Source organism: Chlamydotis macqueenii, chromosome Z (genome assembly GCF_036417535.1).
Source record: "Chlamydotis macqueenii isolate bChlMac1 chromosome Z, bChlMac1.mat, whole genome shotgun sequence".
In the NCBI taxonomy this organism is placed as follows: Eukaryota; Metazoa; Chordata; class Aves; order Otidiformes; family Otididae; genus Chlamydotis; species Chlamydotis macqueenii.
Window position 1 is genome coordinate 65,023,447 of NC_141593.1, and position 144,179 is coordinate 65,167,625.

A 144,179-nucleotide genomic window follows, 5' to 3' on the forward strand; every position below is an offset into this window, starting at 1 on the left:
GACCATTCTCTCTTTTAATGGACTGTACTATAAAAACCAAATACACACCTTAAATTCACAGCCAGGGTGTTCCTTAAGCAGGGGGCTACCTTATAATAACGACATATCTTCCTGCCTCCTGTGTCCTTATGCTATTTTTAATGATTTTGCTGGCCTGGCATCTACAGTGCTAGCCTTTTCCTCTTTCTCTGTCTTCTGCATCCTTCATGACTAAAATCCTCTACATTACATGCCTGAAGGAACACATTTGGTCCCCGCTTAGAGGCAGCTCTGTTTAGGTGTGTAAGCACACCCCATCACTCCATTTAACTGCTGCACAGCTTCCTGTCCTTGCAGAGACAACGTCAGGGAGAAATAGTCCCAGCATCCTTTTAAAAAAATCGCTGTTGTGTCTTGCTGCAAGGCCAGCGGGGCTTTGCAGACTGCCAGAAGTCAGGTTGAGGTTGCAGATTAAAGATAACATAGGTGCCATGTCCTTGTCTGGGGACTGCCCTAGGAAGTATATTGCAGGGCCATTATGTCTACCTTACATCAAGGTTTCTACTGACATAATTATTTTAGGCATTGATCTTGCCTACTCCATTATCTACCAAGCAGATGGTAGAGCTAGTAGAGTAAGACCAAAATATCTGCAATACCACAACTATTTACTGAGCAAAGCCACTCCATGGAACTATGTATTTAGGTTATTTAGCTTTGTTTGAAGTCTTCCCTAGAAGTTACAGCTTCTTGGGAAAAGACATTCAATCCAATCTAAGGAAAAGAACTTGGCTGGGGTCTGGCAAAGCATGCAAATTAGGTGATTAAAAAGGAAATTGACTGCTCAGCAAAATAGAAAGATTTATAAAATAAATAAGGTAGAGGTAACAAAAGGGGACATTATTATATCATGCATCACTGCTAAAATTTTGTCTAAAAATGGTCTTAGTTGTTCATATGCATCCATTTATCAATTCAGGCTTAACCACAAGAATAAATATGGACTAAAGATCAGCTGTGGTAGATACAGTGTGTCTCAACATGGAAGACAGGGACAAGAAGGGACCTAACAGCAGCAGATTTGGGACATCTACCCTGTTAGAGACAGAGTAAGAGGACTGATTTGCCCTGTGGCACTGAGCAGGAAGCATCCAAGAAAGGTCCTGTCCAGGACCAGGTGGCACTTGGAATCATTTCTCTTAATGCACTTGCCAGGACTTGCTAGTACAGAGGAGAAAATGATCTGCTGTGCTGCATGCTTTGCTGACTAAGGCACAGTTTTCTGCTGGAAATACACGTCTCATAGGTACACCTTTCTTTCCATGCCACATACTATCTTCTCCTCTCTTACTACATGGGATGAACTTCTGGTTCCATATTTGCCCCTCTCACACTTTACTGTCACGTGTATTCAAGCTACAGTCTAGTCTTAGAGTAGACTGGCAGATATCCAAATATACTATTTAATACCAGCCTAATAGTTTAGGCTTTAGTCTATAAATCCAGGACAATTGTCCTGCATGAATACTACGTCAGAAGAAGAGAGCTCTTCTGGCTTGCTGTACACTTCCACATCTGTCAATAATTTTCTTAAGCAGTCTAGAGATGAAACTGTGAGATGCTCACATTTTACAGACTGATAGTGTTATTTTCATGTTCTTTACAATAAATTTCAGCTGAATTTCCTGTGCTATTGCTGTAACTTGAGACATTTACTCCATTTGATGTAGACTTGTCTATGAGACTGTGTTTACAGAACCAGAAAAACAGATCCCATGGAATGTATTGTGCATCTGTTCTGTGAAACTGCCCACGCTAAGCAATGGCAAGATGTTGCTAAGCATGTGGGCATGAGTAAAGTTGCCCTGACACTCCCCCTCTGTATTGTCATGTTTTCCAAATGACCAAAACCTCTTGGGTTTAAAGAGAGAGGTACTTCTTCTTTTTGGAAGTGCATTCTTGTAGCCAAGAATAAATCACACTGGTCATCTCTGTTGGTTGCATATACAATTCTGATAGAAGGAACAGTGAACAACCTAAATGTTACATTGCAAGACAGGTACAGTTTGGACTTCTTTCATCCGTAAAGCTTTCTGCTTGTTTGTTTGTTAAGACCAAAAGTAATGCAGCCTCACTTATTGTGGGAGGTGAGTTAAAGAAGAGGGAGAATTTTCCACCTGTGTGGAACCTGCCTCCTTTGACCACCTAGGGTAGGGCATACCATTACTGACACTGGAGCAGGAAACACTGAAGAAATACTGTAATTATGATGTTTGACCTGATTCTCAACACAGGTTTGTGGAACAGACTCGGGTGAATTTTTTATGACTTTGAAATGACTTGCTGAATGCAAAGCTTCTGTATTGAATGGAAAAAGGGCCTCTGACATCCCAGAGTGCCCTGTAAAAGTATAGCTGAACAGAACATTGACTTCCAGAGGCCTTTAATAAAAGCTCACAGTTAAAGATTTCAGTCAGTATTCCTTAACCAGTGTACTCACAAACTTTTCTCTCCCTGTCATGTGCCACTTCTGCATCAGCAGTACAAGCTGATACAAGTGAATTCTCTGTGCATGCTTGTCAGCTTCCCAGAGACACATAATGTAGAGGAGTCTTCACTGCGTAGTCCTGAAAACAGAAACTCTAGTGCAGCTCTAAAGCTACAAAGCTGTGGAGGACACATTGACTCTTATCTACAGGATTTTAGCAGATAGCACTTCAAAGGCTATCTGTCTGCTGCTTGTTTTAATTTCTCCATCACTGACTTTCATGCATTTTGTTTTACACCTGCTTTTTGTATTTTCACCTGCATTTTACAGATGACATAAACAGCATACCAAGATTATATGACCAACTATACTTGTATCTATACAGTGCACATATTTTGATTTTTGAATCTTATTTTAGGCAAGGATTTTCAAATCAGCATGCAGTTTGCAGTTACATATTACTACAATGTCCTCCAGAGCATCAGAATTGGATCACAGGCTGCAATTACAGGTTTAGTGATTGCAATTACCTCTGTTACTAGCCCAGTATCATAACTGAGGCCATGATGCAATCAGAAGCCGTGTTACCAAACTTTCAGATCAGCACTGAAAAGTCTGTGTTTGAAAATGTGTTTACATTTTACAAATGTTCGCTTCTTTCTTTTATAAAAGAAGTGAATGAAAGTGAATGATCTGTCACTGAGGTATTTAATTTGTCTCAGATGTTCAGTCTAAGCTGTTTCAAAAAGGGAGATGACACTTGTGTGTGACCTCACAAAATACCTTTATGAAGTTCCGTGTAAGTTTCTTATGCAAAATGTCAGATCTACTTGCAATAGATAAAACCAGAAGCAACTGAGAAGGCACTGAGTTTTTACAAAGATAAAAACAACCAGACTCATGAGCAGACTTTGGCAACCAAAATAAGACTTTAATGTATTTTTCCAGATTATGATCTCTTCCACATCTTTTGCAACTATCCACTAACAGCAAAATCAAGTACACAGAGATTTGCTAAATCATGGAAATACAGCGCCATGTGGTGTGGCACACTGGCAGGGAGCGCAGCCCGAGCAGCAGGCTGGCGTGTTGCTTCCCAGCACTCTGTAGCGCGGACAAGACAAATGCCACGGCAGCAAAGCAACAGGAAAGGAAAAGTGGTGGCTCGCAAAAGGAAGGGTGTTAGAAAAAATCCCAAGTGAAGCTGCCACAAAGAGTTATTTTTAGCTGGCAATAGTTGGCTATATTACCATTTGCCCTTCCAGCAGATTATGACTGTACCCTGCGTGGGGCTGACCCACACCAAGATAGTGACCGGAGGCCAGCCCTCGCAGGCAGCAGTGCACACCCAGGAAAGCAGTATTTTTTTTCCCCAGCATTTACATTTTTACTGGTCTAGTCACTAGAGATCTGAAAGGAAAGATAGACTTCTATCTTCCCCTCATTCCTCCTTCCAGCACACTTATGCCAGCAGTAGTGCCTGGCTTGCTGCAGAGTAAACTGAGCTGGTCTATCTGAGAATAAAAAAGAGAAAGAAGCTTGCAGGGCGGTTGTGTGGGCACATAATGACTCACGTTAGCACCAGGGGAGATGGCAAGGGTGGGAAGAAAGACAAGATCATCACTTTCAGCAGCAGTGACAATTTATGTACACCTTCAAATTATTTGTCATGTTTAGAAATATGCTGTGACTTCTAAAGTTTGCTAAATATATGTAGGCTTGAACAACATGCTTATTTGAGCTTGATGGAAATTGGCTGGAGGCAGCCTGCAGCCGCATCGTCTAACACCTGCTACACTGCCAGCTCTCACCAGTTTTTGAGCCAGAACAAGTTAACATTATTTTGTTAGAACTCTGTATGCGCATGTTTGTTGACAGTTCTCGTTAGGAGAAGGGATCTCTAATCCACCATTAAAAGTGACTATCCTATCAGACACAAATGCCTGCAAAGCCATTAGCATCTGCCCACCAAACACAGAATGCTGAATTCCAAGCACAGGTAGACTGCAAACAGCCACGCAAGCACAACAGTATTTATTAAATTCATTTGGAGTAGCAGTCCTTCTGTCTAATTAGTAACATTTTGTAGTAACAAATGCAACCAAAATGCTCAAAAGCGGCCTCTCAATAATACCTGCTGGCATAATTGTATCTATGCCAATGGCTTTGGGCTCTGCTAGTTTACCTGTGTTAGGTAAAACATATTTGCAAGTGATGAATGATGCCTGCAGAAGTAAGTAGTTGCAGACCAATGTCCAGCCTCCTATGGGATTCTTTCTTCAAAATGGGACTAAACTATCTAAGCCACTTAGACTAACCTGAGTGATACTTCAAAAGCAAAGCTGCAGTTCATATTGATATTTGTCCTGCCCCAGTACTTCCCATCTTCTTGGAAGAAAAACACTACAGTGTAGTGTCTTATACATATACACTACAGTGTAGTGTATATATCTTTATATAACTTAGTTGAAATTAGTTCCAATGCAGATTCCCAAAAAGGTTTCAGTGTTGTAAGACAATACGGTTCTGCTCATAATATGTATCATTGTCTACACTGCAACTTTTTCAAAATGGCAGGTAATTATCCCTAAGTGAAAGGGAGAAAGAGGAAGAACACATCCTGCATATTAACAGCGTGTGAAAACATGCAGACCGAGATATTTGTGATGTAGTAGTTGCCTTGCAAAGTCACACCCTCATTGTTTCACAGTAACTCATTTGTGTAGTTATAACCAAGAATAAAACAGTGTATATACAGGAGTTAGCATGAGACAGCTGGGATGGAATAGTTATTTTGAGCTATTTCCTTGCATGGAAATAATTCTTAACAGTGCTTCCTTGCAGAGTATCTCCAGGCTGTGGAGAAAAAAAAAGAGTTTTAATGGGTGAACATTATTATCCCCCAAATTCTGTGATTCTGAGAAAGAAACAATGTTATAGACAGTATCTCTCTGTCAGCAAAAACTGTAGAAGAGAAGCGCTAAAGAACAAGTCAGCTCTGTAAAGAATTTACATCAGGCAGCATAAAGGCAGAATCACTGCTGCAAAGTATTTTGGATATGATTGCACAAATTTTAGTTCTTATGTCAACCGAAAAAAATGCAGATGAAGATTAAGCAACAAACAGGATGTTTCTGTCGCTGCTGCTGTTTCTCCAGTTTATGTAAAGGACATTCCCAACCACCTAGTAATGACTAAAATATCTGAAATTAATTCTGTGTTTTTCAAGTCACTTGCTACCATTTTTTTCACAAAGCAGTGAATTATCATGAATGACAGACAAATCCAAAGACTTTTGGATGGAATAGGTAATGTCTAAAGCCCACAGGTTCAACAGATTAGCAGACAACATCATGCACGTACATCCTTGTTACACTGTTCTTACTATGTAATAAGTTTTTCAGTACTGGATGGCTAAATACTCTTAATTGTTTTTTGACTGTTTTTTGTTCATTTGTTTGTTCCCTTATCTGCAATCCTTAGCTGCCCAGGCAAACAAGTAAGATAGGATGTTTTACTCCTAGCTTTTGTGTCATAAATCAATTATAGTATGGCACCTTCTAGAACAGAGACAGGCACGGACAGCTTTTGCCCTTGAGCCTCACAGCATTTCTGTGCACGTGGAAAAATACAGCACCCCAGCAAGATTCACCAAGTCCTTGGTGGGAGGTTGGAGTTGTATTATTCTGGCCAGCCACCTTGTCTCACTAAACCATCCTTCTTGCTTCAAAAAGGCCTGCCTCGGCAAATGCGTGGGCTAGCAAACCAGGTCAGTGCATGCTGGTGTCAAACAGAAAGCAGACTCTTCCCCAAAACTCACCAGTTCCTGATTTTGAGTTCAGACGCTCCGACACTTGTCCTGCTCGGAGCTCTATTGCCCCCCATAGTGGCATTTACCAACATTGCTCATGAACCTCCTTGTCTAATACACTGCCTTCCATATGTGCAGGTAGGCTTCTGTTCATACACGTTGCCAGCTAAGAAGGTGCTTTGTTAATACCATTCTTCTGTACAAGTAGCAAGATGTCTGTCTGTCTTCTGTTGTAAGGAATTTAGGCAGAAATATGGGAGAACAAACAAAAACATAATTTCTTATTTTTCATTGCAGCCTTTGAATGAGCATCTCCCAGCTCACCTGTCTCAACCTTGTTTCCCCTTGGCTCACAGTCCTCAGTGCTAGTCAGTTCTCCGAGCTTGCTTGTCGTGCACTGAGGCAGGAGCTTAGCCCATCATGGCTTCCAAACTCCCAGCTCCAACTCCACTTATGCAGCCTACGCCTCATGCTGACACCAGTGACTGTGCAGTAAGCCTGTTCAGGCAGTTCATCCAGCTTAACTGCTGGCTTTTGGCTCAATCCTCTGAACATATGTCCAAGTATGGGAGTGGACAAGAGAGAAGCACCACAACTGCCCCAAATTCAACATTTGTGAGCTGCCATGAAAGCACATTCATAGAATCATAGAATCCTTAGGGTTGGAAAGGACCTTTAAAGGTCATCTAGTCCAAGGAGCAAGGAGCAGGGACATGTTCAACTAGATTCTTCATCTTCAATGTGCCATATGAGGATATAGCTTTTGCAGAAAAGATCATTAATCCAGCAGGATTTCAAATAACTTCTGCTGGTATTTGAAACCATAAGGCAAGCCAGGGAGTAGAAACACAGCACTCTGAATTAAACTGGCCAGAGCTGCTGGGGAACTACATCTGCCATTTGAACATGCTTGTTTGAGAACTGCCATCCTGAAAGTTTCTTCACATCTCTTAAAACAAATACGTATTATATTTGAACTTCTGAGGGTAGAAGGGGATGACTTATCTGGGTATACCACTTGTACAGCAAGAAATGTAACTCGTTGATTACTTAATAAGGGATAATCCTAGAATAAAAGAGAAATGTTTATGTAAGGATGCAGGAGAGATCGGACTTGCAGAGGAATGGTACTTTCCATAGAATCTGTTAGACTTTCCATATCAGAGTGAGTCTACAGCTAGTCATTAAACATGTGATCACGCATGATCCCAAAAGAGGAACAGTGCTGTACATCAAAGAGTATTAAATACAAAGAAGAAGCTCCCAGTCATGCCATCATTTAGGTGTCTAAATTTACAAATTGCAGACACTGGTCCAAAGAAATGCTGTGAGTTCCTCAGGTTTTTAATATAATGGTGGAGGTGTTAATTTCGATTTAAGTATGCTCATCAAATACTCAAGGTAGTCATGCATTAAATAGGTAGTGTGGACATATCTACCTATTAGGCTGCAAAAGACTGATTGTCAAGAACTGCCATAAAAACTATTTTACTTTTTGCCTCAGTCTTCAATAGTCAGACATTTCTCCTCTTAAACTTGTTCTCGTGTTTTAAAATGTCTTAGCCTAGAAATCATGCTTCCTTTTTTTTTTTTTTTTTTTTTTTACATGACTATTTAGTGTAGTGTTTGTGGTTTGCTGGCCTGTAGTGAGAGAAATTACTGGTCTGTTAAGCTCTGGAACAACATGCGCATAGCAAACAGTAGCTCTATTCCAAAAAACACTAGGGTTGAGCTGGCTTTTAATCCCTTCTGCTTTTGTTGATAGTCCACAACTGCAATGTTCTGATAACAGGAACCCTCTATCTTGAAGCCTACATTTTAGTCATGGGCAATTAATCCTACCCTGAACTCATGCCAATGTTGTCCTTCAGTTTAAACTCATCATTTTGCTCTTCAGGTGAATATGTAAAGAGAAAAGCTAAGAGTGCTCTCTGTTTAGCATCGAGCTATTCCCTGCTACATTTTCCTATTCCCTTGACAATAAAATTACTTCATGTCATGCCATTATTACATCTATTTTAGGCATCTATCTGAAAATCAATTTTCTTCTGTGCAGTCAGACTAGAATGGTTTACAATGGTTTACTTTTAAGCTTATGACTGAATCTGATTATTCTTACCAGACCAGATAAAAACGTGACTCTTTGAGGACTGTCATGGGAAGCTGTGAAGGCATATCCAGGTTCGTGTCAGTAGCTCTGCATGGGGACTCTTTTCAGTAAGGTGGAAGCAGGAAGGTGACCGTGGACTAAGTCAACACTGCTTCACCTGTCCACTATAACCATGTTACAACTGTGTGTTTCTAACAATCAGCCTAAATAAGCTCGTTGTAGTTTATACCAACTCATGCTGTGACAAGGCTTTCAGCTTAGAAGTTTCCCCCTCACATTGGTCCTCCAGTCCTAAATTAGGTGACACGTAATACTAGCAATAAATAACTCCATAATTTAAAATTTGGTTAGTGGTATTTTAATTTTCCTTACCTTTTTTTTTTTTTTTTGCATTTACATTGTGTAATTTCACAGCTAGCTTGAGAATCACTGATCTCTGATTCTTTTTATCTTGTGAGTAAAATGTATTCTAGCGGCTACACAAGAAAATGGGTTAATTTGCAGCTTGATCTACAAATAAAAAATTACAGTATAAAAATACAAAACCTAAAAGTAAAACCATCTCAATATTGTGCATGTATCTAGTACCAGCAGGCCTAAATTACATCAAATGGCTTTTAATATTGTAAATACATAAATACAACACATTTTATTTTGGATGAAGAACAGAAAACAGGAAATAACACAACTGGCCAACTCATCTGCAGTTGCTAATTTCAGGAGAGGATGTCTTGCATGGAGATGCAGTAGTTATTGTATTTCAATAGAATTCTAAGGTCAACTGCAACAATCTTGAAGCTGAATTTCATTTTACTGTTTAATAGACTCCAATATATTGTTTATTATCATATCTGTCTTAATGACCAGAGTATAACTTGCATCTGAATCCTGGTATATGTCTACAGCTTTTATTTCTGAAGAGCAGGTACTACTGAGGTTGGAAACGAAGAGCTTGTCTATTACTTCACTGCCCTCCTACTACCACAGCTTATGCTGCAGCCTCTCCTGGAGTTGTGTGAACTTGAGAAAACCCAAACATCTAGTCTGAAGCACTTCAAGTAAAATATCGATTAAAATGGTCAGATATGTATCTAAGGACCAGCAACTAATAAGTTTTTATTTTTTATAATAGTATCAATTTCAAGCTCCAAGGTAAGTGTCACCAGCACCGGAGGGCCGTTTCCCACACGCACACCCAGCAGCTCCATGGCTGGGTGTTCTGGCACCGGGCAGGTTGCAGAGCGGCCGACACTGACAGAGCCAGGCCCTGGCCAGGCCGGTCATCCCGCAGCCTCCTCCCACCCAAAGCCCGGCGCAGCTCGGGCGGGCCGAGAGGCACAGGCCAGGCGGGAATTCGCGCCGAAAGAGACGCCGCGGGTGGCAGCGCCGCTCGCCGTGCCCGGGCGGTGCGGCGGAAAAGGCCGAGGCCTGTCGGGAGGCGTTCGGCCCGGCCCGGCCGGCTCCGGCGCTGCGACAGCCGGGCTGTTAGCGACGCTCTCGCCACCCGCACGCCCCGACTCCCTCCCGGTGAACAGCACGGGCAGCGCCGCGCTCCCGCGGCCGCCAGCCCCAGCTGCGCCGGGCGGAAGGCGGCCGGGAGCCGGCCCCCGGCAGCGCCGCAGACCAACGGCGCCCCCTATCGACCGAGCCGCGCCGCTCCCCAACCCGCCGGGTGAAAGGCTCCCCTCGCCCGATTGGACGAGCCCCGCGAAGGGGCGCGGACATCTCACATGCGCGGGGACAGCGGCCTTTCCTGCCCACCGGCGCCCCCTGGCGGGGGCCGACGCATCCCGCCGCGCCAGCATGGAGCGGGGCAGCACTGCGGCCGGTAGCGGGGCGGCTCTGGCCCCGGGCCTGGGCGAGGAGGGCGAGGGCTGTGCGGGCCTGTGGGAGCTGCCGGTGGAGAGCTGCGAGAGGCGGCCGGAGTGCGGGCGCTGCAGGTGACGCGCAGATCAGGGCTGTGGAAGAGCCGCGCGGCCAGCGGGCCCGGCCGGCCCTCGCCCCGCCCCGGTCTCCGGGAGGCTGCGCTGAGGCCGCGGGGCGGCCCGTGGGGGCGGGCGGGGTTTGGTTACTTGGGACGGGGCCAGAGGCGGGTGGGGGTCGGTTGCTTAGCGGGGAAGAAGTGGCCCTCACGTGCACACACTGTAGCGGCTCGGGGTCTCGCGGGGCTCTGTGTGCGCGTGTGTCCGTACCCGTCGAGGGGCGCGCGTCCGTCCGTACGCAGGCAGCGGAGCTGCCGGCAGAGCCGGGTTTAGGGCCGCGCATCGGCCCTTTTACCGCGGGAGGCCGCCTTCCCCTGCAGGGAAGTACAGGAGGCTGTACACGGCTGCTCGCTCTGTGGTGCTTAGTCGAAGAAGAACAAGAAACCAACCTTATCTGACAGCTTTACAGCTGATTTTGAAATCCGTTCAGGCGCTGGGGAGTGGCGGGGTTAATGTAACTCGATGTGAAATCAGGCGTCTTTTAAAAGCAGGCGGTGACTTGATCTTACAGAAATACCTTGTAACCTGATCATGTGTCTGTGTGTATATGGCCTTTCAGCAGAGCGAGCTGGCAGTGTGTCAGTTGTTCTGGAACTTCAGAAAAGTTTGTGCAAAACCGCCAAAGAAAAAAAAATTTCCAGTTGCTATATTGACTTCACCTCTTTCTCTTGGTTGGTAAAATGAGTAGAAAGGCCTGTAATTTTACTAATGGTGTAACTGTAGTCTCTTTAAAGCATCAGTGTTCAGAAGCTTATTTTTTATGAGGTTCTTGTAAAAAAGTCGTAAAAAAGTAAGTATTGTGTAAATCATAACATTTCTAAATATTAAATATTAATACAAAAAATAGTGATGGGCAATAGTTGATGCTCAAAGATGAAAACTGAGCAGAGGTGTGACACTTCTCTTCTGCTGTTCTCTTTTTCTCCAGTGAGTTTTAGGTCAGGGGACTTCTTGAGCCAGATATGTTTTTGTTTGTTTAATATACCCCAGTAGATTATTTTTTTTTTCCTTCTCTGAATTTTTCCAGCCCCTCTTGAACCCATGTAAAGTTCCTGTATCTGCAACATCTAGCTGGCAAGGAGACACTTCAGGCCTACAAACCCTGGGTGGGAAGAATTACCTTTTTATTTATTTTCATTGTGGCTTCTAACTTCCTTTTTTTTGCACATAGTATTCAAGATGTGAGCAAGCCAGAGAATTATACCTTGGGTAATGTGTTTATTCTTAAAAGGACCCTTCCTCATCCTATGACTGCTTATTTTCCTGGTAACTTTTTGATAAGGAACTTTGTTAAAAGTTTTTGGAAAGCCAAAGCTGATTTCTGACTCGTGCAGCACCCTCACTCCGTGTTCTTTGAATCTTTCGGAGATCTTAAGTAATTTTGAAAAGCAGGATTTCCTTGGGGAACAGCTATGCCAATTCCTCTGATGTAAATCATGTATTTTTGTAAGTGTTCACTAACCATATTTTAAATTATAGTTTCTGCTTAGTTAACAGTTTTATTTGCTGCACATTTTTGTTTGTTGGTTTTTTTTTCCAAAGTTATTTCGCATTTGCTGTTTCTTGTCCTGAGATGCCAAGGAACTGCAGAATGAGAGTTAACCCACTGTCATTCTTTATTCAGCTATTTAACCTTGTGTTCTTTTAAAATGCGTATAGGGTGCTACTGATTATTGATGTTTATTTTGTGAATATGTTTCATAACCTCTGCTCTAGTTTCTTCAATTTTGGACAGATCCTCTGATGAATCGCCTACAAAAATGGTTTCCAAAACCGACATCTCCCTGTTTTCTTTCATAGTAAAACCTAATGGAGAGTGTTTATTGAGCTCCTCATCACCATGTAGCATTAAAACAACACGTTCTTAAAGAGCTCTAGATCAATTATACTTGCTGTGAAGAGCATGGGTGCAATGAGAACAGACACTGAAAGAGATGTAGGGGCAGAGAAACCATGGAGGACAAAAAGACCACAAAGCTGCTTGCTTTTTGAAAAGCGAGGAAAGTGGCAATTTTTTTTAAAACTAAAGTTTTGATGGAGTTTACGATGGAAGACCAAATTGTGCATTCAGTCTATTTTTGCAGTGTATCCTCTCCATCCTCTTCCTCAGGAATATAACTAAATTATGCTTGTCTTGGAGCACAGCATTCTGCAGCATGACTTGGAGTAAAAGTGAATAAGTCAATGACTTAGGGTACATCATGGGAATGACTATTACGACACTTGAGTATTACCCTAAAGATTATCATGATGGTGAGGGTTGGAGGCAGGTATGTTTAACTAGATCCCTCGATTTTCTAAACTATAGAGTTCATTTTTGCTGTAAAGCATCTTAGTGAATGTGATTTAAGAGTATTTAGGATCAATGTTTATAGTGGTGATGGTCTAGATTCAATACAAAAGCACAGAAGAATGGGTTCTGTTTAGCATCATCTGGTGATTCCTCAGGGGAACTGAGAAGGTTTTGGCTTTTTTTTTAATATGACACGACAGCTGATTGACAGCTTTATAACAAGTACTCTATCAGTCAAGATGTGAAACAGAAATGTGGGAGTAAGGTGTATAAGTGTTTGGTTTGGATAATATGAACGACTTTAGTGTCCTGAAGGAACAGAATGTTTCTAAGTATTATGTGTTTGAGACTTTCTGTTGCCTATGGTGGTAGTGGAAAAAATGCTAGCATTCGCAATACCTTATGGTGGAGAATTTGAATGAAATAATTTGATGAAATTTTACATTTTGAAGAGGTGTTTTTTGTGTGTGTGTGTGTAAGCGCTAGTTTGAAAAAAAAGCATTGTAGGGAGTGATCCTACTCATAGTTGTTTTATGAGATGGTAAATTGTTGATGCAAATGAATTATGTGCAGTTGACTTTGCTATTTTATTGTTGAGGCTACAGTTTAATATGTATTGTTTGTCTGCCAAAACCAAAAGTTTGGTGATGATAAAATTTGAATCACTAGTGGTTGTTTGATCACTTCTTAAGGCTTTCTCAGTGGACTTAAATGTTCAACTTGCTTTCAGAAGTTAAAGCCCCACACTCAAATATTTAAATTGGAGAATTAGCTCAATATAGTTTCCAAGTTGCTATTAGCATGGAAAACAAAACAAGCAGGCACCACGACTTGAAGCCATATAGGGCAACAATTTGATTCTGTGGTGTGACGCTCTTGAGAGCAATATAATATTTTGAAATTGTGTCCTTGGGTGGGTCAGAGTTCACTGTTTTCTAGATACTTGATGTGCTGTTAAGGAAACAACCTTTTGGTAGTACAAAAGCAATAAATCCACAATGACTTGTTACCAGAAATCTTGACTGTGCCTGTGCAGAATTTTACTGTAGTAGGAGAACTTCTGAGGAATGTTTTCAGGAAAAACTAAGTTTTTAAACCGTGAGTATTGTTTATGGTCTGTGGCATTGCTAGGTCTCTTGTGGGCCATCACAAATCCCCACTGGAAACAGTGTTTGCAGGACTAATTTATGTGGTAAAGTTAGGATTACAACCAGACCTAGTGTTTTCTCAGGTTCTGCTATAATATATGCTGTTATTCAGTATTTGTAACTCAAGAGGGAAAAAAAAAGAGAAGGAATAACTTTAATCTTTTCATAAAAATGCTCCCTTTGCCTATATCTAAAATATTAGTTACTATACTTAATCTAGGTACTGTGTGAGTGCTTTTTATAGCATGGTTAGATTGATAATGCTGATTGATAGTGCTACTTCATATTTTGAGGAAAAATATCATGTTCTTCCCTAAGTGTCCCATATTTGTTAATAATCCTGTTAAGTCATACAAAAGCTGAGTCTCAAAAAGCATGGTCTTTCTTCAACAGGACAAATACATGCTGTTGGTTTATAGCACATTGATATAATATTTAAGTGTAAACTTGAATTTTAAAGTTTAATTAACTATCAGAGACACTGACATAAGCATGCATTAATTTTGTTAGCAATGCCTGCTGCAAGAAAATATTTTTATAGCCTTTGATTTCTTTGATGTTCTTAAAAAGGAACTCTAGGCATTTATTTTCACTACTCTATTGCAATTTTTCACTCCGTGAAAGTATTGATTTATTATCACTGCTTAAATAAACTTCTTATGTAACTGAAACTGTGTATTTCCCCATGGTTCATGACTTGTAAGAGGTGATTTACTGTTCTTTAGGGTATTTTTTATTTTTAAATACCTTTCCTATTTCATACATTTCCTGTTATGTTTACATTTTAAAAAAGGAAAAAAAAAAAAAGAAGGGGAAAAAACCAAACAAACTCCACATGATTAGCTGACAGGCTTCAGTTGAGTGAATTTTTAAAAATGCTGTTAAGCAGTTTTAAAGACTCCTAAATCAGAGCAATATCTTTGCTAATTTTACTAATTTTCAGTATAATTAAAGGCATAGAGTTTACAAGTGTATCTGAGAACCTGCATGTCAAAATTACATGGATAAGTAAGATGATTCTGCAGAGTGTAAAAGGAGCTAAATTTATGCATCATCAGGAGACAGAAAGGGGAAGGCTGAGCAAATGAAACAAAAATGAGATCCATTCACATGCATGATAAATTTGGCAGCAACTAAAAGCCAGATTGTGCCAGAAATTATTTTCCTTCATCAGGAGAGGTGGGTTCACCGTGTGACTGAAAGACTCTTGTCTTTGGGAGGGAGTTGCTGTATTTCATCAGTTGGTATTAGTGTGTGTATGTGTAGTCCTACTATGAAGAAGTATCATCTAGTCTAGGGGGATCTCTGTTATTTGTGGTCGGTGTAGTGGTAATAACAAGATACTAGTAATATAGCTCCTTCTTCAAATGGTGGTGAAAAGGAGCAGTACTACCATCTCATACTTTGGGGTAATTTTTTTTCCACTTTAGGTGTTTTCTCTTTTGCTGTGTGAAAAGGAACACTAGCTTCCTATGAGGACATAATTGTCAATGACCACTCTCATAGTCTGTCCAGTTTAGGATTCTCAGCTGTGGCTATAGTAAGATTACTCTGTCATGTCACTGTTGCTTAAACCACAGAATGGGTGAGGTTGGCAGGGACCTCGTAAGATCATCTAGTTCAGACCCCTGCTTAAGCAGGGTCAGCTAGACCAGGCTGCCTGGGACCATGTACAGTTGGGTTTTGAATATTTCCAAGGATGGAGATTCCACAACCACTCTGGGAACCTCTTCCAGTGTCTTACCCATAAAAAAAAAAAGTGTTTTCCTGTGTTCAGATGATGTTTGGTGTGTTTTACTTCTGCCCAGTGTCATGGTTTAACCACAGTTGGTAACCGTATAGCAGACAGTCACTCGCTCATCCTCCTTCTCACTGGGGGAGTGAGGGAGAGGATCAGAAAGAAAAGGAAAACTCAGGGGTTGAGATAAAGGCAGTTTACTAGGACAGAAAAGAGAAAGATAATGATAGTAAAAAACCAAAAATAATAATAATAAAATAAAATATAGGAATGATAAAATACACAAAATGAGTGATGCATAATTTCTTACCACTTGACGACCCCACGACTGATACATTCCAAGAAGCAACTGTGGAATGGAACAGAGAGCAATACTGGAACCAAAATTTCCTGAGAGAGAACAAGAGAGCGAGCTGCCCACTGGCCAACCTGCACTTAAATACTGAGCATGATGTCTATTGCATGGAATACTGCCTTTGGCCAGTTTAGGTCAACTGTACTGGCTATACCTCTCCCAGATTCTTGCAACTGCACATCAGCAAAACCTAGGAAGCTGAAAAAAGTCCTTGATCACTTAGCAACAGCTACTGACATCAGTGTACTATCACATACCAAATCCCATACTAAATCCAAAACACAACAGCTACTGGGAAGAAAATCAGCTGTATTGCAGCTGAAACCAGGACACCCTGATAGTGGGTGCTGCAGAGAAGAGTCTGACTCCTTTGTCTTCATTCCCTTCTGTCAGGCGTTTATATACATGGATAAGATCCTCCTGAGCCTCCTCTTTTCCAGGCTGAAGAGTCCCAGCTCTAAGCCCCTCTTCATGTGCAAAATGCTCCAGTCCCTTAGTCATCCTTGTTTGTGTGCTGGACATGCTCCAGTAAGTTTGTCTGTCTTGTACTGGGAAGGACAGTACTCCAGTATCGATGCCTGGAGTCCTCCACTAGTGACTTGCCTCCAGCTGGACTTTGTCCTGCTGATCACAAGCCTCTGCAGCTGACTGTTCAGCCAGTTCTCACTCCTCCTCACTGTCAGCTTATCTAAGTGGTACTATTTATCAGCCTATCTAGAAGGGTGGTATGGGAGGCTGAGACACTATCAGAAGTAAACAACATCCACTGCTCTCCACTCATCCACCAAACCAGTCACCTCACTGTAAAAGGCTGTCAGGTTGGTTAAGTATGATTTTCCCTTTGTAGACCCATCTGACACTACTCCAAATCTCCTTCTTGTCCTTCATGTGTTCGGAAATGGTTTCCACAAGGATTTTCTCCTCTACCTTCCCAGGGATTGATGTGAAATTGACTAACCTGTAGTTTCCTAGATCTTCTTGTCCTTGCAGGCAGAAGTGATATTTACTTGCTTCCAGTCTTCAGCAACCTCTCCCACTACCCAGAGATAATAAAAATTGGCTTCAGAGTAGCATCAGCCAGTTCCCTTACCATGCATGGATGCATGCCATCAGCCCCATGGACTTTTGAACATCATGTTTGTTTAAATGCTCCCTAACCTTGTTCTCAACAGAAGTTAAGCCTTCCTTGCTCCATATGTTCCTCTCTGGTTTCAAGGGCCTGGGCTTCCCGAAGTCTGGTTTTACTGATAACGACAGAGGAAAAGAAGGCATTGAACACCTCAGCCTTTTCGCTGTCCTATGTCACCAATTCCCGTGCCCCATTCAGCAGCGGGCTCGTGTTCCTTAGCTGTCTTTTTTTTTTTTCTGTTTATGTACTTGTAGAAGCCTTGCTTGTTGCCCTTCACATCCCTGACCAGATTAAACTCCAGGTCAGCCTTGACCATCACTACATGCTTGGACAGCAGCTCTGTATTCCTCCTAGATCACCTGCTTTGATCTCTTGTACACGTCTTTGTTTTTTAAAGTCTGAGATTAGTCAGGAGCTCCTGGCTCATCCATGCATGCTTCCTGCTTGTTGGGATGGACTTTGCCTGAGTTTGGAGGAGCTGATCCTTGAATGTCAGCCAACTCCCCTGGACTGCTTTTTTCTTCATGGCCTCATCACATGGATTCTTCCAAGCAGATCCCTGAAGAGGCTGAAGTCTGCTCTCCAGAAAGGCAAGGCAATGAACTTGCATTGAACTTGCAATGAAAAATTTACTCTGCTCTCTCTTCTTAGGATCCTGAACTCCACCCTCTCAGTCATGCCAAGGCTGCCTCTCCTGTTCACATTCAGCAGGGCAACTTTTCCTGTGTTCCTTAATCATCTGTGACATCTTCACAGGAATTTGTCATCAGTGTACTAAGATCTCCTGGGTTGCTTAAGCCCTGCTGTATTGTCCTTCCAGCAGATATCAGGATGGTTAAAGCTGCCTGTGAGGACCAAAGGCTGTGAACTTAAGGCTTCTCACAGTTGTTTGAGGAAAGCTTCATCTACTTCTACCTGAGCAGGAGGTCTAGAGCGCACATTCACCACAAAACACCTTTCTTGGTCTGCCTGCTAATCTTAACTAACTCCTGACATGTCCCAAGGCTGAGCTCCAGGCTTTTCAACTGGTGTCTCACATAAAGGGCAACTTTGCCTTCTTACCTTCCCAGGCTGTCCTTCCTAAGAAGCCCATATTCCTTTGTCACAGCCTGCCACAGCATGCCAGTCCTGTAAGAAATCCCACCATGTCTCCATGATTCCAATGAGGCTGCAGCCCTGTAACTGCACACTGACTTCTCTCTCCTGCTGGCACTGACAGCAGGTTGAGGGGGATGAGCCTTTCTCTCTGCTTAGCACTGGTGATGTTTGTTCCCATCCTACGTCTAGAAGTGTTTGAGAGGCACTTGAGTGTGCCGATTCCCCAGTACAGGTTTAACAGCCTTCCTCGTTAGGCTGTTCTGAAGACATCTCTTTCTTCACATGCCTGTCCTCACTCCACCTCTGTTTTTTTGGTTGCTTTGTCTCTTCTGTTCCCATCATGGTGATGCTTGCCTACACAACTTCCTTGTTTGTTGAGGAATCACTCCCTTGCCCAAAATTTCTAGTTTAAAGCTCTCCTTAACAGTAATTTGGCCAGTCTGTTGGCAAAGTTAGTTTTGGTAAATGCATCCCATTTCTTTCAGGTAGCTGTTGACCCTCAAAGAGAATCTCATGGTTGTAGAAAACAAAACCTTGCTGCTGACACCAGCTGCACAACCAGTTATTAACTTGTGGAGTCCATTGAGTCCTTCTGAGATTCTCCCCCCTCACCTGTTCCCTAGTCTGCCATCCCCAGAGCTCTGTAGTCACACTTGATAATTCTAAGGTCACCTCAACAGTGTCATTAGTGCCTACATGGAAGAGCAGCAGAGGGCAAGATGAGCCTTGGTCGCTTTTCCACAATATCCCAAATGTGAGCCGGCAGCAAGCAGAAAACTTCCCTACAAGACAGATGGTGGAGGGGCTTCCATCCCCTGCATTAGGGACTCTTATTTTCTGCTTCCTTTTAGTGGTCTTGAGTGGGTCATGCCAAGCCATCAGAGATGCTCCATTGGACAGCACTTCCAGCTTCTCATCAGTTATGAAGACAGTGACACAGACTGTTGTGTAACTGCATGTCATTGGATGCAAGGCAGGCGCCTTCCTTCTGGTGTGAGAGGTCACTACCTTCCAGCTTCTTTAGAATTCTGTCTTACCTGCTTCATGTGCACAGGTTCCTCTGCTGCAGCTGAAGGTTCAAGGTCTCAGAAGAGATCCAGCTGATCCCTTTCTTATGTTCTCTGATGCTTTACAAGATGACGCCGTCCCATAGCTCTTCCACTTTGTAGCGCAGCTCGTGGTCAAATGCACAGCTGCAGGCTAGAAGACCACATGCCCCAGTGGCAGGCCCCAAGCACTCCCTGCAGCCTGAGACTTGTGGAAGTGTATCCTCCTTCTGAAGCTCCATCTGGGTCTTAGAGTCTAATAGCAAAGGGGTGGTCATTCCAGTGGTGCCTGAGAACTGTGCCCTGTGACCACTATTGCTGAAAGCAGTGTTCTAATCCAATTAGATAATTGGATTAGATAATTATCGTAGATAATTATCGTAGAATATCTCAAGTTGGAAGGAATCATAGAGTCCAACTCCATGCTGCTTGCAGGACTACTTGAAACCAGACTGTATGACTAAGAGTGTCATCCAGATGCTCTTTGAACTCTGGCAGGCTTGAGGCCATGGCCCCTTCCCTGGGGAGCCTGTTCCAGTGACCGACCACCCTCTCAGTAAAGAACCTTTTCCTGATGTCCAATCTGAACTTCCCCTGATGCAGTTTCATTCAATTTCCTTGTGTCCTGTTGCTGGTCACAGAGAGAGGAGACCAGCACCTCTCCCTTGTGCTGCCCACCTTGAGGAAGTTGTAGACTGTGATGAGGTCACTGCTCAGCCTTCTCCTGAACGAACCAATTAGCTGTTCTGCTGAGTGAGTTTTCTGGTGGACTGACTTTTACCAGCTTTCTGCCTGCTGTGGCTGGGGTTATCAGACTGGAGGTAGAATGTGGAATTGTGGGAGCTTGACTGGGATGAGTTTAAACTGCTGTGAAAGAGCACTGAGGTAACTTAATGCTACTAAATAAAAAATATCACAATTATTTAAGTGGAAAAATTACGAAGTGTTAGTTTTTAAGTTCAGTGCCTCTTATAATTTTATCACACTTTTATTAATGTTGCTTTAAATGATTATAGTTTACACACTAAAGTCTGCGGGTTCTTTTGATTAGAATTATAAATATCAAGCTAAACATTGGTCAGTGGGTTTCGGTTTATTTTTGTCTTGCCTTTAGTAGTTACTGTATCTGGAATAGTTTCTCATGCTGTTGTTTCTTTTGCCTGTATTAGCAGTAATGAGTGGTGCCAGAACTGTTGACGAATTAAAAATTTTAATGACTTGAATGTTACTTCTTTCAGCTGTGCTAAATTTAAAAGGCATTTATTCATTTCCTATTATATTGTGATCAGATTAATGAGTAGAGACCTTTTCAGGTCACTTATTTTGTGCTTGGCTGACTCGGTTAGCATCCATTTTGATCTGCTGGCATTAAAATAAAAAAAAAAAAAAGAAGTCAGGCTGGCCACATCCTTTTAACTGTGGACAGCTATAGGCTAGTAGGAGCACCACCAGAGATGAGATCTGCAGCAGAGAATAATCTTGTTAATTAAAGCAACTCTAGTACCTTTGATATGCTTCTTTTCTGTAATTACAACAACTGCAACTTTGCCTTGGGGATGGTAGTGTCTTGTAAGAGAAACCAAAGATGTTTCAGCATTGATCAAGGCTTCCGAATTTAATCATAAGGAATACTAAAAGTACCCATGGTTCCTTTACAAGAATTGCTATTCGTTTTTATAAACTTAACGCAAAGCAAAAACCTAAAAAACCCCACTATTTTACTGTTCATACCGTGATGGTTACGAAAGTAGATGAGAGCTGAAGATTGTTACCCATATACCCAAATAAGAGTTGGTTTAAGTGCAGCCAAGTCTGTGATTTTTCTTATAATTTCTGAGGCTTGCATCTGAGATTGACATAGGTGAGTTTCATCTGGAATGTGATGCTGTGAAACAGAACAATATTTCTGTTTAAGGAAAGCCAGCCCTGACATATCCCGGAGTTGTTTATGACACAGAAGTACTGTAGAGCTTGTCTGAACATCCTGTGGCTGAGGTGGTCTTACTTCAGTTACCCTGTCCTTTTATTTTTTTTTCTTCTTTTGTTTCCACGTCAGCCAAACTGAGTTTCATTTTTACAAAACCAAGCTTTTCTGTCCAACTTCAAACTCCTGGGTGCACCCCTCAAACCTACCTCCCTCCTTGAATCTCTATGCCTAGAATTTCTTAGGGGTTTGGTTGTTTTTTGTTTTTTTTTTTTTTTTTAACCTGATTTGCCTGAGAATGAATTATCAGGGTGATCTGACTTCTTCCACCTCTAGTTTTTGACTGCCTTTCATTTATGAATATTTTTGTTTTGTCTTCCATTTCAGTTGTGGAAGGTGGTTATTGAAGACTTCTTTCCTCATTTTGGTGACTATATTTTACTCCACCGTTTGATTTCCCATCCAGATTTATCCCTTACAATACACCTGTGTGTCACTTTCTCATTTTTTAATGTCAAATATTGTCTTCTGAGTACTAGATTCAGTTTTCTCTTGGCTGTTTTGTAGCTTTGCCAGAATTGTACTTTTTACTCCACAAGCTCTGCTGAAATGTTTTTTGTCAAGGTCTGTAATGCTTTCTGCTTGGAACAGATAATCCAACTTCAGACTCCTGGATGTGTAAGCCTAGTAGTTGCCTGTGTTGTTGCTGGAAGCGTAGCTCTCCTTTGGCTTCTAAGACGTAGTCCTCAGCTATTTTTTTTTCTTCCATCTTTCTAGATAGTATTTCTGAGCTGTACTAATGATGCCTATCATTTCTGGTAAGAGTTTCTTTCCAAATTCTTGTCCTTAGTTCCTAAAGCTATTAAACAGCTATGTCAATATTGAAGATGTGCAAACTATCTGTAACAGGTTTTCATTTAGTCTCAAGGTTGTCCTCCATTAATGTCCAGCTGTATCAGCTTAATCATGTAAGGGAGAATGTGTCTTTGCTGTGTTTAGTTTTTATCTTGCTGGGCATTGTGTAAAGAAAACAGACAAAATGAGTCCTGGAGGCCTTGTCCTAGGTCTCTTATTGCAAAACAGCAGGAGATAGTAGATTATTTGTTTTGTAGAGTTAACTGGAATTTTTCTTGCCTAATGAGTAACCAGATAGTTACTGTGGCTGATCTTTATTTCTTTCTTCATGTTTTTCTTAATTGTTTCTGTATTAATGATCAATAATTATATTTTCTGAGGTTTTGTTTTTTTTTTTTTAAGCAGTCAATCAACTGTTATTCAAAAGGCTAGAGATTTTAAATAAAATTGAATGTGCATGCTCCTTAGGTTTTGGAAGGAGCACCTGAAAAGGGATGCTTTTTGTATGAATTGATAATATCTGCTTATACAGCCTTACAATGTTTGTTATAAAATATTTTAATTTTCTTATGGGGTCATGGAATAGGCATTCTTCCCTATACTTCTATTTAGTACCAGCACTTCAACATTTCTATTTATTTCAAAAATCTAGTTTAATGAAATTGAAAACAGGTGAATTGTGCACTAGAAAGAGAATAAATGGAGCAAATTGGAATGAATGTGAAGTGTTCAAGCATTATGTATTTTGATGCTTACATCAGATAGTGGAAAGAAAAAGCTCCTTACCTTAAAGCACCTATAGTTTTTGAGTTTATTAAGGAAGCCAAACAGTCTTGAGAAATCCATTGCTAGAAAAGTTGATCAGAGATAAGGTCAGACTGCTATGAGATGACGGTGACTAACTATGGCTAGTTTTGTTAACACTGGATTATATTCTTAACTGCTAGAACATGATAAATCAAGCAAGTGATGTTTTATAAAGAAGGGTGCTCAAAACAGATGTTTTGGGGGTTCTTATGGTTTGTTACTTGTATGGGAAAACAGTAGTGGTCCACTTCAGTTTTATAATGTATGGAATTTATTTTTCCTGGTAGTTCTGAATTCAATATTCCACTTGGGCAGTTTGGGAATAATCTTTTTATTTTTTTCCTCAGTGTCTGTTAGGATTTCATTTAGAGACTTGATAATTTCTCTTTCTTTGTTGAGTTTTCATCAAATGGAGTTCTAAGCCTGTAAAATCATTAGGGCTTAAATATGTTTTGCTATTTTTAATAAAGGGTTTGTTAATTGTACCCCCTAATAGGGAATTTCTTCGTTAAAATACCAGAGAGATGAGCAATTAAATCCAGATATGGTGTTTCTCTTGGAGATCTATATCTAATTGTCCATCAACATCTAAGTTATTTAAAAAACCCTAATGGATGAGAAAGCAGGCAGCTCATGCAGTGCATTAAGTTGCTTTTGAGTGCCTTTTAGAATGTAATCTCCAAGTAGATTTAAAAAAAACCTCACTGAGTACAACAGACTTTCTTATAGGTATAGCCCCTTCATGCCTTACGAAACTGAAGCAGAGATTCTGATGGCTATGTATATGTTTTAAACTCAAGTAGTTTCAAAGGGATCTAGACACCTAAGTATCGTAGAGCTTCAGTCTCTCAAACTTCTTTGGTAATGTCTTTGACACTTATCACAGTACAGTGGTTATCATCCATCAAACCCTATTAAGTTGGTTTTCTTTAGTATCATTCTGTTATGAGCCACTGCTTTGGTTTTGTATTTTGTTAATGTTCGCAGATATAGATTGTGTAGCAGTTTGGAGAAGGGTCAAGGGAGAAATTTAATAAGGGCACTGTCAGACAGCTAATGAAGTTACATGCCACAAAAACAAGTGGGAGTAGGGGGTGGAAGGAAAAACAGCATGCCCACCTTCTTTGCCAGACTGGTTAATAGATTTAATAGTATCTAACCATGATGACAGGTTTTGAAATAGTAGTGGTTACCTTCGTCTGAGTGGATAACAATACCAGGAAGGTGTTTGAGAATTTTCTGCTATATCCTGGTAGTCAAGCTGAGAAGATACAGACTAGATGAATGGGACTACAAAATGAGCAATGAGCTGGCTGGGCTGTTGAGCTCGAGTGATCAACAGTTCAAAGTCTACAAGACAGCTGCTTAGGAGAGGTTTCTGTGGGGGTTTATGCTGTGTGCAAAGCTGGTGAACGTGTTCCTAGTGACCAGGCTGGTGGGGTGGAAGCCACGCACAGCAAGCTTGCAGGTGACACCAACGGGGAGGGAACAGTGGCTGCACTGCAGGACGGAAGTGCGGTTCAGAGAGACATTGACAAGCTGTCTTGTTGTTAGGAATTAAGCAAATTCAAAGCCCCGTGCCCAGGGCTGAACAAGACCTGGCAGCATTGCAAGCCTGCATACTGACCAGCGAGGGCAAAGAACTAGGGCACTGAGGTGAGCAGGAGGCTGAGGCCCCCACTGTGCCCTGGGGGCAGAAGAGGTCCAGTATATCCCGACTGTTTCAACCAGAGTGTAGGCTGTGTTCCAACTTAAGAAAAAAGTAATTACTTGTGAGAGTGGTTAAATGCTGGAGCTGATTGCCTGTGGAGTCTCCATCCTTGTAAGTGCTCAGATCAGGTTGATCAAAGCCTTTGAAATTATTCTGGCTTTGAGTGGGAAGCTGGCCTAGACGACCTCCCCAGATCTCTTCCAATCTGAATTATTTTATGAGTCTGCTTATAGCTTTGTACTGTTGTGCTCTGTCTGAGTTAATACCTGTGGTCTCTCAGGCCAGGCAATGCTAGTTTTCCAGCAGAAGATCTTACTGCTGTGGTCCATCTCATTTCCCATCTGTCTCTTAATGAGGTACTCAGGTGCAGTCTAACCTTGTTTTTGTTAACTTTTATGAGCATACTTGCCAAATAGACGACAATAGTTATAAAATTAGTGTTTCCAAGCTACACAAGAAAGGTTCATCTATGCAACACACTTCTAGCTTTCTAATTCAAAATAAAGTAGTATTGTAAGGTATTTTGCCTTAGAAATGCTGCTTGCAAAGCATTGTTCCTTAGGTACAAATCAATGTGCTTCTGGGGTTTGATGTGGTGACTGCTGTATTCAGCATTTAAAAGCACTTGTGCTTAATCAGTTGTATACCTTAAAAGCAACAGCTTACAGTATCCCCAAAAAGCTTTAGAATAACTTAATGAACTTGATACCTGGTTAAATAAAGAAAATATTCTGTATTCAGTAAAAATCAACACATTTAATGAAATAGACTAACTGTTTACTGTTTAGTAACAAGTGTAGTGTTTTAAAATACATCATTTCATTGCATTGTACCAGGAAACCAGCTGACTACTTTTTTAATAAGATTGATGCTAGATCGAAAGCAAAATGAGTTTGACAGAAGTGCCTGCTATTCAGAAAAAGGACGCTAGAGTGTAGTGTAGCATTTATAGTGCTTTTACAGCTAAGAGGAATCAGGAAGTCTTCTGAACAGAGTATTGCTTGCACGCTGCCTTTTTTTTTCACGTGATGTGATAATGTTGAGTTATACTAAAGTTTCTGAATGTATAAACAGAGCTCCATTCTTCTGCCATCTATGGCAGATGAAGTGAATAGAGTGCTTTAATTGAAGATTCTATGTAATATTTAACTATTTTCCTAACATTTGTAATTCATCATGTGAACCTCCATTAACTGTATTTTTTGCTTACGTCCAGTTGAAGATAAACTGCAGAGAGTGGTAGATTTTCCTTTTAACAGGAGTATGTACTTTTTAAAGAAATTTTGTCTAATGGAAGGCATCCACTTTTATGTTAATGCTAGATATAGATTGGAGTGGGCTTTCTATTGTTTATTCATCTGTTTTACCAAAATAAAGTATAGTATACCTTCATTTCATTGTGTATTTATTTTATTTTTTTATTAATTGTGAAATGAAGAATGCTTAAATTCATATCTCTAAGTGACAAGATATGATGTTGTTGTGTGGATTGAGGGATACAGAAACTTAGATCTCCTTTTAGCTTCTGAAAGATGTGTGGGTACCAAGGCTACTTTCATTAAAAATCAATGGCAGAATTCACTTCTAACTTCATTTGGTGCACTGAGCTTTTAATTTAACTTGCTCTTTCTCATCTGCTTGTTTCAAACTAGGATTCAGACTTGTGCACTTAGCAAATAAAGTATACATGCCAATATGCTCTGTCTTTAAAATACTATATTAAATAAGGTAAAGTTGCATACGTAGACCTAAATTTCAAATATTAAAAGACCTATTGCTTTTGTGGAGATGGAAAAGTCAGTCTGATTGGTACTTGATCTGTGTTTTTGGAACAAGTGAATGCTGTGGGTGTAACTTAAACTTCAGTTGCTGTTTGAACCACTGGACGCAGCTGAAATATACTCTGACTAGGTCCAGCTAGCAGTGTCTTAATGCCTCAGCTGCTCAGGCTGCCCGTCCCCTGGCTCACTGCAATGTTGACTGTTCCACACGGGGTGCAAAAGAGCCGTGTTCCCTCATGCCAAGGTACCAGACTGGGATGGAGAGGGAGAAAAGGGCTGATCACTCACAATTTCTGAGAGTCCCCCGGGGGGAGGCTCTTTGGGCAGTCATGTAGGGGGCTAGCAGGCCTACCAGACCCGAGGCTGAAGAGAGGACCCTGCCCGCTACTCCTGGCAGCTCGGAAAAGATATCTGCTGTACAGAAGTCCAAGTGCCATGCGCAATATATTTTTGGTCCTCTTCTGGGTTATAATGAAAGCTTGGTGCAGGCAGAGAATCAGCACTGAGTTCTGTGTCTGATGGCTTTTATTGCCTTGGAAGAACCCTATCATTCTCCTGAAAACAGGCTGAGTAGCAAGCAGAAGCAGACTTCCCTTAGGCTGTGCTAATGCTTCTCTAATTTATCAGTTATGTATGTTCTTGTGTGTGAAAGTGCAGATGTTACCAATGCACTGGACTGATTTTTCTTGCAAATCTGTATAAAACTGTAGAAAAATTTGTCAGCATTTGTGTACATATACAGTTAAATAATTATTGTTGCTAACCTCAACAGAAGCTGAAATACTGCTAAAAATATAAATTGCTGGTGAGTGTATTAATGCTCACTAAAATGCAATAACATATTGGATGGATTTTTTATTTTGAAGCTTGCTGAAATCAGAGTGGCTAAGGAGCAGGTGCAGCAGCGGGGAGCCGCAGGCACAGTGTAGCCCAGCAGCAGTGGCGGTGGGCTGGGTGCTGCGTGGGGGGGGCACCCACTGCATGGCAAGAGCAGCCTGGGTTGTGTTTCATCTTAACGGCCCTTGCTAGGGAAGTCACACAGCAGGTGCTTTCTATGTTATGACCATTTTTGCTTCTCTGGACTGTCTTATAGCTTAGAGGACTCTGCCCTGTTCCAGTCTATGCCTTTAAGATAGTTTTCAGCTTTTTATTTTCAGTTCTAGTCAAGAAAATAAGATAATGGAAATATTTTGGACCAGATTAGGACAGACCTTCCTAATACATGATGTTATCTCAGGCAAATAGGCAACAACTCTAATTCTATTCAAGTAACTACTCACACCTTTTCTCCTTTTTCCTATATAAGCCTTTAGAAAGGGGTATAGGTTGGATTGTATAACTGGAGTTCATAAAATCCTGCCTACACAAAGTTCAGATTCTGTGTCTTTTCAATTAAAATTGATGGAGAGACGTAAATTAAGGAAGAGTTAGAAATGAAAACTTCAAGAGAGTCTCTTTGGCAGTGTTTATTTTTATAAGCATTTTGTATTCTTACGTTGGAAATCATTTGCTGCAGCATTTTCAGATATAGGCATTTCTTAAGCATCTTTTAAACAAGCTGCATGTCACCGTAAATAAACCATAGCTGGACTGAGCTTTATCACATACAGCCAATGGCACAGTTTCTCATTTTGTAATTATTATTTCAAAGGCTAAAATAGTAACAAGCATTGAGGAAAAACAACTCTTCAGTTTGAAACAAATATTGAAACCAATGCAACTCTGTAGTGCTGCAAAAAAAAATAATCTTCAGCTATTGGTATCCACAGACTTCATTTAACTTAAGAAACATTAATTTATGAACTTCATGTGCTCTTTAAAAATGTACTTCGGTTTTTACTTTATGCAGTTAACTGGAGTGTTCTCTGCATGTGTACAAATAGATTAAAGAATCAAGATGTTGATTCTGTAATTGTTGGAATTTTTGTTTTCTTTTTCTTTCTTGGATCAGTGGGTTCCTCTGTTCCCCAGGAAATTCTGAGCTTTTCCACAAGACTTTTTTTTTTGTTATAGGATTATTCTGTTTTGTCTTTTCTTTTGACAACCTCTAAACATCTGAGACAGATCGGGAATGATAAAGCTGGCAATATAAAACTTCAGTTTAACTTCTTAATCTTTATGTCTCAACAGCTCACTTTAAATGCCTACTGCTTCACCTTCTTCAGCAAATTCAAAGCTCCGCTAACTGTTTGGCATCAGGCTTGTCAGAGTGCCAGCTATTTTGCCAGACTATAGAGCCAAGATGCATGGAAATGTTAACAATCTCAGGCTCATTAGTTCTTGGCTTTCCTGGCCTTTCTGTAATGACTGGAGTGCTGCATAAGCTAAATGCTATTTTTTATTTACTCCTATTAGTTACAGTGGAAACCACAGTCAACTTTAATGTAAACAGTTGAAATAACTGAAAGACTGTTCTCCTATTGATTTGTTAATTTCAGTTATTTGCAAGGAAAGCTGCCTGCCATGGTCTGCTTCTGTATAATATATTAGGAAAATATACAAAGTGGATATTTTGTTATTTTCTTTTTCCTGTCTTTTCTCTTCTATAGCATTGGAAGGTATTTGTTGTTTATAATATGTTCAGATTAGCCTTGCAAAGCTGCCATGAACGTTACAGTCTAAAAAATCCCCAAACTGACTTGTTTGTCCTTTATTTATGATTTAGTTGGTCAGGTAAAAAGGTTCTTTGCCTTGGGAAATAGTTACATGAGAAAAATGCACAACTTTCAAGCCTAAAAGGTGGCATGGACCTTGTCCACATTTCTGAAGGTATTGATTTTTGTCTGTAGACATTCAGCATGAAAACATGTAAAAGAACACTCCTTGAGGACAGCTTGCACTTAACATATAGCATTCTTACATGAATCTACTAATTTTGTTGGGTAACCCATTACCTTCTATTGTAATATCAAAACCTAACGGAAATGTCCAAATTAATTGAAAATACTTATAATGCCGTTGCCTGTCACTGTAGTGTTATAAGCTTCTCCATAAAAACCACTTCATCCTTAAGTTATAGTTCTCTGAATACAGCTATCTCTTAAAATAATAATAATAATAAAATATAATAATAATAATAATAATAATAACTACTTAATGTTCAAAACTACTGTGAAAAAAAATAATAATGCAAAACAGAAGGGAAATTTGGAATGATACATAAACTACCAAATACTTGAAAGGGAAGGTTTATTCTTTACTAATTTTAGATATTTTTACAAATATGTGTTTTCTGGAGAGAAAAAAAAAAGTGTATTTCCTTACATGCCTAATTTTTCAAGAAACGCACATGCTGATGTAATTTTCCAAAAGGCAGGAATGCTATTGTTAGTGAGAACTCTGAGCTTGTCGTGAAATAGATGACTGCTTCCATCTCTAACCTCCAGAGAGTTGCCTTTTTGTCCAATTTTAGTCTTAAATCTAGGAAGAATGACATCTTGTAATCTTTGTAAGTAAGGCTTTTCAAATGTTTTGCTACAGCTGTTCTAATCCAGACCAGTTGAGCTTTGACTGAAAATCATTACAAACGGATAGCTGTTTGCTGCTGAAAAAGAAATGAGTTGGTGATCTAAATCCCATTTCCAGTGGCTGGATGTCAACAACAGAAAACTCCAAGCTCAAAATCAGCACTCACACAACAGCTTCTTTAAGGCTTGCGTTGAGAATCGTTTTGATGATTTTGCTTTTTGAGATACATTTTGTTGCTTTTTTCAGTAAGAGTTTAGGACGTAATTCCTGAAATGTACTGGGTTACTCTGAGAGTAAATATTAAAATGGGACTACATATAGTCTGTGCTCTCGTTCTGAACACTTATTTTGCTGAAGTTTATTTTGATCTTTTGAGTGTAGGAGCTGGATATGGTCTGTTGCTTTATTTTTTCCCCTCCCATTGCTGTATCCCCTGCCCCTGATTTCTCCGGTGGTGGAATACTAGGTTGATTCAAAGGCAGTTTTTGTCTGAAAAGATTGTCTTGCTTTTTGGGTGCCTCTGTTGTGTATCATGTGTCTTTATACAGTCACCAAGCCTGCTGTGTTGGTAGTGTCTTGAGGCAAGAGGAACAGATGCTATGTAGTGTCAGCTGTACAACTATCAGAAAAGTCCTCTGGAAACTAACTTGTCAGACATAACGGTAGCCTGTATTTAATTGGTCACTTTTATGATCATGTTGGTTTGGAAATTTGTAGTACTGCCTTGAATCTCTTCTGGTACAAAATGCTAAACTTAGTTTGGTATATTTTAGTGAATTGTAAATGTAGTGCTGCCGTGGCTGTTTCTGGAACTAGATGGAAAAGTTTTGAAACTTGTGACAGAATACATTGAGGCTTCGAATTAATGCAGTCTGAAAATGTGCTAAATGCGTGTTTCTGGGAGGGTGCTTCTCTGTTTCTGCTGGCACTCCAGAGCAGTAGAAGGAGAAAGTTGCTATTTGTAGACATTACATGGAGTCCTAACACTCAAACTCAGTGCCTGTAGTACATTAGCACAGTTCACATTCCCTATGCGTTGGAAAATGGTTTTCCATGAAATGTAAAGACATCAAATGACTTCATAGTTCTCTCATGGTATAGTGGTAGAGTTTTTGTATGAATTAGAACAAGTATTCCAGATTTCTGATCAATTAAGTCAATTTATTCCTGTGTCCGATTGCTTGAAGTTGCTGTCTGTAATTGTACTGAAAACGGTACAAAAGCCTTTGTGCAGGATAACTGTAAAATTTCTTTGAATCGTTACCTGTTTACACCTAAAGACAGTTTGTTTGCAAAGTAGTTGATGCATGTTGGTAACTAACATGGAAATAAGTTTTTTCCTGTTGTGTGTGATCTTTTTGTTGGATAGAATGTATGTTCTGTGCGTGTTTTTATGGAGGAGTTTAGCGGAATAATTAATCTTGTGCTCTTTAAATGCTTCTAGAGCTGATGAAGAGGTTGAGGAGCTGGGGATAAGACAAGTATTTGTGTAATTTGTCCAGGAATACAGGTTGACTAATCAGTACATATCATCATCAGTTTTGAAAGCTGTATTTTACTAATTAATATGCATATATAAGTAATCACCCTTTAAGTTACAAATTCAAAATTCAAAAGGTGCAAATAATTTTCACTGTAATTTGAATGCTTCTCTGTTTCAATATATTGTTTTACTCAGGAAACCAGAATACATTCCATTGAATTCACTGACTGCACCATTAAAAAAAATAAACAACAAAAGAAACCAAAACCATACACCTGCTTTATTTACTTTTAACTTCTTGTGGGTAGCAAAACCTCAGCAATGTGCCTCCTTTTAAATTTTTTTTCCTTTTTTCTTCCCAGGGGGCTGGTGCTATACAGGTTACCAAGTGGAAAAGGAAGTGCTTTGTTGAAAGTACGGTAATGTAAGCAGGAGAGTTAGAACCACAAAATATGATGACCATGAATTTCATAATCAAATCTGAAGTATGACAGAGATGGTATTTTGTTATTTCTGTGCCCCAGGGTAACTAAGCATTAGACTGAAGGACTACTAGCACTGCAACTGTGAGAAATATTTACATTATAATGTTACACAGCCATCTTGTAGTGCCTTAAAATTGCCCAATCACGTTATCTACAAACTGGCTGCTGCTGAGAAATAAGGGCAGCTTGTAATAATTGAAGCAGTGGTAATCAATGAATTGCCTCGTCTTGTTTAATTTTATAACAAAGGGAGAGAACTATGAGTAATTCCTTCATTTATTATTTCAATATTAGAATTCACAGTTTCCCTGTTACTCAGTAGTTTAAAAGCATGTGTGAGCTTCAGTTAACAAACCAGATCAGCAGAGCTTCTGTATTTGGGACATCAGCTCTGGAGTTTCTAGTTTAAATATGGCTCATATTTATTAGGATCAGAGGATGTGCAAATTTTCAGAAATCTCAAATCTACAGTGTAGACTTAGCTGGAGTGAACTTTAGGCCTTTCTTTAACGTACAGTTCAGCTGATGACTGTGGCAGTTTGACTCTTCTTGCAGGATCTATGCTTATTATCAGCACAGCTACACCTTGTAGATGCACTGGCCCTGTGTTTGCCAGATGGGCCTCAGCCACATAGAGGATGAGGTAATCCATTATTTCACTTCTGTTCAGCACAAGAGAGAGAGGCTTTCATTTAGTAGGGGTGGCTTCTTATCTTCCCTGAAAGTTGTGGCAATTGCATCAGGTCACATACTGTGTAGCCGTAGGGTGAGGGAAAGCAGAAATGTAATGTACTCAGTAAATTCTTTTTAAGATGGCAGTAAGCCCTATCAATTACAGAAGGCTACCTCGAAGGAGCTGTAAGATTTTGCTCAGAGCAATGCAGAAGTACATACAGACAAATTTTAGAGCTAAAACACAAAAAGAAAAAATTACATTTAGGTAATCTGAAGCCACTGCAATTCACATTGTATACATTCATTTTAAATTGTGTGGAATGACTGAGAATAGAAGAATGGCCATACTAGAGCGTATTAAAAGGTCCGTTTGCACAGGATACTGTCACCAGCCATGAACAGATGTAGCAATGAATGTATGCATACATCTAAAGACCAAAGGGTAAGCATATCATAGAATGGTTTGGGTTTGAAAGGATCTTAAAGATAATCTAGTTCCAGCCTCCCTGCCCTGGGCAGGGACACCTTCCACTAGGCTAGGTCAGTCAAAGCCCCATCCAGCTTGGCCTTGGTCACTTTCAGGGATGGGCCATCCACAACTTCTCTGGGCAGCCTGTTCCACTGCCTCACCAGCCTCACAGTAAAGAATTTCTTACTTATGTCTAATCTAAATCTAGCCTCTTCCAGTTTAAAGCCATTACCCCTTGTTTTATCATGACATACCCTTGTTAAAAGTCACTCTCCAGCTTTCTTCCAGGCCCCATTTAGGTACTGGAAGGCTACTATAAAGCCTCTCTGGAGCCTTCTCTTCTCCAGGCTGAACAACTCCAACCCTCTGTTTTTCTTTGTAGGAGAGGTGCTCCAGCCCTCTGAGCATCTTTGTGGCCCTCTTCTGGACTTGCTCCAGCAGGTCCGTGTCCTTCTTGTGTTGAAGGGCCCAGAGTTGGATGTTGTGCTCTGGGTGGGATCTCACACGAACAGAGCAGAGGGGCAGAATCACCTCCCTTGACCTGCTGACCACGCTTCTTTTGAGGCAGCCCAGGATACAGTTGGCTTTCTGGGCTGCAAGCACACATTGCTGGCTCATGTTGAGCTTCTCGTCAACCAGTACTCCCCAGTCCTTCTCCTCAGGGCTGCTCTCAATCCATTCTCCGTGCAGTCTGTATTTATGCTTGGGATTGCCCTGACCCACGTGCAGGACCTTGCGCTTGACGTGGTTGAACTTCATCAAGTTTGCATTGCCCCACTTCTCCAGCCAGTAAAGGTCCCTCTGGATGGCATCCCTTCCCTCCAGTGTGTCAACCACACCACACAGCTTGGTGTCATCGGCCAACTCGCTGAGGGTGCACTGAATCCCACTGTTTATTTCACCAACAAAGATGTTGAACAGCACTGGTCCCAATACCAACCCCTGAGGAATGCCACTTGTCACCTGTCTCCACTTGGACATGGAGTTGTTGACCACAACTCTTTGAGTGTGACCATCCAGCCAATTCCTTACCTACCGAGTGGTTCGTCTGTCAAATACATGTTTCCCAAGTTCAGAAACAAGGATGTTGTGCTGGACAGTGTCAAATGCTTTGCACAAGTCCAGGCAGATGATGTCAGTTGCTCTTCCCTTATGCACCAATGCTGTAACCCTGTCATAGAAGGCCATCAAATTGGTCAGGCATGGTTTGCCCTTACTGAAGCCATGTTGGCTGTCACCAATCACCTTTTCATTTTCCCTGTGCCTTAGCATAGTTTCCGGGAGGATCTGCTCCCTGATCTTGCCAGGCACACAGGTGAGACTGACTGGCCTGTAATTCTCCAGGTCCTCCTTTTTTCCCTTTTTAAAAATGAGGATAATATTTCACCTTTCCAGTCAGTGGGAACCTCACCGGACTGTCATGACTTCTCACATATGATGGCTGGTGGCTTAGCAAATTCATCTGCCAGTTGCTTCAGGACCTGCAGATGCATCTCATCTGGTCCCATGGACTTGTGCACCTTCAGGTTCCTTAGGTGGTCTAGAACCTGATCTTCTCCCAGTCTCTTCATTCTCCCAGTCTCTGCCTTTGCCTTCTGCAACTCGGGCAGTGTGGCAAGAGCACTTGCCAGTGAAGACTGAGGCAAAAGTCAGCCTTCTTCATGTCCCGGATAACCAGGTCTCTTGTTTCCTTCCGGAGAGGGCCCACATTTTCCCTAGTCTTCCTTTTTATACTTGACGTACCTGAAGAAGCTTTTATTGTTCCCTTAATGTCCCTGGCTGGATTTAATTCTGTCAGGGCTTTAGCTTTCCTAACCTGATCCTTGGCTGCTTGGATAGTCTCTCTGTATTCCTCTCAGGGTACTTGTCCTTGCTTCCATCCTCTGTAGGCTTCTTTTTTTATGTTTGAGTTTGTCCAGGAGCTCCTTGTTCACCCATGCAGGCCTCCTGGTGATTTTGCCTGACTTCCTCTTTGTTGGGATGCATCGCTCCTGAGCTTGGAGGAGGTGAGCTTTGAATATTAACCAGTTTTCTTGGGCTCCTTTTCCCGCCAGGGTTTTGACCCGTGGTCCTGTGCCAGTTATATCAATGAAGAGACCAAAGTCTGCTCTCCTGAAGTCCAGTGCAGTAAACTTGCTGTGTTCCCTCCTCACTGCCCCAAGGATCTCGAACTCCACCATTTCATGGTTACTGCAGCCAAGGCTGCCCTTGAACTGGTATCACTTTATCCTGATACTTCTCTCCTTTCTCCAACTGCCTTTAGCTCAGGGGACTTCCTGAGTTGGCTGTGGCTTTCTACCTTCAGTGATGGTGCTTCCATCTGATGGATTTTTATCTTACAGATTTTTCCAGTTTCCCATGAACTTATGTATAGTTCTTGTATCCACAGCATTGATCAGCAAAGAAATCTGTGGCCCTTGGTGTGAGGAATGACTCCTCATGTTTGTTTTTGACCTGGCTTCTCCAGCCTTTTTTTTTTTTGCACTCAGAGGGCGAAATGAGGCTAAACCAGAAGTTTGTGTAGTGGCATAATAATGTTCCCTGTTTAATTCTATCTTCCTTTCCTGGTAACACTTAACACCTGATCTGCGTTTTTGAAAACTGCCAGGCATTAAACTGCCATTTTCACAGCACTGTTTATCACAAGGCCTTACTCCTGAATGTCATGCCATATTAGTCTCAGGCCCTGCGGTTTTTCTCTATGTTGGCTTAGAATCGTTTCTTCCTAAGTGCATCATTTAATGTTTATCTACGTTTAACTTAAAACCACTCATTCTTTTAATAAAGTCCTTCTGTAGCTGTAGTGGTTGAGGTGGAGGATGCAAAATGTAATCTTAAAACCGTTTTTAATATGTGTTTGTCCTCTAACATAAAGTTAGCAAAAATAACATTTCTTCTCAAATTTTATAAAGTGTTTGGGCTTGTGCCTTTAAACTTCCAACACAGCTTTGTGAAACTCCTGAATGTTGTTTTAATGCATGTCTGTAATGGACTTGTGTTAGTATAAAAAATATATTAAACCATTACTATAAAACAAACATATGGTAACTTTGTGGCTTTTCTCCAGACTTCTCAGATGGGTTTTGACCTTAAAATGCTTGGTGTTTTGACCTAAACAGTAGAGAAATCTAATTTACTTGAAACAGCCATTTCTGTTTGGGCAGGCATGTTTCTTTGAAAGTACAAAGTCTAGGGCCTGACCTTGGCAATATATGTTGTAACATGAAAATGTTAGCACAAGTGATAGTAGTTTAAAATCATCAGCTTCCTCTTTATTTTAATATTGCAAGCATTGTTTCTAGAACATATGTTTGGCCTGCTTTACCTCTTTATATTTTTCCCTAGAAACATTTACAAATGCTGAGCATAAAATGATGACATTGTTTTTCTTTGCTCGCTCTGGGGTTAAATCCTTGCATTACATACCCTTGGTTTTCTGAATATGGGTGTAAGACTACGCTTATTTGCATTCCCAGAGTGGTGCCTTTTTTTCAGATGCCCTTTGGACATATTGTAACAAGGTAAAGGTTTGTCCTGAAGCAAGTGAAGACATTTACACTTGTCAGAAAATCATACAGAGACTTGGAAAGAGTTTTAGAATTATCTCACTATTTTCCAGGCTGCTGCATATTCACTTTTAGAGTATCCCTGCCCAGAAACTAGTGATCACAGTAAACCTGACACCACAGCACAGCACAGTCCACTGTCCAGATTAAATTCTGGGAAAATAGGCTAAATGTTATTCTGAATCTGAACATCATTAGTTCAGAAGTGAGTAATGGAAGGAAAGCTATGAGAAGTCTGGGCATGTGCATGGCTGTCTTTTGCATATGGAACACTTCTGCAAGACACAGAACGATTTTTTATTTGTTTGTTTCTCTTTTAGTCCCACCAATGTGACAAGTTACTTTGTCATGAGTCTTTAAACTAGAAATGCTGTATTGAAAGATAGGTAAGAACCCACTGGATAGCTTTGAGCTGTAGTGAAGTTGCATACAGGTCAATAATACTGTAAAAATTATCCTCTTTCAAATCCTAATCCCCACCCACAAACCTTTTCCTTAGTATTCTGAATATTACTGTTTATGCCTGGAGCAGATTGGTACTTTCATTTCCAGAAGTGGGAGAAAACTGATGGTCATCATTAAATACATTCCCTGGTGCTGCCCCTACTCTTTTTTTAACATCAGCTGCATATGTAAGGCAGAATCTTTAAAAAAAGGAAAAAGACAAAAAGCCTTTTCTGCCTACGTGGCCTTTCTCAGAGCAAAGGCGGCTTCTGTGGTGATGGAACAGAACTTCTCTTGTTCTGCAGTGCTTCCTGTGCCACCTATGTAGGCTGGTAATGTCAGTTTCACATGGGAATAACGTGTGTTTTTTTTTTTTTTTTTTGTCTCGGCACAATAACTGTTAGGTACCAAAGTGAAAGTACAGAAATAAGTCTCATGCCCCCAGGATGGGATTGTAAAAGTCCATATTCAATGTAATTAGGTACCTAATTGAGTGTTTAAAGTTATGGATATACATATGTAAGTAATTAAATTAGATTGGAAAGTATTTTATTTGTCATGGTTTGTGCTCTGCTCCCTACAAATCGAATTACAGGTAGAGTTTATTCTGTAACTACTTGAAAACACTAGCTGCTAGAAGGTAGTTTCCTTTTGTCGTTTGGGGTTTAGGATTTTTCCTTTGTGAGGTTAACAAAGCTTATAAAACTACCTGTGAAAAATCCAAGCCAGTGTGGAAAATACAAGAAGCATATGCAAAAGGGAGCCTTGAAAATAAGTAAGTTATATCTAGCCAACTTTGTTGTAGTTAAACAGCCTGAGGTCAGAAATCACTGGAAACTGTTTCCATCTGCTTGTGAGAGCTAGGGAACAATGAAGCTCTTTGAATTGAAGTCACCAGCTAACTGTTTTGGACCAGCTTTGTGTAGTACATTTTCGTGCCTTAATCTCTTCTCAGTAGAAAATGCCAGGGAGAACATTAACAGCTTCTCATGTTAGTGAAACCAGCCCTTTAATAATGGGGAGAAATTAAGGAATAACACTTCGTACAAAATTGAGTTCCTTCTAAATCTGATGATCCAAAAGAGGATGAGCTTCTACTTAACAATCAATGCACAGGGAACAAACCGCCTCTGGGGGTATTTGCGGCTTCCAGATTTAAAAAAATGTGTTTTTTTGTAAATTTCTGTTTAAATTGGTTACGTGTGAGAGAATTTTGGAAAAAAGTCAGTGGTACAGCACTGGAGAACTTCTGAAATTAGACCCACGAGAATTGGAAGCGAGGTTGGTTTCAGTTTATTCACAGTGAAGGTCCCTGGAATAGCCCACTGAATAGTGAAGTTAATGAGTACTTAATTTTAGGCTCAAAGCCTGTCCATTAATACAACAGAATATGCCAAATGTATGCAGGATTAACAACAGGAAATTGCCAGCACTAGGAGTATGAAGGAAAGACAGACAGCAGGCCACTGGAACAGTATACCAGAAGAGTGTATGAGAACAATTTCCATTTTGTCATTGGGCTGATTTCTTGGTCATAGGCCTTTTAGACTAAATATTTGAAAATACTTTTTCTAGTGCTTACTTTGGTCAGTACCAATTCCTTTCCTTGCATCAGCAATGCCCCCACTGCTTTGAATATAGGTTGTTGTTGGATAACATTTAACTGTATACCCTATGGAGAAGGGAATAATATCTGTGTCTCAATAGTTGGGGCTAGAAGTAGGGGGTTTAAATTAACACAACCTGTGAACTGTTAAAAGAGTAGCTTATCTATTATTGCATTTTTATAGTGCCAGCATTTACTGGTAAGTACTAGTGTTTGACTAGGGAACAGTTATACTGGCTTGGATTACTGCCGCATTACTTCCTACACTTGACTGAGTGTGTGCTCTTGAGGATAAGCAAGTGCAGCGTCAGGCAGGCACACCATAAACTTTATCTGGACCTGTCTGTAGAATTCACTTCTGCAAATCATGTCTACTGCAGTAATTACTTCCTATCTCTCATGTGTGGTGAACATATAAACTGTTACCAATAAAGATTATGAAGAAGATGCAGGTGAAGTTGTACTTCGAGTCCCTAGCATTATGCTGAAGATCCTGACTTTATACTTTTTAAACTCAGAGAGCTTTGTTTGCAGGGATAGCATAATTTTTAGTGGTGAATACTGGTAATAGCTTCACTGCTAAGGAAATATTTCGTTTTTGTGAGTTACTAAATAATGTATAAAAGAAGTTGTAGTGACTTCTGTGTGTGCACATGCGTGTATGTATGTATGTTTTTAATGTAACAACTTCAGTTACTCTATGTATAACTTTGAACTTAATTCTTTGCTTCTGTTTATCCTTGATCATTCAGCATATTAGTTTCATGCCAAGCAATATTTAAGTTCATTTGTTTACATACGGTTCTTCTGCCAGTCATATTAACGTTTTAATTAATATTTTAGTTTTCCTTTTTCAAACTTAAATTAGAAGTTTCTGATTTCATGCTGCAGGTCTACTACATATTTCAGCGTAGATGGAATTAGAAAAAATGAACTCAATCATAAATATAGCACGTTTGGGGTTTCATATGTGTATACATATAAAATTTTCAATTGTAATTTATTATAAACGTATCAATTATAAATATTATATATTCTGACATTTTATAAAATTGTTGAAACACTAAATTCCTGTGACAAGCAGTAACAGACTTCTCTGGAGTATGGATGCTAGTAAGTTGCTGCTCTTGAAGGTGATGAAAGGATTTTCAGAGTGCTTTAATCCTAACCAGACCACAGGAGGGGTCTGAACACTGTTCTCAAAACTCTATTTCCATTAAAACCTTACTTCTTTATTTTTAGAAATAAATGGAGTTTCAAACAGAAAATGACACCAGATTTAATACACTGTGTTGAAAGGGGAAGTTTTTAGTGTGCCCCTTGGGATGTAGTATGTATTTCTGCAATGTATTTATGCCATCTTTCATAAATTGCTAATTATTTTTATTGTTCTCTCTCTCCTATCTGTCATGTAGCCGTCCTCAGAAGGTGTGTTTATGTCCATTCCTGCCAGTACATCCACTAAAGGTCTCCACCTGCTTGTATATAATTCAGCATCCAGCAGAGGTGAGTAAGGCTGTGGTAATTGTTGTAATTCAGCTGGAATCTTAATGCAGCAAATGGTAGACAAGAGGAAACAGATATGCTGTTAGCATCATATAATGATTTTTCCTGTTGAACTTGGTGATTGAAAGGCCAGTTCAGCTGAGTTATTTTACCTTTTATTCAGTTCTGGGTTATTGTGTATTCTGAAATCACACCTTATTTCTGTAACTTCCATGCTTGCAAGGCATCTTTTCTTATCTGCATAGTTCTGCTAGAATCTGAAGTCTACTTGCCTTGGTACAAATTGCAAGAATTAATCTTGACTTGCTGTCTCACTGAGGTGCTCAGAGTTGATCCAGGGAGGAAAGTGTTTTGATTGTAGCAGTGGTCTTTTATTGACATTAGTGGTCTGTTAAAAACATGAATTAAGCAATTCATCTTAGTGATGACCTTAGCTGTTTACCCAATGAAAAACTATAGTTTAGCTTCAGAACCATATGTTTTGGTTTACCTAATAGGAGAATTTGTGTTCATGTTTTCTTGTCTGTTACCAATGGAGTGTGGTGATGGATTGTAAGGGTTTTAGAAGCTGGACTGCAGTTACACAGATCTGGATAGATGGTGGGTCTACAAATTAGACTATGAAGTTCAGAAAACTTTACTCTTCTGGTCCAGCTGTTTACTTAGTGTTGTACAGTAGCTCAGTCATTATGTAGAGAGTCTTTGCCTGAAGGAACTTAGGCAGAATGTAAAAGAGCAAGTTAGAGAAGGGTTCTATCACAGAGAAACTAAATGTGGAAAGAATGATTTTTAATTGGCTACTTATAATACTTACAATAATACTGTTTTGTGTTACTTCTTATTTCAAAAGTACTGAAGTATATGCTTAAGTCACTTGCTGAAAAAAAAGAAGATTAATGTGCCAGAGAACTTTGAACTGGCATTTGAATTGTGCTGGATTTCTTATTAATGATGGAAGGTATTAGAAAATGTTTGCAGATTCTTTTTAGATTTCATACACTGTTCCTGTTTTCTTCTGAAAAGCCATCTACACTTATTAATCAGCAGTCACAACAGCTGTCTGTTACAATGGATGCAGCTTTTCCAGTACTGTGTGTTGTGTAATGATAATTCACATTATAAACTAGTGTTGGAAGACCACTGTTTCAAGACAATCCGGGAGAAAAAAAATTACAATCTGACTATATGAGGGCACTTGGCTTGTCAAAAATAAATCAAGTGATAGGAAGCTAGTAATATATTACAATGATCTTTGAAAGTGTTTGTCTTAGATGATCACAGGTGATGCTTTTGACTCCAGAACAGCAGAGGCATACCTGACCAAAGGTAGATTCCCTTTGCTGTGGCTGCTCGTACTCTAAATACTCAAAATCAGTCTTGAAGGCAGATAAGCCTTCTGAACTGTATCTGATCCTTAACTGCCATTTCATTACAGATAAACTCTAAGAGTCTTTTTCAGAAGTATCTTATTAAACTAACTAGATAGTCTTTCCCCTTCTGCACATGAGTGGTGACTCTCATCCTCCACGTGCTTCATTACTTGTTGTCTTTGGAAGTCCTCAGGAAGTCCTGGTGAAGTAAGCCACCAACTATGGTCAAATGGTGCTATTAAGACTTGTATTCAGGTGAGATAGTAATGTAGGAAGTCAAAAGCAACATTTCCTGTGCTCTGATTGATGTGATTGTGTCTCCACATTCTTACTATCCAGAGGCCATGGTGCCAGATAGACTGTGCAGGTATCACATACTATGAAAGAGAGAGAAATAACTTATTACAGAGCAGTGGATCCCAGGTGAGGAATCCTGTCGTCCAGCTTCCGTTTTGCAAATAGATCATGAATTAATTAGATTTTTATTTGTGAAAGAATTTGAAGAGCTATCAGCATTCCATGTGAAAGGGTAAATACTTGTTTTCTGAATAGTGTTAGTGTACCATTGTTCATAATGAGAATCATTTAAAAATTAAGTATATAGAAACCCAGTATCCCAAACCCAGCATCAGAACTAGTGGAAAAGTGAAGGAGTTATTTCCCTAGCCTAGTTTATTTTTCTTCTTTGCATATGGATATATATACAAGTAAATACAATATTTTTTTCATTTTTTCCTTCTCATGCCTACTGTTATGAACCTTAGGTCATAAGTGGCATAGCTAGGTGTATAAACACCTGTACACATTTTTATTATCTTTGCTTTTTATTATTCTTGGAGTGATTTTTATTATCTTTGCTTTTTATTATCCTTGGAGTGATCTCCAGCAGAATGTAGGCCTTTATGTACTTTCCAAATTATGAGTAACAGGTATAACTTAGGACAGAACCCTTAAAGCATAGCAGAGGATATCTGTTCAGGTTGTTCTTCTTCCGTGCCTTCTTTCTTTCTATAAGTCTAAGAATCTTCAATATTAAGCATCTGAGAAGAAATCTTAGATTGTGTGTATTTAATGAATTTGTATATTGATCTAACACCAGTACTTAGCTTTGACTTGATCATTATAATACTCCTTTTGTATAGTGTTCCTTACTGAACAGCAAGAATCAAATATAAGAGGAAAATTTTTACTAGTTGTCCTAAAAATTTATGAACAAAAATGGAGGAAAGATGTATCTGCTGTCTTCAATAAATATTTTTATTAGTTAGAACTGCCCTGTTCATTGTAGATGAATAATGCTATGCTAACAAAAGGTACCACTAATGCCAAGAAAAAAAAGAAAAACAGTTGAAGTTGTGTTGGACCTGGCTGCGATGGAGTTAACTTTCCCCATAGCAGCCCTCATAGTGCTGTGCTTTGTATTTGTGGCTAGAACAATGTTAATAATGCACCAGTGTTTGGGCTGCTGCTGAGCAGTGCTTGCACAGCATCAGAGCTATCCCTCCAAACCCTGCCTCCAAAGGCCAATACCCTGGGGGCGGGCAAGAGACTGGAAGAGGACAGAGCCGGAACAGCTGACCCAAGCTGACCAAAAGGATATTCTCTACCGTGTTATGTAATAACAGCTTGGGAAAGAGAGGTAGGGTGAGGCATTTGTTACTCATACGTTTGTCTTACGGAGCAGCTGCTACACGAGCAGAGGCTCTACTTCCCAGGAAGTGGCTGGACATCACCTGCTGATGGGATCTAGAGAATAAAATCTTTTTGTTTTCCTTTGCTTCCGCATATGGCCTTTGCTTTTCTTTATTAAACTGCCTTTATCTTGACCCACGAGTACATTTTCATCTTATTTTCTCCCCCTGTGTCCTGCTGAGGAGGCAGAGTGATAGAGGAGCTTGGTGGGCACTTGGAGGCCAGCCAAGGTCAACCCACCACGTAAATCCTCCAATCCTATTTCTATTTATGCACTTCAATGGTCAAATAATGAATAAACAAAGAGTTGCAAATCAGTGTTAGAACACTTACAAGAACAAAGGAGAGAGTAACTGCTCACTTACAAACCAGTAAATGGAAAATAGCCAGTATGATAACAAATAGGTTGTATATAGTCTAGTTAACTACAAATGGTTTTTAATGAAGAAAATGATGAACAAATGAAGCCTTTTTTTACTGTTAGTTTGACTTAGCTGTTCTTAAGCTTCTGTTCTCAACCACTTCCTTTCAGCTTTGAATTTTATGTTTTATCTTCCTATAAACATGGATTGTTTTTTAGATTGGAAAATTCCATTTTCCCTGTTGGTAAGATAAATTTATTTGATACAAAAGGTAATTCTGAAGTAGTGCTGTGACGTTGGAAGGGAACAGTTGAATGACTTTCCCTTGACTGATGATAGCTCTTTTGTTTTTGATTATCAGAGACAAATAATTGATTTTCTTATAGCTCCTTTATTGCCACTTCTTATATTCCTGTGAAGAGGGGAGTCTTCTGACTAGTGAATTGGAGTGTTATTTAATTATGATGAAATAAAGACAAATAATACTGTACCACTGTGGATGGCTTATTCTCCTTTGCTGAGATAGAAAAAAAATCAATGGTAGTTTGAAGGATATTTCTCCCTCCCCTTGCTAGCACTTCATTCTGCAGGTACTTTGATCTTCTTCTGTCCCTAGGAGACATCATGCTGCTGCTGCTGTGCAAAATGGTGGCGGATGTAGTAGGACAACTTATTCCTTCAACTCCATGATGTTTTATTTATAGCAGATCAGTAGATATGGATCAGAAAAAGCAAAATTAGTACATGTCTTAGGCAACAGCGATAGAAGTCTTCACAGAACTAATTTAACAGCAGTTTGGTAGCAAGACAATTTATGAACCGCAGGCAGCTGCACATTGATACTGTGGAAGGTAAGAGCCTCCCAGAGAGAACTGGGAGAGCTAATCCAGGCCTTATGTATTCACAAATACTGAATTGTTGATATATGGCTCATAAATCAAAAGACAGACCAACCACCCCCTGGGTTTTCATTAATTAATCCTGTGGTTTAGGGGCCGATCTTTGGATTTTCATTGTCTGAATTGTGAGCCATTCAGGTTGAGAATATTGTAAGAACTCATTTCTTACTGGGTTTAGGGCTTTCGTAATCCTCATTTGACGTCTAGTGTCTTGCCTCCTGCTAGATTCAGCTAATAAACTTCCTTTGTTCCTCTGGTAATAAATAAAATAAAGGGAGTCTTTCACTCAGTTTGTAGTGTTGAATTGCTGTCTCCATTAAATGCAAGATAAACCTATGCTTCCTCTTCCTTGATGGGAAAACAAAAATTGACTTCCTAAATATTCTAGCTCAGTTTGCAATACTTCTTGTCTAGATCAAAATGAGTGTGTTCCCAGCTGTGTTAAAGGACAGAAGAAGATTGCTGTGTTTGATAAGTAGATGTTTGCTTCAGCTGGCAGTACTTCCCTCTTCCTTCACTTTTGAATCTCTGCTCCCACACAGCACTCTTTAATTCTCTTTGAGATCTGAAGAGCTGCACACCCCGGCATGACAGTCAGCTTCCTCATCTGTGACACAAAGATGTAGCCAAATGCCTGGTCAACACAACCTGTATGGCACGAGATGGAGTACTCATGTCAGTGTTGGCACCATTGTCCTGGTTACTGTGAAGTCACAGCAGAGTGGAGATGTTTATATTTCACGCTGTTTGTTCTGATACATCCAGTGCTTTTATTTTTAGTACCAGTTAGTGGAAATCAAGCCCTCCCCTCATTTTCCAATATTGAGACATTAGCGCACCAACCTATTACATTAATGCTAAGACTAGTTGTTGCCTACTTTTTATTATTCTCTGAAGTTTCATTGTTTTTTTTTGATCCTGACAGCCTAGTTCAAATTTATGCTGATGATCATAGATTAGTTAAGACTAACTTTAATACTGTCAATCAAAACAATTATTTAGATGCATCAAAATTGGGTATTTTTTCTTGAAGATCTTTTTTTTTTTGTGTTATCTGGTAAAATTTCTTCTGTGTCTGTAGTCAAAAGAACTTGAAAGTAAATGGAAACATTAATAATTCATAGAAGCCCTCCTTGATTTTATTAAAAAGTGATTTTTCTTTTTCACAGGAAAGTCGAGTGTTAAGGACGGTACCTTTGCTAGCAGCTTGTCTTCCTCCAGACAAATGTAAAATTCTGGTTGGTCGACGTTTCAGTGAAGACAGGTGAGTGGGATTGCCTATGCATTTTCTGATCCTTTGTAAATTATGGAGATTTTTTTTCAGTGTCTTTATTAATAGCCAACAATGTTCTTATTTTTTATTTTAAGCATGCACATTCACTTTTGGTATATGCTTCTAATTTCCAGCAAAGATAAATTGTGTATAATAGTCAGAAACACTTAATATGTCTTCCTCTACGTTGTAGCTTTTACTGTCTCAGTTTTCAGCTCTTGGAAAGTTCAGGTGGCTACTCTGCAATTCTTAGCTTTTTGTATTTCTGTTCTTACCTAGTACTAAGTTTATCTTGCTGTTCTCTATAGTTCTATTCATATTTACTTTGTCTGACAAACTATTTGGTATTACTTAAAATATAAGTAATAGTTTCTACTCGAATATGGGATGTTGTACTTTAGAAGGGAGTCCAGTGGTAAAAAACTCTTAGAGAATATATTTTTTAAATCCTTTCCTCTTTCTCTTAAAATTAATTACAAAAAAAAAGCATAGCTTTCAGAATTTTTTAATTTATTTTTTTTTGTTTTTTTTCTGAGACCTTGGACGATGCTGGTCTCCCACATACTGTCTTTAATTGTAAGTAGATGAAACTGAGTCTTAGAAACCAGTTCTTGGGACAAATGCCAATTAAATTTTTTTACATACATTTTCAAGAAAAGCAAATAAAAATTATGAATACTGATGAAGGAAATTAATTCTAAAATTGAGTTTAATCTTTGGAGAAAACCTTTTGTAGAGTTCAGTGAACAAAAATGTCAGAGGTCATTCAGAGTGGTGCTCCCACACCTTTGTGCTGCTGTATAGTAACTAGAGCACGTTAGAGATACACTTCTTTTCTGTTAGTCTTCTATGATAATAACTATAATAATAATTTAAGAAGTTCTAAGCTACAGGGAAATTGTATTGTCTTCCATTAAACCTGAAAATGAAGTAACTTTTCATATTGATGTGCACAGAATGGAATACTATCAATACAGTCTGCTTCTAGTAAATATCCTTAGACTTTTCTTTAGTAGTTATGTTGGCAGTATTAAAGCTTCTTCAAGTTTGAATCCAGAGATAGTTCTCTAACCTAAAGGATCCTCTTTAGGTCAAAACCAGTTGTGGAACATCTCAGCCTCAAAATAGTTTAAATAGATTCATAATTACTGAGTCCCTATGACGTTTTTTTGCCATAAAACATACTGGAGATGGTGAAAGAAATGAATGTTTTCCTTAGGTAAAGATGAATTTTGGTGATCTGACTTAAGCAGATGCAGGGTTAAAAGTGATTAGGCAGTAGTCATGGCTCTGCTCTAAATATCTACAGTATGCCTGCTTTGCATTCTGCGCTCCGTCATGGATTTCATGCTCACCTTCCTGGGAGGAGGAAGGATGAGGAGGAGAGAAGAGTTATTTTCCAGCTTTGCAATGTGTTATTTCTACATTTTTTTCTTAGCTGTATATGCATTCTGACCATGTTTTAGTCCTTGTTCCTTATTTGTAACTAGTACTCGGTACTTGAATAGCTGGTTAGTGGTTCATGTCAGTGTTATTTTGGACTTCTGGTACCCTTTCAGGCTGCAAAGTGGGTAGATGTGTTCAGAGAGCTCACATTAATCACGTGGAGCGACTTAAGTTCCTTCTTTGTTGTGTTATGTTGTAGGAACAGACACCTACAGGCAGAGGTAGAAAGATCCCAGTGTTTATGGTGGATGGGGAGGGCTGTACTGGTCCCTGCCCTCTCAGAATGAAAATCTCTGCTAATGGGACTTCTAAAGCCTCATAAATTGCAGTGGTTCAGCTCATGTTTTATGGCATATTAAACTAAACAGGGCTTGGGTTTTTTTTTCTGGTTTTCTTAAACACCATGCTGTCTGTAAGCAATTTGGTAGCTGCTGTATGAGCGACTTAATCAGCCTTGCCCCAGTCAGTCTTGCCCTCTGTCTTTGTTACTTTGAAGAAAAAAAATTATTAAAGAGTGCTTGCTGATACATTTTATAGGTATCATTGTTTTGAAGCACATTAAGGCCATACCTTTGCTTTTTTTTGAAATTTTGTGATATTATTACATCCATTGCAGCTTCCACCAGAAGTGCAAGGATTAGAAGGCAATAGAAACAGTATAACTCTAAATCTGTGCTTGCACTAATCTTAGATATGGGCAATGCCTGCAGATGGAGAGGTAATGCAGTGCACACATTCTTTTTCTGCATCCATACAGGAGCCTTACCATGTGGCAGACCTGGGTAAGTGGTGTCCTTGATGGTTGCCCTTATGTTTGTAAATTATCAGAGCGGAATGGTAGTGGGTGTATTTGTATTATCACAGGATCCAGCTGCTCTTGGCAACAGCTCTGAAAACTTAGAACACTTCAGGGTAGCCTTTGGGAGCACAAATAATTGTCATTATGGATTTGAGTGAAAATTAAGCCGTATTCAGCAGCTGATATTTTTTAAAGTCTCCATCATAAGAGCTCTAGCAGTGGCATACCAACCAGCAAATGGACAGTTGTGAATCTGTAGCTGTCAGAGAGGTCTGCTTTCAGATGAGAAAGAATCGTCTGAGCTGGGTAGCTCTTTTAGTCTTCAACGCCCCTCTCTTGAAGGGGAAGGCAAGTTTGTTACCCAAATGTATGTAGGTTATTTTTCCTCATTTTTCCTAGTGCTACAAAATTACAATTTTTCTATGCTTTGTAATCAGCATCCAAAACTAATGAGGAGCACAGAGGGATTTCATAAGGAAATCTGCACAGAACTGAATACTACAGAGTAGTAGACTACTACTATTGACAGTAGACTGAAAATCAAGGTTTGGGTTTTTTTTTTAACTTGTGTTTGGGTGAAAGAGTAAACATAAAGGATATTTTTAAAATCATTTCCTCTGCTCAGCTCCACCTTCTTGAGTCACCTCTTCATGTGGTTGAAAACTGATACACAGATTGTATAGATTTCATTGGCCTGCTTCTTGATTGACCTATATTGCATAAAAGCTAAATAACCAACTTTTGGAAGTCTTTCCAGAAGTAACCAGCTAATCAAAGCTTTTTGAAGTTTGTATCTTCAATTTATAATTGACACAGTAATGATAAATGTGACAAATGATTAATCCAATTATTTTAAAGTGCAAATATGTGATTTTTGTCAGATACTAGGGTTAATCTTTGATATACTAAAATGATTAATCTAGAAGTGAACAGTTTGGCAAGAGTACTTACTGAATGCTAGTATTGTAAAAATAGCACTTGGCGTGAGTTGTTAGTATTTTCTGTTAAATTCTTTTTATAGGTTTACAGTGAACCCAGTATCATTGTAGTATGGCAGGCAGGGATGTGGGAGGGTGGGGTTAGCCTCAGGCCAGACTGGAGATTGAATTTTGTGTAAAAGTGTAAAGTACTTCTTTGTGTGTCTGACATACCTTATTAGTGTAGTTGCTGAGCCTGTTAAATATAGGCACCTGTTGGCTATAGGCTGGAAGGACAGCTTAAACAAGCAGAGGACTCACATCTTTTGTGCTGAAATTTTCAAAACTGTTACGCGAAGCAAAATTCCTTATTTGCACAACATCAGGCTGATTCCATGGTAACTGGAGTTTTCACTTCCGACTTCATGAAGTGACCATGTATCATGTAGCAGACACTGAAAAATTGATAGTGAGGATTAGCCAGACGTACCAAAACAGTATAGTAGGACTGTTAATTTCTAAATTGGAAGTAGTTTCAGTTATTTCTATTCCTTTCTGTTATAAGGCTTTTGGTTTTATGGCATTGATGCTGCAAAACACAGGAGTATATAGAATGATTATAACCTTGACAAAATGTGTTTTACCAAAAAAATTGACTAGAGACTCTTCTAACAGCCTACACCTTAGATTTTTTTAGTGATCTAGAAATGAAAATGTGAACTTTAGTTTATACTGATATTTCAGAATATTTTTATCCTGTATTCGTGAAACAAATGGATTTTTAACTGTTTGTAATTGTAATGTGTGTAACTCAATCACTTTCATTAGGAATGCTGGGAAAATGTTTATATGCATTTTTTTACCATTATGTAAATTTTATTTCATTCCTCTCACTTAGAAACACTAAATTTCTCATGACTGTACTTGCTGTTTGCTTCATATCTTTTTTTTTTTTTTTTAAATAGTGGGTTTTTTTTGTACTGGCAACTCATGCCATTCGTATTGCTCCTTTTCTGCCTGTCAGCACTCAAATTTGCAAAACTTATGCATAATTTCATTTCCCTTTTTCCCCTACCTTCTTTGGTACATTCACATGTTAAAAATTACAGATGTCTTTTGTCTATTTTCCATTCTTAAGTCTTCTAACAGCAAAAATCCAGATGAATTTCCTAATTTTCCCTCCTATAATAGTATTATTTCGTCTGATATTTTACAAATCCCTCACTGTTTTCATAGGCTACCACCTATTCAAACCTTTTGCATTTGAATTAAGAATTCTAGGTCTTCCTTAGTTGATGGTATCTCGAATTCTCTAACATTAGTTAGGAAATAACTTACACTTCTTGATCAAAACCTGTTTTTATTAAGTCAGTATCTCTGGTTCCATGCCTCTGCTTATCAAAGGCATATATAACTCTTCAAATGTTATGTTCTCTTAGATTTCTAAATACTCCTAGCTCCCTCTGAATAATTTCCATCAGCTTTCTCCATTTGCTCCTACTCAGTTGTCAGATAGTTTGCAGTTTATCAGTCTACATTGCCAAGATTATCAGCCCCAAAGCTGCTTCCTGTTCTCCATTGGTACCATTGACCTTCCTGTCCATGATAAACTTACTCTCTGTGCTTATCTTATTCACTCCTTCTTCAGTTCTGCTCTCTTCGCAGCTAAGCAATTCCAGATTTTAATTTAAGTTAACCCAGTGCATTTTGCAACCTGTGCTGCCACCTTCAAGACTTAATTTCTTGAAACACGCAGATCTTCCTCCAACTCTTTTGCCATATTTCCTCAATACTGATGATTTTTCTAGGACAATAGTGACAGAATACAGTAGTCTGGTTTTTGTTCTTGCCTTGTTGGCTTTCCTTCATTCTGCTCTGCATTGGCAAAAAGAAGATTTTTTTCTCATCCCTTCCTTTCTTCTAGCTTAAGTATTTCATCTAGTGATGCTTATCTTCTGGTTTCTCTTGGCCTAGACTCATTTCCTCTATTATGCATCTTTCACAACTTTGTTTCAATCTTGGGATATCTTCTACGTTTTTATATTCTCGTACTGTTTAGTTTCTGTCCTTACTGGCTTCAGAATGCTGTTCTTCTCCGGTTCAGTTTTGTGTATTAGTTTCAAAGAAGTCTGCTGCTTTTCTCTGCATTTGATTTTTACAGATTATCTACAGACACATTGTCATATCTTGCCCAAATGGTGAAAACTTGCAAATCTATTCTTCTTTGGAATAGAAGGAGAGGTCTCTGATGTTTTCTGGTAACTGTTAAGCTTGAGTTTACAATTCTTGTCTTGACTTTTATCTCTTTCAAACATTATGGCATGCCTTTTTTCGGTCTTGATAAACCTAACAGTCTTTTCCCATGAATGTCCATCTGAAATCCTGCTGAACAACTGTTTTCGCAGCTTATTGAACTGGCTTTTCCTGGTTATTTGACAAGTCAGGGTGCTATCTCTTGTTGTCAGATTGAAAATAAGTGTATCATTTTCAGAGCTTTTCTTTGCCTGATGTCCTGTCAGCCCACTTACCCTTTAGAAGTGTATACTTTTCCTGCTTGTTTCTCAAAGATGCCTGTTTATTTTTGATTGTTGGTGGAATTTGTTCCATGTGTCTATTTAGGCTTGATTGATTGTCCTGGGAACACTTGTAGAGGTAATTAGTCTCTGTTTTAGCAGTCTGAAAAACTCAATTTGGCATGAATTTTAATATGTGCATGCAGAATTATAAGTCAGGGTCCCGATATACTGAAAACACTTGAGATTTGTGCTCCCAGTTATTCTTATTATAAGTTTCTTACTCCTTTACTTAATCTGTTTTACATCTGGTTTGTTAATTGCTTGATAGGGACTAGATACTTTTGTTTTGTTTTTACAATTCCTCAGTGAATTCATGTCTTGTCTCAAAAAGAGAGTTTCTTCAGTGCTTGAATAGCGCAAATTAATGCATGAGAATTTGCACCTGCAACTTGCATATGCAGTTATAGTGTTATGTATGTATTTATTATGCTAAGGTAGCAGGTAGTATTTTTAGTGTATCACAAGTTTGAGGCTTTCTAAGAATGTTAGTGTGTGATTACATAAGCAGGAACAGACATAGCCTGAATCAAATTTGTTCATGATCGTATTGGCCTGGGAACACCGAATGTCTATCCTTTTCTTCTTCCTTCTAATCCACCAGCTAAATTTGTGTTTTTACATTTAACTATTTAATAATGAATTGTACTCAAACAATGACATTTGTTGAAAATATTTCACTGAACTTTTTGTTAAGTCTTCTGTAAGAGGGGGCTGACTTACGCATTAAATGATTCCTCTAGATCTCAAAGTTCTAACTTGGGGCATTGCCAGCAGTAAGTTTACCTGTATGCAGCCCCTTTTGGCAGAGCCTGCTTCTTGTGTGTTGCGTTTGTAGTGGGAGTACTCCAGGAAATAAAGTTTCCTGAACTCCCAGTGGATTATGGAGGTTGCATGGTAACAATGTTTAATGATTAATACAGTGTGCAATAAAGGGGAACCAAGATGCCCATTTGGTCAAGATTGCGGCATGCTTGAAAAGGAGATAAAATCCAAAAGTCTGCCCAGTGAAATACGTGCAGGAATAAGTTTGCTTTACACAGTCTAAATTTCAAGCCATGCCCTGAAAATGTAATGTTATTGTTAGTACGCATGATATAATAAGCAAGGGCAATAAAAAAATTAAGAAGTGCGGGAGAGGACGGAGAGGTAGCTGTGGTGTCTGTTGTCTCAGTTTGTGTAGGTAATTATTCTTTCCTGAATACAGAATTAAAGTATAGTTTATATAGCTGGACATGCAGTGTGCAGTGTGGTTTTCTGACACTGCACTTAACAGAAGCATTTACATTTGAAGGATGTCTATCAAGGTACTCTATAAAGTGATGATACTTCAGGAAAGGGGAATGAGGGCGAAGGAACTGTGCTAATGTCTTTTCCTAGAATTGTTCACAGGACCATATCTAACAATTGCAGTACATTCTTTGAGCAGTAGGTTTGCTATTCACTATAGAAATATTAGGGAAAAAAACAACTATAGTCTCATATTCATGAATAAGATATAACTTATGGGATTCATGTTCTCTTTTAGGCTACTAATAAACTTTTTTGCAGGCAGTTGTTTTTGAATAACACTAACGTTTGTTCTGCTCAACAGGAATTTCTGGCATACATTGAAGAGAGATAGCAAGTGTGTTTAAGGTCTAACATGTAAAAAATTTGAATTATTTTCATTTGATGTCATAGTTATATAAACAGCCTTGTCACAATTTCTTTTACGTTTCATTTTATACTTCATGATAGTTTGGAAGGATGGTTTTGCTTTTTTTTTTCTTCCCCTGAAAAGATAATCTTATTCTCAACCTTCTTTCTTTGCAAATATTCACACTTCCATAGTTTGCTAATTCGGTGCACTGTGATAAAATTATATACTCTAATGAATGATCACTAACAGGAAAACAGATGCAAATATCTCTGCATCCACCAGTCTGTTATTTCGGAAGTGAGGGGGCATTACAAGTTTATTTTCATTGCTCTCTGAAATCAAGCTAGTACATTCTGTACAGTATAGTTGCCAGCTCTGCTACAGTTCAGTGGTTTAGATCAGAAATTAATTGGGGCACTTGGGAAAATTTCAAACTTCAACCTGTTCTGAAGTAATAAAATGCAACTTACCTCTGTTAATTTTATAAAACTGTTCCTGGTAATTACATACTGTAGGTATCGCACTTTTCTAGTGCTTGTTCACAAATAAAAATATTCTTACTGTATCAAATATCAACTAATCAAGTCTTACCTCTTAACAAATAGTTTTATACTATTTACAAGATATAGTTCTTTATTCAGGTAACTTTTTTGTAGTTTTTTTTCATGTGCTTCAGTATCCTTATTTTTATTAAACTAAATTTGTGCCTTTTTACTCCTTACCTCAGTCACCAATGAATAGATCAGCCTGTCACAGATTTTGTTCGTTCTATGTATGAAAGTAATTAATGCCGACTAACTGAACATGTGCTCATTTACATCTGAAACTGTACTTTACCATATAAAATTTCAAATTCCTCCATATAATTTGGATAACATTTTCTCTGGCTACTTTTACTTTGAATATTGCAGCCTTCAGCTTTGCAGGTCCTCTCTGCTGCTCCTTCCTCCTCACTCTTTTCCCCTGCTCCAGCCTGAATCCTCTCCATGTGCTGCAGCTCCCTTCAGGGGGTATCGACAGGGAACACGCCTGCAGCTCCCTGTCAACAAAACCTTGCCACATGAACCCAACACAACATATGATCCTTCTGCTAATGTTTCTGTTTGTAAAGATTATGCTTCACAGAAACAGAAAAGAAAGATTTGGTGTTACTGGCTTTTCGCTTTCAAATGTGGGCTGTTGCTTCGCGAAGGGACACAACTGTGCAAGTGAATCTAGTGACCAGCAGTTGCAGTTCACCAGCTTTGTAAGAGTAATGCAGTGATCTGCATTTGCCTTAGCAGGATGATGCCTCTGGGCCTATCTCAGCAACAGCTTTGTGAATTAATACCAAAATTTGTACTGAATTTTTTCCTTTTTTTTTCACATGGAGTAAAAAGTAGACGTTATCCAGCATAAGTGATTTATTCTCTTTGTTTCACTTGGAAAGAATTTCTTGTGAATACTTAATGTTAATAGTGAAATTAATTGCATTAGCCCAAGTAAGTTACAGATCAGAAACAGATGCATTACTTTCTTGAAGCAAAACTTGCCACTTTTTAAAGAGAAACAGTAATGGATATATATATATATTTTAAAGGGATGTGGCATTTCTAGATAATTGCTGCTACTGTTTCAAATATGTGCTTTATTTCTTGGGCTTCAGTTTCTAATTTTCTTGGATATTTTTTCTATATTTAGAAGTTTTATTCTGAAGTATTTTCTCCGTACAATTCTCTATTTTGTTTTCTTGTTGTACCTTGAGCTAAAATTAAGGTGTGGTACAACCTTTTCCTACTATTCTGGGACTTCTTTAGAAGTTGCTTCTCCTCCCTGCTACCTGCTTGGGCTTAGGGTATGTTTGGAGAATTTTTTCTGTACGAGAAAGAGTGGAAGATTATTTTTGTTTCTGGTGGTGGTGCTTCAATAATCCTTCCTGACTTCAGTTTTATCCCCCTTCTCTCCAAAACAAGCACTTTGAAGAAGTCCTGGCTTTTAGAATATATGTGGTTAACATCCTAAATTATAGCAAATGTGTTACAAACAACACAGTGCAGATATTATAGAAAAAATATTTAATTGAAGTTTTACAGACTTAGTGGGGAGGGAGGAATCTTGTTATTTAGAGATGTTAATGGGTAGCTAGCCTGTGTTACATAAAAGGCATCTTAAGACTCAGTAAAAGATCTATAAAAGTCTGTTAGAATTACTGAGTTTCTCTGACCGCCTTTCTGTACGAGTCCTACATGCTGCTTGAGAAGGTCAGACTTCTTAGTCTGGGGGCATTTGTTAGGTAGAGGAGAAGTGGTTTAACCTATGATAATGGCTTCTAGGTATTGCCAAGTACTGCTGTTTAGGTTTCTTTGCATGTAATTGCTTAAAGAAGCTGGGTGTAACTTAACCAAATAATTACTGCTGCTCTTTGGTAAAAATAATACTCATTTTCTTCATAAGAAAAATGTAGATTGGTTTTCTTACTTTTTTCCATGATGGTTGATACGCCATAAAATGTTTTTGGTGAGTTTTACAGTGTTGAGCCATAGATAGGAGGAGCTTACTGAATGCAGCGTAAAGGAAAAAAGTGTCCTTCAGTAAAATGTAGAGACCTGTGTTTTAGTGCATAACAGTCTGTGGTTGTTCTTGGTTTGATTTTGGGGCTTTTTAATTTTTGGGGTTTTTTGTGAGTTCGGAGAGGTTTGCGATAAACTCTCTTCATTGAGGAAGGCGTTAAATACTTGAGGGAATTGATAGTGAGATCCACAAATGGAGCAAAAATTTGTCAAGGTAATGGCTCTGCTTTTAATTTCTTGACAGGGCTGTACTTTTGTCTGCCATTGCATGCATTTTCAAAACTAGTTTGCCCATGTTACCAAATATGACTGTTGAAATATTAGTTAGAAGAGTCAGATTTTAAGATGTTTGAGGTTGGTTGAAAACTATTTTTCTAGAAAAAAACTGTTAGTACTCTACAGGCCTAGTAGTAAAGACAGGAAGTAGTTTTCCTTTTGTTAGTAGCTTATGCTCTATTTTTCTTTTAATTTAAGCACAGTACATGAGAAAGGAGAAGTAAATTGAAATAGGAATTACAGAAGACAAAATAAAAACAACCCATTGTTACCCATTATTCCTTTTTATTCTCGTTTATTAAATGTTGCAGGCCAGCTCCAGTTGTGACAGTAATAAGAAACTCGGTATCACGTGCTAGAGCCCTGGTACAGACAAACTCACTACTGTTTTATTTACATGTTTATGCTGTAAAAGATAATGTTAATTGGGGGCACTGGTAATGTTTTCTCACTAGGGAACTTACCAGAGTTTTGGCTAACAAAATATTTTATATACAGTTTTCATAGATAAAAAAGAGTTATTTAATAAGCTGTATCTATGACCTTTTTCCTTAGTAAATGGTAAATATTTACTTGTAAAATTACAATTTTCTGAACCTTAAAAATATTTCTCCCGATTTGATCTGTCAATCAAAGATAATTTATTTATACAATTGATCTGTTTAAAAGGAAAGGGAAAAAACCAAACATTGTATTACAGACTAAGTGTCATTTATCTACAAAAAAAGTAGAGTATCTATTATGAAAACTTAGTTTTTTGTCTTGCTGGGTATCTCTTACGCTCTCATGAAGTGTAAGAGCCCTAAGGGACTATTTCTGAGTGTGAAGATGACAGAGGGTTGTTGCCCTTGTTTTTATTCATTTTATTACCTTATGGGAACTATGGGGGTCAGTATTCCTACAATCTTCCAAGTGCGGGAGTATTGAAAGAGGCAAATGTGCCTGCTTAAAACCAAGGCGAAGCAGTAAAAATTATGAGAAAAATGGAGAAGTTCCCATTAATTGGTTGTTTTTCTGCAGATAATAAATTAGCCTCTGTTCTTTAATATTAGTACTGTTTTCTAGCAAATGGCAATGTTGGATTTTTAAATTTGAAGACTTGCCTTTTGCACTGGCAAAGTTTAATATATCCCTGTTGAATTAAAACCACTTAAAGAGTTTGAGAGAAACTGAATATAGATGTGTAATAAAAGTGTTTATGATACAAAAACTGGATTATAATGAGATAAGTTAGTGTTTAAATGGCACATCTCAAGAGCATGCATCCCAGAAATAATGAAATGCGACTTGCCTTCAGTACAATAATGAGAACGTATAAATTTGCTATCACAAAGTGGTTGGATACGATTCAGGCATGAATGAAAGATCTGAATAGTTCTGCTTAGCAGAGATTGTTGTCAGGCTAAATGGATTATATAGGCCTGCAGTGCCTGCTGCATGTCAAAACTAAGGCTGAACAGTGGTTTGTATGAGAAGCAAGTATTGCAAGCATTTCTCTTACAGAGTTCAAGACCATAGTTGCACCTTAAAATGTCGTCTTTTTGAGCTTTACATTAGCTGTCAGTCATGGAAAGATGGGTAACAGACAAAAAATGTTATATTTATATATTTATAGAAAGAGAAAATTATTATCTTCGGATTGATCTTACTTTCAATAATTGGAATAAAGTGTTACCTAGATTAAAGTGGAATACTGCAACTGTGAATTGTACAAATTGATTTTTCTTGGGAATTCCAGCATTCTCTACAGTCTTGTCATAGTTCAGCCCCGATCGGGACCAGACTACGCAGTCTCTCTCTCACTCCCTCCACCCTCCGAGAGAATAGGAGGAGATGATATAAGAAAAAACAGCTCGAGGTTTGAGATAAGGACAGGGAGAAATCCTTGAAGTTACCGTCATGGACAAAACAGACTCGACTTGGGGAAAACTATTCATTTATTACTACAAACAGCAGGATAATGAGACAGAGAACAAGACAACCTCCCCCCACCCCTCCCTCTTCCCAGGCTTAACATTATCTCTACTACCTTCCCCGCCCCAAGCGGCACGGGGGGAAAAGGGAATGGGGGTTGCGGTCAGTTCATCACGTGATGTTTTACGCCGCTGCTTCATGGTTGGGGGAAGAACTCCTCACATTCCTCCGCTGCTCTGTTGTGGGGTCCCACCCATATGCCACAGTCCTTCGTCAGACTGCTCCGGCGTGGGTCATCTCTTCCACGCAGTGCAATCTCTCCACAACAGCTGTCCCAGGGGGCCCTCCAAGGGCCACAGCCGCCTTCAGGTATCCACCTTCCCCGGTGTGGGGTCCTTCACGGGCTCCAAGTGGATCTCTGCTCCTCTGTGGACCTCCATGGGCTGCAGGGGGACAACCTGCTCCACCATGGTCGTCACCACAGGCTGCAGGGGACTCTTGGCCAGGAGCTGCATTACTCCTCCCCCTCCTTCTTCACTGACCTTGGCATCCGCAGCCATTCCTCTCCCAAGAAAAGTTCTTCACAACAGGCTGGCAGACGCCTCTCAGAATCTCTTCACATCAACCAGCTCATCTCCTCTCCACTTCTTGCAGCCGGGCCGGACCGAGTCGGGCCCAGTCGGCCACCTGGCAAGAGGCCAGAGGGTGAGGCCTGCAAGGCCCTTGAGGCCTGTGCCTCCCCCTCTGAGCCTCTGCCCCAGCTCAGCTTCTTCACATCTTCTCTTTATTTTTCTGTTTTCCCCTTCTTAAATACATTATCGCAGAGGTGTTATCATGGAACATTCTGCTACCAATCGGCTCGGCCTTGGCCAGCAGCAGCTCCGCCCTAGGCCCGGCCGATGCACTGAACAGAGTGCCTCCCTCACTAACAAAACCACAAGAAGTCTACAAACTACTAAAGAAAACTCAAAGCTAGTAATATATACAAATACAGCAGGTACAGTGCCAGGAAAATTTGTTCATAGGAGAATCATATGTTATTAACTACATGTGCAAGAACAGTGGAACCAGGATCATGTCTATATAGGGAATACTCCTTCAGCATAGTTCCATTACGTGAAATCATGATGTTTAAGAATAAGGTCAACTAAAGACCAGTCTTAGTGTTTGATATTCATCACATATATATATATATATATATATATATATTTATATATATACACACACACACACACATATACAGCAATATTGTTGGAGAAGTAGGGATAGAAAGCTACCACTGTTCCTCCCCTACAAAAGTGTATGTAGGCATGGTATTAATACCAAGTACAGGAGAGTCTGCAGAATTCTCAGTGGATCTGTTTTAACATGTGAACTTAACTTACTACCATTAGAAAGCTTGTGAGGTTTTGTCCCTGTTTAGTTTGACTTTCTATTGCTGCACTTGTACTTACTATTTATTTTTTCGTTCTCTGTGAAGACTTATCTCTTTTGCTGTTGTTGTCAGTAGGCCTTCTTCAGCTAGTTAACACCTATACATTTGTGGTTTTACTTTTTTTTTGCATATGGACAGACACTACACAGTAGAGTACTTTTTGAAGTGGACGGTATCCTAATGTAAGAGCTGATTTGTTTGTTGACTCTGGTTGTGTTGCCCACGTTATTCCATTCAAAAGGTCAACTGTGAAATTCAGTTTTTGAGGTTTTACTTATTCCTAATTTTATTTATTACTAATTTTTCCTTTGGATTGCAGACGAATTGTGGTAGTTAATTCCCCCCCCCCCCCCGGTTTTAGTTAATATAATTCTTTTTTAGTTTTCCTGGCAGTCACTTAGACTTGTGCTGTACTTTTATAATGATCCTTCATATCTTAGTGAGCGTCTATTGTATCTATCTTCATATTTGCTTATACTTGTTACATTTCATACAGTTTATGACATCAGTAAAGTGTTCAGGATTTGGCAAAAGTTCTCATTGCATTCTTTTTCATCCTTTGTATTTTGTCCCTTAATTTGTACTTCTTTATTCTGTGGAAATAGTAACTTCTTTGTGTGTGTCCTTCCATAATTATTCTTAGTATTGCTCAGCAATTCTGTTATCTTTGTTTGGAAAAGTGGTTGGAGAGTCTCTGCTCGTTTTTGGCAAACTAGAAATGGTTAGAAAAGAAAATTGAAAGCCACCTGATCCTTCATATGGCTACACTTTATCAGAGACCTGCAGATAGAAGAATTGATCTTGCTCTGCCTTGCAGGCTTCAGAGAAAGTAATACCTCTTTTTACCTGAGTGTGTGTTTCAAGCAAGCTTTTTTTCTGTTAAAGTCCAACACAGGAATTTAAAATCCCTCTAGTTCCCACAAAGTGTAACTTCTATCGCTTATATAAAGTTGTTATAATTATATTGCTTAATGCTCACTTTACAGTAATTCATAAACATAATCATACCTTACAGGCAGCTGTTCATTATCAGACCCTTTAAGGTAGCATCAACTAAAAACTGTTATAAACTGTTACAGTTGTAATGTATCTGAAAGGAAAAATTAGGCTGTATTTTTCCTCCGCCTGCAATGACAATTAAGAACTCAGTTAACTGATTGCCTTGGCAGGGGTGGAGTGTTACAGACATGCACAGCTTTTTTCCTTGTTACCTATGTATGAGTGAATGGTGTATATTCATAACTTCATCAGAGATTCACTGTAATATATTCTTTTGAGATTTTTACTTCAGGATTGAGATTCATGGCTTCAAAGTTCTACACATAACAAATCTACACCAAGCTTTTAATAACTGCTCTTAATAGTGCATGAATATATGTGACATAAAATAAATTAAAATTTGCTTAATTGATTGTCTTAATGGCTATTAAGTTAGCATGGAATAATTTTGGATTTGAAATTGTTTACCTGGTCCACTTCTTTAATGAGAGAAGTTGTTTGTGAAGCAGCTTGTGAAACAAAGTAATTCTAAAGCCTACTAAGTCTGGTAATATACTGAAGTACAGTACCTAAATTAGGAAGTAAGTTCTCATTGTTACTCAGTTAGGAGTTTATACCATTCTTTTGCAACATTTTTGAGAAAGGCCGAGGAGGAACAGACTGTTTAAGAGATTTTTTTGGTATGTATGAACATTGTCTGTCTTTTTTTTTCCCTGACTGACACAGAGTTGTGAATTCTTTAAAAGTCAACCTTTAATCTGTTTGAAGAAAAGTACTTGTTTAGAAATTCAGCTTCTCAGTCTCCTCTTGAAATTAGGTGGCTTCAGAGAGTCAGCATGTCTGTTCTGACAGAAGTGGAAGGTAAAGTCCACGTTAACTCACTGAAGTTAGTCATGCTTCACACTGAGAAAAGCTTCTACAAAAGTGCTATGTAAAGATCTAGGACTGTGATGTGGAATAAGGTGTAACTTAGTAGTCTCCAACACTGACCAACACCACACTGCTCTTTGCCCTCTTCTTCCCCTCCCAGTTTAGCCTCTTAGCTGTGCCCTTTTACCATGCCCAGCCTTGACATTGTCTTTGACATGTCTGCTGGTATTAGGCCACAGTCACATTTAAGCGTTTGCAGGTGAGGTTGAGGTTTCAAAGATCGCAGGAAGTGTCGATGTTCTGAACACTGGTGAGAAGAGATACAGTTCAAGGAGGATCTTCTTTCACTGACTTGTTCCTGAATCCAAGTTGTCTTAAACTAGTGGGCAAATTCGTTTGCAGAGATGTTCCATAAACAAAGCTTTGTTGTGAGGCATGCAGTCTAGCTGTCTTGTCTGCAGCAACTGCTGCCCTCAAAGCAAACATCCCCCCTCATTCTGCATCTGTACTGCCAAAGGTACATGGCTTGATGGCAGGTTGTATTTTGCCATGTTTGAAGTCACAAATGCTGTGAAACTATGTACTACTGTATGTCACAAGATGGTAAGGAAAGCACGACCACATTTCTGGCTGGGCAGCTGTGTGAAATTTTTCTGTCATCATAGTCAACTGTTCCCTCAGTAGCTTGGACTGGCTTATTCTGGTGTCACCAGGTGCTCCTGGCTTGTCCTTGTGCTTATCCTAACTCGAGCTTCTGCTCCTGACTTACCTCTGTGTTTCTGTTGGGTTTAATTTCAGCACATACACAAGTCTAGCTGGACTACAAAATTGTGTTAGTGAATTTAAATGAAAGCAGCTTGAATTTAAAAGAAAAAAAAAGCAAACAAAAACCATCCCGAAGGATAAAGAGCTCACAGAAGAGTGGCTACAAGCCCCATGAGACGTACCCAATTCCTCTGTCAGCTTTTAGCAATTTGGAGGACTTGGGATCAGAGATGTGTCTTGCTAAGAAGTTGCTTATCTACCTCCTAGTGCAGTGATCTAGTGTGTGACCTGAAGTTTCTGTCTAGTCATTCTAAACAATGCAGTCTGGACTGCCAACTGACCTGGGGGCAGTCTGAGTTTTTGAGTCAACTCTGGTTTTGCAGGGGAAATTTAAGCAGAGGTAAAATGCAAAAATATATTTTCCTGGGTAGCACAGGACTGAGCAAGGAGTTTCTGCTATGGCTCTGAGGAGTTTCAAAACTGGCATATATCCTTTAATATTTCATGAGTCGTCATGAATACAAACATCAGCCTTAATGAAATTGTCTCCTGTATTTTTAATAAGCCATACTATTTGTCTCAAATCACTCTTGTACTTAAACAATGGAATAAATTATTGGTATTCAAAAAATCAATATTAACATTGTTTGAATGCATTTTTATAGTAGGATTATATGCACTTACTTTTAGAAGCAGAGCTTTGTGAAGATAAAATCTAATTCCTAGTCCTTTTACTTACATACCGTAGTAAACTTGAGCATATAAATGAAAGCTTGTATGGAAAAAAAAGTTGTACTGTAGGGTGTGGATCAGGTTTTTGAAGGAGCTCAGCAGGCAACAGCTCTATGTCAGGATTATAGTGAAATGGCTAATTTTTCACAATTGTTTCCTGTAAGTTTCCTTTAAAAACATCTGTAGAGAAAATCCTGCCCTATAGCTGTATTTCAGAAGTAGTGTGTGATTAAATACACTGTATTACAATGTTTACCTAAAGCAAGCGCGTCGGAAGCATGTTCTTGCTAAGTGGCTGTGAAAAATAATATTGTTGATATATACTTGCCTTTTGAATGCCATATCAATTTGTTCAGTTAACAGATTAATTTTTATTTGCCAAATACAAATTCAGTCTTTTACTGAGACATTTTGTTGCTTTCACAGATCTAATTAAATGCAGCTGAAAGATATACATAAAAACTGTTTTGTGGGACAAATTCTTAATGGTGGTTGTATGTGAGTACAAAAACCTGATGGCAGTATGTATCAGCAACAAGCAAACAGGAAGAAAAGCCTTAAAAGCCAGCAAACACAAAACCTGCAGTGGAATTAACAGGATCTACCTGTATAGAAATACTTAATTTTTTTTTTTCGAACTTGTTTTATGCAAAATGTATCCCTTTCTAAGCAAATCAATATGCGCTTATGTTTAGGTTATTCTTCCTGTATTGTTCTAAGAAAGGAAGAACAAATGTGTTTTATAAATGGAAGACACATGTTTTAATAAAGCTACAAACGTAGACGATAACTGTCAGTGTGAACCGTAGAAAGAGTTACACAGCATATATTTCTGAGAACCTGTTCCTGTGAGGAGGGAGTACTAAATAACTCTCAACATGTGCTCTATTTCACTCGAGGATTAAGTCTGTGGATAGTAAACTCTTTGAAGGTAGCAGCAACTCCTACTAGTTTGTAAAGTGTTACGAGCTCTTATGGCAGTGTATGCATAATCAGCCCTCAAATTCTAGGTTAAATTTGTAGGACAAATTTACAAAATTTGTTTGAACAACCCCCTTACCTTTGCTTTTGTATATAGACTGTTGTAAACTGAAATGACTGGAATTCTTGCATGACTATGCCTTGAAAACCATTATTTTCAAGTGAATTGTATTTTGAAGACTAAGACTTCAGTTGTAGTGTTCATAATATGAACTTGTAGTGTTCCATAATCATTGTGGTTTTGGATTAGTTTTAAGAATTTGTTTTGGTGTTTTGGTTTTTTTTTAATCATCTAAGAGAGATTAATGTTTTGAAAGCTCTGCTATCCAGAATTAGGATAATTTACTCTTCCAGGAGCTGGGTTTTCAGGACAAACATCTGAAAATAATGACCAGTTTTCTAGATTTAAACCCAGAGTGCTAGGTAATCTGTGGTGAAATACTCCCTTGGTTTTGATTTTGTGTAGCATGATTCGTGGTTAAACTAAAGTGATACCAAATTACCATGAGGTGAGTAAGATTTAAGAAAAGAGTCGACAGAGAGGTTTCCATGTATTTCTGTTTGCCACAGACTTAGCTTACAGATGTCTTGTCTCTATTTACACTTATTTTACTGTTAATTTTGGAAGGAAAGATCTTTACTCTTTTTTTTAGTAAATAATGTTGACAGTAATGAACCACATAGTATTGAGTCAGTGTGGACTGTGCTTGGGAGGGCGAGCATGGTCAAATAGTGGAATACTAGTTCTGGGCTTATTGGTACTCTGAATGCAGTTCCTCTTTCATTTCAGATATTTCCCATATGGCCCTTTAGGAGTCTTAAGCTCAAGGTCTCAATGTCTCGGGCACCGCAATTTTGTCTGAACCTAACACTGAGAACATTTTCACATACATCTCCAGATAGTGATAATGGAATGCACAGATTTGAACTACACCTCAATATTAACCCTTTCTTTCTTCCTGAACTTTTTTTTTTTCCTTTTGTTCCTCTCTGAAGAAAGAAGATTCTTGATTAATTTTTGGATTGGTGCAGGTGCCCAACTCTTGGGGGTCACAGTGGCATTAGCAGTTCCTCTGTGTGAACTTACATATCTGCATCCTGCCTGTGTCTGTCCATGCTCTGGCACCTGGTGGTTCTTGATCAGTAGAGTGGAGAGCCCACTTTGTTTGCTGGCTATTGCAAACTTTATTCTTTTACACTTTTATTTTCTCTGATAAGTTAAACTGACTTCCCTTTCCACTTCAGAGCACAAATAGTCACACGCTATTTCAACTACATATTGCTCTTCTCCTCCTACCACATCAGTTATTCTTTATAACCTCTGAGATATTATGCAGAATTAATTTCTTATTCTTTGCCACATACTTCAGACAGACAGCCTTTGCTTTATATTTCTTTGTGCTTACTGATTGAGGCAGTTCTGAAGACATTATGATACTGCTGAAATTTATTCAAGACAAGTCATGCAGTCTTTGTTACAAGACTAGCTTTTTCTCAGATTCTCCTTTACCAGCCTACTTGATTAGGTGGTTTTTGAGGCTTCTAATGCTACTTAAATGACAATGCCTTTCGGAGGTTTTTATGAACTAACTTACAGTGGTGTCCTGCAAAAACTTCAGGAATTTCCATGTACATTAAGTGAACATTTAATAGACGGTAGTTATTTCTTTGGTAGAAGCCAACAGGAAGGAAGAAGAGAATGTACAAGTTTGGCAACTGTAACTAGAAGTTGCAATGAAAAAAAAAAGATAAATTAAGATGGTAGACTTATCAAAAAAGTTGTGTACATGTGGACCGTGAATCTTTATATAGACCGATGTTCTTTATATATACAAGATTCAATAATGGGATGATTGTAGTATTTTTGTGCCAAAAGCTTGAACAAATTTTGCTGGAATACATATGTTAAATTTTGGTAAGCAATTCAAAACATCTTTGGTTCAAATATGCATTAGAAACTTAATCATTAAAGCATCAGAAAATATTCCTGATATATTGCTTTATCAAGCTTTCATTGATTACTTTTGTCGGTGGTTTTTTTCCTCCCCGCCTTAGGAGCTGAGGGAGAACCAACAACTTTTGAGGCACTAGGAAGAGAAAATGGTACCTGAGCGATGGACTTTTTTTTGAAGATGAGTTGGAGTTAGTAGCTTGGAATATCTGGAACTCTATATTTGTGGTGAAAACTTTTAGTAATTATTATAATTTTGTGTGTCTGTGCATTGAAGGTATCCTGAATTAGCAACTGTGTGCAGAAATCCCGATACTCTAATTTTGTATCCGGGAGCTGAAGCAACCAATTTGGAAGAAGTTGCTGTGATGTCTTCCAGTCCATCTGTTATGATCATCATCGATGGAACATGGAGTCAGGCTAAAGATATATTTTACAAAAATTCTCTCTTCCGGCTTCCCAAGCAGGTGAGTTATAATTCGTAAATTAAAAATTTTAAGTGTATCTAATAGATGCTTACTTTGTGACCAGCCAGAAGGGAGTGTTTCTGTGAGGATGAAAATAGTGGACATCTTTTTTTTCCTTCTCAGCTGTAACTGGTTGACAAGATAAGGAAAACTTGAACAGTTAAATAAAACAACCTATAAGATTGTGAGAAAGATTGGAGATTTTCACTTTGTCACTTCAAATTCATTTTTGTTTGTTCTGAGTTAATGAATCTTATTTCATAGTGAATTATGCTTCTGCAAAATTGAAAACTGGTTGTAAAAATTAGTGTAGAAAATTTTTGCCTGTTGCCTAAGATGTTAGAACCTATACAATGAAATAACCATTTTTTCACCCTGCATAAGTATTTTACAGTAACAGGAAAGCTGAAGGTAGAATTTTGTAGCGTCTTATTGGCAGGTCAACTCGTGGCTCAAGGAGTGGTGCTCTAGCCAGGGCTTTGGGTATCTAGACCATGGGGTGTGCTTTGATAAGCCTGGGCTACTAGGGGCAGATGGCGTGCACCTAACTGAGAAGGGGAAGAGTGTGCTTGGACAAAGGCTTGCCGGACTCGTCCAGAGGGCTTTAAACTAGTGTTGCTGGGGGAGGGCGAGGACAGTTCAACCCACTGCTGTCAGCATGGCGCCAGTGCCAGCACCGAGGGTCCAGAAGCTGAGGAAGGATCTTGGGTATGTGCAAATGAACTTAAACTGCAGTCCAAAGGAACTCCTGTCTCTCCAGCCAGGAGGTCGGCTTTGTTGGGGGCCCAGCTGAAGTGTCTCTATACCAATGCACGCAGCATGGGAAATAAACAGGAAGAGCTGGACACACGACCAGGGCTACGACTTTGTTGGCATCACGGAGACGTGGTGGGACAACTCATACGACTGGAGTGTCAACATGGAGTACAGGCTTTTTAGAAAGGACAGGAAGGGGAGACGAGGAGGGGGTGTCACTCTCTACGTCAGCAACCAGCTGGAGTGCGTGGAGCTCCGCCTGGGGACGGAGGAGGAGCTGACAGAGAGCTTACGGGTCAAGATTAGAGGACGGGGACGGACAGGGGACGTTACGGTGGGGGTCTGTTGCAGGCCGCCTGGCCAGGAGGACCGAGCAGACGAGGCACTCTATAGTCAGATAGGAGCAGTCTCACGGTCACAAGCCCTGGTCCTCATAGGGGACTTCAACCACCCTGACATCTGTTGGAGAGACAACACGGCAGGGCACAGGCAGTCCAGGAGGTTCCTGGAATGCATGGATGACAACTTCCTCCTGCAGGCTATAGAGGAGCGACGAGGAGGGGTGCCATGCTCGACCTTGTGCTCACCAACAGGGAGGGACTGGTGGGGGATGTGAAACTGAAGGACAGTCCTGGCTGCAGCGACCATGACATGGTGGAGTTCAAGATCCACGGAGCAGCGAGGAAACTACATGGCAAGCTCTCCGCCCTAGACTTCAAGAAAGCGAACTTCGGCCTCTTCAGGGACCTGATGGGCCAAGTGCCATGGGAGGCGGCCCTGGAGGGAAGAGGGGCCCAGGAAAGTTGGTCCACATTCAGGGAGCACCTCCTCCAAGCTCAGCAGAGGTGCATCCCCATGAAGAACAAGTTGGGCAAAAAGGCCAGGAGGCCTGCGTGTATGAGCAAGTTGCTCCTGGACCAACTGAAAGTAAAGAAGGAAGCCTATAGAGGGTGGAAGCAGAGACAGGTAGCCTGGGAGGACTACAAAGAGGCTGTGCGAGTGGCCAGGGATCGGGTGAGGAAGGCTAAAGCCCTGACAGAATTGAATCTGGCCAGGGATATAAAAAGCAACAAGAAATGCTTCTATAGGTATGTAGGGGACAAAAGAAAGTCCAAGGAGAATGTAGCCCTCCTCTGGAAGGAAACCGGTGTCCTGGTTACCTGGGACATGGAGAAGGCTGAGGTACTCAATGACTTTTTTTCCTCAGTCTTCACTGATAAGGGCTCTTGTCTCGCTGCCCAAGCTGTGAAAGGCGCAAGCAGCGACTGGGAGGATGAAGAACCACCCACTGTACTGGAAGAGCAGGTTTGGGAACATCTGAGGAACCTGAAGGTGCACAAGTCCATGGGACCTGATGAGATCCATCCGCGGGTCCTGAGGGAACTGGCGGATGAAGTTGCCAAGCTGTTGGCCATCATATTTGAGAAGTCATGGCGGTCTGGTGAGGTCCCTGATGACTGGAAGAGAGGGAACATAACCCCCATTTTTAAAAAGGGGAACAAGGAGGACCCGGGCAACTACAGGTCGGTCAGCCTCACCTCTGTGCCTGGCAAGGTCATGGAGCAGAATCTCCTGGAAACCATGCTAAGGCACATGGAGAGCAAGGAGGTGGTTGGTGACAGCCAACATGGCTTCACCAAGGGCAGATCGTGCCTGACCAATTTGATGGCCTTCTATGACAGGGTGACAGCATCGGTGAACAGGGGACGAGCAACAGATATCATCTACCTGGACTTGTGCAAAGCTTTTGACGCTGTCCCACACAACATCCTTCTCTCTAAACTTAGAGAGACATGGGTTTGATGGATAGACCACTCGGTGGATAAGGAGTTGGCTGGATGGCCGCACTCAGAGAGTGGTGATCAATGGCTTGATGTCCAAGTGGAGACTGGTCATGAGTGGCGTCCCTCAGGGGTCTGTGTTGGGCCTGGCCCTGTTCAACATCTTTGTCGGTGACATGGACAGTGGGATAGAGTGCACCCTCAGCAAGTTCGCTGATGACACCAAGCTGTGTGGTGCCGTGGACACGCTGAAGGGAGGGATGTCATCCAGAGGGACTTTGACAGGCTGGAGAGGTGGGCCCGTGCCAACCTCATGAAGTTCAACCAGGCCAAGTGCAAGGTCCTGCACCTGGGTCGTGGCAATCCCAGGCACAAATACAGGCTGGGTGGGGAATGGATTGAGAGCAGCCCTGAGGAGAAGGACTTAGGAGTGCTGGTGGATGACAAGCTCAACATGAGCTGACAATGTGCTCTGGTGGCCCAGAAGGCCAGCCGCATCCTGGGCTGCATCAAGAGGAGCGTGGCCAGCAGGTCAAGGGAGGTGATTCCCCCCCTGTACTTTGCTCTGGTGAGACCCCACCTGGAGTACTGTGTCCAGTTCTGGAGCCCCCAACATAAGAACGACCTGAACCAGTTGGAGAAGATCCAGAGGAGGGCCACAAAGATGATAAGAGGGCTGGAGCACCTTTCCTATGAGGACAGGCTGAGAGAGTTGGGGCTGTTCAGCCTGGAGAAGAGGAGGCTCCGGGGAGACCTGATAGCGGTCTTCCAGTACCTCAAGGGGACCTACAAGAAAGATGGGGAGAGGCTGTTCAGTCGGCCTGTTGTGACAGGACAAGGGGTAATGATTTTAAAATAGAGGGAGGTGGATTTAGATTGGATATAAGGAAAAAATTTTTTACAATGAGGGTGTAGAACACTGGAACAGGTTGCCCAGAAAGGTGGTGGATGCCCCATCCCTGGAAACGTTGAAGGCCAGGCTGGATGCGGCTCTGAGCAACCTGATCTAGTTGGGGATGTCCGTGCTCCTTGCAGGGGGGTTGGACTAGATGACCTTTGAAGGTCCCTTCCACCCCTAACCATTCTATGATTCTATGAAAGTATCACAGTCTTTCCCTCATATTTGGTGTCCAGCGTATTAAAAATTTTTTTACTTTTGGCAAGTGTTCCTTAGAATTTAAGCGGAACAAATACTGGCCAACTGTGGTTTGGGGGTTTCGTTGGCTTTTTCTGGTGTTTTTTTTTTTTTTCCTTAGCAACATCAGCACCCATCAACTTGAATTGCCAATAACAGTTAAGCTGTGGTTGCACAACTATTACAACTGCCACTGCCCTAATGAAAATACCCTGGATTATAATGCAGTATTAATAACATTAGTGGACGTAGGTTCCTGCACCATTCCTGCATTATGAATGGTATGACACTACTTTTCAAGGAATTTTTTAGTGGATACTTGAGTGGCAGGATGTGCCCAATGTAAGTGTTGAAGTTAAAACTCGATCTCTTATGAGTCAGTTGCTGTTATTGAATAAGTTTTTCTCCTGTTATTAGAATGAACTCATTTATATTTATGTCATAGAAACATACCAAGCAACATTTGTTTATGTACTACAATGGTGTGTCTGGGTTAAATGCTCAAATTACAGATTTGCTAGGAAAGGCTCCAGTTTCACACATTGCTGTTTTTTATCTGCATTTTGCATCATTCATAACCAATTTCTTCTAAATTCAGAAGTTGGAAGATGTTATTGGTTGGATTCTTTGTAAGTCTTTGGAAGGAAACATAACTTTTTTTGTAGTTTTGTCATATGCTTGTTAATGGAAAAACTGGTAAACATATTTCTCCTGTGGTTGGAACTTATCTGTAATACCGTAAGTTTGAATTTGTTTGGAAATCAAATTGCTGTCTGAAGGTTAGTGCTAGCATTGCTTTAAGTTTCCTCCTGGGTTGGCTCCTATAATAAGATATGTGATTTGCTGCTGACCAGTTTCCATATGGTCATACTGGTAGGGAGCTGGGGTGTGGCAGAGCACAGAACTCCTGGAGGGAGGAAGAGCCTCTGGTCCTTTTGAAAGAAGAGATGCACACCTCGAACTGTCAAATGCAATGAACACAGCTGTTGCTTAAGTAACTGTCTTGGCTCCCGTCTTTGTTCTGGTTTATAACTACTTTGCCGTCCCTCATTTGTTGTGCTTTTTTGAAATTTCTGAGGACTGCAGGCTTTTGGTGTGAATTCACAAAAATGTAAGTGTTCTAAAATATTTGCTTCCACCAGCTAGCTCAATTTGACTGTCCAAAGTCAGCAGTTTTGCCAGAGATCAAAATGGGACAGAATTTTGTCCTGAACTTGAGTTCTTCCAGATAGCGTGATGCCTGTAAGATGTTTCTACCCATATATTGTTATAATAGTGTGACTTAGAGGGAAATTTTTCAGCATACATAAAAATTACAAGCCACTGGGTGGTATAAACAAGGATTTTGTTTCTATTTCTTAAGTATTTCCATAAGACTAAGATTATTTGTCCAGATGTAATTTGTTGACAAAGCTGCTATTTTTTTTCAGGGGCATTATTAAAAATATATTGTAGAAAAAGTATTAATACCAACAGTTTTACTATCAGAAAAAATTCTCTTAATTGTTGGATCACCTTTTGATCAGTGAAAAGGATGACTGCTTCTTCAGGAGGGGTGATGAGGTGGCAATGTGCAGACTTAAAAACCAAAGCCTTGTGGCTTTGATGTTAGAATAGTTTAAATGGAGTACTGTTAGTCAACATGCTACCAATTGAAAAAAAAAAGCTACTCTAAGTCTTATAAGTAATTTGCTTTAGGGGATTAAATCTGTTTTCTGTCAAATCTAGGAGTTGCTTTTAGGCTCTTACTATAGTGTAGCAGTTATGTTATATTGGTGTGAGTGAAACAGAAGACTAGATTCTAGATTTTACTCAAATTGTTTTGACCTTCAGAGGAAGATGGTGAAACAGATGGAATTTACATCTAGGAACTTATGGGATTTATTTCAATATGTATTTCAGTTTAACTGCAATTGTATGAATAGATTTTATGAAATTTATTTCACTGCAACCCACTTCAAATTCTGCAGAAGATTTGTCATACACTGAGGCACCTAACCACGGATGGATGGCTTGCCTTTAAGTGAGAAAGTGTTTCTGTTCATAATCTCTTCTGTTGGACCCTACCAGATTTGCCAGCAAAAGTAAAAAATTACAAATTCTGTAAACTGGCTATTCTCAATTGCAGTGCGTATTCTTGAATTAAAAAAGCAGAAGAAAACACTTTTTCCTAATCTATTCACTTGGAGGAGGGGTAGATAAAGGAAAAAAAAAGGTCATCATTCTTGTCTGTTCCTTTTAAAACTTGCAAAAATAATTCTAGCTTTGTTTTCCAAAGACACTAATTGTTCCTGTTTTTTTTTTTTCCCCACTCCCCCCAGCCCCCAGGAGAAACAGATTAATATCTTCAAAGATAAGATCCAATGGTTGCAGCTAAATGCTAGCCTGCTATTCCACAACAGCCTTTTCTATTAGTTTATTCTGTGATTAGTGAAAATTAACTTGGGAAGTAGCTTATGTGTTCTAGATGGCTCTCTTTTTTGCTTCCCTTCTCTTATGTGCTTGCTACTGACAGAACTTCCCCTCGGTGGGTACATGTAAGATAGGTACTTCCGCAAAACCTGAAACAAACAGAGGCGCATTGCATGTTTTCTAAAGGTGACTTTTTTGTCCAGTCATTTAAAAACTGGCTTATTTACTTCTGTTGTGCATAATTCAGCTTTGTTTGAAGTTCATGCCACTTTCCATTATAAAGCTGAAATCTGGTCGTTGAATTTGTTTAGAAATCATTGGTCATTGGGTGATGGTTTATTTTCTTTTTCTCCTGCTGACAGTTAGGCTGACTTCAGTAGTGGATTTTGATTTTTGGAAGATCAGTTATTTGAGCTTATTCCAGATGATTGCTGCTTTATGGCACTTTACTACTACCTGTGTCTGCCTGTAGTCAGTGTTTTTGGCAGATTGTATCGGGGCGTTATGATGTGAGAGAGGACCGTGTGTAGATAATCCATTTTGTTATCTGTCCCTTCTAGACAGTATCATCTTCGATTTCTCTTTCATTATGGTGTTGACAGTAGCTTCTGGGCTGTTACTTACTTAGCTTAAATTTCCTAATAATAATTGCGATGGTAGAACCTATTTCTTATCCCCTACTGTAAACTGTGAAATTTGATTTTTCTCTAATGAGTACAAATATGTAAGCTAAATTTAGATTCTGTTGACCTATTGAAATAAAAATTGCTGCGCCTAAAAGAAATTTACAATATTTCCTTGTTTGGAAAAAAGATAAAATTTTGCATATAATTTTACTATGGTATCTGAATTTTTTCGGTAATGATATTTGTCTCATTTCACTTTATTCCTTATTAACACTTATTTCTCTCTGCTTCACTCTAGCGTATTATTGCTGAGAAGAATAAATAATGAGCTTACCAGCTAGTGAAACAATGGTTGATTACTGCAGATAACTCTTGAGAATAATAAAGGGAATTAAGTAACATGGCATGAAGTCCTATTTCCATCTGGGAAGAATACTGGAAATAAAGTATTTTCTAGATACTTGCTTTAAACAACTTAATGCTGGAATTTTGTTCTCTTTTGCCTTTGAACCATAACTTTTATTTAAATGGGTGTAAAGAAGATACTCAATCATGTATTGTCATAGTTTAGCCCTGCTTAGCGCAGTTTCTAGCTCACTCTCTGCACCTTCCAGTGGGATGGGGAGGAGAATCAGGAAAGGAAAGAAGGCAAAACTCATAAATTGAGATTAAAAAAAAAAGTTTAAAAGAACAACAGAAGAAAAGGAAACAGAGATGGAAAACAAGCAAACAAACCCCCCCCCCCAATAACAGAAAATACTTAAGTACGTAATTTACAGTACAACAGCTGATGGTGGATACTAATACCCAGCTTCCTCCCAATTAGCAGAATGTCCTCTCAGCACCCTCCTCACTTATATACTGAGCATGATGTCATGAGGTATGGAACAGCCCTTGGGCTAATTTGGGGAAACCATCCCAGCCACAGGTGCCACCAGCTCCAGTTCCTCTCCTGGTTCAGGTGAAAATTAACTCTATGCTAGCTGAAACCAGGACATGTAGAAACCAGCAGAATTCATTGAGCAGTAAAAAAAGAAAAGAGAGATAGTTGATCTAGTCTTGTCCAATAGTTGAAAAATTCTTTAAACTCAAAAATGTGCTGCTCCAAAGAGCAAAATTGTGTATATTCATAATGTAAATGCAGGGACATAAGAAGAATCTGTATTATGCGTAGAACTAAAATATTTATTTTAACCTGGCAAGCATAGCGTTGAGTAAATAAAGTGCAGAAAATGAGTTTATAATGAGTTTTATATAAAATACTCCAGGATAAGTTCTCCTTTTACTTAATCGTCTATATTACAAAAACATTAATTTTGTCACACTAATGTAACTAGAACATCACCTGAGATGCCTATCAGAAACACCTCACAAGAAACATTTCTGTGAAAAAATATATACCCTGCTGACTTACTAGTCATCCAGATTCTGCCTTACTTATTTCTGATTGCAACAAGTGTCTGAGAGGACAGAAGTTAAGTTATTCATATGGTCTGTACATTATCAGAACTTAATGTTAAAAATAAATTCCTTAAAATTCTTTAATTTTTGAAATCCAAATGGTTTCAACATTTTAGTTTTTGTCAGAAGTATATAATGTTCTCTTAGGCCTTTTGGGTTATCTGAGTGATTTGATCTAATGGCAAGAATGAAAGAATACATGGCTGAAATGTTAGGGATCATAAAAGGTGATTATTCAGAACTATTCCATATAGACTCTGGGAACTACAAGGTCTGTAATACTCAGGCCTTGCCATACATTCAGACTTTCTTATGTTTTATAGTTAACTTCTTTGGTTCTCCATGTGAGACCACTTCTTCATGCTATGGTTGGCTTCTTTCACATGGGAGCTCCTGCAAAAGTCTCGTGGACCAGAATCATAGAACGGTCCAGGTGGGAAGGGACCTTGAAGGATTATCTAGTCTACCCTTTGTGGGAAAGGAAGCCTGGGTGAGATTATGTAGCACCTTGTCTGGTCATATCTTGAAAACTTCCAGTGATGTGTTCTCTACCATCTGCCTGGGGAGGCTGTTACACTGATTGATACTTCTCACTGTAAAAAATTTTTTTGTATTGAGATGAAATCCCTCCCAGTGCAACTTGTACCTGTTGCCCCTTGTCCTCTCAATGTGGGTCCTTGTGAAAAGAGAGCCTCTGCCCTCTTTGTAGCTGTCCTTTAAAGTACTAGGATACTGTGATGAGACCCTCCTTAAGCCTTCTTTTCTCCAGGGAGAACAGATAAGAACAATTGCAGTGCTAGACAAGATAGTAGTCAAATATTGAAGATGATGCACCCTTCAAGTCTGAAGAGACTCCAGTGTTTAATTCCATTTTCAAGTATTGACACTTTGAATCTTAAAATTGTATCTGCATTACACTTGAGAGGGTTGTTTTCCTCATTGTGTGTATGTGCTTGAGATAGTTTTGAAGCTATCAGTTTAAACTAGTCATCAGTTTTAACTAGCAATCTCACCACAGCAGTGTGGGGTCACAGCAAGTGCTGTGTAAGTGTGGTTACGATCCTGGTAAACAGTGAGTTAAGCCAATGCCATTGAGTACTAACTGAATTGAACCTAGCTGTGTGAGTGCTCATATGGTCCGAGTGTTTACTGAAAATCAGAGGAAAGTGGACTAAATACATTTGTATTTTGGCATTTTACCTGCCTGATTTTTTTTAGGCCTTGTAGTAGAGTCTAAAATGTAATTAGCATCCCTGAGGCTGTTAAAATGTTTGTTTTATTAAAATAATGGACAGAAAAGTTATGGATCATTTAACATATAAGTAGTTCTTCTAAAATTCTGACATTCTGCCTGATGCAAAATGGAATGGAAAAAGTGGTAGGATGAGTGAAAAGAGTGTAATGAAAGTAAAGTAAGGTATTATGCCAAGAAACTCTTGGAAAAGTGAGCAGTAGCATTGACTAAGCTGCATGAAACGGTTTTAGCTTTTTGAGGTAGTACCACTAAATGGTGATAGAGATGAGCTTCAGTGCAAAACTGAAATAGTAAACATTTGCTGGATATTCTCATTGTTCCCACCGCAGTTGATACTTACACTTATCCCTACACATCTGTCTGGATACGTATTTGTTTCTAAAACAATGATAGGACATAATAATATTTCTTCATTAAAGACTATGAATTATTTTTTCAGAGTGGAATGATACTAATAATAAGGTGGCAGGCAGAGAGAGACTGTTACTGTTTAGAACTGATATTCTGAAAAAAAGTCCAATTAGAATTAATTCTTCTTAAGCTTTCTTCTTTAGCTCTGTGATTTTGAGTGAAATGTTTTTCCAAAACATTCATAATTTTGTAAGAAATACTGATATTTAGTAAGTATTAAAAAATCCAGTAAAAACTAGTTTACTGCTTTACTTTAGATTTACTCTACTATTATGTTAGTTTTCACTAAGATATTAAATTGTATTTGTGTATTACAGGAAAAGCAAAAGATTTGCTATTTACAAACAAATCTGCTCTTACTGTAGGAAGCTATTACAGCAGAAGACCAGATATAAATCACATCTATGTGTGCCCAGAATGATTTGCTGGATTTAAAATGTTTTGTTTTGTATGAAGTTGTATAGATGTAGGAGCAAAGCTAAGTGTGGTGATGGTCATCTGGACCCCTCTGTACGTGATCATGGATAAAAACTTGTTACTACATGATAGCCCTGAATGTTCAAGAATCAATCTTCCAGATGCTAATTGTTAACAGGCTTCTGTGTACCTTCACTCCCTTGCAGTGTGCACATATATAGAGGGTTTAAGACTTTGCAGAAGTGAACTATCAGATACAGTTTATCACTGGGGTGAGTCACAGACTTTCTTTCTGAGAAAGTTCTGAGGCATTGAGTTATGAAGCAGTGATGCAAATGATCATACACTAAGCTGTTGGGGAAAAAATATGACCAGACAGCAGGAATATCAGAAACATTCCTAGCAGATTTGCTTCTTTGTGCATACCTGAATTCTGCGTTGCATGGATCACAGCCTTTAACAGTTGCAGTTATAGCCCGAGTTAACACTCTGTACTTTTTATCTGTTTTTTTTTTTTTTAAAGGAAGATAATATTCTCCTGTCCCTACCCTTTTAATTGGAATTATCTTGCAACTCTTGCTTTAAAGGGTTTAAATTATTAGTGAAAAAGAAAAATACAATGACTCTTGGAGTATTAACTTAGTAAGTATATTAAAATACTTTTTTAAGCTATGATGTATATTTTGGTTGTTATTAAATATACCAAAGCTAAAATAAATATTTGGTTTGATTTTTATTTTATATGCTAGTTGATACTTGCTATTATTCAAATCATATGAAGCTGGTTTAGTGACATTGTTGGAGTTCTCAAATGCTGAAATAGCTTCCTGCAGGAAAAAAAAATAAAAATGTTTTCCCATGTTGAAGTGTGACTTAACTGGCTTTAGTGTCTTAGATCAAATTTAAGGGTTACATTTAGTGATTTGCCTGTTATTTCAACTTTGTTTGTGCTGTCGTGGTACTACAGTACGACATCAGAGCTTGTGCTATAACTGCAAGCAGTCATCTATGAGACCAGTAGTGCTCAATGAAGACACCAGTTGAGCATGGAGCAGTGCAAAGGCTACATTTAAGCACTGTGTATTAAACTCATTTGGTCATTTTGTGCTGAAATGAACTAGAGCTACTTATGCAATCCACTATAACTTCTAAATCATTAAAATTAGCAATCAGGTGGTAAAAGGTTATAATAAAACTGTCTGTAAGAAAACACCAGCAGTCTTATGGATTAAATTTTGTTCACTCTGTGACTGTGTTCTGTTTCATGTTTCTCATTGAGTGAGACACTGTGGCCAATACGGTAGGGTTTTTCTGGCTTTTTCCTATTTCTACATTATTTCCTGTTTTCCTGCATTACAGTAGATATTTAAATACTCTGTAAATAAGGAGTGTGAATAAGGAGTTTTTGTTTCATGTTTCGAAACTTTGGGTTGCTAATGCAGTTTTGCAAGATTAAAATAAGTGGAATGTCATTATACTTGGAATTTAAGAAAGCAAGTTTTTGTCCCAGAAAGAGAATGAGGTAGATATGGCAATATATAAAGAAAAGGAATATTAAAGGAAAAGAGGATACAATTCCTGCAGGCATTTTCTGTAAGGAAAAGGAACTGTTATAACTAAAATTCTTCAGCGAAGTTAGAAAAGAGCTATTTTAGTAATGAAGACGTTAGCAATTCTTAATTGCAAGACATACTACAAACACACAATAAACTGGAGGCGTTAGAAGATCACATTTAATTGTATTCCTTCACAGCTTCACTGATTTTGAGTAATAGAGATTGCTATATTAAATAATTTTAAAGATACTACAGGATACTTTACTAATCTTTGTTGTTGTTTTGAATCAGCGTTGAAATCTAAAGATCTTCAATAAAAAAAAGTTCTTTTAATCAACAGCTCAGTCAGCAGAGCTTTTTTCTTTGAAAATAATCTTTGAAGAAATTTCAATTGAGCTTTTCCAGAAAGTCCCAAAGGAAATACATTTATGAATCTAACAATCTGAACTTTATCAGAAAGATTTAGGTTTGTGTCTTGATCCATAATCATTCTTATTGTTTGGAATTTTTACAAATGACAAAGCATGAGTTTTGACAAACTTTATAGCAGAAAGTTGTGAGATGCATGGCTTAAGGTGACTTTACAGTTTTTAATATGATTACTTTGATTGTATCTTGTACTCCATAAGCAGGCACCCTCTAGAGAAGCACATTATCCCAGGATGTTTTGTACAGCTGCAACTGAGGAAGAGGCCACAAGCATTAGAGTATGCACTGCAGGCTTTCTTGCAACAGCTGTTGTGGTTTGCAAAGGTGATACAGAAAAAGTATTCTGTTAACTTAGAGCATTGGATGCAATTAGTTCGGAGGGAAGAATGAGCTGGTTTGCACAGCAGGCACGCTCGGCACAGTTAGGCTGGTGGTATATTGTACAAAGCAATCACAGAGCACTGTGGGTGAAGCTGCTTCTGTTTATGAGAAGATAAGCATAGCATAGTGGGAACAGATGGCTAAAAAAACCATTTGACCTTCTACTACTTCAGCATGAAAAAAAGGTTGAAAAAATTAACCTAGTGACAAACATACATATAAAAATGTAGGCAACTTATCCCATGTGCTTACTGTCTTATCAAAAGTAGGTAATATGTGAATCAGTTTTATTTAGGTGTGTTTCTGGGCCACTGTTGTAAATCCAAGCATCTACTATGCAAAAGCTGAATGGATTATTTCTATGACTCAGTATCTTGCTTTCTTTCTTTAAATAGACAATGAAAATCTCCTTGGGATCATTATACTTTGCTGTGAAGTTGTAGAAGAAAAGAATTATCCATCCCTTAAAAATGTTGAAAAGTACCACACACTTGATTTTGAGAATTGGGGTAGGGGAGGAATTAATATACTGGTATTCAGGTATTAAAAAATAATTTAAACTGTACAGTGACATATGAAAACTGTGGGTATTTCTCTGTAATTTTAAGCTAATGTCAAGCTAGCCAACAGTCAAGAGAAATATGATTTCAGACAGTCAGGAAGGGGGCATAAAGTGGAGTTCACTTTAATTATTTTGCCTTTTCTTCCTGTGTTGTTATGCATAACATTTAAAACCTAATAACCTGTAATTCCTTGACATTTTGCAGTCACAAGATACTTCCTAAACATGTCAGAAGAGACAGTGTATTTTCATGAAGTTAGAATATTCCAGTTGTAATATTATTATTTGCACAAGTTGTGTTAACTTTTTGCTTCTAGCTTAAATCACTGTAAATCTGAATGATATGCCTGCTTGTGCATGAGTGGGCATAGTTTGAGGCTGAGGTTAGCTTCGTGTTCACTTTGACTCTGTAATTCTTTGTTGATGCACTCCTCTGCTACTTAACGGGCATAATAATGTCAGTAGCATAATGCTGACAAATCATCCTGTCTGTTTATACATTCATCACAGCATTGCTGTTATTCAAATATTCAACACCTTATTTTCTTTTCCCATCATGCCTTCACAATTTCTGACGCATCTATTTTGTTTTCCTTATACTTCCTTTGTTGCAAATTGGTATCATGAGCTAAAATCTGGTTTCTTACAGCAAGTTTTTAACCCTTGAGGTTTACCATTCAGTTCAGCTTGCACTGTATGCTTAAATCTGCTTGACTAGTGCCAAACATTTGTGAGCATATGCTTGTACTGGTCCAAGCGTTAGTCCTCAAGTGAGTTGATATTTTGATAGACGAGTTAAGATTCTGCTTGTGATCTCTCATGCTGTTCCTCTCAGTCCCCCCTCATCTGTCCATCCCTGAGATGGGATTTATTTTCTTAAACAGCTTCCTCAGAGCCCAGGGTGTGACTTTTAAAGACTTTTAACACTTCTGTGTGCAGTCTTGCTTGAGCTTTTAAAAAATGAGAGGTAGTTTTGAGATCAGAGAATCATAAGTAAATCTGAGTTACTGTAACTAATTTTTAACAATTGAAAATTTGTGTATTTCTTTTCCTGCAAGAGAAGTGAAAGTCCCAAACACCAATTTGGGAATATATGTCAGAAGCACCCAAAAATTCCAAGAATGCATGTGTACAGACTTTGATTGTTATACATAGGTTTTAGCAAGCACTGTCTGCAGTAATTTTAGTGAATATTTAGAGATTTTGGAGGCTGGAGTTTTTGATCAGTCTTGAAAACATCTATTTGCAGTAACCCTTAGAGAAAAGCAATTACTAACAGTCAGAAGTTATTTCAACTGGTGCAAAGCAGGCTGTCTATATGAGCATTTGTTGTGAGGGCTATGTCATTTAAAATCATAATTATCATTTTGTTGATCTATACACTATAATAGTTTTAAAATAAAAAGAGGTAGATTCAGACTGGATATAAGGAAAAAGTTTTTTACAATGAGGGTGGTAGAATACTGGAAGAGGTTGCCCAGAGAGGTGGTTGATGCCCCATCCCTGGAAACATTCAAGGCCAAGCTGGATGAGGCTCTGAGCAATCTGATCTGGTTGGAGATGTCCCTGCTTCTTGCAGGGGGGTTGGACCTTTGAAGGTCCCTTCCAACCCAAACTATTCTGTGATTCTGTGACAATCATGCCTCATCGCCATCTCACCCAGTCAACAGTGAAGACTTGGAGAGTGTCGGCATCAGAAAGCCTGAACATCTCCACGTAATCTCAAAGATTATTACAGTCTCTGATTATTCCTCTAGTACTGCATGGTTTTGGCTGTGTTTTTGCTTATACTTTCACATATCTAGAGAGGTTAGATTTCCACTCCAAGCTATGCAAGCTATGTTTCACCACCTTTCCTCATACCACTTTATTTTTAGAATAACTGTTTATTTTATTAAAGTCTTTTCTCTTCAGCTTATGAGAAAGCTGAGGCAAACCTTTTTTTTGACCTCACCACCTGTAAGTCCATAAGGCTAAAATCTTTTACAGAAGCTATTTTGTTTCAGATTTTTTCATGAAAGTTCTGGCTGTTGATAATGACACTTTGCAGCCATTCTAGAGGAGTGGTGGTACTGCAGCGTTAATTATAAATCAAGGGGACAACTAGATGTGTTTTATTTTTAAAAGCAAAATTCTAAAGGTAGCTCTCCGCATTTAAGAGGAAAAATTAGGACTGGAGTTTGCTTCTCTTACTGGTATGACAAATCAATTACATTTAAGTTGAGTTTATTTTGTATTTTACTGTGCAACTAAAGAATAGCAGAATTTAGTTGTTAGTTTTAAATTTTTATTCCACAGTCTTTCTCATACCACTGAGCAATTACTAAATATTCATGTAAGAAACTGCCCAATAGTGTAAGTAGTGGCTTTCTTGCAGTCCTTGAGCCTGTGAACTTGGGCATTTGTTAGTAATACTTGCATTTACTTAAAAAGATTTTCTCGTTTCAGGGCAGAACTCAAGTATCTGTTTACATTATCTATGTATGTTTTGGACTTTAGATACAGATAGAGAAGAGAAGGTTCCAGGGAGACCTTATTGTGACCTTTCAGTACTTAAATGAGGTCTATAAGAAAGATGAGGAGAAACTTTTTACCAGAGTCTGTTGTGATAGGACAAGGGGTAATGGTTTTAAACTAAAAGAGGGTAGATTTCAACTAGATGTAAGGAAGAAATTTTTTATGATGGTGGTGGTGAAACACTGGCAGCAGGTTGACTAGAGAGGTGGTAGATGCCCCATCCTTGGAAACATTCAAGGCCAGGTTGGACGGGGCTCTGAGCAACCTGATCTGGTTGGAGATGCCCCTGCTCATTGCAGAGGGGTTGGACTAGCTGGCCTTAGAGGTCCCTTCCAACCCAAACTATTCTGTGATTCTATGATTCTATATTAAAAATTCAGGATGAGATTTGGAGTTATTAAATCGGTATGTCCGTAGGCAATACCATTGTGGGTGAAATACATTCTGCTTTGTAATCTCTTCACCAAAGACACATGAACAATTCTTGACTACAGTTGTTTCTTTTTTTTTTAATATTCAGTGCAAAAATCCTAGATTTTACCCCTTTTGAAGTGTGTGAGAAGTGAGATTTCAATTATTTTACATTCTGTTAAGTAGTAGTAATCAAGTGTAGTGATGGGTGAACTTTCTACAAGACTCTCAACATGCAGTCTTTGGAGACTTTGTAGACCAGCATTGGACAGTGTATATTACATTAAATTGTAATATAATATTGTAATGTATTGACTCAATGTTCTTGAGTCCATTCCAGCTGAGTAATCTTGGTCGTGTCAGCTATAAATCTTACCTTACCAATTTTACAGCCTTGGTGACTAGTTCAAGGTCTTTTGCAACATATGCAAAAGCTTCTCTTGCAAATCCTGAAATACAAGTTTTGTTGTGATGAGGTATGTGGGAGATGAAGGCAGTGGGAGAAGATGTGATTAACTTCTGAACCCCCCAAAAAATTCTTGTTATCTAAAAACAGAGGATCAGTTCTTACATTGCCTGTGAGCTTCCAGCAGTTGCTTTCTGTCTGAACAGCCCATTGTTTCAAAGTAAGAGGGCAACCGTGTCACTTCATAGACTGGGAAAAAGAATTTTATGCAGCATAAGGGACTTCAGCAAGGTCAGAAGTAAGCAGAGGAATTGATAAAATTGATTGAAGAACTTTGTAAATCTCATGCTTTATCCATCTGTCAATTCATACATCTGTCAGTTTTATTGTTTGCAGTTAGTTAAGCATTTGTATTTTTATAGTAGCAATTGCTACAGTTAGATCACACATCACTGAGTGAAACAGATAAATTTGGAGTTCAAATGCTGAAGTCCCTTGGACAAGAAATGCTTATAGCTCTAAAAAGGGAGTAGATGACTATTAGTGGTATCTTCTTTCTTTACTTAATACACAAAAATTATGTATGAGGAATTTAATTTTTATTACAACAGATTTTTGTAGGTCCTAATGGACAGGTGCATATGGAGGCAAAAACAAAACACTGTTTATTCCATGGTCTGTGGTTGTCTAGAATGTTTTCTTTTTTTTGTCTCAGAAAAGTAATTTCAACTTTTCTTAGTACAGATTTCTTTATTAAAATACAGAACCATCCTACTAATAAAAGGAATTTCAGGTAGTTTAACCTCAAAAAAAAAACCAAACCAAAAACAAATAACAAAGGATTTTAAAGTAGTTTCCAGTTTCATTTCAATGATCCTGATGTGAACTGCAGGTGGATTGCCATAGATTTATTTTTAGATAACTGTTCTATAGAAGTTGGTTTTTTTTTCTTTTTTTTTTTTTTTTTTAATTATACCATCTGAATAACTGGGAAAATCCAATTAATTGGAATGTCTTGCAAGGCTGAAGAGGAGTAAAAGTGTCCCCATTGCAAGTTCTAGTAACACAGAGCCATCCACGCTTCAGCTTTTGCAAAATGGTTAAACTGAAGATTAGGTGGACAATGGTTCTTGCAGTTATTGTGGGGAATATTCTGTAGTCATACTTTCTAATGCAAGGCTGGATCTTTTGTGCAATGCATGATGATCTACAGACGGCAGAGCTGCTCTCATTTTGGTGCTGTGCTCTGTGGCTAAATTAAGGAGGAGAGACAAATTTCCTGTGAAATTGCCATTAAGAGTGAGCTGGAGCCACGCTGTCAGCTAATGCCATTAAACAAGGTTTGAGAAAAACACAGCTGCAGGGAGCAGAACCCTGCCGTGCTCTTTCATTACTGCTGGGGTTGTATATGTGGGCTTGCCTTATTTGTAGCATTACTTTGTTAGTTTTTCAGGTTTGAATACAGTCCTGCCATTCCAGAGGTATGCCTCTTTTCCACAGACCTGATTTGCCTCTTTCTCTGTAGTCCAAGCATTTCAGCCTGTTTATAGTATCTCCTTTTCTTCTGTCACTTCTGTATGAATTTTTTTTTTGCAGGCAAGGTGGTTTTACTGATTTTACTGTAATTTCAATAAACTGAATTTCTTCATCACTGTGCTGGGACCTCACCTTTTAACAACTCCCAGAGAAGGTCAGAAAGGCTGCTCAGGGAGCAGCGCAAGGGTCTGCACCTGTGTCCAATGGGTGAAGTGGGGAGGTGCCTTCCCAGCTTCATTGGGCTGCTCCAAGCAGCCAGTGTGGGAGTGACTGAGGAGACACGTGCAATAGGTGACAAGATGGAAGGCACAAAGTCTTCTCTTAGAGACAGGTTGTTTCAAATGGCTGGTGCTGAGTGCAAAAAAAACAATCAGCAGGTTGCTCTCAAATGATACCAGTTTTTTAGTTTCATGCACATATTCTCACTTCTGTACCAGGGAAGATGAATTTTGGGAGCTCCTGTGGCTGGAAATGCTATTTTACTGAAGTGTTTTCAACTCAGTTAAACAAAACAAATCAAAAACAACACAGAAATTTTTGTGATATCTTTCCATAAGTGGTGGGCTGTTACCTCAGGAATGCTAGCCAAATTCTTCCCAGAGTAGTTAAACATTCTCTTAAGTTCAATTTCCCCCATTTTTCCAATTGAGTTAAGTGTTCTCTGTTACACAGCATTACGGGCTTGAAATGAACTGTTAAATGAACTAGAAAAAAATGTGACCTGCTAGTACGTGAGGTAAATGCTACTGTATGCTTTATTTTTAAACCTTTTTTTTACAGCCAGTTACTTATCTTTTTATGAGATGTTAGGAATCCTGTGGTAAAATGCATCCTTTTAAAACTACTAAAATAGATTGTACATTTGCAAGTAAACATAATCATTTTGAGGCAAGACATTCAAGTCTATTTGTTTATGAATTTGTTTGTGGCAATAAGCTGCAAAGTTTCAAGGTACCACAAATGTTCTTACTCAGTCCTGCAGTTATGAAAGGATCGTTCCTGCTGAGAATATTTAGTCTTTTCTGTCTGGCCTTTGTGTAACATTCTCACTCCATGAGTAAGATAGGCACAGCCCACTAAATATGCTTCAATTTGCAAACAATATAATCAGGTAGTTAAGAATGCTTATTGGTAATTCAAAATTCCATAGTACTCCAAAAAGCCCTCAGAACTTCGTTGTCTTCAATAGAAAGTTAAGGCTTACAAAAGGTGTTACTGATGACTGGAAGCTATGATCTTGGACCTATAAACTGGTTAATTGAAAGTGTTACTAGTAGTTCATAGTTCATGTGCTGTCTTCTAAAAAGGCCCTAGAAATTTGTCGTTTCAAGGTCATATGCTATCTTGAACTCCAGCCAGTGAAAAATAATTCTGGCAATGTTTTAGGCAGGGTGAACTTTTCATTATTCTTGACTTCTGAGAAACATGTGCCAAATCTGTATGTTACGATTTGGAAGACAGAGTGATAATGCATTTATGAAACACTTGTGCATTTCTGTTTCTTTCCCATTGTTCACTGACCATATTGTAATACACCTGGGCAGTTGTCAACGCAAACTGCTGCCTGAGTTTCCAGAGTTTGGGTCTTCACCAAAGACAGTCGCATCACCATCTGCTTTAAGAATTCTTTACCAATATACCTTGTTGCTCTCGTCAAAACTTCATGCTGTGCATTATGAGTAGTGCTTAATAGATTTGCCTCATGGTTTCTGTGCTGCCTCTGGTGAGTGAGGATGGGTTCACAGATGCTTAGGGGAGCCTGCAAGTAAGTTTCATCACGCAACTTGCTTGAAATGCTCTCATCCTAGGAACTCTTCAGAGAGTCACCCTTCTGTAGGAGTGAGTGAAGGGATGCTCGAACTGTTGGCAGGACTTCACTGTGTCAGCAGTAAGAAATTAAAACACTGCACTTGGACTATGGAAGGTAAGGTAAGGGATCTTTTTTTCAAAAAAGCTGCCTGAAAACACTCTTGCCACTTTTTCTGTTTAAAATAACAGAAAAATAAACTTTTAAAAGCTGTTCCTTTACGGATCCACCTGCTTTTCAATTCTAGTGTTCCACTGGAGTAATAGATAGGAGAAGACTGTGGGAGAAAATAAGAAATTAAATGCTAAACAGGAAATAATAAAATGCAATCTGATTTAAGGCAAAGTGTGTGGCAGATAGGATAAAATGAGGAAGTGTCAACAGCTGTGAGACATCGAATTGTAGTCGGCAGTAGTCTTCTGCCAGCAGTTCAACTTGCAGCAATGTTGGAATTACCAACACAAAATTGACAGCATACATAGTTGAGCAGAAGCTGAAATTAATTCTGTTATTTTTCCACTAATCATGGGTGAAGTCATGCATGAGTTGTTAGACAGGCTGTAATGGTTAAAGGTGTGTGAATAGTTATATTGATATGCTTTTTAACTGAAAGTGGGTTTTGTGGTCTAGTCCTCTGGTATGTTTAGATAATAAAACTTTATTTGGGGATTTGCTGTTTTCAAGCCTAGAGGATTAAAGAAGGAGTAGCAGTCTGTTTCTGAAAGCATGTCCAAAAATCAGAAGAATTTCTTTGCTGGGGCAAACAGCTATTCTGAAATGTCATCTGCCATTTAGATGAGTCCTTCTACAGGAGGTTAAAAACTTCCGTCCAATACAGCTAGTGCTCACAGACATGAGTGTAATACAGTTTAAGCTGTATAGGCAACTGTCTGAACACCTTGAGAGAAGATTGCATTTAATGTAAAAACAGAAATATAAAAACATCTATTAATTTCCATACAGAAAACACCCAGAACAAAAGAGCAAGCAAGATAGCAAGAATCGGTATTGTCATCTGGCTGTATCTTAGTTTATTCCTTTTCTGATGTTTGCTTTCTGAATTATTTTTATAAAATTTCCTATTTAGTTAGCTGAGGAGATGTGGAGAAAAAGACACTCTTTCATCTTCCACAGTTATGGGACTGGGGCAAGTGAACATATGAGGACCAGAAAACAAATAGTGCCAGGTAGTAAATACATTCTATTACAGTCTCCTTACTCTCCTTGTTATCTTTTTTGTTTTCCTGTCTCTGTGTTCATTTGTCACAATTTCCAGTTTGCGTCAGAGAGAGATTAAATACCAAATTTTACCATAGGACCTAAGTAAATGGACAATGCCCAGTTTTATTCTGCAAGGGAAGGAGATATGGTGATGGAGTGGAGGTGGGTAGGAGGCAAATCAGAACCCAAGGCAATGAAGGCCAGCCAGCAACAGTTGAAGTGGGGAAAGTTGTAATAGTGCAGGTCCCAGAAAGTGGTATGTGTTCAGCCATGCATCCTCATACGGATGGAAGAAAAATACGTTGTTCTCACTGCCTTGTTCTATAAATGTTTTGTATCTATATGGTTATTTTACTGATAACCATGGGAGAGTCTAGTTACCTGTAGGCTGTAGAAGTCTCTGCAAGCTTTGACAGTAAATTTTTGTTTCTGAGTTGACTTTTTTAAATTTAGTAGTTTTTGATATAGCAAGAAAATATGTTTTCATTAAAAGTTTATCTCTTCTGCTCTATAATGACTTGAAAGGTAAAGATAATTGGTAAAATCTATTATATATTCTGAAATGTTTGACATGTTCATGTTCTAGCTGCTGTCTGATTACAACCGAAGTACTCAAGGAAATATTTTGGACCCTAAAGAACAACATTGTTTTTGTTAGGACTGGCAAAAATTGCTGTTCGAGAAGACTGAGATCAGAGGGAGAGAACTGGGACTGACCTTGGGTCAAAGTGCCATTCACAGTTGAGATAGGATGCTGAGCAATCAACAGGAGCCTGTCCTTCTGACATTTAGGTTAATGTCATTGGTACACTCTGACATTTTTCTGGTCATAAGTATGTATTCATTACCTCTCAATACAGTGATGTTTTCTTTGAGACTGAAAGGTCTCAGGTAATTGGTCAGATGTCAGGAGTGTATGCTATTTTCACTCTTGGGCAGAAACCTCTCAATTTATTTTTTTGCCATTTCTTTTGTAATTATTGTTAATATTTTTGCTGAATATGCTGCTGCTGGAACAATCCAGGAACAATTGCAGGTTTTTTACCGTTGTGCCTATGCTGAAGCTCTCATGGGATATGAGTACTTTGTAAAAAGGAAACTGGAAATATTTTTAATTTTGATTGAGCTTGCTTTCAAATAACTAGATTGATTGAAGGCTTTTTCCTTCTTCTAGTCTTTATTTGCATGTTTCCTTCTGCCCTTGCCCCGTGTGTTCTCAGGAGCTTCTTCCACTTCCTTTTCCCTTTCCAAGGGAAATGCTTACTGCTGTTCACATGTAATAAGGAAAGAAGAAACCAGAGAAAGCAGAAGTAATTAGTAGGTTCCAAAGAACAATGTCATTGTGTTGATGCTACTTCTTGACAGTGAGGTATTTAATTTTCCTTTTCAATTTTCTGATATTTGCAGGTAATTAAAGTTAAATGGCTGTGACAATACACATAATTAAATTTTCTTCCTTCGTTTCATGATCCCATTCTCTAGTTCTGTACTCTGCTCACTGGCTGAATTTACTTGCAGCACTTTCCTGTTGTATTAATTATTAAAAGAATAGTGCTGCATTAAATATTGATCTGTTGCCTGACATTCGTTTTTGAAATGTAAGCAGACCAGGAGAGATATTACCAGAAGTAATTTCTGGATCTTTCTTTCTCTAAATACAGAAGATTACAATGCATGGAAATAAACTAAAAATGCATAGTCATTTTACGAATTGCGAGGCATGCCCTGTAAGACTTGCACTTAAAGATAGTTTTTTTTTTTATGTAACATAATGGCAGCATTATGTCATTCCTTAGTTATAGATAAAAACCTGCAGTTTCAGTTTTCCCTAAAAAAAAAAATAATTGTGGGAATATGATGTAAGAATCTCTGTCTGTGAAGGACACATTCCTTTTGCAATTTAATTTCTCTTCCTGTCAATTAACTATGGCTAAAAATGAAAGCAAGGAACACAGTAGAGAAATACTCTGTACAGTCTGACTTATCCTCATTAAAAAGATATTTTAAAAGAAAGGTCAGAGTATTGTGAAACACTAAAAAATGTTTTTCCCAGAATGTACTTGTGGCGTGCTCAAATATTTTTCTGTATGTCAAATTATAGGATTTTTTTTTCTTTCTTCTTGTTTATACAGTAAAAGAAAAGAGACATTATGAAATACAAAGGTGATGTTTGTAAAAGAGGTGTCATTTGACATAGTCGTGTAATGAAGAGACATCATGTAGGATTTTATTCATATGATTAATATAAAGTCATTCAGTGAGTAGCTCTACTGATTTCTTCTGGAACATTTGTCTTTAGCATGTAATACACCACAGCAATAAGAAGTGGTCCTTAAATTATTTTGGTTCCAGAAGCAAAGGACATTCTTGAAAGTGCATAGAAGTTTACTGTATTTTCATACGTTAATGACGTATTTGATGAAAGAAATTCTGGGTGCTGCTTTTACACAGGTGTGTTTTATAAGGGTGTAAGAAGTCTTATGGTTTTGACCTGTGAAAGAGCTAATCTGAATGCAATTCGTAATTCAAGTTCTTCTGCACAGGCTGAAAGGAGTGTAAGTAGATAGAACCTACACACAGCCACTGTTCTGCAAAAGCAATTCTACTTCCCTTGCAAAGATTGAATATTACACATCCACCACAATTCCTATCACAGCAGCAGTGAGATATCCTGAGGCTTGTTGTAGTGATAAGACTCTGAGTCTTACCTGATGCCATAAAATGCCTAAGAGGAAGAGTTTGTGGATACCCAAAGAGAAAGGTTTTGGGGCTGATTGGAAATTATCCGAGACAATATGCAAAATATCTTGCTATTTCATAGAAACTGAGCAAATTTCTTCAAGTTTACCTGAAAGTCATCATAGTGTAATCTATGATTTGTTTCACTATTTTACATGGAACATACACAGGAGTGCTTAAATATTCAATCAAAAGACATGCAAAGTGGGCAGAGGTTTTTGTAACATCTATGTACTCTTTCAGGCTGTCCGTTTGTGACAGTTGCATGCCAGTTATTCCCTCCAGTATTTAGAAACAGAGTGCTCTTAAGATGTCACTTTAAATTAAAGCCAAGATTTTGAACAAAATAACTTATTTATATTCCTGATTTAAATTTCAGTAGCATGCTGAGACTAAATTTACTCAGGCTATCTTCTCTGTCACAAAGATAATTTTGTTTAATCGCACGAAATTTCTGTGAGATACAGAAAATAGTTTGTTTTGGTTTGCAGGTAAAAGGTGCTTCTGCCAACTGGATACTGAGTGAAAGATCTTCCCTATGCCTGACTTCTTTTTTTGTCTGATGTTGGTTGTGCAGTAGCACACAGAAAATGCTCTTCCTTCAGCACCTTAAGAGCAATTTTTTCTTAGTTTCTAGAATGATGGACAAGATGGCAAGATGCAGTTGTACTCGCGCTAGGGGTTTTGTGCCTTTAGAGTTCCTTTAAAAAATAGCTTGTGGTATTTTTTCTGGAAGATATTTATTAAAGTAGCAGTACAGATGAACAATAACTATTGTCTCTGTTACGTAGATGATGGATGGCACTTGCTTATTACTTCATTCTCTGAGAGTTGAGCAAAGTAATTCCCAAACAGAAATTAATGTTTCATAAGCACACTATCAACGTAAGTAAAAGAGGAGGGGATCTTCAAGTAAGTACTAAGTTTTTCATAGAAGTCACAGAAGGATATGTTGTTCCTCTGCCTGTTTCGAGGTGCCTTTAATCTAATTGCAGAAAACGGGACGGACAAAACCAAGAATTGTTGAGTGTGCCTTGTGAGACAGGTGTACTACCTTTATAGCCTTTCTGTGTTCTTCGGGATACACTGTTTTCCGAATACAATTTTGCATCATGAGAGATTATGTTTGGAGGGTAAAGCTAATAAGAGTAATGATTAAGAAATCAGCATAGAAAAGGTAAAAAGGTAAGGATATTGACATTAGGGAGAGGACTGAGGATAGCACTTAGAGCTTTCTGCAAGAGTTCCAGTCCTAGTATCTAAAATAAAAGCGGAAACCAGTTGGCTATCTTTACTGAGTTAATTTTTTAAAATTTCAAACAGTGGGTCTTTGACCCCATCAAGGCAACACTTTTGCTTCCATCAGTTCTGAACAGCTGAACAAGATCAGTTGGGTCCTGAGGTGCCTGGGGCATCTCCAAAGAGGGCCATAGAAGAAGAACTCAGCCCTGAGAAGTACTGAAGGGTCCCTATTTTTACTGCAGTTCAAATCTTTTGTAAGTGCCGAAAGGCTGTAGCATTTGCTAAGAGGGTGGTATGTTGGCAGAGAAGACCATGTTTATTAAGTTAATGTAATAGTTTGTGAGAATTGCTGGCATTCAGGCTTTAGGAAACGCTGGGTCTTGAGTTACACATAGAAATGAGACTTGGTTGAATGTGTTGGTTCACGCTTCTGATGGTTTGGAAACTAAGCCCCAAACTCCCTTGCACTTGTAAGGAGAATAGATATGCTAATTTCAGTGTCTTGGCTAAGTTCCAATGAGTAATTGCATTCAGCTTATCTAAATTCCTCTCTCTAGTTTGAATTGGTTGAGATAGTTTCCATCTTCTGTCTTATGCTATTGTTTATTTTGGTGAGTGATGTTAAATAGGCTGCTGTTTTTTCTACTTGACATTGCTGTATTTTGTTAGTAACTGAAATTATTCCAAAGTGTGCGTATGATTTGCAAATTGCTTTGACAGCTTTAAAAAAATGTATATTGTGGTATCTTTATTATTTTAGTGAGAAATGGCTATAAAATACCATAATTGTTGTTTTGAAATAGTCTTAAATGGGGTATTTATGTATACTCATTCTGAGTTTTTGAAGTGTAATGTAAGGGGTAGACAATCTGGTTTTGTTTAAATTAACTGTGGAGGAACATTTCCTGTAACTTTGAATTAAACTTGTTCAGCTGAATTCGAGATGTGCAGGTGACAGCCAAAGAATTAGTCCACCAAAGTAGTGCAGAAGCTTTAATGAGACTATTGCAATATCCTGCTTGAAACTATTTACTCTACAAAAGGCAAGGCAAGTTTTAGACCTGTTGGCTGAAAATGAGAGAAGTTGTCCTCCTACCCAGTCACATTTGAGAACAGTAAATACTTCATGTATCTAGGCTTTTTTTTTTTCAATGAGATATTCTCCCCATGTCTGAAATATGTATTTAACTATATTAATTCATGTTGGTTTCTGTATTGTTTTGGCTTTGTCTTACCATTCCATTTATTCTCTAAGTTGATAGAGCTCCTCATTTTGTGTTTTATTCATTCAGTGAGTGTACCTAGTTTCTGAGAGACAGTCAGTTGTTTGCTGAGTCTATGCACTTTGTGACAGACAGAGGCTACCCTGACTGTATTTCAGGTCACTAAGAATCTCTTACTTAGATACCGTGCCCCTCTGCAGTAAAGAGTAGAGTAAATTGCATGTTTTTTGAAAGAAGCCTAAGAGATAAACTGTAGCTGGGAGTTGTCCTGGTCAAATATTGTTCCTCTGATCTTCACCACTGTGCTGTCTGTCTGTGGTATTTTCATCTCATCCCAAATAATATGTCATTTAAAAAAAAATAAGGAAAGGGAACCACTTGTTTCCATCCTCTCTCACTCTTCCCAGGAAAGAAGAAATTGGGTTGCTACTGCTGTTGCTCTTAGAAATAGAAAGTTACACTTTTGTACAACGTCAGCTGTTCGAGAGCTGCACTTAGAGATGTCGTGGCTGTACAATGTAAGGTGGTGTGCACGCAGCTTTTCTCCCATAGAAGTTGTCTTGTAATCACGAATGATTTTCCTTTCTCTGGAATGCTGATGATCTTAAAAGTTTTTCAGCGTGAACCTGAAGAAATGAAGTATAGAAAGCAGCAGACAGAACTATTCCCAGCTCCTACCAAAAAAAAGACTTAAGGCACTATTGTCTGTGTCCGAGGAGGGAGAAACCAGTCTTCCTGCAGGTAGTCCATGGGGTATTTTCTCTCAGCCTCTCTAGAGAGACTTAACAAAGAATGTCGCTGTCAGCTGTTGAGAAATAGTGTGAATATGTTTCTGCTCTGCTGCTCAGGATGCATGCTGGAGAAACAATGGACTGAGTTTACTCTGGTTTTTAATACTGAGTTTTTAATACTAAAAGCTCTCTTCAGCACAGATCTCTGTATAGTTAAAATAATTAGCCTTCCTGCTCTGTCATGATGGAGATCCATCCATAGTCCCAGTAAAGGGAGCGTAAAAACAGAGCAAACTTTGAGGAACAATAAATGAAAATATTAATTTCGTTTTAATTTTCTTTTGCATTTCATTACATACACTGATGTCCAAATTTTACATTTTGTTTCCTAAATGAATTTATTCTCTTTCTGATTTTTCAATACCAAATTGAAGTAAATAGTTGATAAAGACTAGTAAGTATCCACTACCTTCATTCTTCAGTCAGCCCTGGATCTGTTCCTCAGCACGTGGACTGAATTTGCTGTTGAGTATCCATGTAACTTTTAACATCTTTCATACAGTAGATAAAAATTTTACAGTGTGACTGTAAGATCAGCTTTCAGTATAGTGTAATAACAAGCATAATCTGCTAAAAGTATAAATTCTTTTCTTTCAACAGTCACAGTAAAGAGCTAGAGACTAAAGACCCTGAGTTTGCAGACATGGAGTAATCAACCACAACTATCTTAGCTTTGAATACATTCATTAAGTAATTTGTCATACATTGTGCCAATTCATTTGCAGAAATATGCTGAAAGCTGCAGAAAATGAAAATGAGTTTTAAGTTGACCATTGAATTTGCGGGAAGTAACTCTGTATATCATCACCTGTAACTGTTACTTTCAAATATCTAAGAACAGTAAATATAGAATCATAGAATCATAGAATGGTTAGGGTTGGAAGGGACCTTCAAAGGTCATCTAGTCCAACCCCCTTGCAAGGAGCAGGGACATCCCTGACTAGATCAGGTTGCTCAGAGCCTCATCCAGCCTGGCCTTCAACGTTTCCAGGGATGGGGCTTCCACCACCTCTCTGGGCAACCTATTCCAGTGTTCTATAACTCGCATTTCCTAATATCTAATGTAAATCTACCCCCCTTTATTTTAAAACCATTACTCCTTGTCCTATTGCAACAGGCCCTACTGAAGAGTCTCTCCCCATCTTTCTTGTAGGCCCTTTTGAGGTACTGGAAGGCCGCTCTAAGGTCTCCCCGGAGCCTTCTTTTCTCCAGGCTGAACAGCCCCAACTCTCTCAGCCTGTCCTCGTAAGAGAGGTGCTCCAGCCCTTTTATCATCTTCGTGGCCCTATGTGTTTAGGAAAGATACATTTATATGTCCTTTGAGACCACTGGTGCATTTTCAGTTTAATCAGCAGCTGGTAATAATATAACCTGATTAAAACTACAATGCATTACAGGTAATTATTATGGTAAGCAGCCTTAAAATAGCAAAAGCATTGATATTCACTCAAGATGAAAAAATGGATTTTGGAAGATGTGATTTTAAAATTATTTAATTGAAATGACACCTCCAGTATTACTGTTGTGAAAAGCATACAAATGTATTTTTATGTAATGTGAAAATCATAATGTTAGTATGCTGTATTCTTTACTTCACTCACATACATTCATCTTCTCAATTGGTCAACCCAAGTGCGTATTCTTTGGCTGTTGAACGTGATCTCTTCAAACTAGCTAAACAATCCTTGCTGGAAATTTTTAGGACATTCTGAAATGTGCATGTTTTGGTCCTTCAAGCCTACCCAATAGTAAGACTAGCATTTAGAAAAAAAGTTTCCTTTGATAAACAAGCTAGGACCTTCTGTCACAAAGGTATATTTTTCTATCCTTTCCTGTATTTCAGTATATTGAACTTTTATAGCTAACTTATTTGTCCTTTCCAGAATGGCTTTCTTCTTCTCTTGTAACTTTATTTTTATTTATTTATTTTTCATTCCCGTTATTGGCATCAGGTAAAGCATTGCAATTTGATCTTACGCATTCATGTTCTGCAGCAGCTTGGAGTTTTCCTTTTATAAAGAGATATCCTGAACTTTTGAGAATGGGTGATTACTTGTAAAGGAGATGAAAGAAAGTGAAGAATTAAAAATAAAAGCAAAAATGGGAAAAGTTAAGAGGGAAAATACTAAATGAAGCGAGCAATGCTGAAAAACTTCTGGCAAGCAGAATGGAAGCAATATTATGATAGCTATAGGGAACAGTTAGTCATTTTTTTAGAGAAGAAGGAAAAATGAAAGACAACTGCTGGGATGAAAGTAAAAAGAAAAAAAATTTATTTGCTCTTTTATAGTAATTTCTTAGGGTTTATTGTACTGTACTACCATTGTACTGTTCTTTTTTTGGAAAAGAAACTGATAATTTTTGGTTAAGAACAGTGTCAATGTTGCTAAAAAAATTAACTTGTTTGGCAAATTATATTTTAAACACGTGAAGTTGGAAATTTTAGGAACAAAGGAATATCTGAATTTTCACACAAAGTCTAATAGTGTAAATTCTGTGATGTTTCAGCTGCTGTTTATAAACTCAGTAAAAGCTTTTGGAGCTGATAAAACAGGCAGTGTAGTGGTTGAATTAAATTTCTTTTTCTTAAAAACCTTTGACTTGTGAGATAGTATATAGTGGTTATCACTTGAGTCAGAGCCAATAAATCATTTTTGAACATGATTTAGGTAAGCAAATAATTCTAATCAGGGATCTAGTACAGTATGTGAATAAATGTAGTTTCTAAAAGTCTTTCATTCAGCACTTGACAAATAATATTTAACGAAGGCAAATAGTGTCAGTGGCTATACAGTCATTGTACATTTTATGGGATCATGTGTGTTTAGAGTGTGCAATAAAACAAGCATAGGTGAAAAAATTTATTTTTGTTTTAGGATATCTATGGCAACTCAAATTGGTTGCTAAAATTTTACTCAGTCTTTCTCTAACAGAGTTGTATTTTCTTTCCATTTTTGTACAGTAACAAATGCGTAGTTCTTGTCTCTGATGGCGACTCATAGGTATCATTACACTTAAGAGAAGCTTAAGGTCATGGGCTACTGAGAGACAAAACAGGAAAAAAGAAAGAAGGCAACTGACCACACAGTGGAAGAGGCTATGTTTTGCTTAGTATAGGGAAGAAGTATCTTGTTTGCTTTACTGAACTGTTTATTTCAGTAGAGTTTGCTATTTTTCAGGTGCAGTTAAAACCTGACATTTCAAGTCAATATGTAATTCGTACACAGCCCACAAACACTTGTCTCTCTACGCTTGAATGTGCAGCTGTTGCTCTTACTATCATGGAAAAAAATAAGAGCATACAAGAGGTACGTAATTTTAAACACCTGAGTTTTCTTTTATGCATAGTAGAGGGGCAGCGAAGGTATTTAGCTATTAATGTCACGTTTGACAGGCAAAATCTTAATGACATTGTAATGATTTTGTTGCATAGCAAACTAAAAAAACAATGTACCAATAGAAACGATTTTTCTTCAGATATTTATTAACTCTAGTGTGTTCAGATTACTGTGACTCTTTCTTGTTGTGTTCCAAAAGCCTCTATAGTTTTCCTGTTCTTTATTCAAAATTGCTATCAGATTGCTGAGGGAACTTGTTAGATACAAATGTCTTGATTGAGTGTTTTGCTATTCCTCTTTTCAGTATGCTAAATTCTAGTACAGTGTTTTTTGTTCTGTCCTATGATGGAATTGGATTGGCTGTTTAGCTAAAAAGAATTGTCTGAAGATAAAACTCGGCCAGATCCAGGTCTAAAAATCTTGTTTTGTTGATATTTAAAGTACCAATTAGGGTCCTGTAACAGCTGCAGTGTCCATCAAGACTGAATGCAGACTAGCTATCTTACAGACCAGTTTTACCCTGGTAACCTGTTTTGTGTATGGTGTAATAGATTGGTTGTTGAAAAAAAAAGCTACTTTCCCAACCCATCTCTTCAATTACTCTTTTTTCCTTGGATCTTTTTTTTTGTTGCTTGTCTTCAAGTGTCTAGTGCTTTCCCCAGACACTTCAATTTTTGTGAGTTTTCACTGTGCAGTCTTCATGGTTTATTTGTCTCAAGATTTGAGTTCCTTTTTCCTGTACTTGTTACTCAGTCTCCCTCTTCTTCTTCCCTCTTTTTTCCATTTGTCTTTTCTGTTCACTGTTTCTCTCTTGTACCTTTTATGCATTTTAACTCAGCAGTCCAGTTTCTTCTTTCCTTCTACCTCATTCTTCTTTCCCATCACATTCTCTCATCCTTTACTACTTTCTTGCACACTTCTTCTTGTAATTCTAAATACAATGAGAAGAGTGACTCAGATTCTCTTTACCTGTACATTATTTTTTTTTTTAAAGTTGGTTTATAAGGCACCAAATATATGCTGTATTTGCCACAATACAGAACAAAAATCTCTGGAGATGACAGTTGGGGAATCAGCCCAAAACAAATAGAAGTACTACTGTGTATATTGGCGGGCAAATAGTGCAGAGCAGCAGTGTTGTAGTTATCTCTTCCTTTGATGTTTTTTTAAGTTCACTTGTTGTTTTTATTGCAGAACTTCAAAACATAGACCATTTACCAGGCACATGTGATCTATTAAGTTGTACAAATGTAACATGCTAGATTGATTTTCTTTTTTTTAAACAGTTTCCTTTTGGGTATATCTTAACTAGTTTGTTTTATGTAGTAGGTTAATTAACTATAGTTAACTGTTAACAACTGTTCAGTTGCTGTAATGTATGGAATTTACATGTTTCACTCTTATGTTACTGAAGTTTTATTTAGCCTACAGTGTGATTAGTATTTGGTAGCAAAGGAAGGTATTAGTAAACTTGGCAGAGATTATAGCCTGTAATCACTCTGATATCTAATTTTCATGAAGCCAGAAAAGCATGGTGATTATTCAGTTGATTAGTGATTCATTGGTACTGAGAAATGTGGCAAGCAGTGTTTGGGATGAAATCTTTGTGCTGGGTCTCAAAGGCTTTGTGCCGTTGAATTTCTTGTGCTTTTTCCTAACAGTAGGTAAAACCTGAAGCCACTTGAAGTCAGGAGAGTTTATTAATTTTAAATTGTACATCCTATAATAGATGTTAGGGTGTATATTTATGCACACCTTAAAATGTTTATTTACTTAAGTTGAGGACAAAATTGTCATAGAAACATTAAGATATTTTCACCACTTTCTTAATATTCTAATAGTGGGAAATAGTATTATTTCAGGTACTGTCAGTTGAGGCTCTTGGCAATTTGTAAAATACCTTTGGATACAACTTCTTGAAAAGGAGAAGTATTTTCCAAGATGTGAGAAACTTAAGAATATGTGAAGATTAGTGTAAGTAAAGTTTCTATCTCTCTTCGGTAGGATATCCCAGTATTAAACTACTTTTAAATTTATGGTTAACTTCTTCAGTTAAGATCTGAGTTTAAAATTACTGGGCTGACAAATGTAATTGAGAATATCTGGTGCTAGACTCGAAAAGGTTTCATTTAGTTAGTGGTCAGGTAGGATTAATTTCCTTTTTAGCATGTGTTGGTCTCAGAATATTTACTAGAGTCAAATAACCATTATCTTTTTTAATAGATCCATATTTTTAAATGATCCTCTGAAGTCAAAGCACAGCAAGGTGATCTTTGACTCACAAAATCCCAAAAGCTTAACCAGTTGGAGACAGGCCATTGAGTATGTTACTGTATAGAAAGTAGTAAGTTGTTTTCTGCAAAAACTAGACAGCAGAGATGATCTGAATACTCACTTACAGCTAGCTCAAAGATAAAATGCTTTTGTAAGGCTGTCCCACTGACCTCTCGCACTCCTGCGGCCATGGAATGCAGCCCACTGGGTTATGTCTTCCTGCAGTCACAACTCTTACATGTCGTTGAAGGAATCTGAGATTTAACAGTTCTTGAGTTTGAGTTTGTCCCAGGTCAAAGAATACTAATCGAACATTAGCCTTTTCCTTGCAAGTTATGATCCCACTAGTCTGTGATGGAAGAGGTTGTTAAGATAATGCCCTTCTTAATCTTTAACTGCTGACATTAATAATATCAATTTAATAAGCCTTTTGAAAAAGACCTACCAGTAGTTTTACAACATGGGCCCAGGACTGCAATCTGATTGTGGGCCCAGAATGTAGTATGGAAGAGTCCGTGAAAGAGATTTAAAGCTCATCCATGTATTCACTACATTCTAGTGTCCACCCTGCGATACTCATATCTGTCTCCATCAGATAATTAGTATTTTGATGCCTCACCTCTGCCTACAGAAAAAGGTTCCCAGGTCAAAAATTGCATCTGCGATTGGCATAGTGTAGGATATGCCAGCCCTGTGTCTGCCTCTGTGGCACTTGAGAGTCACTTCAGCATTAAATCAATTGCACCTAGAACCAGACTGGGATAAAATTGTGGTCACACAAGAAAATAGGGCTTAGAAATTTGAACTCGCATAAAGAAATTTTTCTAGAAACTTGTGTATCTTTTATGACAGTGCAGCTGTCATATACTTTTATATTAAATAAAGTAATTATTTATTGTAGAACTTAAACACGTGAAGAATTAGAAATACTGAATTAAAGTGGGTTTTATATATTTACTTTTTCCTTTGGTGTGCTAGGACAACATTGGCATATTTTTCCTTCATTAAGACTTCTGTCTTGTTCAGGTTCAGTGTGAATATTTTGTTAGTGTCTACAGTTCCCAATCCTGTGTTCTGTCTTGTCTACTACTCAGAATTGGCCCATCCTACTTTTCAAAGACAAAATTGTCAGCTTCTCAAAGGTGCTTGTATAAATGTTGCAATAGCTAAGAGCTTCGTAAGCATTTGTGTCCTTTTTTACACCCTCTCTGAATTCCCAGCATATAAGATGGCAAATTGAAGCTGAGAACCGTGGAAGCTAAAAATGGGCACTTAGTTTGATGCCCAGTATAAGTCACTTGATTTTCCTGTGTGCTGATAAGAGTCACGTTTTACTTGGTAGAAACTCAGTTCCTGCTGACTGTAGTTACATTTGTGATTGCTTTACACATCTGCACATGAGGCCCTGTGATACTGAGTCCGGCAACCAGAAAATGAAGAACCTACAATTAGGAACCGCTTGAGATAAATTTGGTTTGTGTGGCTTCATTAGTCCTACATAATATCACTGGGCAGAAGCAGGGGTACAGTACAGTCTCCAGGACAGCAGTCCAGCTGCCTTGATCATGAGTCACTCCTCTCTTTCTAAAACCCTGCCTCAAGGTATTTTTGTGCAAGCACAAGCAACTTAGTGACTGTTATTTATTTTGTTACAGCTTATTGACTGAACCCTAGTAATTGATTGTAGTCCATTGCTAAGGTCAAGTTAAAGCCATAATTTACAGTATTGTAGCTGGGGCTGAAGTCAGGATTGAGTGGGTCCGAGGAAGGAGTAAGGGATGACAGCAGGTAGATGGATGTATATCTGCTATCTGGCTTCTTTTTAGTACATCTCTTATTCAGCTGTGCCCTCTGTTTCTCCAAAGGTTATGTTTCATCAGTATTTATAATCCAAGTTACATTTTATCAGCATATTTAAGTAGTTCTTGAATACAAAGCCTGGAATAATTGATGTCTCTCAAATAGCCTACTAAAAGATCGTGTTTTTTGCCCCTTCATCTTTCTGCAGACTATACTCCGTCCACTTCAAGCCTTATGCACTTTCCAGCTTCAGCATGGTGCCCAGATCCATCACAGCAAGGAGCATCTTCTCAAAAATGGCTTGTATGACAAGCCAATGCCAAAGAATAAGCGCAAACTCAGAAGAATGGAGCTTTTGGTGAATAATGTTAAAATATAAGAAAACCATACTGGCAGTACAGTGGGATTTATTTGCAGCTCGCAAATGAATATGAATCTGGATTTGATCCAAATGGTTGACTGTGCTGTAATAAAACAATTTTTAGGCCCTTCATCGGAAAGAGTTTATCTACCAATGTGACAAACAATAATGGACAAGCTTTTTCATTTTTGCAGTAGGCCAGGTGCCTTTGTTCAGATGATAGAAGATCATTCTCATTTCCTATAGAAAAGAAGAAGAAAACTCTGAGCATAACTTAGAGTTATGTTATCTCTTGCGGGCAAGTATGATCCTCAATATGACTGGATAAATTTACTTTGGAGAAGCTTTTATCAGTATGAAATGGAACAAGGAATATGAATGTAATGGAATAGTAAGGCTTCAGCATTTAGAAGTATATTGAGTTTCTACTAAGCGTTTTAACTTCAGTATCTAATTACAGTAGGTTTTCAGACTGTAATTCCTTATATTATTTAGTTCAGATGAACATAAGGCATGCTATTTATATAGTTCTTTTTAACTTAGAGAGTTTTATTTCTTACATTATTAGAATTCCTTTTCATAAATTTGTATACATTTTACAGTGCAGTCGGGTTTAGTTTCTCTCTCAGACTAAATTTTTAAATTAAGCCCACTTATGTTTTTACCAGAACTTGAACACTTATGACTTAAAAAAAAAAAAAGTGAATGCAGAGAAATGCATTTTGTAATTGTAACTCAGGTGCTTCACTTTTACTTGAGCAAAAACTACTCTTACGCAGAAGGGGATATTTTTTCAATATGGATACAACATACCCATACTTTGACATACAATGGTTATGATACTAAAGGAATTAAACAAGCCCAGTGTAAACAGCCTTGTAAGAAGTATGATGCAATGACAAATGATTATGTCTGTATACAACCTACTAACATGATTGCAGATTCATTAGATTTACCTGTGTTCTTTAATTAGTTCTTCTTATCTAACAATGATATGACTGTACCCCTTGCTAATGGGAGTTGCTACAAGTGGAAGAGTTGGGTATTTTTATAAGCTCTGTGAAGTAATATTTTATGATCTGGAGGGAAAAAAAAGTGAAATAAAGGTTTTGATGTTCCTTTCCTCATAAATGCCTCCTTCATGCAACCGATTAAAATGCTTAATGTTTGTCTTTACTATCAGTTCCACTCTAGGTAACAACATGGAGCTAATTGGGTACTAATTAGTCTTAGAAAAAGATATTTTGTCTTTAATTTATGAGCTGCAAGGCAAGAAACTGCAGAAGTGGGGAGTGTAAACACAGCAAGACAATATATTAAGTGAAAGCATTTCTGCAATTAACAGGAGAGGTCAAAATTAGGTCAGAGATTAGCTAAGAAGTTTTAGTTAACCCTGAGCTCGATAGTGACCTTTTGTTTAGGCATGGATTAACAATTTAATTTGTCTGGCTATGTTAGCAAAGCTTATATAACCTTTTCCTCTTCTCCCAGTCTAGATAAATCCTGTTTCTGTCGCTAAATTCAGCAAACTTGAAATTAGTTTTGACAAATCTGAAACAAAACAGACTGGTGTGATTAATGATAGTGTAGATGCACTTTTGTTCACATTGGAACAGAGAAAGGGCATGTTTATTCCTGTAGTGAAGCACAGCACAGCAATCTCCAGGCTGGCTTGGAGTCCGAAGTTGCAGTCTTGTGCAACTTGTGTGCACAGGCTTGTCTGTGGTGCTGTCTCCAGTTCTGGCGTTGGCATGGCTTGTGCTGGGCTGGGAATCTGTTTCCCTGTGCTCTGGGACATAGTCCAAGTATTCCTTAAGGAAAAAAGGGTATCAGTTAGGCTTTGCTGCTAATGCCGTATTTACATATATTGACAATGTTCACATTTAATGTTGTATATATTAATTTAGTTTATTTTATTTTACATTCATCTAGAAGAGTAGTGTATCTTTCAATGTACATTGTGAAGATTATTTTCCTAGACAGAAGGCTAAGTGTGTCTTTTCATAAAGTGTAAGTTTATATTATGGAGAACAGAAATAAATTTATGTTACAGCCTGAGATTCACAGACATCTGCAAAATGCCTTAGAATTACAGGATCAGAGAAATAGTTCTCTTAATTGAGTTATAATCCCACATTAAATACTCTTGTGTGTGCAATCTGTGCAGAGTTGCAAAGGACAAAACTCCATACAGCTTACAATAAGCACTTTTTAGTTTTACTGATTCCTCTTGTTCTTCTAATTTTGCTCCTGTGGTTAACAGGATTTGTAGGATCTAATGCTGGATGCATGAAAGCCTTTAATTGCTAATTTCCTTTATTGTATAGTACTAGATCAATCACTATGCAGCAGTTGCTGAAGAAATGAAAACCCATTCATTGCAAACCTCCAGGCATTTTATTTTTTGAATTTTTTGTATGTCCCATCTCAGCTATAATATCATGATCATTTAGATGCAACACAGCAGTATATGAAGTTCAATTTCAGATTTGTTTGAAGCTATTAAACACAAAATAGAATACTGTTTTTTTAAATTGGTTTGGTGGAACTTGCATAGCTTTAGTAATATACACAATGTAAGAGGGAGAGTTTAGAAAGTTTGTTTTCAGGTCTTTTGGCTTCAGAATTTACCTCTAAATACATTACCTCAAAGAAATGGGTAGTCTGAAGTCCAAACTCCTGTGACGAAAGTTGTGCGTGATGAAGTAGCACTATTTGCAAGCAATTTCATTAGAATGAGTTTAATTTGCAATTTTATTTTTTGCAGTAGTGGTCAATCTGTTTCATTTTTCACTTGCCAAAAGATTAATGAGTCAAATGCACCAGTCTAACAAGATATTGATTAAAAAGAAAGTAAAGTGTTTGCTTCTAATGTTTGGTCCTTTGTCCTTGTCCACTTTGTACTTCCAAATATTGCTACCAAAATGAAATCTGCTTTCCCTGTGCCTCTATGCCATGCTTTGGGGAACTGGTAACATGGATAGCAGGCTTTTGAACACATGAACACGTGAAAATTTAACAAAGGTGGGTGTTAAGTCCCTATATTTTCATAATCTGTAAGACAAAGTTTAAGAAAAAAGGAAAAGCTAGAAATCTTTCAAAATCAGAGCACAACTCTCCATACACCTTTTGTTTAGAAAGCTTTTAAATTAAAAGTGAAGAGACACTCAAGACAAACATAAACTTATTGTCCTTCCAGGTTTTACTGTCATTGCCTCCTAACTCCATTGGAATTCTAGCTGGAAGACGGTGTTAACATACTACCAAGAAATTCCTCTTTTATTAGTTTTTATTTAATTAAAAAGAAAACTTTTCAACTGACTTCAAAAGGGGCGAAAGTTATTTTAAGGGCAAGGGTTTTCTTCTCAATTATTACATTAGATAAAAAACTGTTTATGTTGCATTGTTTTTCACAACTTCCCTGCTTGTTTTGAAATTTAATTAAAATCTGAACTTTTTAAAAGGGATAGTGGCTCATGCTTTCCTCCTGAGCTTTGTGTTTATTATGCCTACATACGTGAATGAACATAAATTATATATTTGTTTCTGCTTCGAAGCAATAAAAGATCTAATTTGCTGTGATCATGTGCTGCTGCATCTCTACAGAACTGAATCTGTTCGCATGTGCTGCTATCACAAAGAGGTAAGCCTAGTCCTTTTTTGTTGACTTCTTAACACCATTCAGTCAATTAATGAAGAGATGCGCCTTTTCCTATACTATTTGGAGAGGAAGTTTCCTTTGGTATCAGTTGAAACCCGCATGAAGACTAAATTGCTCTGGCAGTTTATCAAGCAGTTCAGCTGCAGAGCTCTCTTCTCACTTTCTGCAGTGGTGGCTGACTTCTCTTTGCTGCCCCACAAACATGCCTGTTGTCCCGCACTCTAGCCTCCCCCAAGCATGGCTCAGTTCTCTACTAAGAGTAGTGATCTGAACATGCTGTGTCTCACCTGCATTTTTTCGTTCCCCAAATTTTTGTACTCAAGTTAAAAAAAAATCCGCTGATTCTGTTCTCATGCAGCCATTCCTTATCTCCCTGCTACAGAACCTGCACTTTAGAGACTTCCATATGCTCTTAGTTACCAGGCTTCTTCCTTGTGTCCCTCCAAAGCCCCAGCACTTCATGTCCTAAGAGCTGGTGCTTTTGTGATGGGGGATGGATGAGAGGGGGAAGTAAAGAGGGGAGAAGGAGAGAAAGGTCTGTGTTTGAAGAAGTTGAATAAGAGGCTTAAATAGAAGTTGCTTCTGTTGCTAGGGTATGGCTGCTATAAAGCTTGATACTCATCACTGTGACTTGGGGTTTGCTTAATATCAGGCTATTTCTAACAGTTTGACTTGTTCAGTGGAGTATATCCTAGAGCAGCAGCTTTGTTTTACTAGTTTAAGATTCACTAAATATTTCTTTGGATCCCTTTGTATTTCATAAAAGATGGTAGCTAGTTTTCTGTGTGAGAAGGTATTTTTATCACTAAGTAACAGAAAAAAAATTCATATACCTATGGGGTAGCAATGCTTCCAGCTCAGTTACGGCTAAGTTGATGTATATACACCTCTTGATCTGCTTGGACCATGCATACTGCACATCCTCTGTCATGAATGTAAGAGGCAGCAGATGCTCTGCTGGAAGTAGCTTTGAACTGTTCTCTCTGCCCATGTAAGTAATAATTAAAAACCTCAGTAGCAGCAGCAGACCATATGCTATGCTGTGGCCTACTGTGTCTGTAAGGACAGGTAACATATTTTAGCTTTTATAGCTGAACTGAAACTGTGACTTTATCTGACATACAAAAGATTCTTTTGAGCTTGAATACTAGGATTTACTCTCAATAAAGAGGTGTATCGAAGAGTATATACAAAAGATTGACATATCTAATTCTCTGTGTGTAAGTGGAACAGAGCAACTTAGAATATTTGGCAGATTAATAATATATAAATCATTTACATATATACATGCATGTAAATATAGATCATGTATTTACAAAGTGCATAAGTAATTATTATCACCATCTTTTAAATAAGTTTTAAAAGTAAAATTAAATTTCCATGAAAAAAAGTCAGTGGTTTTAGTTCCTTGTTTTCCTTTTGTTGCCAAAAGTGTCATGTACCTATAGCAGATATGTAGATAAAAGTAATAGTAGTAATAGTAAATTTCTAGTGTTGGTGGGTTTTTTTTGTATTTTCTCTATACATTTTAAAGTGGATGTGTTGAGAAATGGGTCATATATCGGTTGTGATTAAGCATTTGCAGAATTGAGGTCATCTACATTACATTTGAATCTTTTCTGTAATTGCTAGTGGAAGGTAATGAGGAAAAAGTGGTACTGTAGTATATTAATTTATCAATTTATGATACTTTATTAGACCTGAAGTAGTCCTCTGAGGGATTTTAACTTTACACAAAATCTAGTTCCCTGTTCTTTTCAAGGATTAGATAGGATGTCTTGAGTCAGTGCTAGATGTGCTGGTGTATGCCAAAGGTAGAATCAGCGTTGTGAGGAATACTAAGCTTAGATTGAAAGATCATTTATATAATTTTCCCTAGAAAGGTCATGTGGATTTTCTTCCATGGAGTAGTGTCTATGTTTTTTTCCATTTGGGTATAATAAAGTCATGCAGAACTGCAGTCTTGCTGGTCATTCTGTTTCATTCTGGATTATATCGATAATGAATTTGTTAATGGAAAGTGCTGGTAGTCAGGTTATTAGCCAAAAAAATCAAACACTTACAGTTTGTGACCCTTGCCTTATTCAAAGACATTTTCTTTCTCTTTGGGCAGGCATTTGTAGTAGACAAAATACATATTTCAGTTGATCTTGAAACCGTTGTGAGATTCTTGTTCTGCTCCGCTTTGTTCACCTGCCTCCCTTGGACAGACAGCAGTTCTCCCCTCTGGGATTTGTGCCGCTGTACTCCTTGTGATCGGTGAGAGTTTGCCATTCTTTAGCCGTGTACTTAAACCATGAAAGTAAACCTCTGCCTGCAAAACTAAATTATCACTGCCTCTCTGTTAAGACAGCAGTCATGTTTCCTTTTTGAACCCATTGTCACTGTGGAGTCACAGATGATATTTTGCAGAGCTGTTCTGGCACTGTTGGGGCATTATGTGTTTTTGATATGAGGAAGGAGAACACAGTGTGAACGTAAATTTCTGTTACAGTTACTTTTCATTAGGGGTTTATTTGAAATTGAAAAAATGAAAAATCAGTGTTTGTCCAATGATAAGCAACCGAGTCTGAAAGTGAACTTTTAAGGAGCAGATTTTACACCTTGCCTAGGAGCAGGTAACGGGAGATCTTCATGTATGTGCCCTTCACAAGATGCAAGGGAAATCACAGACCTTCTGTTCAAGAGAACAGAACAACAGTTCCTTCTCTTTGTCTCTGAAGGCGTATTTTGCTTCAGAAATGGAGGGAAAGGGGCATCGCTATTGTATAGCTCAAAATTGTTGTGACACTGTGTATTACCACTATAAAAGTGAATCTGTGGATGGATGCGGCCTTTTCTTTAGGATATGCCCTCTTTTAAGTTTTCAAGGGCTTTACAGCAAGTGGAAGTTAACGTATTTAAAAATCAAACAAGAGGAGCATTCACTTACCTGGCAGCATTGTTTACCTCAGACATAAACTGATCTGAATTACTCTTGCTTTCACAGTGTGTGTAAGAGAAAATCATACCTAATTCAAAGTGATAACAAAGTTTGGGGACAGTGGATTGGGTGTTTCTAGTTTCGTTTGGGTTTTTTTTGAGGTAACTCTAAAATTTGGGAGCAGGGGAAAAGTTATTGGAGAAGTTGGATTGGATGTGGAGAGACATATGAGTAACAGAATCGGAGAGTTTAGATACCATTAATTTGCATCTGCTTTGTCTTCCTCACGCTTTCAAGTCAGAAAAATTGTAATGTTGAATGGTATAACTTTTCAGAGAACTAACTCGATCATCATCTTTATATTCTGTTCAGATTCTGAAAAAAAGTTCTGTGCTGCCCTTTGCAGAGGTGTGAACTTTGCCTTTTTGAAGCTTTGGATGAAATCTTGGTGATTTCAGTTGAATTCAGTGCAAGTTTTACAGTTAGCTTTGATGTTTTGCCTGTAAAATACCCAGTATATTCTGTCTCCAAAATTGCTAAACAACCATAGAAGGTGGAAACCTTATTGTAGTATTATAGCACTTTGTATGTCTCCAGTTTTCATAATGAAACATCAGCCTCCTGGAATAATTTTATATGAATTGTATCTGTTCAATGGCAACAACTGACTTTTGTAGCCTTTGTAAGTTCATCTAAAGTTACAATCATACTTGTTCCTTTATTTTGAGAAAATGACTTGTTCCTAGAAGTAGATGTTTGGCAAGTAGTTATTTATAGCAAATTATATTTATATCAAAATGTTATTCATATCTACCTATTGGTATTTATTCACTGATTTTCAGTAACTTTGTCATCTGCACAGCAGATTTCCTACCTTTTAGTCCAAGGTACTGTTTCTGATGTGTGGCAGGTAATGGACGTTCATGAATAAATGCTTCATATGCAGTTTCTTTCTTGGGGAAAAAAAAATGCAGTGCTTTTGATTAGCATTGGAACTTAATAAAGGGGAAAAAATAAAATATGACAAGCGTGTTCTGTTGAATGATTCTTCCAGTTAAGTTGATGATTTCTACAGGGGAATACTCCATGAATAATTCAGTTAAGATGGAAGCAAGTGCCTTGCTGGCCAACGACTCCATGAAGAAATCATGTTGGAACCAAAGTATCCTATGTAAAATGCATGATAGTCTTAATGCTGATGTTTAAGTATTAATAAGTTTTATCCTGTAGGATAGCCAGAGGTGCAGTGCAGTTGAACCCCAAACAGCCTTTGTGTATATCACTTCTGAAGTTGTCACGAATGCTCTGTTTTAAAACGGGACCAAATGGATGGTCACTGTTGCCTGAAGTAGTGGCAGGCTCCAGTTCTCAGGGAAGATGAACTGGCTTCTAAAAGAGAGTTTTACAGATGCACATAAAAAACTGGAGGGAAGAAGGAAGTACTCCACTCTATGTTATTCTGCTTCCTGCTTCATGTAAATAATATAAGCAGGAACAGAAGCTTTAATAGAAATTCAGTATCTTTTTAAAAAATAAGATAGCTCATCTAAGAAATGCATAGCACATACCAACTGTTGTGTTTTAATTTCCATATTTATTAAACAAATACATTTTTTTAATGCAAATATGCCACAGTTGTGAATGCAGCTTGTAGATGCTAAACTTAAACAGAGGATAATGACTCTTACCTGAGAATCTTTGAGGAGTTTAAAAAGCTTGCTTAATTTTTGCATTTTCATTGTGGTGCCAAAACCTGCTAACGTGCTTGCCTTATGCTTGAAAGGAGTTTTTGAAAAGTTAGTGGGTCAGTGGACCAGAGAGGTGGTTGATGCCCCATCCCTGGAAACATTCAAGGCCAACTTGGACGGGGCTCTAAGCAACCTGATCTGGTTGGAAATGTCCTTTCTCCTTGCAGGGGGTTTGGACTAGATGACCTGTAAAGGTCCTTTCCAACCCTAATTATTCTGTGGTTCTGTGATTCTAATTGTGCTGTTCCTATTTATCTGTTTCATTAGTGCTGTTTGGTAAGGCTAGAATTAATCCTTTGCAGCAACTGTGGCAATTGAAGGCGTCTCTTTGGTACAGCTGGAGACTGCTCCTTTTGCTTCTGCTTTACCATCAGCATGCTTTGTACACTGGCATCAGGACTTCACCACAGCGTGTAAAAGTTTGTTTCAACATCGCAGAGCTGAAAACGTGTTCTGATGTGCAGTGGCATTCAAAAGGTCAGTGCAATACCTGGATAGCTATTGCAGCAGTTTTTACCTCTTCTTTAATGTTGTCACAGAGGTGCTGCCACTGTCGCTGACAGGCTGAAATTTGCCCAGCGACAGGTCCATCTGGAAGGCAGCTGGAGCTGTATGTGTCTGACATGGGGACAACTTCTGGCATCTTCTCACAGAAGCCACCCCTGTAGCCACCCCACCACCCCCCACCCCCAAACTTGCTACATAAACCCCATACACGTGCACAGCTTCAGGACAAGGATCCAGGGCTGAGATCAGGACACACATGATCAAGCAGGGCCCCTTGCCAGGGCTTCTCTGGGCCATTTTGGCTAAGTGCCTGCCCACAGTTCTTGCAGCACAAAGATGTCACAGGTGCCCTGGATCCCCTGGAGCTGACACTTCTCAGCCTTCCCTGCATTCCAGAAAAGTGCAATTTTCTCCTTTTATCCTGCTTGGGCATGGTCAAACAGCATTGCTGGGTGGTGGCACTGTGACATGGGGCTGGCAGGACCCCATGTCACGGTGGAGGGCCACATAAGAGGAAGGCCTTTAGGGTGCTGGCCCTGGGGGGGTCCTTGTGCCCAGGGCTGGGGGCTGTCCCTGCCCTTGGTGGCCAGGCATTGGGCACAGCTGGGACAGCCAGCTGGGCTCCCTCCCTGGGACCCTGCTGCACAGGGTCCTGGAGTCACCACGGCAGGGCCAAGAGTCAGCTTGACCCTGGCTGCGGGCTTCTCCTGCTGGGCCACGAACAGCCAGGTAGCTTGTTAGCTGAGGGCAAGGTTCCCAGTGCTCTCAGCCTGGAGGTGTCCAGTGGAGCCCTTCCCTGCTGGGACCTGGGGAGACCCCATTCATCAGGACAGGGCTCGGGCACTCCTTCTGCAAGCCATGCTTCCTCCCCAGGGCTCCTGTGAGCAGAGGACATCATCCAAAGTCTTGCTGTGACATGAAGACCCAAGGCACAAGTGGCATCTTGCTGCCATAAGAGCAGCAGGCAATAACTTGGAAAAGGCAGGCTGAGAAGGCAGGCCTTTGCCGACTTTTACCTTGCACCAGACTTTAAAGATGGTGTGCTAGGCCAAGTTCTTCTTTCTTGGATTAGAGCCTGTCATCCACTGAAGTTAGAAAACATGTTTCATGCCCTCAGTAGCTCTAAGCTTTTTGAGTTCACAGCTGTCCTCCATCTCTTGGGTGCCCCTTGGAGAAGTCTGGCTGGGACTGGAGCAGCTCTTCTATGAGGAAAGGCAGAGAGAGCTGGGACTCTTTCACCTCAAGAAGAGGAGGCTTGAGTACTCTGTGCAGTTTTGAGCGTCTCAGTGTAAGACGGACATCAAACTATTAGTGTGTCCAGAGGAGGGTGACCAAGATGGTGAAAGGCCTCAAGGGCAAAACTTACAAAGAGCAGCAAGGTCACTTGATTTGTTCAGCTTGGAGAAGAGAAGACTGAGGGGTGACCTTCTCACAGTCTACAACTTGTAAATGGGGGGCAATGGAGGGGAAGATGCTGGTCTCCTCTCTCTGGTGACCAGTAATAGGATACGAGGAAATGCAGTGAAGTTGTATCAGGGGAAGTTCAGGGTGGACATCAGGAAAAGGTTTTTCATTGACAGTGTGGTCAGTCACTAGAACAGCCCCCCCGGGAAAGTGGTCACAGCACCAAGCCTGTCAGAGTTCAAGAAGGATCTGGACAACGCTTGTAATCACACAGTCTAGTTGTAGGTGGTCCTGCAAGGAGCAGGGATTTTACCTCAGTCCTTATAGATCCCTTCCAATTTGAGATGTTCTATGATTCTACGACACATCTAAGGTAACTGGTTAACATACTGCTGTACACTATTTCCCCATTACTTGGAGTCTTAAAAGCTTGCTATTTTTAAACAAGTTGATAATTTTTACTTGGCAGCTTTTGTTAGTAAGAGAAATAATTGTGTATAGCTCTTGCATACTGTCCTTCTCTTTTGCAGTGTGCCTTCCTGGATATCATAGGTGTCGTGGTTTTGTTAGTGAGGGGGGGCCTAAGGTGGTGGCTTCCGTAGGAAACTGCTAGAAGTTGCTCCCCTTTGTTCAGTGGACTCGGCCGGGCCTAGGGCGGACCTGCTGCTGGCCAAGGCCGAGCCGATTGGTAGCAGAACGTCCTGTGATAACGCCTCTGCGATAACGTATTTGAGAAGGGGAAAACAGAAAAAAAAAGAGAGACAAGAGAAGATGTGAAGAAGCTGAGCGGGGGCAGAGGCGCAGAGGGGGAGGCGCAGGCCTCATGGGCCTTGCAGGCCTCACCCTCTGGCCTCTCGCCAGGCAGCCGACTGGGCCCAACTCGGTCCAGCCAGGCTACAAGAAGTGGAAAGGAGATGAGAAGTGAATAAGATGTAAAAAAAGATCCTGAGAGACGTCTACCAGCCTGTTGTGAGGAATGGCTGCAGACGCCAAGGTCAGTGAAGAAGGAGGGGGAGGAGTAATGCGGCTCCTGGCCAAGATTCCCCTGCAGCCTGTGGTGACGACTATGGTGAGGCCGGCTGTGCCCCTGCAGCCCATGGAGGTCCACGGAGGAGCAGAGATCCACTTGGAGCCCGTGAAGGACCCCGTACGGGGGAGGTGGATGCCTGAAGGCGGCTGTGGCCCGTGGAGGGCCCGCTGGGACAGCTGTTCTAGAGGGACTGCACCCGTGGAAGAGATGACCCACGCCGGAGCAGTTCCACGAAGGACTGTGGCCCGTGGGAGGGACCCCACGATGGAGCAGGGGAAGAATGTGAGGAGTTCTTTCCCCAACCATGAAGCAGCGGCGTGAAACAACATGTGATGAACTGACTGCAAACCCCATTCCCTCTTCCCCCCTGTGCCGCTCCGGAGGGGAAAGTGGTAGAGATAATGTTAAGCTTGGGAAGAGGGAGGGGTGGGGGGAGGTTATCTTGTTCTCTGTCTCATTCTCCTGCTGTTTGTAGTAATAAATGAATAGTTTTCCCCAAGTCGAGTCTGTTTTGCCCGTGACGGTAACTTTAAGGATTTCTCCCTGCCCTTATCTCAAACCTCAAGCCATTTTTCCTTATATTTTCTCTCCCTGTTCTCTCGGAAGGTGGGGGGAGTGAGAGAGAGACTGCGTAGTCTGGTCCTGATCAGGGCTGAACTACGACAATAGGTTTTAAATAAACCTACTCAATTTGACAAAAAATATTTTAATGATGCTTTATGATGCCGGAGATTTTATGTGTAATGGCACTTGTAGCACATTGACACATGGAACTGTGTGGACTTCAGTCTTCCTTGGATCAAAAGTCTTTTTTAATAAAAAATGACACACTATGTATGGTGCTGTGATACATAGGTCATCGATTCTTAAGACTGCAGGGAACTGTATGGCATGATTTCAAGAAAGTAGAAGTGGTCCTACTGAAATTTAATGACAGTTTTAGCAAAAGTATCAGTAATTTAGGCTCCCTGTAGCTTTTTAATTCCTTTAAGGAAATTAACTTTAAAAATATTAATTTCAGATTACAGGTGAGGTCCAACTTTAACAAATAAAGCCTAGGAAATATGGGCTAAACCAAAATGTGTCAATGTATTTTAGTCCTTAAATCTCAATGTGCACATGGTTGGGCATGATTTTTAGTTGATGATACGAACAAAAAGATTTCAGGTAATGTTGTAGACTAATAGTATTTTCTGATGGGCGAGATGTGGTAACTGGCCAAGTGTGTCCTTCAGACAAGCTGCAATGTACAGTCGTTAAAATATCATTATGGTGTTAGCATCTTGCGATCATGTTGTTCAAGTCGATGAACTATCCAGTTAGCTTCAAATGCTTATTGGAGCAGAGTAGGTCATACTAGTTTTTAAGCTTGTTGCTGCGAAAGTACTCAGGGAAGAATAAAAACCCCGACAAACTATTTTCTACATTAAAAAATATAACTTTTACTGGTGCCTTCTCCTCTTTTCTTAACAGACTTTTGTCTCTCTGTGAAACAGAAGTCAGGTCTGTAGTCTTGCTACAGGTTTTGCACTTAAGTCATAATTTATCTATAGAAAAATTTTAATTCTCATAAATTGCAAATGTAGTTTACACTTTACAAAATCATGAGACACTGCAGATACCCCTTCAAGACTGCTTGAGTTTCCTAAGCCTTTCAAATTCCTCTGTCGTCTTTTCCTTGATTTTCAACATCTCCTTTATGCTAGGAATTACATTCTAACCTCCTTGGTGTCTCTCTTGACATGCCTTCTTCCCAAATTAGGGCATATGCTGACCCGCCTCTCTGGAAGGCTGTTTTTAAGTATCTTTCCTTAGACTTTTGTCTGAGAAGTTGCTAAAAACCAGAGTACCAGTTTTCCCAACTAATAACTTATCAAATATTTTCTCTTATTTCTATATGCCTAGTTTTTTGGTTGGACAGGCTTGGGAATTACTTCTCCGAGTGTGTGGAGTTTAATTGCATAGAAATTAGTTCTTTCATTTGCCTTACTGTGCTCACCACTTTCTATTAATGTGGCTTTCAAAGATCCATTTTCTTTAGTCCAAGGATCTCATATCTCAATGTGAGACTACAGCATTTTGTGGTTCATAAGGCTGTATCTTAAACTAGAACTGCAACATACGATTGTGTGCTGCTATGGCATCTGTTTTCTATAAGCTGTTCTGTTTTAAATTTGCTCTTCAGGAAGATCTCACTAGTTTTCCCATTGGGGACCTCTGGGCTTCATATATGTTAACTGACATTTTATGAGATTATATATTTCTATAGTTCACTTACTGTGCTAAAAAATACGAGAGCCAGCCCCGGGTTTTTTAACTGTGTTATAGGAGATGTGTGTGGATGTGTTTGTAAGGTCTTGTTGGTGCTCTTCTATCTTCTCTCTTAAACCCTGTCCCTCAGTCATCTGTGTATTGGTGCACATCAGGCCTTGGCTTTGGTGTGTGTCTGCTTCCCTTTGTGAGCAAGCTCTAGCACTGAACACAAGGTCTAGACAAACTGGACAAAAGCTTTCCCTTTTCCAGTATGGACACAACTGGTGTGTTCTAAAGGGGCCCACATCTACTGTGATGAAGATGCAACTGGTATGTGCAGTGCTCACTGAATTTAGAGACAGAAGTCTAGATATTTACCAAAGTCTTTGAGAGGTAGTTTTTGTGTCTGTTCAGTGAGGTCAGTAAAAGCCTGAGCTCCCCTACTGTTGCTGCTGGTCCTCTCTACTCAGTTTTTGATGATGTTATCGTATAAGCCATTTTTCAGTGGAATGGAAATATTTATGTAAAAGTTGTATAGACATGACAATGCTAGTGTTGTCAGACTGGTGCCTGTTGTGAACTCCCTTAAGCTAGATGAGAATTAGTTCAAGGGAACCTTTAAAGTTTGATAAAGGTTTCTGAGACATGCCAGTGGAATTGACTGGAACTGGCTGGACCTGTACGATGTACTAGATCTGATCAACAGCAGACATAAAGTCTACTTACTTTCTGTTTTTCTGTATCTGCTACTGAAGTGTTTCTCTCTCTGACATTTCATGGATGTAACAGAATCATTTTAGTGACTAAAGGGATTCCATTATCCCTGGCCTTTTATTATCGAGCGAGATAGCCTTATGTGTCAACATGTCATATTGTTTTAATACTTTTTGGAAGCGTTGGATGCTCAGTTCTGAATGTGTGTGAGGACTGAAGCTGTTGTTTAAAAAACTTTAGTTTCATGGTGTGCATTATGAGTGTGCTGTTTTTAAAGATGTTGAAAACAAATTTTGATATTTCATCTAAGGAGCCCCTTGGTAAAATAAGTGAGTAATAGTAAATAAATTGAGTTGCCTCTTAGAAGATGATTCTTATGTGGTGATAGAATGCATTATTTAGTTCAGAAATAGCAGTACAGCACTGGGGAACATAGAGATGCTTGAGAAGCAATACCACTTGAAGGGAGACATGTTAGTGAGGCATCAGTAGCTGTGCAGCTGGGAGAAAGGCAAACAACTAGATTTCCCAGCCTGAAGAGAGGGACTGTTTAAAAATCCAGTTAGAGGTTTAGTGGAGCAGAGAAACTACTAATATAACAACGGGAAACTGAATGGATTTGTAAGGTGAATTTCCAAGTTGTGTATCTTATTTATATATATATAAAGTTGTAAACATACATATAAAATATTGTGTGTGATTAGAGAAAGAGTATGTATACTTTGTCACAAAAGTAAACAAAATGTATGTCACAAAATGTAAACAAAGGCTGTAATTTTGCTTTGAGTTTTTGAGAATGTGCTTTTCAACCTCTTGATCTATAGTTTCTGGTGTCAGAAGCATCCCTTTGTGGGTGCTGTGTTCTGTGGTACGCTAATAGAGGAACTTCATGTATTTTCAAGCAGAATTAGTCAGTGGTAGCTCTAAGCAACTGATTTGTCCAAAGCAGAAACTGCCTGATCTTGTTGTGAATGCATAGGGAACTGTACACAGAAAGTACATTTTTGGTGTTTGTCTCAATTTTTATTCACTTTTAAAAGTTACTCTTTTTAATGATCTCTGTCTTCTGATGCTGCAAATGATATAATGGTGGATTTTCACAGCTGCTTTCCGATTTTTAATGTCAGTGAGTATAGTTTGAGGGAAAGAGGATCTTAGAGCCTTGAGTAAAAGTAAACTTAGTGGACCTTCCATGTCCAGCTACTTTTTTACTCAGAGACATGGCCAAGAAACAGTAAGGTTCCTTCTAGTTTTGGTTGGGATTTTGTTAGGCACCAAGTCTTTCAATGAGATTTGTATGTCCTTGAATTCCTTTGAAAATCCAAGCGTCAAATAGTATTTGAGACAAGTGTCCAACTTTATTTCTTTTAAAGCTCAGCTATGGTGTCTAAGCTGAAGTACACACAGAAATACCTTCTTGGCTAAATATCTGAAGCAGCAACTCCCTTAAACCACAACAGCAGTTGTGGCTACTTATCACTAGAGAGCAAGACTTCAGGCATTTCATCTGAAGGCCATTTTAAGTGAAGCTCTAAATATATAAGAAATTTGTGGAAACGCCCCACCTTGAAAATAATGAAGCTGTATACAGCTTTTTAAAAGTCACAAACTGTTATGTAGATGACCCACAGTGCTAAGGGGAAAAAACAGATCTGTGAGGCTATTTAGGAATTTGAACAACTTATTCTGAGGATTCAATCCGGAAAATTATTACGCTTTGCTATTTCAAGAAAACTCACTTCATTATTTTCTTCATCTCTCTGCCAGAAAGAACACATTCCATGTGAGGAAAGTGGAGGGGTTTTTTTTTGGCTTTTGTTTATAATTCAATCCTTGTTCTTCATACAAGAACTATTTTGCTCCAGCAACTTTACTAGCACCCAGCAGAGTTCATACATAGCTTGTAAACAATTTTTTTTTGTCTTTGTAAACACCTTCAAAGCGAAGATTTTGTCATGGTTGGATGGAAATGCACATTGCAGAAGCAGCCATTAGACCTGAAGACAGATTAATTAGATGTCTGCCTTTTGGTACATGATATTAGGACTTAAATCCTAGCACATCTAAAGTTCATGCAATTCCAGCCATCAGTCAATTAGACAAAGGAAAAACAGGTCAATTTTATTAGACTTCATGATTCAGGCAGTTGATTATACTGAGAAAACACAGGACTTGGTGCTTTAGCAGAGGGTTTGCTTTTGTAATTGACTAACTGCTGCCTCCTGCTCTATTGACCTTCACTAATTTGTAGTATTGTCTGTCATTCCTTATCTGCAGCTGAGTAGGGAGGTTCATATGTTAACATCAACATTGTTAAGGTCAGGGGGGCCTGCATCTGTCTCTGTAGCCTGTTCATTTTAATTGTGTGTACAGCCAGGCTGCGGGCTTTCTGCCATTTCGTTCCGCAGATCTATCTGAAAGCCTGTAGTCTTTGTCATGCTGTCACTGCTTTAATAATGAAGTGAATAGTGAAAATAGCTATGGATCATTTAAAAACCCCGAGAGTTTCTTCTGGTATGCTCCCTGCGCTGCCACAGCACTGCAGGGAGGCAGCATCGCCTGGGAAGTGGCTCTGTTTCAAGGTATAGAGTACACTGGTTAGCCCTGTGCGGCGTGGTGGTTGTGTCGCAAAGGCTGTATCCTGCTGTTCTGGTTGCTGTGGGACCCCCTTCCCCTTGGCGTACCAGTGGGCAGACTGAAACTGAGAGAAAACTCAACCTGGAACTTTTACTTGGAAAAGTTTGGGATATGTCTGCATGAAGTGGAAAAATGTGTCAGTGTTTACAAAGGCCTGTCAAGGTTCCAACTTTTAAATACAATAGTTATTTACCAATATTATCAATGCAGCATTTGAATGTTTGCAGTTTTTGCACACATTAGTAGTCGTATTATTTTAAAACGTTATGACAAAACTACTATAGGATTACTGCTGTTTAGTAGTTTCAATATAATCTCACTTCTGCTGCATAATAGTTGTATATGAAAGCGTTGCTTTTTTTCTTCCTCTGAATATTTCTGAAGTTTCAGTTCAGTTGTGATATTTTCCATAACCTGATGTATTTTAGCATAAACTATTTTTTCTAATAACAATGTTAAATGTCCTTATTTTAATTTAATCTTTTTGTTCAACATAGAAACCTATCTATTTCAGCAAATTGTTCTTCTTCCTTTGATGTTTATTCCCTTCAGATATTTGCATCCACTTACTTTATTTTACTCCTGCTTTACCTTGGCTAAGCTGACATACATGATAGTCCAAAATTTTTCCTCTAGCCTCTTACATTGATGTTTCTTAGTCTTAACCTTTTCAGTAAGTTGTCAAGATAAAAACCCAGAAATCTTGGTGCCATCACTTTGCTAGCAGATGACTGCTCCTTCTGTGTCTTGTAATGGTGTGGAGGACCCAAATATAATTTTTACTTTGCTGTTCTATATCCTAGTGAGCTGTCCCAGTTAATAATCAGCTTCAGTTAAGTATCAGTATTCTGAATTATTTTCCATACAGAGGTCCTAGTTTGACTTTTTCTTCACATTGATTTGCAATGTATTTGGTTTGTATTCCAAAGCTTCCTTGTTTTTGAAAGAATACATTTATGTATTCATAACCCATATTGACATGGAATCAATCAGGAATAAAATTGACACGTTTTCTTCCTACTAAAGATTGTGAATGAGAATACTAAATAAGTGTGTTTTCTCCTGCTCTAATTTGAGTAAGAAGTACAAAACTAAAGAGAAAAAATTCCTCAAGGTCTGGTTTTGAGGCAGTATAGAAAGATGGTGAGTGCGTTAATGGACAATCAGCAGTTTCACTTTGGTGAGAGTTGATGAAAGTGTTTCTAAAGGCAGTGACCTACTTGATCCTCCCTCCAGCCTTGCTACTTCAAAATGATCTTTAGAAACCGTTGCTAACCTGTACAGATGCTAAGAAGCGCTAAAACTTCTTGTGCACATCGTGATGACTAATTGAAAGAAACAGCTTGATGAATTTTCTAGTCCAGTAGCTTGGCTTTTGCAGAGAAACTGCATTTCTGAAACACAGCAAGCTGAGACCAAAAAAGTTGTTGCCTCAAGCAATGGATCTTTGATCTGGCTGTCACTGATGTTGCGTAGCTGTGAATTCCTCAAGATGACGCAACATCAGTTCTGAGCCATATTACTTGCAATCTGGATGATAAAGCAGAAGAATAACCTGGGTACATATTTAACCCTGCAGCTGTGTTATGCTGCGTTTCCTTGAACACAAGCTCTTGTTTATTCCCTGTGTTGCTTTCTTGAGAAGAACAGTGCTGTCTGTGTATTTCCGAGCCCTAATGGTGATACACCTTCTTCAGTGTGACCAAGCATCACTCCTGCCTACCAGGAAAGTATAGATGAAAGAAAGGAAACCATTTGATGCCCTTGGGAAACTGCAGTAAAATACTGTCCTTCTGTGTTAAATTTGCACATTGTAAGAGTGCTAAAAGAATGCAAGCATCCCACAGTTCTCTGCGAGCTGAGGAGATGGGGATAAGATCAGCCATGAAGGGTGTTTTAAATTCCTCATACGGCTACTGGGAAGAAGGAAAATCCTCAAAACGTTTGTGTCCTAACAGTTGCATGTACATTGCATGCACATACTTGGATGTTGTTTTCCTACAACAGCCAGATGTCATTTATCTGCTGCCTTAGTAACATTGCTGTAGTGATGTGCAGATGAAGAGTGAAAGGAAATGAAGGCAAGGTCGGCCCCGAAATGAAAAAGCATTCTGTTTCAACAAGCTCTTTATTCCCAGATGGAAGGGAAACCTTTTCTTCTTTAAACTATGCTTTATCTTAGTGACAAGTGACTGAAAGACAGAGTGAAGCAGAGAGAGAGCGGGATAATTGGGTTAATTCAATTTGGCTTATAGTTCCAAGATTTGATTGAAGACTAACTAGATAATTTGAAGGGAGTTGTTCTGTTGTTTTGTTTTGTTTCACTTTTAAAAAGATTAATTACAGCTTGTAAGAAAATAGTCAGAACCCTTGAAAATGATGAAATATTGTGTGAGATCTGAGTGCAACATTGATATGGATTATAAATAAATAATACATTATTTATGTAGAGCATTTCATCAAGAATATTTTCAAAGTGCTTTGCAAATGACCGTGGCTTATATGCAAACCTATGCAGTGGGCAGCAGAGGCCGAAAGAGTGTAATGCCCATCTTAGAAAATGGCTTTGAAATTACTGGCAAGCGAATTTGCCTTTATTAGATCAGGGAACAAATGTGGCAGTGGCTGGGGCGAAGAGCTCACCTGGAAGTATGGAGTCAGGAGACTGATAGCAAGACTGGGAGGAAGGAGTCTCTGACTGTGGACTGATAATGGGGAAGAAATACCAGGCAGGAATGAATAGCTGATACCTACTGTTAGAAACCTCAGAGGACATGATGTTAGTGTGCGTGACTGTGCTCTTCTCATGTGAACAGGGCTTTTTAATACCAGGAGAGAATTCCCTCTCCTGCATTATGGCACAAAAAAGGAGTGGAAAATTGTTTTAGCAGGTTCATGGAGAACCACTCTGAGATTTAGAGGTAAAAGGGCAAAACCTGGCTTATTCGAGGAATGTGATAATTAGACAGCTAGATCCCACTAGAAAGGAATCACAAAACAGATGAACCTCATAAGCTGCTTTTCTGCTTTTCATTATGTTCATTTGTTAAGTATGCTGATTTCCCCATCTTTTCACATTGTCTAAGTTATTCAAGAGTTTCTGGAGACAATATTTTCATAATCTTTATGCCTCTAGGCCAGAGATCCCCAGCCTCTTCTGCATGCAGACAATCACTGATGCAGAGCACTGGATAAGTCAGTGCCATACTTCAGGAAATAAATAAAACCCAACAACTGAAAATGTGCAGGGAGATTATGAGAGTAAAAGGCAAACTCCAAGTATACAAGCAATTTTTGTTGTAGTGTGCTTTTTTTTTATGTAAGTGTTGTCTTGCTTGACTGGAAGAAAATGTGATATGTTTTGGTACAATGAAATAGTGCTGCTTCTTTATAAAACTGGGGATTAAGACTCCAGCTCAGCTTCTCTGGGCTTCTTATCCTTGAATAGAGCATCCAGCCATGGCCTTGCCTGGAGAACTCATGTTTCCTGAGAGTGTGATACTTGTTTCACAGTGTCAAAATACCCCAAGCTGCTGAAGACTGGTACTAAGGTGATAAAGCCAACAGGGACTGTGGAACACCACTGGAAGTGTGTCAGTCTCTGAGGAGAGAAGCTGGATGCTACGGGTGGCTGTGGTTACAAGGAATGGTGTTACTTGTGGCTTTCCACTCTCTGTGGGCCTATTTTTAACTGCGGCACTTTGTTTAGGTCAAATGTTCAGCTATGACTCCATGCCTGGTCCAACAGTCAAATGAGGTTGATGGGCGCAGAGATACGTTGTAATGTTCTCACAGTGTCTTTGACTTGTAGTACAAGGGTGCCCTGAGACAGAAACATAATATCTAAGGAGTCCAGGATGTTCCATTTTCGGAATAGAATACAACAACTCTTAGCTTTAGCCTGAGTCACCAGCATGAGATACGTATATTTATCATAGCATTTTCTCTGTGGTTCCATTTGGGCATTGCAGCGGATAAAGAGGTAAGTGCAGTGATGTTGAAAATTCCTGTTCAAAGAGGCTCTAATTCCTTCTTTTTTGTATCTACTTTAGGCTATTAGCCCCATTTGAACAAGATGCAGAATTTCAAAGGCTGGAGCTCCTGTGCTGTAGTGCACAGGCCACATTCTTGCTACATCACGGTAATAGATATCGCCCATGACCAAGCTACACTGGTTTACATAGTAGCTGATGTCATGATAGTAATCAAATGAAGAAATACATGTGTAAATCTCTCTTTTCATCACCACAAACCTGTATTTGATCTGCGTTACCTAACGACTAGTTTTGATAATATCTCTGATGAACTGCTACCGATCATCAGGGATTTCTCCTTTTCGGTTCTTTTTCTTCCCTGTGAAGGCTAGACTTGACTGGACTTGGCAGATCTGGGGAGGTCAGAATATACAGTGTTTGTTTTTCATTTTTTACTACTAATACATTTACTACTAATAGTTAGTAAAGCATCTGTTTGGGTTATGATAAAATTACACTTAAAGGAAAAGTTATTTTGTCTGTATCTACAGGATTTAGGAAGGCGGATGAGAAAGAAGACTGGTGCAGTGCAGTGGAGCTGATGATCCAGGAGGTGGCAGCTGAAGTGTTCCGTTGCAGGGAGAGCGAAAACCAGACTGTCGCTAACACAGCTTCTGCTTCTCTGCAAGGGAAAAGGCTGTACTTTGTTAACACTGTGCTAAAAAGAAAAGTAGTAATGGATGTGTGCTTTTATGCCACCACCTCAAGCATCCATGCCAGCCTTTGAGTTAATTGTGTGTATTATTGTGCAGCGCTACTCGGAATTAATTCAAAGCTTGGAAAAATTTTCTAGTTTGCCATTTCATGCCTGTGCCTTTTCTTTTTTGACTGGCTTGAAAAATCTGTAGATAAATTCTGGGCTTTTGTAGGGGAACATGTTTTTTTTTATTTCTTTGGTACATTCTATTTTGTGCTCTTTTCAGAGGCTAGTGTCCAGACTTGTTGCACTTAGAGTGCCATAGGCAGTCAGAATATCTTTGTCATCATGGCAATGATTTTAATCTGACTGGCTGGGTTTAAGTGATGTCAACACAGCTTCCACCTGACAGGCAATCTAGTCTATATATAAATAAATAGACCTGAAGTGCCTATTAAGTCTGCAAGGTAACATGAGTGAGGAGAAATCAAAGCACAGCTCCGTGGGTAGCCTCTGACTATGTTACCCTTTACTAAGCAGAAGCTTTAGAGTGGAGAACGTTGTCAAGTGAACGGTTACTGTTATGGAGAAGATGGCTCTTTCATCCACTTGCATTAAGTGGTTAGGAAACAACAAGCTACAGCTGGTTTGACCTCTTTTTATGAAAAAAAGTAACACAGACAGGCTGAATCATAGGTGTTTAAAGTATTTTCACCCTTAATAAGCTGGAGCAGCTAGGTGGGGATTCCTAGCTTTTGATTAAGCGTTTGGAGCAGACAGCTCTTCAACTGTACAACTTCCAAAATGGCAGGCGTTGGTTTTTCTCCCTCAGGCAGCAAGTGAAAATATACTTCTATTCTTTATTAAATTCAGTCTGACAAAACTCCCCCAAATCCTGCTGTCTGAGGTAGAATCTGTACTTCTTCACTGGTCTGAAAAATATCTCACAGCTTCTAGGGAAGAAGGCTTCTGTCCTGTAAGATCCTGAGCACTTGGAACTTCAAAGCCTGTCCCTGAACACAGTCCTAAGGATATATTTAAATATTTTCTATGGTAGAGTAAGATCTCTTTCTGGTATGCTTGCACATCAGGGATGTATTTGTGTTGCCTCATTGCACAGGGTGGTAACTCCACTGCAATAGATGCAGCCACACCAGTGCGTACTTGGAGCTGTAGTGCTCAGTCAGGCATCTCTTAATTAGCAGAGTCTTAGTGATGACAACAGTATTTTTTCAGTTCTTGAAAGGAAGAGGTGGATGGGTAGCAAATACGTTATTCATTCCATGCCAGGTTTCTCAAGTCAGTTATGAGCAGGGTATGCTTGTCTTGACCTCAGTAATTTGCAAGTGTTCTTGGAGAAAGCTGTGTGAATTAACTGGGAATGATCCGTGGTACAGAACAGATGGCTTGGCAGACAAACTTACATTAAAGTTTGAGAGTTCTTTATAGGTAATTTTTAAAGAAAAGTATTTATCTTTGGGAGAATAGTAGTCATTAAATCCCTGTGTGTGTCCATTTGTCTTACAGTGAAAGACACATTCTAGTTACACCTGGGCCTTTAGGTGACACTTCAGCAGTGTAAATGGGCTTTAAGTGAGAGGATGAGGCTAATTCAGGAGAGACAGTGCAGACACAAGGCCTACATGCTGACCTCCCTAGGCTATAGGTACGTAGTTAGGTCAGGTATGGGAGACCACTGGCAGCTAGATACCAGAAGTGAGTGGAGTGTACTCGTAAATATTGTGTGAACACTCTGCTTCAAGAATGGGTTTATAGAGAAGCCAAGGGACTATAGCTTCTGCCCTTGATCCTTATTAGCCCTGCCCAAGAGTGAACAGATTTGGCTCTAAGTGATGGAGCCAGAAAAATCACACATACCTCCAGCCCTGGATTAAACCTTTCTTTGGGTCAAAAAAGAGGTCTGGCTCTTCTCCAGAAAATGCAAGAGCTCAGAATAAAAAAATTATTTCCTGTTCTGTCACTGAACATTTCTCAGCCTAATGGTCTGGTTTACCTTGCACACTTAGAAATTCCCATTTGCTTCCCAGCACACTTTTTTTTTTTTTTAGTATTTTTCTACTTCATAAATATTAGTAGCAGAATAAATGTATGTGAAATGCCTGTTGAAGATGTAAAGAGCAGCACCTGTGTAATACTGTAGCAAGTTCATGAAACTTACTTTTAGTAAATGTTTCTTTAAAATGTCCTGCTCTCCACTGAACTCATCCCTTGTTTCATCCACTCTCCTGGCTAATGGTAAAACAAATAAAAAAGCCTCCTCCAAAAAAACCTCCTCCTTGCGCCTTAGCCTAGCTGCTGAGACTGTCCCGACGTCCCAGCAGGATGAGGCTTCAGTGCAACATCTCTTTGCTGTGCTTTGTGTAGAAGCTGATTTCTTTCCCATCAAGGCTGTTGAGCTCGTTGAGAGGAATCTGGGCTGATCTTCATATACTCTGTAGTCTGCTCTTTTCTGATACTGAAGTGGAATTTTTCTGTGCATCACACACTTTCCAGGGGATAAATTGTAGCTCTAAAGCAGCAGAAATGCAGGTCTTAACCAGTTTGATATGAGTCCTTTTTCAGTACTGTTACAGCATTAGCACACAGGAATAACTGATAGAAACGGGGACGTCACCTGGGGGCACTACTGTAGCCAGACACTCAGCTTTCATGTCATTTGCATTTGAAAGTTTATAGCAGCAGATTGTATTCCTGCTAAACTTTCCTGCCCTCCTAAGCTGCTCTTTATCAGGTGTTTTCTTTTGGCTTAACTGCTGGTTATCGTTTTAAATGATCTGTGCCACTGAGTGGAAAAACAACAGCAAAAAAACTCTAGTAAAGAAACTTAGTTTCCTGGGTTGCTTGCTGTTGAAGTTTCATTTACTTTATTGATGAGCCAAGCCTTATTTTATCTTTTAAAATTTCCTACCAAACAGTAACTGTTTCCCTGTGAGTTCTGCCAAAACAAATATTCCCATCATTTTATCTTGAGGTAAGCTCATGTTCCATGTACTTTGTTTCTAAATAAACTTTCTATCATAAAAAGACAGTCTGTATCCAAGATGAGTTTCCAATATCCATGCCTTACTGAAAGAGAAAACAGATGCTTTGAGAGCATTTATTGCACTCATTTGTGGAATTAACCCTTACACCAAACAAGTATATCTCTGTCTGGCTTTGTTTTGCAGTAGGTAAGGGGAAATACAAAGAAGAGAAGAGGTTTCAGTTGTGTTTGTGACATTACATGCGCTGTGATATGGTTGCAATGAAATAGTAAATGGATGAATTAAAACTGTTGACAAAACAAAATCCCTGTTATTTGTGGCATTCCATATGCTGAGAAGATTGTCAGAGTCACTGGAAAATTGTGTCACTGATATTTTATGCACATCTTATGTTTAGAAAAAACTAAGTAATTATAATGCTGAAATGGACCTGTATAACAGATTATATGACTTCTCATCCGCTTTTCTTCTGTAGTTATAAAAGCCCCAACTTAGCAATGAAAATGTACTAAATGGTTTGTCTCAGTAGAGGACTGTAAAAAGAAAGGTACTGAAAGCGTTAGCTAGACAGGGACATCCTCTGTTCCAGCAAGAAATTTTGCCTTTCTGCAAATAAGGACTGTAAGAGTGTTAAGATTAGTGAGTAAATTTTTCCTGCTTGACTTATTACATATGGCCTTTTGTAGTATCCCTTTAGCAACTGCTACATGACATGACCTTTTCAGCATATTTATCACTCTCAGCCTTATGGGTGATGCAGAGTTATAAATGTGGTTGCTGATGGGAATGACCAACTCTAGGAGTCTGTTCCAAAATGCATGAAACGATGCATCCCAACAAAGAGGAAGTCAGGCAAAAATGCCAGGAGGCCTACCTGAGTGAGCAATTTTCTCCTGGACAAACTCAAACACAAAAAGGAAGCTTACAAAGGGTGGAAGCAAGGACAGGTGGCCTGGGAGGAATACAGATAAATCGTCCGAGCAGCCAGGGATCAGGTTAAGAAAGCTAAAGCCCTGATAGAACTAATTCTGGCCAGCGACATCAAGAGCAAGAAGAAAAACTTTTATAGGTATGTCAGGGATAAAAGGGAGACCAAGGAGAATGTGGGCACTCTCCAGAAGGAAATAGCACAGTTGGTTATTCTGGACATGGAGGAGGCTGAGGTACTCAATTACTTTTTTGCCTTGGTCTTCACCAGCAACTATTCCAGGCACATTGCCCAAGTCACAGAAGGCAAAGGCAGGGTCTGGGAGAATGAAAGACGGCCCACTGTAGAAGATCAGGTTCAAGGAGATTTAAGGAACCTGAAGATGCACAAGTTCTTGGGACCTGACAAGATGCATCTGTGGGTTCTGGGGGAACTGGTAGATGAAGTTGCTAAGGCACAGTCCAACATATCTGAGAAGTCATGGCTGTCCGGTGAGGTTCCCACTAACTGGAAAAGGGGAAACATAACTCCCATTTTTATAAAGGGAAAAAATGAAGACTCGGAGAACTACAGGCTGGTCAGTCTCACCTCTATGCCTGGCAAGGTCATGGAGCAGATTCTCCTGGAAACCATGCTAAGGCACATGGAAAATAAGGAGGTGATTGATGACAGCCAATACAGCTTCACTAAGGGCAAATGGTACCTGACCAATTTGATAGCCATCTATGATGGGTTTACAGTGTTGGTGGGTAAGGGAAGAGCAACTGATATCACCTACCTGGACTTGTCAAAGTATTTGACACTGTCCTGCACAGCAGCCTTGTCTCTAGACTGGAGAGAGATGGATTTGATGGATGGAACAGTGAGTGGATAAGGAGTTGGATAAATGGTCGCACTCAGAGGGTTGTGGTCAACAATTCCATGTCCATGTGAAGATCAGCAACGAGTGGTGTTCCTCAGGCGGCAGTATTGCAACTGGTGCTGATTAACATGTTTGTCAGCGACATGGTCAGTGGAATTTAGTGCATTCTCAGCAAGTTTGCTGACGACACCAAGTTGTGTGGTGTGATCAACATGATGGAGGGAAGGAATGCCATCCATAGGGATCTTGACAGGGTGGAGGGGTGGGCCCATGCAAATTTCATGAAGTTCAATAAGGCCAAGTGCAAGGTCCTGCACATGGGTCAGGGCAATCCCAGACAATACAGGCTGGGCAGAGAATGGATTGAGAGCAACCCTGAGAAGGACTTGGGGATGTTTGTTGATGAGAAGCTCAACATGAGCCAGCAATGTGCATGTGCAGCCCAGAAGGCCAACCACATCTTGGTCTGCATGAAAAGAAGTGTAGCTAGCAAGTCAAGGGAGGTGATTCTGCCCCTCTACTCTGCTCTTGTAAGACCCCACCTGAAGGACATGGACCTGTTAGAGTGAGTCCAGTGGAGGGCTATGAAGATGATCAGAGGGCTGGAGCACCTCTCCTATGGAGGATAGGCTGAGAGAGCTGCGATTGTTCAGCCTGGTAAAGAGAAGGCCCCAGGGAGACCTTATTGCGGCTTTCCAGTATCTAAAGGGGGCTTACAGGAAAACTGAGGAGGGACTTTTGACGAGGACATGTAGTCATAGAACTAAACTGGGTGAGGGTATATTTAGATGAGATACAAGGAAGAAATTCTTTACTGTGAGGATGGTGAGGCACTGGAACATGTTTCCCAGATAACTTACGATGTCTCATCCCTGGAAGTGTTCACTCCAGGTTGCATGGGGCTTTGAGCGACCTGGTCTAGTGGAAGGTGTCCTTACTCTGGGCGAGGCTTGGAACTAGATGATCTTTAAGGTTCTTTCCAATCCAAACCATTCTATGAATCATTCCATGATTCTATGAAAATCAGATTTGATGAGAGTGCTTTGAATGCTCGTGTGCTGGTACACATGCCTGACTTCCACTCTGAAGCTCTGATGTTCTAGTGTAAGACACAACTGCAATTGCACGTCAAAAATTGGGAAAAAGAACTTAAAAATAGACTAAATAGCAAATAGACTGCATCTAGTGAAGCATGAATGTTAGTTTCAATAAAAGGGGCAGATTTACAACATCCTACTTTATGTTTTACTTTATATGTATATCTATATGCTTTTGTAAGTCTTGTTCCCAGAGTGAAAGTAGTGCAAAATTAGTAGATAAAATGACCTAGTTTCTGAGTAACAACAGAAATTTACATTTTTAGAAGCTAAAATAGACATTTATGATGCAATACGTTGTTCTCCAACAAAACAGCTTTTGATTTTGTTGTAAGGTTTTTCTTTTTGCCTTTTTCCTTTACAGGCATGGATGTTCTGTGGTTCCTGTTGTAGAGAGAGGCAGAGGATTTGATATTTGAGCAGTGTGTTATACTTGAGGGATATGCTGACTTATTAAATTGGTTTCCTGATACTCCACTATGGCATTTCTTGTAGGTGTATGAAACTTCAGGTAATACCAGAGTATGCCTTCGTACCGGGGAAGCCAGTAACAAAACTGCTGTTAATTGCAAAGGACCAAGGTGATTCAGCAGTTCTGCTCTTTACTCTTCAATGACCATGTGCTTTCTCCCATTTTCACACACACAAAAAGTCTATCTTCCTGCATTAGTCCATTTACAGAAAAATTAATAATGTATCTATGGGGGTTCATGTTACAGTCCTGGCATTGTTGGCAGATTTTAAACTTGCTCCCAAAACTTTCAGATCTCTCACTGGCAGATATGAGCAAGCAAATAAATAAAAATTTTTACCTAAAAGCAGGTGGGGATGAGACAGGAGAATGCCACGATCCACTGTTTGTGTTACTGGAGAAGAAAGAATACGATGATTAATCAATCATCTCATTATAACATGTAATTTCTAATAGAAAAAGATTTGTGTGCAGTATCAGTGACTTAAGTGCTGCTATTTGACCCTATTTTCAGCATTTATTTCAGATAAGTTCATAAATTTCTGATAAATTATATAGTTTCTTAGTCACCTAATGTTTTTTCTTATCTTCTGTTTTATGTCTACCCTGCAGGACTTGGGTTTTCCACTGTGACTTGGTTTCTGACAATAGCACCTGTTTTAGAGCCTAGAGCCTTTCTAGGGCAGGAACTTATGTTGTAGCAGGTGCTACATCACACAGCTGCAAATCTAGGATGTGAACAGTGAAGAAATTCTCACTGTGTGCCTTCCTAAAGCTTTAGTTTTGCCTTTTGTGTAGATAAATAATACTTACCAGCCCACTGGCTTCATATCACTGAACTTGTCTCAGAGGTCTATTAAGCCTCCTGCTGAACATCAAGATGGTACCTCTGCTGAGGCCTGTCCCTGCTTCCTGCTGAGATTTGCTGTTTTGGGAAATAAGACACTCTAAGATAAGAAATGGGGTGCATTTGAGACACACAGGTTACGGAATCCGGTGACTGTTTCAATTCTATCCTAGCTCCAGCGTCTGCTCATGTTGATCATTGCCGACTCTGATGACATCTGTGAGTGGCTCCTTGCTTGCAGAAAGGAATTCCCAGTTATTGTTAGTCCCTTCTACATTGTGCTATGGAAATGAATTTTAAAATGAGCAAAACTACTTTTTTTTTTGTGTGTGTGTGTGTGTATTCTGCCAGCAATGTGAAAAGGAGCAAACCTCCAATGAGTCTGTGTTCTGCTGTCCGAAATACCCAAAAACTCCACAGTCCTGATTTAAAAGATGAGATCAAGTGGGAAAAAAGCATGAAGACCTGACATATTTCTAGCTTCCTGAGGTGAGGCCCACAGAGAGGGAGTCATGCATTAGTGAAAAATGTACAAAATGATCAAGTACAGCATAGGATATGTTTAAAGAATGACCTCTTGTAAACTTTTATAGACAATTCCTCTACTTGTCCAGAACTGCTCCCTGAGGTATCATTCAAAAGTCTTGCCAGAAGTAACAGATTTGAACAGCAGACATCTGATGCAAAACGTTTTGCAGCTTATAAACAGAGCTACCTCCATAAGAAGCGAATCATTTCCACAGAGACCCGCCGTAGCTTTTTATGTTATTTGAACCATGGCAATGCTGAGACGCTTGATAGCCTGTGGTTGCCTCCTATTTAAGCCAGGCATATAGAGCAATTCATCGTATGGCAATCATAAACACTTTCAACATCACACGAAGGAGCAATGAAGTCTGGGAGAATACATTCAGCTGTAATCTCCAAATTGTGAAATTTCTGAGAACCTGTACTCTAGTTTATCTATGGCATGGTTGTTTCCTGCCCCTTTTCCCTGCCTTCCGTTATGCTGAAATGAGTTCTCACAGTTCTGGTAGGTGCTGGTCTGGATTGGAGACAGAGACATTGCTGGAGTCTAGCAAAGAGAGATGAACATGCTGGATGCTGGGGAAGGACTAGAGGAAAAGTGAGAGGAGGTTGTATGGTACTGTACCTCAGTACAGAGATTAATTTAACAAGCAAGACTGTATACTGAGGTTCAAGACAGAAAACCACGTAAAGTAAGTTGGTCTTTGAACTTCCAGCATGGTGGCAAGACCAGATTCAAACAGGGCTATTTAAAAAAAAAAAAAAAAAAACAGCATACAGCTCTGCTGTGTTAGATTTTGTTTTCCTCAGTGGCATACTTTCTGGTTTTTCCTCATTTTTTGTTCAGTTCTCTTCAGAATGATGTGAATGTATCCTCAAGAGCTGGATTTTAAGATTCTAATCCTGCAAATCTTTTTGTATCCGCAAAGCTGTAAGTATACTAGTTGGGCCCAATAACTTATCTTTAAGAAAGTCCACAAAAGTATGCAGGACTGTGAAAAAACTCCTCAGAAGAAAAAGATATATAGGATAAAATGTTACACTCTTCAGGCCATGTTATATAGGAAATAAAATGAACCACTTGGATAAACTTCAGAATTTATATTGAATTTATGTATTTTCAAACAATGTTAGTAGTTTTTTATGAGTTTACATTTTTATTTTTTTTTCTTATATGTCATACAGTTTCAATTCCTTTAAAACAAAGAACAGCTTTGCTTTAAGGAATGTGAAAAGTAACATTATACTTGTTCACTAGCCAGAAAAAAATTGTAGTCTGTGTTAGATGGGACAACCTTTTCAAGAGCAGCTGTCAGAGTGGTCAGATGTAGATTTTCAATGAGCTTTTTCCCTGTCATCAAATTGAGAAAAGGGAAGGAAAATGTGTATAAACTGTGTTCAGTTGAAAACAAATGGTGGCCTAACTGTAGAAAGAGTTCCAGCCAAAAGTCCTCATGCTTTCTCCTTACCCTGAAACTTCAAAGAAAAATGTACACCTTGGACCTATATAGGGAGATGTCAACAAAGCTGAAAATGTGATAAGTGAAAGTAATCAAGTTAGTCTGTCAAAGCCTAATATGTCTAGTATCTATATGGCCACTGGAAGTAATACTTTTTATTAAAATGTTGTCTTTTTCTGGTCTTAGTCCATCTCACATTAAAAAATATATATTTTATGGTATGCTTTTAAGGACAGGATGAAGGACAGAAACAAAGGAGGAATGTCAACTGAGTTTGAGATAGTTCTTGATATTGCTGCTAGATGCTTCTGATGGGTAGATTATGTACCCATCTTTTCTTTAAAAACATGCCGCAGTATAAAGAGTTCAGTGGGTTGATGTAGGTATTTTAAGGACTGTAATAAAATTAATAGCTTTCAGTGCTGATTTAGCAGTCTGTTCCAGTGGAGCTCCAGTCTGACTTCAGGAATGAGGCAACAGAGATCAATTTAATTGAGCAGTTGAGTGACTTTCTATTTGAAAAATGTTTTTCTAGAATCTATCCCTGTGATCTAAGATGACATCCAATCCAAACAGTTTCCAAATACCTGAGAATTCCCTTTTATGTAATAGGAGTACTGATAGCTGTACTACTGGGCACCACTGACTGCTTGCTAGTGATATCTTTACTTAAAATACAGGAGCTCTGGGAAGCTCAGTGTATTTCACAAACACTGAATGAGCAAGGTCTGCATTTTCCCAGTTGCAGATACTGTGGGAATGAGTTCCCTGTACACAGGTAGAAAGCAGCCCTCCTTTTCCCAGAGGGGAAATGAAATCAAACAGGAGCTTGGCCAAAGTCACACTGGTGGCACAAAGTTCTAAATTTCCTGTCCTCATGTTCTTATTCAGTAATTGCACTGTGGTCATGCTGGGGATGTCACCTTGTGAGCTCTGAAAGACTGACATTCAGTGTTACAGCTACAGTAAGCCAGTAGCCAGTGTGTGCCACAGAACGCCTGCACGCTTCTTCATGTGAGCTGTGACGGAGCACAGGCAGCACAGCTTAGCACAGGCCGGTGAATACGGCTTTCTTCTGCGGAGACTTGGGAGAGACTGAGCGTGGAAGAACTGATCAACAGAATCAGTTGAAACAAGCTCTAGCTTTGCTTTTTTAGCAGCAGTATGTGAAATTAGTCTGAAAATTTTCACAGGGGCTTGCTTCTAGAGCAGTAATATTTTAAATGGTGTGTTAGAGTGTCCCAAAGCAAAGTTTTGTTTGTTGCATTTCCTGACATCTGTCTGGGAGAATTGCTATGAATGCAGCTCATTATACTGAAGTAATGTTTCCTCCCAATCTACTGAATTTCTTCTGAATTTGCATTGTGAATACTGCTTCTACCCACACTTTTTTACAGACATTTTTCCTTTATTGTCTTGTTAGGCTTGCTAACCTTTTTCACTCTTACAGCAACCTGGATAGAAAGAATGATTTCTGGCTTTGAGTCCCTTAGAAAACAATTTCTGATCTTTTCAGCTTGAATATGAGGAAGTTGAACAGCAGTATATGAAACCCTTTATGGGATAGATCTTGACAGATAGTATTATCTTTCAGAAAGAAATGAATATACTTGCTGCCAGAATGTGCTGCTGTCTCTGCCCCGTATTCTATTTTTATTTCTGTTCTCCTTAGCAGAACAGAACAATGATAAAACATTCATTTTATTCTTTTTTTAAAAATTATTTTTTAAATTATTTTCTACCCCAAATAGCAGCCTGCAAACACAGATGAGGTCTGTGTAGAATGACACCCGCTGATCCTCCGTGGGACAGCGTTATCTGGCCTGAGCCTGCTCGATCTCTTGGCAGTGCTGCTTTGTTCCTGCCAGGTGAGAAGTGAGTTGTTTGCAACCACATTTGGCTTATTGGCTGGCCTAAGTAAAGACTTCAGTTTTCTTGGTTAAGCTTCAGTCAGAGATTAATTTTATTGAAAAAAAAAATTGATTTTTACCACCAAGATCTTTGAAAGGCCCCTCTGTGGCCATAAACCTGGCCGGATTATGGCCACAGAGGGGAGATGTGGAGATAGGAGCAGAGCATCTGGGGACACTCGTACTTCATCCAGATTGGGAGGCAAACAGGAGCAGCAGTCAATGCCACTCAGTACACACCAAGTACTCATTGTGTTGGTGCCCTGCAGCCAGTCTACCGCAGCTGTCCACTTTGTTTGTGCAAGATAGCTGGCTCTATCCTGAATATGCCAAATAGCAATTACCATTAACTCTTCTTTCTTTTCACAGGAATGAAAATGTTTAAGTGATAAAAGATACCTTTCCATAGCCGTGAGCATGCACTCATCTATACCCACACTCTTGAAATACTTGATGAGGTTCTGAACATTGATGTGCCAAATTCCACAAGATCCTGCTCAGTAAAGCAAAGTACACATCCTTACACAAATAGTTGAAGCTTTCTTGGCTTACCTATATTACAGAAAGCGTCTATGTCCAGCTCTGGAGCCCTTAGCACAGGAAAGACATGGAACAGTTGGAGTGAGTCCAGAGGAGGGCCACAAAAATTGTCAGAGAGCTGGAGCACCTGTCCTATGAAAACAGGCTGAGAGAGTTGGGGCTGTTCAGCCTGGAGAAGAGGATGCTCCAAGAAGACCTTACTGCAGCCTTTAGTACTTAAAGGGGGCTTATGTGAAAGATGAGGAGGGACCCTTGATCAGGGATTGTAGAGACAGGATGAGGGGTAATGGTTTTAAACTGAAAGAGGGTAGATTTAGACTAGGCATAAGGAAGAAATTTTTTTATGATGAGGGTGGTGAAGCAGTGGAACAGGTTGCCCAGAGAGCTGGTTGATGCCCCATCCCTGGAAACATTCAAGACCAGGTTGGATGGGGCTCTGAGCAACCTGATCTGGTTGGAGATGTCCCTGCTTCTTGCAGGGTGGCTGGACTAGATGACATTTAAAGGTCCCTTCCAACCCAAACCATTCTATAATTCTGTGATAATGTTGAAAAGTATTATGCAAGAGGAAAAAGTTGAGAAAAATAGGTGGGAAAATAAGTGGTTTATATACAAAAGTAGACACGTAGAGACAATTTTGAGTTGGAAGCTGTTCTGCCTTTTATCATATAATCATAGAATGGTTAGGGTTGGAAGGGACCTTCAAAGGTCATCTAGTCCAACCCTCCTGCAAGAAGCAGGGACATCCCCAACTAGATCAGGTTGCTATCTTGATCCCCACAAGGGGATGGATAGGATAAATTGCTTCTAAAATTTTTCTCATTAAGGATAGCCGTAGGATTTTAGGATCAGATAACACCATGTTATATGCACAAAACCCCTCTTTTCTTCCAGTACCAAAGTAATTATTTCATTAGATTTGCATTCTAGTCAAGAATGCATTAGTTTATTTTCAGATACTTTCATTCCTGGTTTGTGCATCCTGAATGCAGTGTTGCTTTAGGGAGTTTATTTCCAGATTCAAGCAAGCTTTTCAGAAAGCTTTGTCCTTGGACAAAGTAGTCTCTTGGACTACTTTAATCTGTTCCTGGTTGTGTCATCTATCTAACTGTCTTTACTGCGGAGGTCACAATCTGCACTAGCATCTCTCATATTCAAATATCTGGTGTCCAGTATTGTAGAAACGGAAGAGAAAGTAATTTTTTTTTTTTTTTCTGCAGCTGACAAATGCTGAATAATTGCTCTAGGGGTAGTAATGCAAGGTAGCACCGAATAGGAATTTTGTTGGGAAAAGATTCAGGAGGCTTTGGAATGTTATGATGAGCAATGGATGCAATTTCATTAAGGACAAAGTTTATAGAAAGACCATGTTGTGTAGATAACAGGGACGTTTATGTGAGAACAAGCAGAGCTGCAGAGACTTGTAATATACTGAGACTTACACTTAGCTGAAAATAGGATCTGGCTACTTCTTAACCAAGGTGGTTATGGTATTTGTCAGCTCTGTGTCTTTAAAAAATCTCTGTGAGTTTCAGTTGTTCTCCTTCTTCACTTCCTGTTATTTAGCCTCAAATTCACAGTCTGCATTCACTGATTTGTCCATACATTCGTCCACCACTCGCTTTTTATCACCGAGGTTTTGCATGCCAGTATGCTACAATTACCTGTGTATAATCTCTTTCATTGAGTTCATTTTAAGAGTTTTTGCATTTCTTGGCAGATGTCTTCTTATTGTAGTTTTGGTTCCTTCTTATTTAGCCAGAATTTGTCAACATCATTTGCCTACAAGTTCTCAGGAAAAAATTTCTTGCCCCTTGCTCTCTGAAGTCACTGGCATGGACACACTAGCTTTACAGGAAACAGTAGATATTAGTGGTACTAATGGAAAAAGAGCACTCATCTACAAATCCTGTGAACTTCAAGCAGGAACCTGTGTGGTGGATCCTGTTTTGGAGACCAATACACCCCTTGGACACTGACTCTGGGTTGGTGAGTCAGTGCACCCACAGTCTGTGTGGAAAAGCAAAAAGTTTGTGTGAAAAATCTATTTGATGTGGTGCATAGATGTTCTGAGTTTAAAATTAAATAAAATGGTTTTGAGAAAAAAAGAAGGCAAAACATATGAATACTAGCTTTGTTGGAGAGTTTAAATGAGCCATAGGGCACTGTTTCTTCTTTTGTTTACAAAGAAAGAGAGGGTAGTGTTGTCTGGGGAGCTGCGCTGTTCACCTCTGAAGGATCTGGTCTCATGAGCTAAAGGATGAAAGTCCTGTGGTTTGCTTGGCTCCTAAGACTTGCTTCCCGTTTCAGATTTTCTGGCAGCTGAAGGTAAAGCAGAGTAAAGCTTTCTGAAGAAGGCTGTTCTCCTCTTCAAGAGAGGAACTTCTAATTGTGTCTAATGAAAAGTTCTTAAAAGTTTATTTCATTATGGGACTGCAGAGTGGTTCTGAGTTTTAAGACAGATGTTATTCTCTGGTGTTTTCCTTATCTTTCTCCACTTTTTTTTTTTCTGATGTCAAGCTATTGAAAGGCTGCTCCTTTACAATCTTTTGATTCTTTTTTTTTTTTTTTTGTATTTGTCTTATTTAGGGAACTTCAAATAGTGCGGCCTCTCTGAGGGGTGAAGGGGAAAGGGGAGTATTTATTCTCTTTGATCACAAGCCAGCACTTTCTTTTGAAATAGTATTGTTGTGTATAAATACAGGAGAAGGACTTCAAGAACTTCTGCCTACAGAGATGTGTGAGGACAGAGGAGTGATCTTTCCTGAGACAAAGATTGCTGAGGAGTAAGTATTGGCAGCATGCCCATAAAGCTGAAACTGATACTTGTCTTTCATGTCTAGTGTACAACTTCTGCTGCTACCTAGTTAGTATAGACCAGGTACATCTAATAAAATGCTGGTGGTGTTTAATTTCTATCAAAGAAAAACTTCCTGACAGACATATTCTCTTTAAGCGGAGGACAAGTTATAATCTACTGGGGAGATAAAAGCTTTCATTTCTTCTAAGAGATAATATTTGCATCTATAGCAACAATAAAAGATGCCTTTTCTTTTCTTGTTGCGAAGTGTCTCTAGAGCAAGCAGAAGCAACTCCAGCACAGACCAGCTTGCACACAGAAGGAAAGTAGGCTGTGAGGACTTTAAAAAAACCCCAAAAACCGAAACAACATGCTTTTGGGAAAGAAATAAGATATTATCCAATACAAAAGTTGATCACTAGCCACTGGTTTGCACATAGTCATCTTTTAAGTGAGCCACAAAAATATTTTAATCACTTTTCCACTTCATTGTTTTGTAATATAAGGTTATTCCTTGGGAGTGACCACCACCTGTTTGCACAGCTATACTCACAATATTGTCCACTATTTGAATTGTCTGAGGTGATACAATAGCTTAACCTGAAGAGTTTTAGAAACATGTGACAGTAATAGTGTTATAACTTTGGATCACTGCAGAAGTAAATGAATTAAAGAGCAGGTATTAGAAAGGAAACAAAGAGCACGTCTTCTTCAGCACCCTATTTTTGGAGTTACTCTAATTAAAGTAACAGGAATGTTAAACCTGTCAGGGCAAGTCCTCGTCTTGGACACTACTAGCTTAACTCCCTCAAAGCAAGAGAAGTTTCTTTTTATTTACATCAATGTCACTGGAAGTAGAACCTGGCTTTGATTAAGCCTTCTTGTTTGTCAAGATTTGTTACTTGCTGGTAGAGAGATTAATGAAGATGGATATTTCATTCTGATGACAGCCAGAAGAGCACTTTCACCCTGGTCACAAAGTTCCTCCTCAAACTTCATGATGCTTTATGAGTGGGAATAGCACTTCAAATTTCTGATAATCAGCAATTGTGTATTTGGGAGCCAGGGCCCTCAGGACTCCCAGTTCTGGCAGCTCATTATGTTGTCAAAATAGAAGATATAATGTTCATAGATGCGAGGTAAGACATCTAAGAAAGAAAAAAAAAAGATGGAGTGGGATCTGGCAGAGATCTAAAAAAATCATAAAGATTAGAGAAATCATAAAGATAAAGAGAAATAAATCAAAATTTCTGTTTTTTTTTCTTGATACAGTCTTGCATCTAATGATGAAATCAAGGGCAATAATTAAAAGAAATAATCTGCTTCATAACAGTTTAAAGAAATAAGCTAGGCTTTTTCATTTTTTTTTTTTAAAAAGGACTTTTTCCCCAGACTCAAAAAATTAATCCCAGAGTAACTGTCTTGTACTACACTTGGATTAATAGTCAGTGTAACTGTTTGCATGAGAGAATATAAAGTTCTTCTTGAGATAATTTAAACAGGTTATTTCCTTAGTTGTTCTTTGAAGTATCCTTCATATCCATGAAGCTTATTATGAAGCAGAAGACTGAGATTTTTTTTTTTTTCCACTACTGCACCCATGAGACAAAATGTCATAGCAACAAGGGGAATGGCAGTAAGGTCACACACTCACACCATGCTACAGCGATGCTTGACTGTGGGTTGCTGTAGCATACCAATGTTTGTGACTAGAGCTTACTCTTATTTACCTCCAGCGTGCGTGGTTCCCTGCGGCCTTGAAACTGAAAAAAAAACCTGCTTTTGGCAAGTGACAGCCTAGTCACTTCACACCTAAGATATGGTGTTAATAAAGAACTAACAATTCTTTTTAAAACTTTATGCAAATCAGTCAAATTAGATTTATTAAAATTATGAAGGAGAGCAGGGAAGTTTTAATGAGTAGCTATGCTGTGCATTATCTGTGCACAAAGCAGATGTAATGATGCATTATAAATGCTGAGAAAATTTAATCAGTGTAGAAAAAAATATAATGAAATGGTTGTTTAAACACTGCAAAGCTAATGTTATAGTAATTACTTCCCATTGAGCAAGACATGGTGCACATTATCTAGGCTGTGTTTGATTAGTGATCCTACCTCTGACATCTTGCCTTTTCTTAATTTTTCTTCAATATCATTTAAGAAATCTTCAATTCAAACCCCAGTTAGAAAATCAAAAGCAAGTATGACATCAAATTCAGTTCTCCTTCCTTTTCCTTTCTAACCTAGTCTGTGTAAAGGTCTGCTTTGATTTACTTATGGCTTTATGTGAGGAGGCTGAATGCTTGCACTTACAAAAAATGTGGTTCTGTGGAGTTTGTGGTTTTTCCCCCTGCAAAGTGATATCAGCACTACTACTTGTAATTATACTCATATTTTTCAAAATGTCCTTGTAAAAGGTGGATTGGAATATGTATTGAAGTTTTTTTTTTTTTGTAAGATTTCTTTTAAATGAATAAGCCATGGATTCCACCACTGATCTTTCTCAGATCTTCAGAGCCTTTAGGGACACTTTTTTACTAATAGCTGAATGCAAGTCCCGGAAAGGAAGCATGTGGAAAATTTTACGCATAGGTCCTCTTACAACTATAAGGCTTAGATATGAACAAACAAGGAATTCTTAATCATCTTGTTTATTGATAATTATTTGTAGGAGCTGATTAGGGCTTTTGCTTTAGGAACTGTCTTAAAGTCATAGAGATTCTGAATTGTGGCTGGTGTTCTTTTAGTCATGTTAGATCATAAATAATAGATGGAAATGGATTTTTTTTTTGTGACCTCCAGTGAAAGAAACTTACTTCTGGTTTTAGGATGCAGCTGTCATTGAACACAGTAAGTGAGGGCTTTCCAGTGCTTTGATGAGAGCTGAATTAGAAACCTTTACTGGAAAGTTTAGAAACCACCGTCTTAATTACTGAAGATCAGATCAGAATTGTTTTGCAAATGTGGAATAACAACCTTTTGTAGAGAAACCAGATCTACAGAGGAAAAAAGAGGCATTTAAAGAAGATAAAAGAAATGGTACTCTCCTAGTAAATATAATTGAAAATAGAAAAATGTAGCTGGACTAATTATAGCTATGTTACAAAATCTGTATGCTCTTGTCTTCACAAGTATTAGAAGATTAAATGTATGAAAGATTGAGGCCTGCAACTCCTACCTGTTTCTTTCTTCTTTCTCTTATTGAACAAAAGAATTTCAATTGTAAATATGAACTTTGACTGTAATTTTAAAAAATAGTTTCTGCATAAGCCCTAAATTGTTGTTATCAAGGTAAAGTTTATTGATTATTTGAATCCATAAGACCTTAACGTAATAAAGAATACTAGAACTGAAAAGGTGTTCAGTGAAATATTCTGATTTTGATTTGTGTATGGACTTGAAAACTTCAACAACTTCGTAACAGTCTGACTGAAGATTTAGGAGTCAGACCATTTCTAATTAGTATAACTACAGACTACCTAACAAAAATAGTTTTCTGTGGTTTTTGTTGATTGCCTAGTTTCTTGGAGGTGACATTATATACTTTTTTTTTCTTCCTGAGATACATGATAGTATCTATTTTTATGTTGCATGCATATTGCCCAGGAATAATTTCCATTTTTTGAATCCTTCAGCTAATTTTATAAACATTTGATTCCATTCAAAGAAATTAAGAACACATCATTTTGGAAGTGAATGGCCCACTGATCTCAGGCCTAGGTACCAGTTGGTACAGTTGCTGCTGTTGGCGTAAGCCTAGAAATGAAAAACAATTTTTTGGGTTGATTTGAGAAAGGAACAGGTGAAGCTCAAATAATTTAGAAGCAAGGAGAAAAAGAACAAGTGGCAGCTGCTCCAAGAAACATTGGCTTCTATCAGTGCAGCATATGGAAAGTAAATCAGAAGCACATGATTTCATCATCCCTGTGATGAAGGCTTTGCCTTCAGAGAAATAGGACACTAATTTTCTTGGGTTTTTCTGTTAATAAAGAAAATTGGGTTATGGGTCCTCCAGGAGAACCCTGCAGAGTCACAAAACAAGCCAAGACATGGCTTCCCTCCAGAAACGCTCTTTTTGTTATGAAAACAGTGTTAAATCAATAGCCTCACAGCTAAACTTGAGCTGACAATGCATCTAACTGGTATTCACTTAAATAGAAAAAAAAATAAAAATACAGGGAAAAAAAATCCATCTCTGCTTACCTAGTTAGTGTGTTTGGTTTTCCTTAACTAGGCCTCATGTTCTGTTTAAAGCTGTATCTAAAATCTTGAAGTTGCAAATGCCTGTAATCTTTTCAAAAGTAAATAGTGTGTCACTGTGATGCATCCTACTTTGTTCAGAGACTGCACTTTGGGCTTATATCTGTAATTGCAGTCATGACATGAAGACACAGGGCAAACCTTACAGCTTGATTTATCTTTGTCAGAGGGCTAGCAATGCTCAGCACTGAAATCCAGTACATACGTGACTCTAAATAGAGCAATTTGTCAGTATTTCATTGACACAAATTGAAATGAAACTAGTTCTCAGACTCTAGAGGTCACTTTGCAACAGGAAGAATTCATTATCTAAGTATACACAGAGGAAAACTGTTTCGTGATTGAAGTTTATTTGTGAGAGATGGATGTACACACATAAAACGAAAAACTCATAGGTCACACTTGCAAAGTAAACTATAAGAACCTACAGGCTCAGGTATTCCCTGGCTAATAGCCCATCAGTTCCTCTGAAGAAAACAGAGCAGCCACTGTCATATTGAAGTCTATCAAGTATTTCAGACTTTTTTTTTTTTTTTTTCTCTAAGGAAAACCACAAATTACATCCTTCAGACCTTATATGAGGCAAAAGTCTTTTTCATCATGTATGTATGTTAGAGTACTGGAGACATACATACATACATATTAGAGTACTGGAGGAAAAAGATCTTTTTTAAAGTTCATGTGTTTTATTTCACCTATGGCCTACTTTCAAAATTTATTAGAGAAATACTCCTCTCTTAAATGTGTTCACTTTCAACCCTATCGCTTCAGAAGCCTGATTGAAGTCTTTCCTGGGTTCAATCTTCATTCTGTCGTGGAAGACAAGGGAGTGTGCTATGCAGAAACAAACTCCACTTCTCATGTTTGCTCAGAGATTGCTGGGATGTGAAAAAGAAGTGAGAAAAGACAAAGAGGAAGCAATGATAAAGACATGAAGAGTGAAACAGAAGTTTACTGCTGCAGTCAGCTTTATTTTATGTGTGCCAGTGTTTTATGGCAGGGAACCATGACCACTACTGGCAAGCCAAAGTCATCAGGAGGAGTGTCACTGATCAGCAGTGACACTAGCATGGTCCCAGTGGTGTAGATCTTCCAGAGGGATGGAATATTCTTTTCCGTGGCAGAGGTCCAGCACTACCTAGGCTTTCTTTTTTTTTAAGACTGCAAGCTTGTCTCCACTTTCACTTGTGTGGCCATTCTGCTTGGTTGAGAGTGGCAACATTTCACATCCACTTTGCACATATGTGAAAGATCCCAGGCTGCAGCAAAAGTGGCCTAGTATGCAGGATTTTATTTCATGTGGTGGTGTCTCTTGAGGGCATGTTTTCCCTCTGGAGTGAATGTAGAATTTTCAGTCTTTCTTATGGAGTGATAAAGAAACAGATCAAGAAGGGAGGAATTTGAAAGAAAGCCCCAAATTCACCCTAAAATAGAGAAGTATGTTTACTATGTTCTCCATTTAGAAAAAGCCTGGTTCAGGAATCTGCTGAAGAGATACGTATAGATGTGTGGTCCCCAGATGTTTTAAACCAATTGAAAACCTTTAAAATATAGGGACAATCATGTATCCTTCCCTGTACTTTTATGTATAAGCATCAGAGTTTTTTATATTTTAGAGTTTTATTTTCAGATCATACTTCATGAAATATTAATCTCATGTATTTGGAAAACTGAAAATAAGTTCAGGATAACAGTTCACTGCTCTGGGTAGGAGCATTTTCAAGAAAAAGAGCCAAATTGTCTGTCTGGTACGTTTTTAGCCAGTATAACTTCATTGTTATCAGAGACACTACTCCTGCAACTCTGCTATCTAGATGAAAGGTGCTGTGCTCTGGATGCAATATCCCCCTGGAAAAGAAAGGCAGATGTAACCAAAAGATTTTCTTTCTTATAACTATTCACAGTGGTTTTAGTGACCTACTACATAGTGATTATTGGTTCTGACTATTTCTTTATGTTTGGTATCCATATGGTATATAACTTGATATCTTATAATTTATCTCAAAATGGTTTTCCTACTAATTCTTGGTTTGCAGAGAACCTATTTAACTGAAGCCTTTCCTCGTAGAAACATGGTTTTTGATTGATGTTTGTCACGGGGAAGAAAACCTCTTTTTGAATCTTCCTGTCCTGTTCTGATCCTGCACATGTCTGTTAATGTGCTCCTGCTGGCTCTTCTAAAGCTTATGTGGTGTTCTTTGTTCTGAAACACAGATAGACCAGTGCTCTGGTTTATAGAGAGCAAGTTGTGGCATAAACTGCAAGAGAAAATGTATAATTTGGAGATGCAAATTCCTGTGCTATGCAGTATGGAAGAAAACAAAGGCTAAAAAACCATTACCATGGGTGGCTTGAAAAAAAAAAAAATTGTACTGAGGTAACTGTAAATAGTTAAGAGTAAATAAATAGCCTAGACATTTCTGACTAGTGAAAAATTTCAACCAGGAGTTACTCAACTTGGCTAGAAATATTTATTCTCATAAATGCACCATGTCTCAGCCTCTGAGGAAAATAAATATCTGATGAAACAATGAAGAGGGCAAAGAAAACTAAACTTACTGGTATTGAGATGTCTGATGATTTGTCATGGAAAATACTGAAAATTCAGAACAGGATTTTATTGCAGTAGGTATTTGTGTTTCTTTTCAGGGCAAAGGTTTAAACTCTGCTTACACAATTAAACCAGATTATAGAGCCTTCAGAAAATTTCATTGACTTGATTATATAAGTAGGAGCAAACTAGACAACAGCATGTTGCACAATATGGTCTGTGGAAAGCTTATGAAAGGTAGTAGAGAAGAAAGCGGTCAACTTCCTTCTCTGAGAAAGAAAGAAGGTAGGAAATACTGAGAGTTCAAATATCTGATCTGACAAGTATCTTTGAAGATAAGGGATTTTAGTCTGCATCTTATAAATAGAGAAGGGTTTTGTAGCTGGAGACCTGGAGCAGTCTTGATGGTCTACTTGGAAGCAAGAGTGCTAGGGTGGCATGTTTGAAACAGACTAGAAGACAAACCAATGTGTTAAATGAAAAAAAATTAAATTAATTGAAAAAATATTGTCCATGAATTTTTAATCAATTTTGGCTAATTGCAATGTGTGAAAAAATATGAATAGAAAAAATACAAAGAAAAATACGATAATTATTAACAACAAGCAAGAGGAAGTTGTAAATCCAACTGGTGTGAAAATCTTTCATAACA

General features: G+C 38.9%; 1 protein-coding gene across 2 annotated transcripts; it reads left to right on the forward strand.

Moving 5' to 3' along the window:
* The first annotated feature begins 10,044 nt into the window (after nt 1-10,044).
* DTWD2 (DTW motif tRNA-uridine aminocarboxypropyltransferase 2) lies at nt 10,045-101,835 on the forward strand. Of its 2 annotated transcripts, XM_086770486.1 has the most exons (6): nt 10,045-10,328; nt 39,867-39,957; nt 45,450-45,544; nt 65,680-65,869; nt 96,124-96,252; nt 100,565-101,835. In XM_086770486.1, exons 1-6 carry the CDS (start codon nt 10,192-10,194, stop codon nt 100,733-100,735), a joined length of 813 nt encoding a protein of 270 aa, XP_086626612.1. In that variant the 5' UTR covers nt 10,045-10,191; the 3' UTR covers nt 100,736-101,835. The 2 variants fall into 2 exon arrangements, with proteins under 2 accessions (XP_086626612.1, XP_086626613.1); XM_086770487.1 differs by lacking the exon at nt 96,124-96,252.
* The last annotated feature ends 42,344 nt before the right edge of the window (nt 101,836-144,179 follow it).

Coding starts and splice junctions, on each gene's coding strand:
- DTWD2 (XM_086770486.1), top strand. CDS start 10,192: ATGGAGCGGGGCAGCACTGCGGCCGGTAGCGGGGCGGCTCTGGCCCCG. Junction 39,958..45,449: donor TAATTCAGCATCCAGCAGAG/GTGAGTAAGGCT, acceptor TCTTTTTCACAG/GAAAGTCGAGTGTTAAGGAC. Junction 96,253..100,564: donor AAAATAAGAGCATACAAGAG/GTACGTAATTTT, acceptor ATCTTTCTGCAG/ACTATACTCCGTCCACTTCA.